This window comes from Myiozetetes cayanensis, unplaced genomic scaffold (genome assembly GCF_022539395.1).
Source record: "Myiozetetes cayanensis isolate MyiCay16 unplaced genomic scaffold, myiCay2020 scf3, whole genome shotgun sequence".
Taxonomy (NCBI): Eukaryota; Metazoa; Chordata; class Aves; order Passeriformes; family Tyrannidae; genus Myiozetetes; species Myiozetetes cayanensis.
This window is the reverse complement of record NW_026087521.1, coordinates 35058198-35202376: the sequence shown is the minus strand read 5'-3', so window position 1 is coordinate 35202376 and position 144179 is coordinate 35058198. Positions and strand designations below refer to the sequence as shown.

Here is a 144179-nt window from a genome sequence, read left to right as displayed (position 1 = left end):
AGGTGAGCTGGACTACGATGGCATTAGAGTTTGTAATTAACAAGGCAGGATTTGGGCTCAATAAATATTACATTTGTTTTCTGAGAGTAGAATATAAGAGATGAAATCCAGAAGATCAGAACAGAAATTATCACTAAATGCATTACAATTCATGAACCAATGGATCTTTATTTAATTTCTTTAATTCCCTTAATATTTTTGTTTACATGTGGAGACAAATTAGATAAAAAGGACACAAAAAACATTATGCTGTACTGAATAAGTATGTTATGAAACTACCTACAGTTCAAGAATTAGAAGGGAAAACGACAGGAACAGCTTTCAGATACTACTCTTTATTCCCAAAGGGCTGCTGCTTTGACTTAAACACCACTAACTGTTCCTATTTTAGTGCTGAACAGAATTATACCACAGAGTGGCCTTCATTTATTTGGTTTTGACTCATTTCAAAGATGTTAAACTAGGTGTAGATCACGCACTCTTCATATTGAGTAATTTCTAATTTTTTTTCAGCACACATACAGATCAGAAAATCTTGAAAGTTTTCAAATAAGTATTAATATCTTTGCAAAAGTTGAAGTTAAATTTAATGTAAAAATAGCACTTTTTAATCAGCATCCAAATCCATTGTATTGTTACAGCCCAGGAAAAGAACAGCAATAAAAGCAAAACCAACTACTGTTTATTTCTAAAATTAAAATATTTTAATTTTCAACTTACACTCTGTTTCATGCTTATAAGCACCTAGTGTTAGTTGACGAGATGTTGTTAACAGCTGCTGCATCATTGCAGTAGGATCTTGAAATATCTAATGAAGGAGAAAAATACATAGTATCACTAATACTCTTCAAAATAAAGTGAGGATTACATTAAAAACATTCATACCATTTCATCATAGAATTCAGAAACTACAGTTTTCTTCCCCAGGATGGCATTTGTATCCGACTGAAAAAGCTTCAGCAAGTGATATAAGGTTACCTATGCAAAGACAGAATTTTATTAGCTTGACAATTGTAGGGAAATAGAAATCTTGTTCTAGATACCAACAAGTAGCACTTGTTCCTACAAAACAATTGTATAGGATTTAAAAATCTTTTAGGAATGCAAAAATAAATGTCATATAGCTTCAGTGGAATTACTTCTATTCAATATTAATTGTTAAAACATGCCAACTAGCCAAAGGTTTATTGATACTTTAAAAGTGTCTGGGCAAGTGGCTTAGCACTGTTGTATAAAAACTACTACTACCACCACCTTCTCTCAAACATTTCCAAATTGATGATTTAATTCAAGCAAACTTTCCCAATTCATCTGTTAGAAAGTGTTTTCTGTGACCTTATCATCCCTTCTTGTGAAAGAAGAACACCAGGGGGGCTTGTGAATAGCTTTTCCCTGAAATCTCTCCTTATGGAGTTACTCTTCCATTACCGCACTGCACATGGCAGGGTGGGGAGAGGAATGGAAGCCCTCTGTCCAGCCCTGAGGAACCACTAACCACTTGGACCATGGCCTGAGTAAAGGACACACAGCCCACAGTTCTCCCCTTCCACAAACAGGCCCCATGAGTGGTCATAGAACAGAGCAATACCTTACTCCACTCGGTACTTCCTGGAAAGGGAGAACATGACAGGCTCTGAAACACCCTTCCAAGAACAGCAGCAAGGAAAAAAACACCCAACCAACTTTAAGACAGCTTGGTCAAGCTGTGAACAGAACTAGGATGACAAGTCACGATGCTGCTGAGTACAACAGCACAAGAAGCCCTTTCTATCGATCGTCACATATTCAAGAAAAATCTAGAATTCAGTTTCCCTCCCATTTAGCAAAAAGCGGATAAAGCAAAAGACTACTGAAATTCATGTGACAGAAGTAACTCAGTCCTTCAGAAATAAACATCCTCTTCCCCTAAAATAGAGTAATTGAGTTTCCTACCTAAACTTGTACAAACAAACCTACAAGATATGTCTAAAACGCAGGAAGGAAAGAAAAATTAATTCCAATGCTTTATGCAACTACAGGAATGTCTTAACCTGGTTTTCTTAGGGCAGAGACTAATGCTAGCATAGTACCTTTACCACTTTTTAAATGATTTTGATCTGACAGACAAAAAAAAAAAAAAGTTTAAATATTCAAATATCCTAGAACTAGGAAGCTACATGGAAGAAAAATCCTCAGCGTGTGCTCAAACCAAGTAAGGTGCAACATGCAGTCACATATTAGTAAATGTCAGAGAAGCCAAGTGCAGGAAAAGCAGTCATGAATGCCAGTAGCAAAGCACAGAAACAGGAAAATGTGGCCAATCATTAAATTCACTTTCTACAAGAACAGGCGTTATTAATTCCCCAGCCAATGGGACTTATTTTGACCACCAATGTCCTAGAGCACAGCTTTAGGCCACCATAATTAATTGTTGTTAAAAGTTCAATGTACTTACAGGTCTTTCATTTGGATCAATGAAAAATATCTTAATGATTATTTCAAATTCACCCCAGCCCGTTTCGGTGATTTCATATGGTGGTTTGGTAACAACTGCAGTAGGAAACACAGAAGAGTTAACCCAATGACAAAAAGCCTCAGTGGAACAAAGAAAGGAATAAAAAACTGCAACAAAAGCCCAATTCTAGGAACAAATGCTCAAATGCAAAACCTACCTCTTAAAGGATTACCGTAGCTTTCATGCAACTTGAACTGAATTTTTTTTACGTAGGCAGACATGTCCTAAAACAGAAATATTGGTATTTCCGATAATTCATACAGCACACCAACCTACTCTTTAGTCATCTATCCTACATGCCTACCGCTCTTCTGACACAAGCACAGTATTTCTTCTGACTTTAAACACAGATGGAAAGCAAAATGGTGAATCCAAAAATTAGTACTGGCACACAGGTCTGTCGGTATTTTGTCCCCATGAACGCTCGCCACTCTTCCCCCTAACCTAGAAAGATTACTCCGGAAACGTAAAAAGAAATATGTTTTCCCCATCGTTTTCCCTTTCCAGACCCCGGCCCGTTCCAGCGCTGCTCGCCTGGCGTTCCCCACAGCGGAGGGCATGGTTTGGGCTGGGAAACACCTCCACCACCACGGGAGTCCAACCCTTAACCCAGCGCTGCCAGGGCCACCGCTACACCACGTCCCTGGGTGCCACATCCACACGCGTTTTGAAGAGTGGCGGGGATGGCGATTCCCCCCCTTCCGCGGGCAGCTGTTCCAGCGCCCGGCCCCCCTCCCCGAGCAGCGCGGCCGTACCTCGTTCCGGTACGGCTTCACGTACACCGTCCACTGGTGAGTGTGGCCATCCTCCTCCCTCTTCTTCCCAAAATACCGCGCGACGTTCCCGTACACGATCGGCTTCACAATGGTAACGCCCTGAAGCGCCAGGGAGACAACCAGACAGGCACGGTCAGAAAGGCGCTGCCCCTCGCGGCCCGACCCCCGCCGAGGCCCCGCCGGCCGCACCTTCACCCTGCCGCCGGAGTCAGGCCCGAACTCTGCCATTCTCTTGAACATATTGCCGGGGGGCGCCGCCCGCCGCCGCCCGCCCGCGCCGCGCCCGCCCCGCCCGGCCCCGGCCCCGGCCCCGCCGCCGCGACCGCCGCCGCCCCGCGACCGCCATGCCCCGCGGCTTCCGGGGCGGGGCTGCGGGCCTGCGCCCACGGGCCCGGCCGAGCGGGGCGGGACGGGCAGGGCTGGAGCGCGGCGGCCGCGGCCCGGCTGGCACAGCGGGGACGTCACGGAAGGGACCGCAAAGCCCATCCACCTCCAACCCCCCACCCGCCGTGGGCACGGACACCCACCAGGCCAGGAGGCTCAAAGCCCCAGCCAACCTGGCCCTGAACACTTCCAGTGATGGAGCATCCGGAGCTCCTCTGGGCAACCTGTTCCAGTGCCTCACTGGCCCTATAGAGAAGAATTTCCTTCTTGTATCTAATTTAAATATACTCTCAGTTTAAAGCCATTACCCCTTGTCCTGTCACTACGTGCCCTTGCAAAAATGTCCCTCTCCAGCTCTCTTAGAGGCCCCTTTAGGTACTGGACAGCTGCTCTAAGGGATACCTGGAGCCTTCTCTAGGCTGAACAACCCCAACCCTCAGCCTGTCTTTCTAGGAGAGGTGCTCCATCCCTCTGACCTTCATGGCCTTCCTTGCTCCAACAGGTCCACGTCCTCCTTACACTGGGAACCCCAGAGATGGATGCAGCACTCCTCAGGGAATCTCATGGGAGGGGAGTAGAGGGGCAGAATCACCTCCCTGGACCTGCTGGCCACCCTGCTTTTGATGCAGCCCAGGACACGGCTTTCTGGGCTGCCAAGTGCACACTGTTGTGCCATGCCAAAATTCTCATCCACCAACAACCCCAAGTGTTCCATCTCTTGGCTGCCCATGTCCTGCAAATGCAGGAGATAGCACACACTCGTGCCACTTCCATCACTCACAGTCCTCTGTGCGGAGGTCACATGCTGTTCTGTCTGAGCTCAGTAGTACTTAAAGAATGAAGAAGGTAATTAGACAAACTTTTTTCCTTCTTTTCACATTTTTACTTTAACTATACTCAAACACACCCTTTGCTGCTATGTCTTGGTGCTCACTATTTTATTGCACGTCATTTCCAGGGACCTACACACTGCCTGGTTAAATGAGACATCCAGAAAAAAAAGCAGTCCCGGTGAAGGTATAGTATGTGCTGGCAAGACAGGTACAGTGGGAGGGAAATGCCTATGGAAGCCGCAGCTGCACCCTCCAGTCAGCCCAGCTCTGTCTATCCCTATGGTGGACCAGAGAACTCAGGGGACTCCTCTGGGAAGCTGCAGCCAGACTGTGCCTGCAAAACAGCCTCCAGAGCATTCCCCCTCCTGTGGCCGTCCAGAGCCTGTGCTGGGGCTCCTGGCAGACAAGAAGACAAGAACGCACTCCCAGTAATAAAAAATTCCCTACCCTGTTCCTTGCATGAACTAGATCTCATGTGGTCAGCGCTGATCAGCCCTGAAGTGTTACAGCTCTTCTTGTTAAAACGAAGCAATTTGGCAAGACTGGCAGCTTCTGCAAGTGGTTGAGCTCTCACTGTTTTAAAAGAAAAATTTTCTGAGGTTAATCTAACTTCTAATAAATGGCTTCTATGGAAAACTCTTTATTCATCAGTAACAAGATGAACAAGAAGGGGAAAATGATGCAGTTCTGGCTCTAAAGAAACCTTTTCCTCCCATGTGAGCATGACTGCCCTACAGATTTTCCTTTGGAAAGGGTGGGCTTAAATATTGTTCTGCTTTGATTTTTAAAGACAGAGATGTAACCAACCTTTGCTAATCTACTCTCAACTGGAATATGAGAGGGCAGCCCATCACAGCACCACCAGTAGAAACTGAGCTCACCTGAGCAGGGGGAACTGCACGTGCTTGGCCCTCAGGGTCCTGCCACCACTGTGCCACCAGCGGCTATTGGTCTGTAAGAGCCACGACTGATTCAGAAAATGAGACGATTGTATAGAGAATGCACGTGATAGGGAATGGTCCCTTTATTCTTTAATTGAACCAAATATAAAAAACACACAGAGTATGTCTTATTTAAAAAGTCCAACCCAGTATTTCTATTCAGAAATAAATTCCAATGTGCTTCTGTGTATTGTTCTCTATATATAGAAGCACAAATCAAGCCCAATGTATATTTCCACAAAAATGACAGAGGAAAATACTACACGGCCCAATTTGTGCCACAGTTCTGACCATATTTAATCAATGGTGACCTTCTCCTAAACAGAAATGAAGTGCAAGTGAGCTTTCATAGAGAAAACTAGGGAAATGAGCACAGTGTTAGGGCCCTCTCACCACTGTTACTGCAATAAGGGTGAAAATGCAGACACTGGGAATGGCCAAAAAAAAAAATTCTGCTAAAGATGACCTTGTCTCTTTTCTGGCTCATATCCATATGAATGCAGGTGGCCCAGCTGCCCACACATCTCTTGGGATAGGGACCAGCAGGTGGGCAGGGGCAGGCAGGGTGTGCTCTGCAGCAGCAGCTCCTCTCCTGTTCTGACACTCTCACAGGTGGCATAAGGGTCCTTCTGGACACTGTAGATGTCTCCAAACAGTCCAGCTCACTTTACCTCTGCTGCCAGGCATGCTCACATGGAGCTTTTCGCTGCTCACCAAGGCAGGAGCAGAGGTTCTGGCATGTGGCCATGCTCATCCTAACTGCTAAACTCTGGCATCCACAGGGACCTGCTCACTTCAACAAAGCTTGTTAAATGGAAATGCCCACCCCATGTCCCCTCTGGATTTACAGAGCCCCAGGCTGTGTCCCCAAAAGTCCAGCATGCTTCTTTCTGTTAAAAGAATATATAATAAAATGGTTTGGGTTGAGAGGAACCTTACAGACCATCTAGTTCCATCCCCCCGGCCAGGGACAGGGACACCTTCCACTAGACCAGATTGCTTGGAGCTCCATCCAACCTGACCCCAAACATTTCCAGGGATGAAACATCCAGAACTTCTCTAGGCAACCTGTTCCAGTGTCTCACCACCCTCACAGTGTAAAATTTCTTAATATTTAGTGTATTATCTTCCTTTATAGGAAAAATTAACAGAAAAGCAAATATGCAAGAAACAGGGCAACTGGGTGAAAACACCGTGTGTCCTAAAGAAGGCCAGAGACTCCTTAAACAAATTTGCTTAAATAAAGGGAGAATAATTATTAACTTGCTGTTGTGAATGCCTTAAGGGGTTAAGTACAATGGGAAGGGAAATAACTAGATAGAGAGCAGTATCAGCACAAAAAAATCAAATTAATATAATCTAGACAATAAGAAATTCAGGCAGTGACTTTGATTTGTAACCCCACAATCCCTGGAGCATGGGAGGAGTGGGATAGACTTCCTGTAGGAAGTGTAGGAGCAAACAGTCCAGACAGACCTTATGAGGTTGTAAGATAATCATGAAAGAGGTTAAAAGATGCAGTTGGCTGCCCCAGGACAGGACAGAGTTTCATATCCCAGGCAGCATTTTCCAATCTTTCTTGCTGCTTTGCTTTCTTGTGGAGCCTTGCAATGAAGTATGGAAGGCTAAAAGACACCCACACCATTCCCAACCTGTTTTACCTACAAGCATGGCTAATCACAGAGATGACAGATATAGGTGAATGAAAAAGAAATAAATTCCATTTTTTTAAACCTCATACAAAGATTTGTTCACCAAAAGAATACTTAATGGATTCATTATCCAAATGTTCACATTGGATATGCTGAATATTGTTAACAGAATGGAAGCACATTTAAGAAAAGAAGTGGAGGAAGTGGCACTGGACACATGCTCTGCGCCTACTGAAATAAAACAGTCTCAAATGGAACAATCTGCAAAGCAGCCACTGAATTTCAGACTCACAAGCAGGTCGCAGCTATGGCAGGAAAACCCTTGTAGGAATATGTTCAATGAAAACAATTTGCCATGGGAGAGACTGGAAACTGATGGGATTTTTTTGGACTGGACCTTGCAGAAATGTCATGTAAGACTTTTCTCAAATTTCTTCCAGTCCTGGAAAGGACAAACTGAGTGAAGGGAAGCGGCCACCTGCTCCAAGGATCAGGTGCAGCTGGAGGTGGCACAAACCTGGCTCCAGCAATAAATGGTATAACACCAGCTCTCTCACTAGCCCTGACTGTTTTAACTGACTACCAATTTAATTTAGTGATAACATGGTTTTGGCATACTTTTTCCCTAAATAAAGACTTGAATTTTTAGAATCCTTCCCTACTTCAGTAATGCACTCAAGCCCCTCACAATTAAAAATCTGAGCAGTTATATTTCTAAATTAATTTTGAGTAAAAGGCATAAAATTAATTTTAAAATGATAAATTACTTAACTAAATGGAACAGGCAGGGGATAACTTGAAATTAGGAGGGCGCAGTAGGGATTCCACTTAAAAAACCCAAAAGTTCTTTTTCTGAAGTATCATACTGTTACCACTGCGAAAGAAACAGCAAGAAAATTTTCTCCTGCTGAGATGGAAGCCAGCCAGTAGATAGCTTTAATCATTATGGAGAACTTATACTTACACAGAGAAGCTCAAAATACAGCCTTTTATAGTTGCTAATAAAACATTGGCCTTCTCTGACTCTTTTGATTCAAGGACTTCACGTATTTAAAAAAGAACCCACCACACAATTTAGACATTATTTTCAACAGTTTCTTTTGCAGGGTTCTGTTGGCCATTCTACACCATTCACCATTTTCATTCCCCTTACACTGCAGGTCTTTGAGGAAAGGGGAGGCTGTGAACCTACATCTTGCAAAGATTCCGGGCTACATGACTTTCAGAAAAGTGAGAACTGCAGTTTTAATTATGTATAGGCTCCAATTAACATTTTGAGGTGGGAGCCCAAGTCCCTTACAACTTGACCCATGAATAAGGATCCTGTTTGGCATGAATGATCTGTTTTCATCCCCTCCCACCAGTGTGGAGCTGCAACACATCCATGCAGAGCTGTTTCTTTTCTAAGTGAAGCACAGTCTCATACTGTAAAAGGTGGTATGGGTAGCTGCCTGTCAAAAAGAATTAGAGAGTTTAACAGGGAAAGTGGATACCAGCAAGCCTCGGAAATTAGTTTTAAGCATCAGTTAAACCATTCTGAAATGCAGTAACTCTGTAGAGCTCGCAGCTCCTTCAGAGGTGAATGCTGCCTGTTCCACGTGGGAACCCACCCTTCTTCTGATGATTTTAGAGATGTGTTCCACCACAGGCAACATTTTATCTGCCTGTGTGGACAGTATCTTTTTCCAGTGTTTTTAGTGTCAAAGAAAGGTTTCTGAGCATTGAAGTATTTCTTTCACTCCAAGTGTATTACACAGGAAAACACACACAAGATTTTTAGAGCAGTACACTCAAAAGGCATTCAAAATAATATGCAGAAAATAAGGCAATAAACAAGAGCTTTTTAATGAGGTATCAAGGCAAGGAAAAGGGGACACAGCTTGTTTATTTTGTGGAAAAGTGGGGGGAAAAAAGTGACTGCTTAAAATTAGGACAGTTGAGGATTATTACAGTTCTGCTGACAGTGCAGATACAATAATTAATGAATTATAAATTAAGCAGAGGAGTGTTTTTTTGATGCCGCTAGATGGCAGAAAGAGCCGTTTTACGCTCCATTTGCACATCTACCCCATTTTGAACATATCCTTCCTTATGTGACAGAACACCTACAGGCCTAACTTCACCATTAAAATACAGGATAAAAAGAAAAAAAAAATCTACTCAATGTGCGCCAATGATAAGTAGACTCAAATTGTTTTGAAAAATGTTCAGCAATATCTAATCTTCTGTTTACCCTTAATCCTTTCTGTAAAACTGGGAAGCCTTGTATGAAAAGAAATTTATTTTACTTCCCATTTATACAAAGGGCACAAGGTTTACAAGACTTCCAGCAGTCTGATGGGAAGCAAATTGCTAAGGATTTTCTGCAAATTGTTCAGAAGAGACACATTAAGAGATTCAAATAATTAAAAGGAATATCAATTCTCTATCTGCAGCAAAGAGAACTCTATTTCTACTGGGCTGCAACTGCTTTTCACGCTGTCTCTCTGGGAGCAGAAAAAAAGCGGAGTAAAAAAGGTAGAGAACTTTGATTAATTCCTTAAACACCATATAATTCGTGTCTCAGCATTAAAGTCTGAGCTGACCAGCATCTCACTGTTTTCCATATTACATGTTATGTTGCACTATGTTACTTCTCTGACTCGCTTCCAGCTCAAACGTCATCATCAAAAATATAGTAATCCAAAAATCTTAACAGCACTGCTCATCTCCCTCCCTCAGCCCAAGGGCAGCATAGCACCTCTCAGCTTGCAGCATCCTTGAAAATAAACATGCTGCACTCTGCAGCTGCCATTCCATCACACTGCTTCTGCATCTTTCACCTCCTTTCATCTCCAGGCAAAGAAAGGAAATATATTCCCACCTCACTCTCACTTTGGTCTCTTTCTGTTGCCTCTCTTAAGGCTCTCCCAACAAGTTACTTTTCTTGGACAGAGAGCAGGCTTATTGTCCCCCATTTCCTGCCATTTACTCACATTTTTTAGAAGCCATCACTTGCTTTTGTATCTTCCAAGAGGTAAAACAGATAAAAATTCCATGTGACAGATATATTTTCTTCCTCTTGCAGTTCCAGTTAATCTGTCCATCTATTACACAACAAAGTCTCCTGAGCAGCATCGGCCTTACCTGCACTCATAGAACATGAATGAACATAAACTCATAACTACTCCAGACATAGTGAAGAATTTAATCCCTGTTGTTAGTCAAGATGCATTCAGAAAATCAAGTAGTGTCATGCTTCGAGTACTTTAGGATATGCCAAACTCACTGTCAGAGGTGTTGACTGTGCAGACTACATTTCTGTAACACATATGCAATGCTAACCAGGTGGTTGTCTTTGGAAAAAAATGCAGATATTAACTTGGCAAAACTCCATTCTCAGTTGATTATTTCTGAAAGTGTGATGTCACAGGCCTCCAAGGGGACTCGGCCAATTCCCAATGCAAAACAGACGTCCTGGCCCCAAACTGATTAAACCAGCGTTTCCTTGCCTGGTGTGTCATGATTTGTTATAGTCTAGCATTTCAGGGTATAGACACTCAGGAGCATGCACCCCAATGTCACATAATAATGTCTGTAAGAAAGGTATCTTTGTGATCATAAGCTACACACATACCTCTGTCTTCCTTAACTCAGCCTGCACTGGACAAACTCGCCTTTCACAGCTTCTTACAGACTGCTCCTCTCTTTTCCAGCCTACCATCTCCCTTGGACAAGCTGCAGTATTATGAAACTGTTTGAAGGATGAACTAGGAGACAATTACAAGACAGAGAACAGCACTAATACTCTGAATCCGAGCATCTCTTCCATTCCAAACTAACAAAGGTCAAAGGACACTTCCAACTCCTTACTCAATGCCTGCTTCCCAGCAAGTGCTTAAGATGTCTCTCACTTCCATAGAGATAAATTTCCAAAATTAAAGCTTCTCCCTGATCAGTAATTCCTATACTGACAGAAAATGAAGCAAAATGCCAGCTTTGCAAGAGGAGAAACTTCAGTAGTGCCTTCAGTGAGGCTGGTTCAGAAAAGGTGCAGCAGCAGAAGGGAAGACTGCCTCTTCCCTTAAGGACATCCCGGGGACTTGGCTCTCCTGCTGCCTGGGCTGCAAAACCCACAGCAGATGTGCACCAAATCTCCAGAGCTACCCTCACAGAAACTGTTCCCACAGCCCAGTAATCTCCCTTCAACTGCAGGTGGCACAAGAACACAAGGCTCACAGAAGTGACTATTTTAGGCTCCACTGCTAAACCTCAAAAATGCCTTCTACCGCCCTTTCCTCCCAAAAAACTGAATGTCGATAGTAAGGGCCAAACAGTGATGTTACTCAGCCAAGTACAGCCGTGTTCAGGAACAGGTTTATCCTGGAGTGGGTAATCTTGCGTTTTCAGCATTTGGCATTTTTCATCTTGTTTGCAGCCCTCAGAGGATAGGGTAGATGGGAAGAGTTAGCTCTCTTTGCTAAGGCCAGTCAGCCTGCAGCTGAGGTGGCAGAGAGCAAGCTTCTGTACCAGCTTCCACATTGCTAAGCACTGGAGAGAGGAACAAGCAAGGACAATAATCTTCTGCTGAAGCCTGGATTCCAGCACGAGCTCTCCCTCCAGCTCACCATGGGCTCTAGGCCCTTCAATCCGCAGCAGCTATGAAGAAGACACTTAAAAAGGTTGGAGGCAAGGTTCTTGCAAGCAGAATTGAGCGAGAAAGCTTTCCTAACAGGTATTATCAAATTATTTCCTTGCATCGAACTCAAGGGATGGTATTTTCCCCAGGAAACTCATATGGAAGAAAACAAAACCCATAACTCAGAGTGCTTACCTTCCTCATTCTCCAATACCATTTCAAATCATACCTTGATGTCTTGCATCATGTTAGCTGACCTATGCTTGAACACCTCCATAATGAATTCATCCATGTACTGAACCCTCACTGGGTTTATCTTAGAGTATACATCCCATGTTTTTGGGGAAAGGATGCTTTACACTTCTTTCCCATTCAGCAACTGGAACTGCTGAACACCCTAACCTGGAGGAAAATTTCAATAAGATACTTTCAAAATCAAGAGTTTGCAATGATTTTTCCCTGTATGCTTAACCTAGGATGAAGCCTGCAGTCCCCTGGGCCCCACCAGCCATGGCACAACACTGTTTCCATCTCAGTCTGAATCTTCACTTGGTCATTGAAGCTAGGTTACAACACACACTCATGTTGCTAAAAATTCAGGTTATAATGGTGAAATTCAGACACAGAGCAGCAAACTCAGTGGTCAAGCTGACTTAGCTATCCTCTTGCTTGCTATTTTAAATGATTTATGTCTGAGCCCTTTAGAGTCAGTGAATATTATTTCCATCACTGCAAGTTTGGAGCACAACCCAAAGAAATTCAGGTTCTTTTTCTAATGAGCATTGGGTCTTTTCAACAGAGACCTGCATAATTGCTCATCAGCGTTAAACACAATCATGAATGTTATGTTCTTCCATGGCAATCAGATTACACTTCAGACTTTTTTTTGAAGCTATAAAGGTAATTTTTTTCACCAAATGAAAACCAGTGTTCTCACATCATCTTACCACTGTCAAATGCTAGATCAAAGTTGGAGTTGACAGCACTGCAAAATGGTACCATTAATCTCAGGTGGTATAATGGATATGGCTCATTTTATGCCAATTATACTTTGACAAGTATAATGAATCATGAAAAGTTCGCTACTAGGATGGCACAGTATGGCAGTGCTAGTGGCTTTTTGTCTATAACATACAGATGTGTGTTTTACATAACACAAAGCTCTGGTTTAGCAGCAAACACATTTGCCCATGAAATCCCAGCACCAAAAGTAGTTTTAAATCATCAGAGGATGGATACCGTCATTGGTATCAAACCAACTGCTTGCATGAAATGAGCTGACAAGCTCAACCTGCCATACAGCTGTTTTACAACTGCTGTGTTCAACAAGCACATGCCTTGCAATGATTAACATTTGCCAGATTTTGTCAACTCAAGAAACCAGGTTCAAATAAAAAGTTCTTATTTTAAAAAGTTTTACCACAGCTCCAAACATTATTACACTGATATTTGATTCTGAAAATGTAATTTTAAGTGACTGAAATTGCTTTACATACCATGCTTATTTTTTTTCCCCTTTAGTTAATACGTTACATCTGGGTGACTGTATTTTACAGAAAAATAAGGCTGGCTTAAAAAAAAAAAGTCTGCACTTCCCATGGATTGTAAACTCTGCAAAGAGTCTTTGAAGACCAGATAAGGACAAGAATAATGAATAAAACTATTTCTAGATTCAGAAATAATTGCAGCACATAATCTAGCTATAACTTCGTTTAGAATGCCCATGCTCCAAGTTTTAATGTCTGAAAATTTGAAAAGACTGACAATAATGAGAAGTGCAAAGACATCAGACAAGCTGAAATGAAGACAGACAAAAGTATTTTTTAATATAAAAATGGTCTTTATTTCTTCAATACAAGGTAAGCTACTATTGCAGTTTAAGACCAACACAAAAGTTGGACAGCAAATTGCTTAACAGTCTCCTAAAGGCTGAAAAAAAAGAAACCCATGAAAGCTGAAAGTTGTGCAATATTTCAAGTATAACATCTAAAAAAGATGAAATGATCCCTAAACTTACAGATTAATTAAGTACCTCTGTTGAAAATGTATTAAAATCCACATTTGCTATGCTACCATCTTACCTTGTGGAGAAATATAGGTCTCCAAAAACTCCAGTGTTCAACAGACTCTTTGGCCTGCCGGCATCAGGAAACTGTTTATTATATATATAAAATCCTTTGGAGTCAGGCATTCTGACAGGCATCCATTTCCTTACACTTTGCATTGCAATTCCACATTCCAACTTAAGACAACCCCACTCCTGTATTTCAAACCATTTCTTGAATAGTTTACTCATAGATCCTTGAGCAAAGCAGAAACCAGGAAATGGAAAGGTACAGGAAGACAATACAGCCTTTTGTTTAGAAAGTCAGCAGTGTTGATAATAGTCAAAAAACTGTTAAGGTTTACCAAATCAGAATGTATTTCACCTTTAAAACATTTGGCTTTTTTTTTCCCCTTTCTTCATTATTTTATAAAAGGACAACTGCAGTTCTAAGGAAACTGAATTTGCAATCACTTGTATTTATAAAAGCACACACATTCCTCATTTTCTTACATTTGAAGATCAAGGGAATGTCTGTTTCATAATGTAATAATAATATGCACAGTTTAAAATATTTTCTATTACAAAATACTGTGTACAAGAGGGTGAGGCCGAAGTCTATTAGTTGAATATACTCGAAAGTGTATACTGAAATCACGTAAAAATCACATTTCACAGTATAAATAGATGGGAATTTTTACAACTTAAATGCTCCATTCCATTGGGATCAAAGGTATACTATTCACTATTTTCAACAGATTTCAGTAAAACTAGTGTATTTCCAAAGAAGTTTTAAACGATTTAAGCACAGGGATAGGTCATACCGGAACCTAGAACCCACAGCAATCACTGGGGCTATAGGAAGGGTCCAGGAACTAAAAAGCATATCATATACAAATAGAATGAGGAGCTTCATTGTTCTTTGTCCAACATGGGGGAAGACAAATCCCCCAAGAACATCAAACTGATGAACTATGCTCCAAACTGCTCCTCAGTAAATTTATCCTCTAAAACTAAAATGAACCTAAAAATACATGGGATATCAGACCTTAATGGGGGGCAGGGGCAGGGGGTAGAGAGAAGGAAGAGGAAACAACTACAAAACCAAAAAACCACATCAACACCCCCACCCACCTCAAGTCAGTCTGAAATATTAATTGCAAGGCATCATAATTACAAGAGACAGTATTTCTGCATAAATATCATGATTCATTAGCATGCCGCAACCATTACATTCCAGACCTGTGCAGTCAATTACCAAAATAACTTAAATACTCAGTGAGTCTGTGTTGTTTCTTTCCTAGGTCAAAATTATTATTTTGGAAAGAATTGAAATTTCTTCAAGTATATGGTCACTGACTCATACTTTCCTTCCCTAAAATCTTGAAGGGCTTATATTTCAATGCAGAAGCAATTTAGTGTCTTGGATCTTTGAAGAGTACCAGTCTTAAAACATGCATGTTTTATATTTGAATCTACATGACTGACAGTATCTTAACAAGTGTTGTATTAGGAAATTTAAGGCTGTATCTCAGTTTACACAAGAACCAAAGACAACTTTAACAGGCTATGTATAAAATTCTGTAAGTAAAAATAGGAGCAAAGTCTATTTAACCTGTACACAAGAGAGCAAGTGGATAAGAAACAAAAATCAGGAATTAAGTATTTCTATAAAGAATGCCATGTATTTTACTAGAAACACAGATGACAAGTATATACAACATTTAAATCTCCAGTTATCCACATACAACTAGGAAAACATTTACAAGGGTTTGGGTACGCAACTAAACAATCAGGTAAAAAAATACAGTTAGAAAAACTAAGCCTCACCAATTTCAAAGAAACAAAACCAGAACATACTCGGTCCATAAAAAAAACCCAAAACCCTAATGTCTAAATTTAATAAAAATATCTTGTTTAACACAAAAACAACAGCTCTCCAAGCTTATATGCCACACTGTAAATAAAAATTTGAAGTTCTGACAAACATTTTTCAAAATGTAATCAGAACAAAAGTTATTGGCACAGAAAGCAAAAAGGGAACGAGGAAAAAAGACTGTACAGTTTCCAAAAAGCTGTTCTTCTGAAGAAGAACTTTTGACCTGTCAAAACCTACAGTCCAATAAAAATTTTACTTAAAAAAAAAATCGCCCTCTACATCTAAAAACCAAGCCACCAATAAAACAATAACTGTTGCCAAAGCACCACCACTCCTAAGTCACTACTTGTTGGTTTGGTCTTTCAAGATAAGGGACACAGCCTTAACATAATATTTTCAATGTTACTTATAAAATCAACATTTGAAAGAAATAAAGTATTTCCTCACAGACTATTCCATCCTTTCATCAACAAAAGGAGATGAAATAGAACTGAATGAATATCAAAGAGAAGAGTAGTAGCCATCACGGCATCATCACCAGTCAATAATTTTCCAAACTGCCATTTCCTGAGCAGGTACAGGAAATTAGACCAGGAACATTTAATAAATCAAAACGTGGTAAAAATTCTACTACAGATCCAGTTATACATGATGTACATTAAGTATATTCCTTTTTGGTGTCTATCAGGGTCTTTGGATTTTTTTCTGTACATTTCTTTTTTGTTTTATAAAAAAAAAAATCTAACAAAGGACACTCACAGTAACAAGAGAATATTATCTAAATTGCAACACAGTACATTTATCAGTTAAAACTAAGGATTTGGAGAACAAGCAGAAATAATGGGCTTCATACAGGGATCTCATCTCTCAAGTCACAATGATTATTCAGTTTAACTTATGTTATTTACCCCCTGCTATTCCCTCCCTGCTATTTCCATTGCCAGCAATGGAAATCTGTATGTGAGTGAGAAATTACACTCTATGTAAAAAGAGCAACAGTCTCCTTAAAACTATTTCAATGTGGAGTAAAATATCAGTTCCTGCATAAAATGTTTGTAAAGTTACTTTTTATTTTAAAATTTCATATATCTACTCAATGGAACATTACTTACCTGCTGCCTTTCCAGTATTAGCTATTCCCCATGTAACAGCTACAGGCAGGTTATTTCTTCCTTAAACTTATTACGCACAGTAGTAAACAATGTTTTTAAGTAAAGAAAAAAAGTTACAACAGTACTGTTTGTAACCAACACCTATTCACAAAAAAAGCAGGAAGTGATTCATGACTTGTTGACACACCTTTCAGTTTTACAAAATTTTTAAAGGCATTTTTCATTTTCAAACAGGATTAAACAAACACGTCAATTATCTTCTCAGTAGCAAATAGTTCAATAAACACCAGTGATCCCATGCACAAGGAACTGAGGTACACAATTTAAGGAGGGGAGAAAAAAAAAAAAGGAGAGTCTGAAGCTGTAGCCAAGTCCAACAGCATCAACCTGGCTGCAGGAAACCTGGTTGAATAGTAGGTGCCAAAAATGTCAGAGCATTTCAGACTTCTGCAAAACTTGGGCAGTTGTACAAGCTACTGGTCCCAACTCAAAGCATAAAAATCGCTCATGTACGCAAATAAGATACCTTAATGCATATATTTACATTCCTTGAAATCTATGGAATGTAAGCACGAGCTTTATATGCTCTGGAAAATCAAATGGATTTAAGTGCTTTCCTGAACAGGGTAACATTTTAGGTCAGCTGTAAAATCTTTAGAATTGGTAAAACAAGAAATCAAGAGTTTTCTAAGAGTTGCCTCTTGAAGCCATCTGAGGTCTTGAAACTTAACTTAAAATATTAAGTGCAGCTATTTGAATTATGTGAAAACTCCAGAGTATGTTATTACATAACAATTTACAATAGACTAAAAGTGAGCCTTTGCACAAGGCTGCCAGAAACTGAGCTTTTGCAGTTTATATGAACTTTCTATTCACTTGCATTTCACAACTGATGAAATTTAAAACAAATCCTTGAATTTGAAGCCAACTTTTACTGAGTGCTCCATTAAATTTGTTTTTAAGTAAATTTACAAAACCTCATCTGACAAATTTAATCTGCGTCATGTTTTGCTAAGACATTTAAATATTGCCCATTGGTGAACAAGGACATACAAGTGTACCTTCTCTTTTGTATGCATGTGTGAATAAACCCCAAAGTATTAAGAAAATACCAAACCCATAGAGTCATAAAAATGGTAACATCTTGTTTCTTCTGGCACATTTCTAATATACAACTATGTACAGACTGCTACGGCCTTGGGGGTAGAGAGGAAACACGCACAAGCACTATTACTATAAAACTGTAAACAACTGCAGGGTTTTGTTTTGTTTTAACCTAACCTTTCTACCCCTTATTATGGGCAGTTTAAGTTCATATGAACAGTTTAAGTTTATATCAACTGTAGTGTCGATCAGGATGAAACATAAAATGTATGAAACATAAAATTTTGAGTGTGCTAAAAATCACAGACTCAAAACAACCAACCACAGAGTGCTGCAGTTTTTACAGTTTTATGTGTCAATTAGCAAATTCACAAGCCACCTAGGTAAACACTGCTAGAAAGCAAAATAGTATTAAAGGTTTTATGTAACCACCTATTTTCATATCAAAATTGAGTGTGAGAGCGCAACATTAGTACGTTTAACTTGCTGAATGCAAGATTAGATTGAGGCATATGCAAGAACTATTGCAATGTTTTTGAAGACAGCATCAATGTTTTCATTGTAACATTATCTTTAAATATTGCTGAACACAAGACTTTCCCTGAGGTGTAAACATCAAATAACTTGAACAGCTTTACACATCAGCCCCATTAAACAGTTTATTACAACACTACATCTACTGTAATCAGTGGTGCTGTGTACAGACATTATCATATGAACAGTTTAACATGAACAAACTACTATAAAAACAAGCATTTACTTGACTTTTTCCAATTGCTTGCACATTATAATTGCCGAATGTATATAACCAGTAATAAAGTTGCAAAAGCTAAAGGTTTAAATCACACAGGTTTCCCTCAAATAAAACAGTTAAGCAACATAAAAAAGTAAAAGAGCTACTGGTTACCATGTATGCAGATTTGCTTTATTCAGATCTATTCCTGTTCATTTTATCCATGAATCCTTACAGGCTCAGTTCAATCACATGAAGCAAACTGCTGGACAAGCATCTTTCCTTGAAGAATGTATCTTGTCTTGCACGCTGTTCCTCTTCCTTCAGCTGTAATGTGTCAAAATTTGTGATGTAGATTTTGCTAGTCCCCATAATACACAGAAAATTGTTGGCTTATCTATACATACACAAGTCGTGCATCTACTTCACCGTGATGTAAACTAACACAAAATACCCAGGAGCAGTAGGTACTTGCGTGTTGTTTTCTAACACAACAGTTAAAAATAAAATTAATGTTGTTGTACAACAAAGTTGAAAGAATATAAATTTCACAGTTAAAGTACTGATGAAAAAGAAAAGAAATAGCTACTGCTCCTGTGACTGACGGCAACATTGATATAGAACATTTCCTAAAGTAGGCATTCTGCAAGAATAACTGAACAATAATTTAAGGTAATTTTGCCACAATTAGATTTTTACATTTTTACCTGCCCACTTACAGAAGTTTTAAGCTGGCTGACATTTAAGGAATGTGCTGATTGTATAATGAAATGGATGGCTCACAGCTCAATAACATTTAAAAATGCACAGAATCTCTGACACCATTATTATCAATATTTTCAGACTAGTGGCAAGCTGGATGGGGTTCACATCTAAAAATACAGGCTAGCAGTTTAAGCACAAGAACCCACTTTTCATATAATACACTGTAGATCTGCAGGTTTTGTCACCTACTCACCCTACGAAAAAACCCAAACCCTACTTCCTACTCTCATCTATTTTGGCAAATGAAGAAACCACACAATTCAGAATTAATTACCGTATAAGTTCACAAAATACTTGGGGTGGTATAATTCCATACACTGGATTTCAGTTGAATTCCATTACAAAACAATCAGCTATCTTAATTTCATTAATAATTCACAATTTCAACATTCAATAATTTCAAAATACTTAAAATCAAATTGTTAAAAAACTCAACACATTAAATTGTTTATTTGAAAACCAAGACATTTAGAGAAGCAATTTCATGAACATGCAACAGTACACAGCTGTCAAATATTTTTCTACTAGTACAATAATTTCAAAACTAGGTACTCGTTTTTTCTTCTTCCTTTCCTATAAGTAAATGTTAATAATAACTTTAAAAAAATCCCAAAGTATAACCAAGTAGGCTCTACATACTACAGTATGCGCATAAACTAATCCAAATCCAAAGCAGTGATTGAAATTTCTTATTCACAGACTTCATTCCCAAATCATCAACGTATCAACTTTTGGGGAAGTTCCTTCCCTGGAGGCCAATATTTCCATAGGTGTTATGTGTTTTTGAAATTAATTAGTAGCAAAGTGACAAAGTGCTGCCTCCACAAGAAAAATGTGTTCAGGGTTGTAAACTAAGTTAGCATAGGCAGGAGAGAATCTCAGTTTTCTAGTGGAGACATTAAGTACTGACAGCTGTGAGCCTGCACATCAGAATTTGCTGCTCTCATAATACAATTGATGCAGCCAAAATTATGGATCTTTATCACTTCTGTGGCGACACTTAACAGATCCAAAGCACCATATATATGATTTATAAAACTAGCATAAGAAAGCTTCAGTTCCTGGGAATAATTCGCTGGATACGTAAGGGTACTTATGGAACTACAGGGACTTTAAAGAAAGCACAATAAAGTGAATTTAGGATTAATGCTTTTCATTATAGGGCTTTTAAGACGGTCAGCACCACACTGAATCTTCATTTTTAAAAAGATGACCAACTAAAATCCAAAGTGGTGTACATTTTGGTTTCAAGTATTCTGCCACTATATCTCGGCAAAACTGGAAACCCTTGTGGTTCCAAAAAAAATAAATCTGTATGGATTATACCTTCATGCTTAGCCCTTTTCAGTATTCTACAAGCAAGTAGAATATTGAAGCAACAAACAATTTTTAAAAATAATAAATCTCTAGTCAGTATTTCTTAGCAATACTGTTTTCCATCTGCCTCAAGCTCATATATAAGCTATCCATCCCAAGCACGTGTTAGGTTTGTACAATTTAACACCACACAGCAATCAGTTTCTCAGCATTTCTACTAATAAAACCCAAATTTCAGACTTAGTTGTTAAATAGGTTTTGTAATTTAAAAGTTAGGGGTTTATGCCAGAACATTTCACAAATGAAATCCCAGGACTTGAGTGATCAAACATTTTGGTATTTATGCAAGATGCAACTTAAGCAATTTTTACTCACAAAGACACACTTACAACAAAACCCAATAGATTGCTTGTATATATCAAAAGCATCTTGCAGTAGCAACTTTGATTTTTTTCCCCTTTAATTTCAATTATTTAAATAAGCATATAAAAGCTTCAAATATCTTTAAAAATTGTGAAAATTCTATGATAGTTTTAAAGCTTTATGTGCATACACCCATCAAGTTTTGTTATAGTAGTTTAATTTCTGATATTTTCAGAGACTGAATTTCAATCTCACATGTTCACATTTCATTAAAATGCATGACATACATTTGTCAGTATATCCTAAAAGCTCCTATGAATTACTTCATGTAATTCTCCTTTATTTTATTCTATACATAAAGAAAAATACACAAACCAAAACTCCCACAGAAAGTATCAGCTTGAAAGCCAAAATTTGTTTAATTAACCTACATTCCAGAACATCACAAACCTCCAAATACTCTGATGCTTTAGCTATTAACATAGTAAGAAAGAAGGAATTTCAAGCTTGACTTTCTATTTGTCTTTCTGCATGTAAGCTGAGATACACGTGATTCTGTTCATCATACACATACAGACTATTTTACCAGCACTAGCACCTTCTCACATTTGCCTATTCCCCTCTTCCATTATTCATATACTTACCTGCTACCTTTGTTCAATCTTAGTGTATAAGTGAAGATCAACGCAACAATTTCATGATTTTATAAATAACTTTACATGGGAAGAAAAACTCCCAAACTAGTTTCATTCATCATGTATCTTTCTCCTACTATCCCAGCCTGTCTATTCACCAAAAATAACTGATGAACAGTGAGGTGTGTTCAATAAATTCAATCTTTAGTTAACAAATTAAAAAGATATGACTCACTGTCAAGTATTTTTCACATTAATATATGAGGAAGAGACAAAAAGGTAGATCAGGCTGCCACAGAAAAACATAAAAATGAAGATATCTCTGTCATGTGTCCTTTTTTTTTTGTTTGTTTTGGTAAAAAGAAATCATAGTTCTCAAACCACAATGAGCAAAAGGAAAAAACTGAATTCGTTTGTTCTCTGGAGAACACTGCATCAAATCAACATTTTAATTTCTTTGTTTCTTATGTTATGAAGCTTAAAAGTTTCTTGGGGAACTTTCATACAGATTAAATCTGTCAAAACTAATGATTTCACACCAAAAAGAAAAAAGTATAGGATACAGGGAGCACAAAAATGTAAGTGTATCTAAAGTGTATTTAAATAAAGTGTATCTATTGACTCAGAAGTCAATAAAATTACAGTAATATATTAACAGAAAAAAAGTAATAAAAGTTAGGCTTTTGAAAATAAGTGGCATAAGATACTCATTTCAAGTTTTAAATCATCATTTCACCCTCAAGAAAAATGAGATACATCACTGAACATTAAGGAACAAACTATGTTCCTGTAAAGCATCAGAGCAGTGATAAAATAGACTGTAAGAAGCACATAAAGCAGTGGCACTCCTTGCCTCTGTGATACTATGCTGGATTTCAATTGCTGAATCAGGTACACAAAGCTTTATTTCTCTGATGAACGCTAAATGCAGAAGAATAGTGCCAGCTTCACATACGTGCTTCCTTAATAACACACATTTTAGAAAAAGTGATTAGGTAACATTTAAGTAACATTTGCAATACCTTAATACTAAGATCTGGTAATAATTCTAGACAGGTACTGATACCCAAGTCTCGAACAATGCTACCACACAATTCACTTAATATTAACTAGAAGCTTATTATGAAAATAACTTATAAAAAATAGGCATTTTCCTATTTATTTACAAGGTTTCCTAAAAGGCTAATTTCATACTTCACTTGATGTTTAAGTGGTTGTTAGCACTGTTACAGGCCTGTTCCTATTTACAGAAGTAAAAATATAATAAATACTACATAGACTATGAGTACCATTTCCCCTCCTCCTGACACCAAAAAATTTCCAACCATGTTACTTCTTGGATCACTCCAAAGATGAAACTACTTCAGAGAGAACTGAGAGCAGTTTTTGAAGGAGCATATGAGCCTCAGACACCAAATTATTTTGCTTACAGTGGTTTGAGAGCAGAAGAATCAGAGAATAAACATGAAATATGAAGCACAAAGTCTACATACATATCAACTGTTACAATATTGTGGTTTTGTCTTTGCAATTCAATCCAAATCCAGTTTAAATAGGAAATAATCAATCAACCCAATAACAAAAACATAAAATGAAAAATTTAACATTCAGCAGTTATAGAAATTCAGACAGATTAAGATCGGGACAATGTATCAGCTAGGAATACATCACTGAGTATCAGTTAAATTAAAAAAAATCTGCCTAAAAAAAAGTCAGGACTCATGATGATGAAGTTACATTACTATTCTGTTTGTACACATTAATATCACTGTCAATCCTTCTAAATGTCATTCTATTGGGTTCTTAGTTTTTTTGACAAATACAGGTTAGGCATTTGTCTTAAATCCATTGTTCTCTTTTGTATCTACAGGCTTTCTATAAGCAAAGGCAAGATGTTCCAAGGAAACATTCAGTTTATAGTAATTCAGGAGAATGCATTATCAATGTACATGAAGCCTTACTCAAGTGAAGGCGCAAAAATCTTGCAAGAATTAAATTTTAAATCATGAAGTGTACAAACAGAAGTGTAAACACTTGCTATGGTACAACTAAACTTTTTATAGAATTTTATTGTTATAAACACATTTTGTAAGTTATTCCAATTTTACCCATCTTTGTAAATGTAATACAGTACAAACCGAATTTCACTGTTTACAAAAATGTTCACAATGGACCTTTAAAATCCTTCTAAACTAGACGTGTAACGCTTTGGAAAAAATGCCAGTACAGTATCACAGTTATGACTATAGGTACACAATTAGGAGAGGTATAAGGTGCCATTTATAGGGTGCAGGCACAGAGGCAACTCCATGTTGTCTGGCAAAACATGATATTATGGGAAATAACTCCTTTCAGCACTTTTGATATTTATTAAATAACTGAGTGTTAAATCTGTTCATGAATATTATTCAATGTAAAAAATGAAACAAAAAATGTATGGCAACATACATCTTAGTGAAAATGAAACATACAAACCAGGAGATAACTATTTCTTTTATATGTGTGCGTGTGTGTAAATATATAAAAACAAAACTACAATAAAGTTCTTCTTCATTAAGACAGCAACAAGACAAAATGTTTACAACTTAACTTAAAAGAAAAAAATACCAAATGTTTTCATTTATATGTAGTATACTAAATTGCCCCTTTAAATCAGGTTCTTAGGACCTGTTTTCCTCACACAAGGGAATCTTACCAACACACCTCGTTGAAAGAAAAGTCTCAGCACACAACAAAGCTGAAGGATGTTGCAAATATAAATCCCATCTGAACTGAGACTGAAACCACAGCCTCATTTTAAAATTGTTCTTTGGAAATTATAAAATGCAACCTAATGCTGTTTGGTACATTTCCTTGGGGTAACAGGGTAGGGAATCTATGCTTGGCACAGTAAGTCCGTATGTATACGCACAACACTAAATACACAAAGATTAAAGCTAGATTAATAAAGTATGCCAAGAGTTAAAAAAATTATATTCAATTCCAGGCTGTTAACAATTTTTAGTATGGTTTGTTCATCTCCACCAGAAGGAAAACACTCTGGAAATACATCCATTACTCAGCTCAATGGTTACCTCTATTAGTAAGAACTATTTGCAAATATCAAAAATATGTAGTTATTATAAAAAGTAAAAGTCCAGTTCAATAAAAGAAACTACATTTACTTTTGTTATATCTGTATTTTTGTGTTGTTATTTTACAATTAAGAACTACAGATACTATTTTTTTATTAAATTACAAAAATATTTTGTATTTTTAATAGCGAAAAGTGGCACTAACAGAAATATACCACCAACTTTATTTCATTTGCCATGTTTCACCTTCCTATTTAAGCCTTTGACTCCCCTTCTCTAGGCTGCTTACTTCTTTGTGTTGTCCCCTGCTAGTTTACGAACCCAATACAACATCTCACTTAATTCTCAACACACTACAGCATTTAGCATTAGAATTCATTCTCTCCCAAAGGAGTCAGACAGTGACACAAAAGTCTGACTGAAAAGTTGATGTTTAAATCATATGAAATTCTATTTTTACTTGGGAGTATACTACATTTTATATGATTTCTAAAAAGTTTTGCTCTATAACTTCTGTAAATGAATTTCCATGAATAAATAACACATGCAAATCCGGAAACTAAATCTGAGGTTAAATGTAAGAAATGGAAGCTGGGCTGACAGACAAGTCTGCAAGCTTCAGTTTCAGTGTAAAGCTAGTGGCAAATTCTTATAAAAAGGGAAAAGACTGCTACAGAGTAACTATTAGGTAGGGCTTTTTACCAATTGTCAAATATAAGGAATCATGGGTAGCCACAATTCCCAATCCTCAAAATGGTATATGATATAAAATATAAATATTTGTATGTATTTTAAAGCAGTACATTGAAAAAAAGCATTGTTCAGCATGCTACTCCAGCTGTCTAGACATCTGATGCATGCAAACTTCAGATATATGAAATAAAAGAACACATTAGTTTGTGAACAACCAGAAAAGAATCAATCTTTGTGTCATACATTTTTACTAGTCTTCAGAAAATGACTTTACTATCCTATGGAGGAGGGACTGAAAAAATCAAGGGGAAGGGGAACAACTAGTCATAACTTTTACTGAAGGTTAAAACATGAATTTAGGTAGAAGGCAGAAGATACTGACAGGTCACATTTCATAAAATAAAGATAAAATCTGGTAATATTTCCTGAATTTGACTAAAACTCACCAGGAAAAACAAAAAATAACCATCACAAAACAAAACAATAAACCCCACAAATACTGAAACCCAAAAAATCACCGTCGTACTTGTGCAAGGACAACAAGTGTATGTACACAGAAATAATCCACACACAAGCTATGAAGGGCTAAAATGCTGCAGTCCTTACACAAGTAGATTTTAAAACACAAAATTAGTATTTTTAAATACAACTAAGAAATAAAACAGTAAATTTCATATAATCTTTTAAGATTATAAAGAGAACAGTCTGGTTCACTGCCTTTTTAAGAACTGGTTCAACTGCTTTTCATAAAAACTGGGAACATTATTACCAGCTAAAATAAAAAAAGTGGCATGCAGAATGCAGAAGATAATTGCATAGACTTCCTCCCTCCCAGCACCAGTTACCTGTCGTTACTTACCTATGTTCATGTCAGGTGCTGCAAGAAGAAAGCGATTCAGTACATACTGCAGGATCATTTAAATGCAGACATGAATGGCGTAAATAATCTCAAACCTAGAGTGGTTACTTCTAGCAAGTCAGTAAAGTTAAAAAACACGAAACAAATGCTCACCTTCTTTAACGGTGACGATATTCTCTCTCTCTGTCTCGTTCTCTGTCACGATCTCTGTCACGATCACGATGCCTCTCTCTTTCACGGCTTCTTTCTCGGTAATAGTCATCATGACGATCTCTACTACGCGATTTGTGGCGCCTGCTTTTTTCTCGTGACCTACTGTGGTCCCTCTCTCTGGATCGTTCACGTCTTCTAAAAGAAATTACTTCATTAAATTTTTCTTCAAAACCCTAGTCATCCACATACCACTCTTGCACTTTGCTTATGAGTACAAATTCGACCAAAAACAAATATAAGAGAAATATCTGTTCACCACGAGGCAGGTATGTTTTTGTATGTGACATTAAAGATAGCTGATATAAACAGTGGTGGTTAAGAACTCAGCTACAGGTAGTAAGGGGCACCTACTTTTTAATCTAGCAAAGAAAAGCCAGAATGGAGGATGAAATGACTGAAATCAGCTGAGGGAAATGCACCATAACTCAAACGATCACTGCAACAGGGCTGCTAATCTCTGTACAGAAAGTATGGCCAAAACCACTACATAAAGTAGAGTTAAATTTAAGCTAGTCAGATCAATTTTAAAATGAGGGCTAGTTAAAAGGCACCTTTACTAAGTTCAGGAAACGCTTATTTGGTTCTTTCATGCATTTTATGTGCAAGAACCACTAAGCTTCTTGCATGACTTAGTTTCAGTGTGTTCTTTGTGAACTAGTCCCGCACTACACTTTCTCTTTTATAAGTAAGAGCAGATGGAAGAGGAAAGTTTTACCTGGATCCAGAACCATAAGACTTGGACTCAATTCCATGAAGGCAGTCCTGAAGAGAGCTAATAAGTACTTTACAGCGATCATCTGCAGATACTTTGGACTGTTTGATTAAGGAAATTGCAGTTACCAAGGTCTCTATAGCACTTCCATAGTCCCCTGAAAATGATGAAAACTCGGGATCAGAAAATTATGCAAATTAAAAGATAGATTTCTATCTGTAACAGTATTACCATTTTGAGTATCTTCTCAACAGCCATCTAGATAGTTTACTATAGAACCAAATATTAAAATACTGTCTGATCAGTACTCAGAAGGCATTTTCAGAAACTGAAGCACAGTACAAAATCAGTCATAAGCTGTACCTAAATTCAGCATCCTATCAGGCAAATGTGGCTTCAGGCCTTCCAGATTCCTAATAAAAGAACCCTATAAATTCTTTTCAGCTGTGAAGAATAGTAAACGTACTGAGTTTTACTAACCAGCACTGGCATCTGATACAGCTCTCGAAATGGCACTGCTTGAGATCGCCCTATTTCTATTCATGATTTCTTCAAATTCTGCTTCACTTAGAGGTGTCCTTGCAGCATCCATTTCTCTGCAAGCAATAAAACTAGTATTTAAAAGGTTAAGCAGAACTTCAGAAGCCATCATTGCAATTTCAACAATCCAAGTTTGCAACTTTAAGCAGTGACAAACAGAAAAGAAAGCAGGATCTGGGTTTGGTTTTGGTTTTTGTTAAGGACCACTGTTACAGTATAAAATCCTGTAAGCTAAAAAAAAACAAAACCACCAAACAAAAAACCCCAAAAAACAATTAATACATTGCTGTATAAATAGACTTATTTTTTGTTCATCCCATCTATTTCAAACATTCATCAGCACTTAATATTGTGCTTTACAAATATTTACAATTTGCATAAAATTCTTGAAGGTATGTAAATTGATATTCCCAATTGAATGGATGTGGAAATACATGTACATAGGCAATGCAACTTTGAGCAAAATTAGAGATAATTTTTATAACAATACTGGAATCAGAACTATATGATCCTGTTTCCCAGATCTTAACTAAGACCAGAATGCTGTAACTTTTGAAAGACAAATATAGTTATCATCTTTAAAACACTCAATTTTCTGAATGCTATGTCAACATTTTACAGCAATTTTTTTTTTTTTTTTTCATTTCTGGTCAAGTTCAAGGTGCTCCAATTTAATCTCCAAACTAGTCACAGTAAGGAGGAAGCAATAAAGCAGAATCCTCATACTCATTACACTTTGCTTTAATTATTAGCTACCTATACAGGGTTTACAAAGTCACAGAATTAAACCTAAATTTTCCCAAAAGTTTTGCAGTGTCCTATTAGCCAGTCTCTGTGTCATAGAAAATTTGGAGAAATGTGTTAGAGACAAATGCTGAGACTGTCAAACTGGCTCACTGCTTGTTATTTCTAAAACAGTGTTAGTTCTTCTGGTAGAAAGAAAATGCAGAATAATAAGCAATGCTATCCTCTTAATTGCAAGAAGTGGAACAAGATCCTATAGCCAGTTTAGCATAAGAGGAAATGTCTAAAAATTCATACCTCCCTGAGTTTTGAGTATTATTTTTCGTGTGCCTCCCATAGAATGGAATATGTAATTTTTCTCTTATGGACATGTTATTTCCAGTGAAACGCCTATGATATATAATTAATGACAATTTAAATAGTTATGGATGATAGCTTTAACATTATTAATGAAAATACTGGACAGTAAGTTATACTGTCCTATTCCCACTCCTTCCCTCCCCAAACATTCTATAAACTGCAGACAACCTTGATTTTGTCCATCAAAAAACACCCAACACCTTATAGTCTTCTTATATTTCAGGCAATTAAGCCAAAAGCTTGAATTTCAATATTTTTTTTATATGAACATAGTATGTACAAATGCTTGGGGTTTTTTAAACTTCATGATAAAAGAATCAAAGCAAAGCATCTTTGCAGAAAACATGTTAAGCCAGAGAAGTGTGTCTCATGCTAGCAGTAAAATTACTACTAAAAAATTCAAATCTAACTGCAAAATTGTCTTTCTTACAATTTATATCAAAATTTTCTGTGACAAATACAAATACAAAAATTAAGAAAAGCAGCAAGACAGAGATGCTTGAAGTCACAGATGAAAAAGATGTCTCAAACAAGATGTGAAACACTTGACAAATTGAGTCAGAGACTTAAGAACTCTGTCCCAGACAGGATTACCCACAGGAAAAGCCACCGCTACAAACACAGCAAGATCGCACCAAATGAGCAGAAACGTCTTGACAGGAGAGGAAGATAAAAGTCTTGCAGTAAATGCACACCTGGTTTTGAGACAAACACTAACTTTTAATTGAATCCTGAAGAAAAAAGGGACAAGCAATGCTGCTGGAAGATGAAAAATGGTATGAGTTTGGTATGATCTCAACATATGCACATATTCGAAAAGGAAAACTCCAGAGCATTCTCAAAAGGCAGCCTGCAAAGCATGATGATACAGGTAAAAGTCAGAATTTCAGGTTAAGACAGAAGCACAACTAGAAGCTGCTGCATAAGAAGTGAAATATAAGTTTACACGTAGAACACATGGAATGATGACACTGCCAAATACAGTGAAGACAAACAGTTCAGAGCTGAAAAGGGAAAGTGAGATTACTGGTGTTGCATTTCAGGATTTTCTTACTGCTGCAAACATGTTTCTCAGATACACTCCCCTGGAGAAGTAAAAAGGGGCAAACTACAAGGCTGTTGGGATCCCTTCTGGCCCTATGTCTAATTGCCTCTAACATTTTCATTAAAAGGGAAAAACCAAATGCTTCCTATAATAGGAGTAAAATCTGCTACCCAAGCACATTAGACCATAAGAACTCACCTTCCAGGTGGCCCATAGTCACCTCTGTCATATGGTGGAGGTCGGCCATATGGATCTGTCGGAGGTGGGCCACGACTGTCTGAAGTAGGTATGCCACTATTGGCAGGTGGGGGGAAGAAAGCTGGATTCACATGCGGTGCTGGTGGTGGAGCACCTGGAGGTGGCCCAGGGAGATGTGGAGGAGGAGCAAGAGTCAGGGGTGGCCCAAGAGGGCCAGGTGGACGAGGGGGAAATGGACCCGGAGGTGGAGGTGGACCCTGCTGAGGTGGTGGTGGACCTGGTGGTGGCCCATAGCCTGGAACTGGTGGTGGAGGGCCTGGAGGAAGTGGCCCAAGTGGAGGCTGACCAAAAGGCTGTCCTGGAAACAGAACTGGTGGTGGTGGACGGTCACCACGATTAGGAGGTCCAGCTAATGGAGGTGGTAGGACCTGACCAGGAGGTGGAGGGCCTGGTGGGCCTGGTGGACCAGGAGGACCTAAAGGTGGACGTGGGGGAGTTTGTCCAGCTAAAATAAAGAAATAAAAAATAAAAATAAAAACAAACAAAATTGAGTGAATAAGTACAAAGAAATAAAATACTTTAACATTTTTGCCTTTTTTATTCTTAAAAACAACAATAAACCAAAAGTAACCCTCACCAAACGTACAACATATACAAGACATGCATGGTCCCACTTTGGGTTCAGTAGCTTAGAAAATTTTTAACTTATCTGTATCTATTAATACTAGATATCTGCAGATATCTAAAGAGAATAACATTAGCTTGAAAACTGACAACTTCCCACTCTCCCCGAATCACAACGTGCTGTTGTTACCGAAACCCCCAAAAGCTTACAAAGGCTAGAAAACATTGCATCCTACTCACACCTGATGCTAGTCTTTAATATGGGCCTTAAGGTATATATATATTTTTAATATATATTAAAAATAGAGGAAAAGCAATATTTAATATATTAGAGAAAGTACCATAAATGCAGTATCCAAACCTACTTTCAGTTTAACTACGTCCCTTTGACTGCTGGTAGACAATAAACTACTGAATGATATTTACTAACAAATACTTCAGATGAAAAAAGAACTTCACTGCAGTGCAAACCTAATTGTTTAACAGATTTCTTCCATATCAAATGCCTGACTTAACATGAACACCTATTCTTCAAGTTTCTGGTATTTTAAGTGCCAACTAACTGACCTGCCAATGGACGTGAATCAAAGCTGAATTTCTAATCATGTCAAACTTGCAATATAATAAGGAAATCAGTTACTTTACACTCTGTAACACAGGCATTCTCACCCCATACAGCAAATCAGTCTGAACTACACTGCATTAAAGCCAAATCTACTTGCTACCATGATCTATTTTACCTTTATAACACTTAAAAAATATGTATATTGGAATGTATCTAAAACTGTTATCTTTCTATTAAATTTAGTAAGTAGAACTCCCTGTTGAATATCAACAAAGAAACAGTCAAATCCTACATTTTAGCTGTGAACACTGAAAATGGTTCATTACTGAGCTGCCTTAATCTTTATCATTTCCCAAGTAAATCTGCCATATTAAAACAAGAAAACACAAATAAACTTGAAACTCCATAAATGAATAATTTTACCTGGGAAAGGTGGTGGTGGCCCTCCTGGCCCTGCTGGTCCAGGGAATCTGTCTCCACCTGGAATGGCACCTGGAAAACGGCCTCGACCTCTGTTACTAGGTGGAAATGCAGCTCGTGAGCTTCCTCCTGGGGGACCAGCTTTACCTTCCCCAGACATCTGGCCAGACTGTGTGGCTGCGATAGAAAAGCAGAAGTGACATTACATATATCAAAATAGGTTAAAGAATTCTAACACTCAGTTTAAAGACTTATGTAGCCCAAAAGCATGACCCTATGAGCATCAACTTGTTCCTTGTACCCAAACCCAAAGCATGTGGGGAGGAAAATGTGCTTTGCTAAAATATGGCAGTGTCACACTATGCTCTGCACTGACAGGAGAGCATCAGGAGAGGCTGCCAGTCCTTCCTCCAATGCAGCCCAAGGCCACAAATAATTAGGACTGGGAACCACAAGACATGGTGCTGAAGTACAACACAGAACCTTTCTTCCCTGTTCTGTCATAAACACAGATGGTCCAGACATCAGAATTTAGTCCAGTTTGTCTACAAATGTTAAGTTTCTAAATGCTCTTATGTTTTTTTAAAAATTACATCCCCAAGAAATTTAAAAAGCATCTCCAGTTGTTAGACAAGAGTTGCACAAATCTTCAACCTTCTTTCAGAGAGTGCAGCAGCTCTTTGGTGTATTAACTGATTTCTTTAAACAAATATGCAGCTGGACTCTAAGTATTTTACAGCTATTTTAAACTGTGTAGAAGATATCAGATGCTGAGAAAAAAAGCATGCCATACTACTTTTTCTGTTTTTCCAAGACAGCACATAAGAAAAGCTTACTTTTCCTTGACTGCATTTCAAATTGACTCAGAAATTGTTTATTACATGGAGTTACAACAGGATTCTGCCCATGCAATTCTCTTTTAGGCAACAAATCCATCAACTTTTTGGAGGATGCTTCTGATCCCACACCCACAAGGGCAAACCTGAAAGGAAACAAAAAAGTTACACCACAATTTTTCCATGTTCTGGATATCCCAATGCCTTGTGGAAAAGATTATGCACAGTAAGCAAAATACTTAAAAACTAGATACAGAAACTGTCTCTCAGGCCTTACTCTAGTTTTCAGAACAGATAAGACAACTTATTCTAGGACATAAAAGAAAAAACAAAACCACCACACTAACAGAAATCTAGAAATAGTCTTAACGAAGATGGCCAACAAGTTTTAACTTACAAAGTAGTGAGACACACAATACCATCATAAAAATTTATGCCTGAAATTTAAGTCATTAGTATGAAATTACATGTCCAAAAATTGTTGGATAAATAAGCAAAGATTAGCAGTTTACAGACTGATAGTTATAAAAATTGAAAACTCCTTCCCCATTTTCTTGCTCCCAAACTTCAGTCCATGTACACATACAGAAAAAAGAAATAACAAGTTCTTACCCTTTAGACTGGCCATTAGCACGATTTTCAAAAAATTTTATCTCCAAAATATCATTTACCCCCAGTGAATGAACTGCTTCAGTTAAGTCTTCATCTGTTGTCCACTGAAAAATATTTTTAATATTCAACTATGAAAGCTTACCTAAAACACCAGGCAACGGGTAACTAAGTTTTCCATGCATTTTATGTGTGTGTGTGTGCAACTGATCAAGAGGAATACTTTATTCAGGTTGTCAATATATTCTGACTTTTGAAGAGTAGTCATTTTTATTTTACAATTCTCAAAAATCTGATTTTTTAATATACATGCTTCCCCATATGCTACATTGCATCAACCCCATTCACACAGTATATCAGTTATAGTATGCCAAAAAATAATATGTAATTGTGCCACTTCTGTCTTCTGAAAGTGCAAATTTTAAACTGGGCTAATGAAATAGTACTGAAATACTGCTACTTTTTCCACACCCAATCCATATTTTCTCCCTCTGATTCTATTATTTACATACAATTGTCAATTTTAAATACCTTATTAACCAGGTGGTTATTATGAGAGCTTTGACTAGCGAGTTGAATGAACTACACACTATTTGCACGAAAACAGCAGGATCTATCGACAAAAGTAGGGAAACTTGTACATAAAACTATGGTTAGAAACATCTGCTTCCACTTCACCAAATCTACTTGCTGTAGCTTCCTATTAATTACTATGTAACATTTAACAATTTCACTCATATCCAACGATACATAAATACACTAATGTTCATGGTTTTCTTCCTACTTCTATAATTCCATCACTCCTTTAAATTTCATATGAGGAGTACAAGGCAGGCTTTCAAGATTCTGAACTACTTATCGCATCTCCCTCAAATCATAGCTTCTTTTAAAAATTCAACAAATTATTTTGCTGAAAACTGAATGCAAAGAAAACACAATAGCAACACTACAGTAAATAAATGCACTTCCTGCAAATAACTTAATTTGTGAAGCCAAAGAGTAACAGGTACAAATTGCTGAACACTGCCCTACCTGCTTTAGAAATTCAGACACTTGACTTGGATAAGTTCAGTTAATTCATGCACATTTTACTGATTCTATTCAGATATTTCAAAATGGGACAACTGTTAAGTCAACAGCTCCTTTACTTACCTATAAGCTCCTGAAATACTGTAATAACTAATGAAAAAAACACCCATAAAAGCATTCTTTCTCAAGTTTAGCACTAGTAAGAAATTAATCAGAAAACGGAAAAAAAAAAAACCTAATAAGAATTTTGCATGTGTGGACTTGGAAGAATGTGATTTCATTAAACAGATAAAAGCTTTACTTAATTCAGCTACTGACCAGCTCTTGCACTTTGTTTGCTTAACTGCAACTGATTTTAAAATGCTTTAATGCTAACAGAGGTAATTTTCTTAAGGGCAACTGCAGTTCAGTGAGTTACTGTAGACCTGTACTTCTTGGTAGAAGAAATAAGCCTCAAGACAAATACCTGAAAACAGTTGTGTTACAAGAGTCACTGCCAGCGGAAAAAGCCCCTGGAAAAATGTGAAAAGTGATTTCAAGAAAATCCCAGAGAACCTTCCACCTTCCTTTTAAACTAAAACCTTCGGCAAGAGTTTACTAAAAATTGTGTTTGTTCAGTAACCTTAAAGTATCTACAGGCATAAAGTACTTCATAGTTTAAACTTGTTCTCCTCTTTCATTCAGTTCTCTGGAAAACTTAAGAAGACAGTAGCACAAATATCCCTCCATAACACTTAAAACGTGACAGGAACTTGAAATTTTGTATTTACTGAAGACTTTCTCAATTTTTAAGACATCAGAACAGCTTCAGATAGGCTCACTAAATTTCAGGCAAAATGGAAAAAAACACAACCACAAATAAAAATAACCTCATACCACCAACAAAACCAAAATCACCAGCTTTTTTTGTACTTGTAATATTTCATATACAACACTGTAAAGCAAAAAATATTACAAATAGCCATTGTCCATAATTAAAATTCCTGTCTACGACTTAATAGCAGTAAGATACTTACCCAAGTAAGATTTCCAATGTACAAGGCAATTCTCTTTCCAGTATATGTATAGACAACATTTGGTGCAGCTCCTTTACCTACGTCATCCCCAACCGATGGTGGGAGAGAATCCATGTAATCACGATCCTCTGGGGCATCTCCATTATTTGCAGATGGAGAAATTACATCATCATATAAATCAATCTGATCATGTCCACCATATTCAGCCTCCTAAAATAAAAGACACCTTGGTTATATTTAATATTGCGCACTCTCTTAAAACTTGAAACAAAAAGCTGTGATAACTGTCACACTCCACAGACACTTAAAAGTCTGATCCAACACCTACAAAACATCCCTGCTGAAAAGTTAAGCCTCGGTTTCACCCACAATAAAACGTATAAAATACTTAAGACTTCTATTATGTTCTAAACTGCCAGGGTAAAGAAAATACTTCTGACCACTGTTTTCCATTGCAATACAAGCAGAAATCCAAAAATCCACAAGCCCTACTCCCAGAACGGTATACATTAGAAAGCACGAGTGTCATGGTTTTACCCCAGCTGGTAACTAAATATCACACAACTGCTCACTCACTCGTCCCTCCCCAACTGCCCTGTGGAATGGGGAAGAGAATGAGAGAAAGGTAAAACCTGTGGGATAAGAACAGGTTTAATAACTGAAACAAAATATTATAATTGTTATTATTGTTGTAATGAGAAGAGAGATACAGAGACAGGAACGAAATCCAGGAAAGACAATACAGCTGCTTCACCACCCACTGATCAATGCCCAGCCTGTCTCCAAGGAGTGATCAGCCCCCTTCCAGTCCTACCAGTTTATATACTGGGCACAATGTTTTGCCATCTCTGATGCTTTTCTATACATATATATATATATATACACAGCAGGTATATTGCATCTCATTTTTTCTGGTAGTTTATTATACAGTGGAGCCTCTTCAGCACATGTTACCTCCACCTCTATTGACATCTGGTCAGTCTATGATCACTTCCAAGATTCCTGGACAACTGGGATTTCCTATTTGAATTCATCGTGTAATGACTGCAATCCACTCACTCCATGTAGCATCAGCTGCATGATGTGTAGAGAAGACCTTCCCTTTGAACATCCAGCCCAGTCAGGGTGCCTGGAGGAGCTGTGCTTCAGCTCCAATCACCTCCAAAGTGGCTCGAGCCCCTTGATTAGCTGCCAGTATCTCTTTTTCAGCTGAAGTATAGCAGGATACAGATCCTCTGTATCCCCAATTCCAAAAGCCTAGGGGCTGACAGTATAGAGTACATTTTTACATCTTGACCTGCCCAGACTGGCCAAGGGCTACTACATGAACTATGTCCCGTTTAATTTCTTCAAAAGCTTGTTGTTGCTCAACGCCCCCTTTGAAATCATTCTTTCTCACTTGATAAAGAGGGCTTATAATCAGACTGCAATTTGAAATGTTCATTCTCCAAAAACCCATAACACCTAAGAAAGCTTGTGTTTGTTTCTTACTAGTTGGTGGAGACACTTCTGCTGTTTTGTTATCACATCCATTGAGATCTGCCAAGATCCATCTGGCCATTTTATTCCCAAAAACTGAATCTCCCATGCAGGTCCCTTGAGTTTACTTTATTTTATGACAAAATCAGCTTTCAGAAGGAATGGGACTATCTTCTTTCCGTTCTCGAAAAACTGCTGCTGCTGTATTGCCCACGTACTGCAGGTGCTCCAGAGCCTCCCCTGTTCCAGTGCAGTCTGGATCAGCTCATGGCAGATGAGAGGACTGTGTTTCCACCCCTGGGGCAGTTGATTCCAGGCATACTAAACATCCTTCTAAGTGTAAAGTAAATTGTGGCCTGCCAAAGGGATTGAGAGAAATGCATTGGCAATATCTCTTGTGGCAAACCACTTGTAGCTTTCGACTGCAGTTCATATTGGAGTTCCAGCATGTCCAGTAGGACAGCAGTCAGCCAAGGTGTGACTTCATTCAGGCCACAACAGTCCACCAATAGTCTCCGCTCTCCATTATACTTTCACACTGGCCATATGGGGTTACTGAAGTGTAAGTGGGTCCTGCCGATCCTCCTTGACTCTCCAGTTGAATCACAGGAGTCTCAGTCGGTGCAATGCTGCTGCCAGTGCAGTATTGTGGTAGCAATCAGCACCTGTTCTTTGACCTTCAGCAACCGACAACAGAAGGGTCCTCCGAGAGACCAGGCAAGGCAGGCAGCTGCTTAAATTCCTCTGCCTCCAAGGCGGTACTGAACACCCACTGGTACAATTCAGGTCCTTGAAGCACCCTCTCCTGAGATAGTCTATGCCAAGGATAAACAGGGTCTCCAGGCCAGTCACAGCGGGGTGCTTCTGCCACCCACTCCTAGTCAGGCTCACTTCAGCTTCACCAATACAGGCAGCTCCTGGGATCCCCTTCTCACTTCAGAAATAGAAATGGGTTCTGCCCCTGCATAGCTGAATGGCACTAGGGTACCCTGTGCACTGGTGGCTACTAGAGCATTATACTCCTGTGAGCCTGACATGCCAGGCCACAGGGTGCATGTAGTCCAGCAAACCAGCATACGATGATAAGGCAATCTGTACAAATTTCTGCTGCGCAAGTCATGTGCATTGGAATTCTTCTGGATCTGTGGGTGACTGTGCATTGTCTGGGTCATAATAAATCACCTCTAACAAGCTAATTCCCCTCAGGGGCTGGACAACTCTCTCTGTGGTGGGCCACTTGCCTGAGTGACAAGTAACATCTGCCTTGAAGGGATGCCTTTGCTTCACACTCCACAGTAGTTGCCTCCAGAGGCTGAGGACTTGTGGCCCTTTTCCACTCACCTTGTCAACACCCCCTTCTCTAGAAGGTGATCCCAGCTGCTTGGTTTCCACACCCTTTAATTCCAGGCTACCAGCCCTGTTACCTCAGAGTCAGAGAAGCCAGGTGGTAAGGTGCTCACCTGGACAACAGCTGAAACCTTTTTGCATATCACACAGCTCACTCCGGGACAGGGATTAAGTGGTTCCCTCTTGTTCTGCCTCTTCCTCCTGTTCTTGTGATGGCCCTGCTTTGCCCTCCTTTACTAAATGAGCTCTTTTGTGTCCACTTCTTCTGGTGAAAAGGAGTGACTGATACTGGCACAGGCTGGTCCTCTGGTTCAGCTGCATCACCCTTCACCAGGGTCTGAGCAGCCACAGTTCCTGTCACTGTATTTGAGTAGCTGCAAATAGTTGCTTAACCCTAAACAAGACCCAGCACACATTCACAGTTCCTGGCAATAGGGCCATGCTGATTTCCACATCCCAAGGATATTCAAAATTTTCAAGAGCTATTTTTATTAGCCTGGCAGAGAAGGGGAAGATGTGGGATCATGTCTCCTCCATAGGAACAGTTAACTCTTAGAGGATGAAATGGAAAAGGTCTAATTATTAATAGTTTCCAATAGATGGCTCACAGAGATGACAGTAACACCGAGTACAAATATCAGATTAGTTGACCAGCAATTCTGTTATATCATAAGCCAGTGTTCATAGAGTCATTGAAAGGTTTGGGTTGGAAAGGACCTTAAAGATCATCTAGTTCTAACTCCCCTGCTGTGGGCAGGACAGCTTCCACTAGACCAGGCTGCCCATGTTAAAGTACAGCACAATAACCTTAGACCAACTCCCACAGGTCATAAACAGCACAACAGGGAGCACACACTGCAAATAACTCTGAGAACAAGCAGAACAGCTCTGAGAGCACAAAATCAACATTGGGACCAGTGACTACTAAACTGATATAATGAATGCTTGTAATAATTTTGTTCTAGCAAATCTAGTCAGTTTTGCTATCTCAACCCATCAAGCCCCAGGATGTGTGATGTCATGGGTTTGCAAACCCACAACAGGTGACAAAAAAGAACTGTTACAGTTTAACCTCAGCTGGCAACTAAGTACGACATGGGCATTCGCTCACTCCTCCCCCCAAGCCCATCAGCAAAAAGGTAAACCCTGTGGGTTGAGACAAGAACAGTTTAACAACTGAAATAGAGTAAAATGTAAATATAGTAATGGTGATAATGAAAAGGGAGACAAAAAAAAGAGAAGAATAAAGCACAAGAGAGACAAGTGAAGCACAATACAATTGCCCACCACCCACTGACCAATGCCCAGCCTGTCCCCAAGAATCAACTGGCCCCTTCTGGCTAACTCCCCCCAGTTTATACGCTGGGCATGACACTGTGGTATGGAATACCCCTGTGACCAGTTTGGGCCAGCTCTCCTGGCCATGATCCCTCAGAGCTTCTTGTGTACATCCTCACTGACAGAGCATGGGACACTGAAGAGTCCCTGATGTAGAGTGAACACTACTTCACATTAACAACAGTACATTAATGATATTCTCATACTAAATCCAAAATGCAGCACCATACCAGCTAAGAAGAAAATTAGCTCTATCCCAAGACAACAAACAACATGCTTGTAAGGCTTTCAAAACCCACTCTCAAAAGAAAAAAATTTTTTCCATTGAAACATTTGGTCGAGTGAAAAGACCAAGCTTCTACTGAAAAACAAAACATTTGAAATTTCAGACTTTTACTGGATTCCTAACTTCATTTTTATCTCCTTATTCAAAGAGGGGCAGACAGGGAAAGAATTCCATTTTGTTTCATTAAATTTAATAAATCCAGGGGTTTGTGTGTTTATTCAACATTTACTTATTCATGGGCTACAGAGGGACTATTCTATAGCATCATTGCTGCCCCTGGAAAATTTTGGTTCAGAAAAGCATCCTGGGGTTTTGGAGTGAATCACCCCCTTCTCCCTTGGATTGGTACATGTTCCAGCACAGTTCTGGCCAAGTGAAATAAATTCCTTTCAGAGGCAATGGAAATGAGAGTTTCTTTCCAGAAGCTCTGCTTCATGCATTCAACTGCATCCTATCTGCTAAATGGGAATAGACATGTCAAGATTAATCTGTGATCCTCCAGACAGCTTTGAATTTTAAGTGTGGTAGGAATATTTGGTCGAAAAGGCCAGGTTAAATTAAGTCTGAAGCAGACCATTCAAACAGCACGTTAGGTAGCTGGAGGGGCCTGAGCTTCAACTGCCTCAAACTGCTGATGGGCTACTAACAAGCTATATTGCTTTTTTATTATAGAGATATGTTCTACCATCATCAGAGACAGACAATTAAGAAAAAAGTTAAACACTGACTGTAAATGATAAATTCCTTCACAAAAACATGCAAAAATTTTGTTTTAAAACATAACATAACCTTAATCAGTGAGATGATTTAATTTGAAATATGAATGAAGTTGGGCATTGTACATTTAAATTAAGGAGCTATTTTTAAAACAAAGACTTCTTTTGATACTTACCATTTTTCATCTTACAGTCACTGATCACAGTCATTTTTCATTTTACAGTCACTGATCACAGTCAATGGTGATCAATCCCACAATGGAATACTGCTACCGTTTTTCACTATCCTAGCAATCACTCATGATAGAGCAATCCAATCTCTGAGACAGGAGCCACATCTAAATGTCTACTGGCAGGAAGGCAATAACTTCTCAGTGAAAAACAGTGGTCTGAGAGGGCTTAAGAAAGCCTAGTAGTGTTTAATGTTAATCTTCAGCTTTTATATTTACTTTCACAGTTTGTTTTGCCAACAGGCAAAAGCTGAACTTCAAAAGCCTGCAGAGTTCCTGGACTCTTAGACACTGCTCCAGAACAGAAACTGCCTCACCTGGTTTTGGTATCAGAGGTATTTCAGCATCCACTATTAATTTTTGTATCTAGAAACCCACACACACACTCTAGATAGAACAGTTCAAGTTACCAGATATGACAGAAGAACAAGCTGGATTCCACAAGAAACAGGCTGCAAAGCTAGTAATCTTTGTTGTAAGCCAAATATATCCACAACCATCATCAGACGATCCACTGTCTTGAACATATGAAAATACCAACTCCTGCTTATATGGAATGTAAATAAAATAAATAATATTAATAAATAAAAAACCCCAACAAACACGTAATCTAAGTTTCAGCATTGTCAATCAAGTAGATGTAATCCTCAGTAAACTGCACTTTCCCAATACTTCAATAAAGAAATGCCTCCTTCTTATGGTAAGCTTATCAGCATTAAATTAAGTAAGGGTTTCATATTTCACCTAGTCTGTCCAGTTCTCAGTTTGATTCCTCCTATCACTGTAGCTAATGAAAGTAGTTTCACGGAACTGCCTGGGACAGGCCTAAACATGACATCTTACAGCAAGATTAAGGTTGATGTCACAAAGACATGCAATTCTAGTCATCTGTGTATATGAATGACTTCGGGGAAGTAGAATTTAGTTTTAGTAGACAAATCTAAACAGGTAACCATCAGTCTTACAGCAGATATATGTATATTAACCTATTTTTCTGAGGTCAACATTGCCAAAATACCAAAGTAGGCAGCAGTCTACAGTTCTGCTACACTTCCCTAGCAGCAAGAAACTCCTCTGAAACAGATCAAGTCTGTATGACATAGGCTTTCAAGTCACCATCAATGCAGGGAGAGAATTATTAGGGCAGCATACAACAGTCTGCATATAACTGGGGGCAGGGGTAAGGTGGGGAGAAGGGCAGACGGAGTAAGCAAAGTGCCCAGTAGCATCACTGTCTTCATTTAAATCAATACACAGCAGAAAACCTGATGTTGTTTCCTATAATCTCTTCTTCCATCACGCTGGTTTTGCAGCCAGCATGGAATTCATTCAGTTACCAGTCTGTCAGCAGGGTGTGTGCTTAGATGATTAAGAATGATCTGAACCAGCAACTCCACGCATAGATACAAGAGAGTTGTCTTGATGGATGTTGCACAAGACCCAACAACCCTTTCTCCTTCCTACATGTTCCATGGAAATTTACCTAAATACACCCTTCCTTCCTAGATGCAAAAAAGTTAGGAAAAAAATACAAGAAGTATTACTTCCCTAGTCTCAGCTACTTAAACAAATGCTCTGACGGTACCAGGAACCAGTTTTGACCTCTTCCAAATTCCTTAGTTACAAGAAGAGTATCAAGCATGAAGAGGAATTATTTCTGTTCAATTCTAGTAAGTCACAATCTTGCAGATAAACATGCTAAGAAACAAAGTGAGCACCACTGTTCTCGCTCCCTTTGTAACCAAATCGAATTAGTAATGCATTTCCAAAGCCTATGTTTTAACTAGACCACAGTCTGAAATACTTCATCATTTTTTCTTGAAAGTCAGGACTGAAATTTCACATTCTGTGCTAATAAGTGGGACTGGGTGAATGAAAAGATATATTCTCAAAAACACAAGCCAGACTAGCTGTTACACTTCCAGTTACTCAGCCCTTCCTCAAAATTTTGTGTTTTGATTGCCATTTGCGGTGTTTTGCAACATTCCAATATGAAAGCCATAAACACATGGAACTTCTCATCATGTTCAGAAGGGGCAAGCTGAACATGTCATTTCTTTTTGGAACTTAGCAGCCATAGTCCTCTGAGTTGCAGAGAACTGCTCACTTCCTTTACAAATGCTGTTTTAGCAATGGCTTTTGTTGTTGTTAAGCAAAATTTCTTTAAGATGTACCTATGTCTCTTAGACTTGCTTTCTCTGCACAACTTGGTTCAATTGAAGACTTAAACACTCACACCTCCAAAAAGACATTTAAAAAAATCAAATGAAGTAATTTAAATTTCATGAAACTTACTTCTGTTCCTGGAAAAAAAACCCAATAAAAAAATTAATTATTCATGTTCTCCCTTACCACTTTTTTCACTCAAGTTACAATATTTGCGGTCAAAAACTCTAAACATGTTCGCATCCTCACTTTAAAATTAAAAAAAAAGTTTGTCACTGCTGAAGAATAATATAACAAGAGATAAAAATCTTTCTGGTCTTGATTAGCTGTCTGAACACACAAAGTGAAACCTTAATAAAAGAAGGCCTTTTATATTTTTGAAATAGCACAATGCCTATGGCAGAAACATCCACCACAGTGCACAAGTTTGTTAGACCATAAGATTCACATTAACTCTTCAGGCCCAAATGCTCTTGGTTCTACAACTAGCACAGCACGAAAATTTAAGCAATCTGATCTCTTGTAACTAAAAGTTGCAGAGTAATTACAGAGTTACAAAGAATAACTAAAACTTCACAGGTAGTCAAAAGTATAAATTAAACAGAGGTAGTATCACTGTTCAAGTTAGAACAAAGTGAAGAGGTGCCAGATAAGAAGATCTCAAGTTTTCTTTGCAGTTTGATTTTCACAAATATACAGATGTTATCTCTTTCCTGGGCCCCTTTCAGCCCTGACAAACTACGGATGCTGTAATGTATTGTCCACACATTTTTTAATGCATGCAGGTCTGCCAGCTTAAGGTTTTCATGACCTGGACAGCCCTCCTGACTAGAAATTTATTATACCACAATGTGTCCGCCCCCTCCCATGATAAGACAATTGTCTTCCCAATATAAAGGCCGTTTTCAATAACCAGCTTTAATTGGTCATTAAATGCTACCTTTTATTATTTATTACACCAAAAAAAATTCCTCTATGTTACAGACCAGAAGTCAATGAAGTAACTAACACATTCCTAAGATACTGTAGCCACAGAGTTTTCAGATATTTAGACTCTTAAGTGCTTATTCCATCTAAATCACTTATTATCCAGTTACAAAATAAAAAGTCAAAACTCTTTCACTGCTAATTTGTTAGCATTTAAATATCACACTAGAACACTACAGGCATATTTAGACATATCCACAATGCAACTATTCAAGTTTACTCCTTAAGAGTATAAACACAGCAAGCACTTTTTCCACAGCACTAAAATAAGATATCCTTAAATTCTTTTGCATCCTCTTCTTGGTTAAAAAGATTTTTATAAGTACAAATGTGTATGATAAAAAGTTTTTTACTGTTTAATTACGTGCATGAGCACATGCACAAAAACAACACCAAAGCTTAGGAAATGCAAAGCCGATCAGAACATTGGAGAACTTGACAACGCATGGTCAAATCTTCAGGACCATTAGAAAGCCACCCTGTTTGCTGGTCAGACTTGCAGGCAGCCTCGAGTCAGACCCAAACTGGCCTCATGCACAGGCTCCTTATTATCTCACTATCATGCACTAATACTCTAGGTTTTTGTGCACAAAACCACATCCTAATATTTGCTAAAGCACCCCTAATCTTACAGTGGGTCTTCTGCCATGGAGAGAAAGCCAGGCTCAGCCATTTGTATGCAGATAACAGTTGTCATGGGCAGCACAGGTCTCCTTTTCTTGAAGAACAAGATATGTAGTCTAGGGAGATGCTCAAAGTAAAGTATGCCATGCAATACCTATTTTTTCCAGGTCACAAGCAATGTGCACAGGAAGTACTACATTTATGAGACTATCACTATCATCTCAAAATGAGACTTTAATAGAAAAGACTGCTGGACAGGGAAGACAGCGTAAAAGAACAAAGTGAAAAATTACTCAACAAAGTTCTCAAAGAGAAAAAAGAAAGCATAATTTAAAAAAGATAAATACAACTGGTCAGAGCCAAATTGACTAAAGCTATAAGCCCAAGGATAAAGAATACGATTATGATGAGCAATAACTTTTAAAAGAGTAAGAGGCAACAGTGACAGACACAGCTTTGATGAGCTCCAGATGGAATAGGAGAGATGCATTTTTACTAAAAAGATCTGAGTTCAAGTCAGTCAGCTCACTGCAACCCAATGCAGTTCACTGTTGTCATCCATCTTAACCAGCTTGTAAACCCATGGTTCTGTGGTCTTTATTTCAACTCATAACCTGTGGTTCAATTAGCACTAATCAAGCAGAACATCCCTCCTCTCCCTCTCCTGGAAAAAAAGCATTACAAAAATCCCAGAATAGCCTTAAGGATGAGTATCTTGAGGCCCAGAACAAGATAAAACAAGCAAGGGAAGTTTATCCAGTCACAAGTCCTAAATGAAGCATTGCAAACAAAAGTTTTTCCCAGCTTGTGTATAAGCAAAGCTACCCAGCATATTTTTCAGTCCTTGCTACTGTAAAAACAGTAGAAAGAGTTCCCGTAGTCCAACTCAAGCAAACACTGGTAAGTCACACTAACGTAGTGCAACACGATCAAAAACCACTAGTTCGTTGCTTTTCAAATAAAGCTAATTTTTCTTAACAAATATGGTGTTGCATAAAATGTTCTCTACATAAACAATAATGCCAATCACTTTCCCCCTATTTCTTAACTGCACCCATCCACAGGTATACAGAACTATGTTCCACCTTATCAATTTAAGCTGTCAGCTCCAAATTACAAACAGTAATTCATGAAGTTTCTAGAGGACCTATTGCAATGACATCAGAATTAAGTGGTAGGAGGTAAGACAGAAACAACTTGCCTTCTTTCATATTTGACAGAAGGAAATGGAAAAGTGCAGAGGTGTCAATCCCTCAGAGCAAAACTTTTGTCTGAGGACACACTCAGTTCAACAATAGTATTTTCAATAGAAAGTCACAAAAATGAAATTTCGAAAAGAACAAACAGTAGTTTTTTGCAGGGGTGTGAAACAAACAAAAACACACACGCAAACCCCCCAAAGCAAACAAACAAAACCCCCAAAGTGAAGTTGACCGAAAAAGGGCACTAGCCTCTTCTCACATTTCTGCCCTGTATTTTGCAAGGATACAAACTGAAGCAACAGATTACAGAAATGCAAACCCAGCAGGAGAGCAACTGGGGCAAATACAGTGAAAAAAGCAAAAGGGCTTCCTGCCTGCTAGAAGAATCTGAACTATCACAAGACTCTCTTCACCTGTGCCACCACAGCTATAGAGAATATCAATATTAACAACGACCTGAGTGGACCAAGAGCGCCTGAGTGAAACTAACCATTCCCAACACTTCTGTTCCGGCAGGGTCTGTCTGCACTATACTTGCAACACAGAACTATTTTACTCTGAGGGCTTCTGCACATATGAGTTTACATAAACACCACTGGATTCAAATGAGGCTTTTTTCCCCTGAAAAACTTGATTTATTATTAGTTTTACCTACAATTGATTAAAACAAACCAAAGTTATTATGGGTTTGTTCCCATTTAAATATATATAATGGGTCTTCAAGTGTAAGGGAAAAACCTTCCCACGCAGACAAACTTCTTCATCTCCTCTTAGTATGGCACTCTTTTATAATATTCCTTTATGAGATTACTAATATTTTGAATTATTGTTTCAATAAATATCTAAAGAATTAAAGTCTTCTGAGAGAGTTTCCAGTTGCTATTCAAATTACCTGTGAATTCCACAACCTACTACCTATTTTCCAGTTTTCCGCAGGGCAAGCAGGCATATAGCTGAGCCCTGTTCAGTGCATGAAAGTGCAATTGTTCCCAGTTATTTATGCTCTAGGGCAGGAACAAAGCAATCTAGGGCAACACAATCAGGAGAAGTGCAGGACTCGGTAACAGGACAGACGGCATGCGAAACTGATATAAACATCGGCTTTCGGTAGGAAAGTTGGCACACGGTTTTCTGGGAAAGATGAGGGGTTAAAAAAAAAGGGCCAGAAAAGTGGACGACTTAAAATTCAGGGAAGTTTTGTTTATTTCATCTACACTTCCTCAACAAAACACGAGCTCGTTCCCTAAAAAAGCTTGCGCAACTTTTTAAACTGGAAGATAATAACGAATTAGGGGAAAAAAAAAATAAAACCACCAAAATATAAAAAGCAGGATAGTTTCTCCAGGGCTGCAAAATAAAGCCGCTCTAGTTCCGCCTCCCCCGCAAAGCGCGGCCGACAAACAGCCACCGCTCGGCGGCCTTTTGATTCCTCTACGAACAATGGCAGAGCTTCCCTTCCGCCGCCGCCGGGAAGGGGCCGCTCTCCCACCGCATCCGGGAGGGTCCTGTCGCCGAGCCGGCGCGGGAGAGCCCTCTGGAGCGGCCCCTGAGAACGGAGGGCGGGCGGGAGGCAGGAAGGGAGAAAGGCGGGGAGGGAGGGAAGGCGCTCGGCCCCGGCGCGCCCAGCCCGCCAAAGCCGGCCCTGACCGCGGCCGGGCGCGCTCCCCGCCCCGCGGACCCGGCCCCGGCCCCGCGGCCCGGCCGTGAGGCCGCGCCCGCCCCAGCCCGCGCTCGGCGGGAGCGCCCGAACAATGGCGGCGGCGCGGCCGCCGCGCTGAGGGCCCTGCAGGCGGCGCGGCGGCGAAGGCGGGCGAGGGAAGCGGGCGGAGCGGACGGGCCGCGGCCGCCGGCCGCGCGTACCTGGTTGAACTCCTCGCCCACATCGGCGTAGATGTCGATGTGGTCCACGCCGTCCGCCATGGTCCCGCCCGGGGCCGCCGCCTGCCGCGCCCGGCTCCCGAGCCGCCGCCGGGAGGGGAGGGAGCGGGAGGCAGAGCGGGGCGTCACTTCCGCGGCGGCGCGGCCGGGCTTCCGCCGGCGCCGGGGCTGAGGGGGCCGCGCCGCCCGTCCCGCCCCGCCCCGGGCCGCCCGCAGCTCCCCGCACGCCGGGCCGGCCCTGCTGTGCCCCGGGGGGCTCCTCTGGCCCCGGGGACCCGGCTGATGGCAGCGCTGCCGGGCGCAGGGCCATGTTGCGCAGTGGCTGGGCTCCCAGGAGCGCTGCTCCAGCAGAGGGAACGCGCGTGTGCTGCTGCACGGCCAAGGGCTGTGATGAACGTCTGGAAAATGAAGCGTAGTGGCTGCGTCTTCACGCCAGGAATGCGCAGGCTGGGCTCCGGGGTGCAGCAAAACGTGCGGAGAGGACACGAGCTCGCCGTGCTGGGTTTAGCCGGACTCTGATACTGTGCTGCTGCAGAGCTCACTTGTTAAACATCACGAAGTGAAGATAATTCGTGTCAAATCTAGAGTTGTTCTTTTCTTTCTGTGTTAGGTTTTTTGTTTGTTTGGGTTTTTTTGGTTATGCATTCGGAACAGCTAAGGTTGCAAAGAGAGCTTCAAATTAATTTTGAATGAATGTGCCTATTACCTAGACCCATGTTTAAGCTCCAGCTGATTTTGAAAAGCAGCATCTCCTGGTACATGAAGTTCAGTGCACATAATGCTCCACATAATAGATTATGTTCCACTTTTTACATGATGTTGCATGGTTTTTCTTTTATCACAAACTGACAATAAGAAGATTGTTTCTCAAACTGAATAAAAATAATGTAAAAATATCACTGCAATAAATAAAAATGCTAACTGTTATCTTTAACTTGATTAAAATTTTTCTCATGACTAGGAGTACTTCACAGTTCCTGAGTTAGCATCCAAACTCTCCTGACTTCATGTTGGGTCCAGGACTTGTGTGCAGACCATCCCTGTCTATCTTACATTGAAGTCTCCATTAACAAGAAATACGAACATACCAGAAAATAGCTAAAAAATCAGAGATCCCAAACAAGGGTTGTGTTGTGGAGAACACCTCCTGGCAGTCTAGATACATTTCAGGTACAGAGACACTTGGGTTATTCCTGGGGTTCTTATCACAACTTATGACACATTAAATTTACTAACTGCAGATCTCTTGTGTCATTCCTGTTGTTAATTCTGGAAGACAGAAACACTGTAGTTGAGGGGTTTTCTCAACTCTATTGGAGTCTCCTAGTCAGAGGAACTAGCACATCGTGATCCCTTTGGAAAAGTTCAGAGCATCACCTAAAAAAAAAAAAAAACTAACAAAACATTTTAGAGATGATAGGAACAAACAAATAAAAAGTCTTAATTTAACTTTTAGTGTTGGTTGCAATTATGATTTACAGTACTATGTTTGATCACAGGTTAAAAGTACGTGTTCAAATCTATGATGTGCAAGTCATTGGTGAATTAAATGATTATTTGTTTTTGCAGGGAAGATTCATCTTTCTTCTGGATTTCCCGCAGTCCATTGAGGTACTGTTCAACTATTGAGATCTAATTGGGTTCACATATTTGCTTAATGGTGAACTGATTTAGCAAGTAGTTTTCTACAGAATAAAATAAAGCATTGTGAAGTTAGCACTTCTGTCCGTGCTAAATAAAGTTACTGAAATCAAGAAAACTTAACCTTTGCTATCCTAATGATCGGATAAACATTCATAGGTGATAGTAGATTGTGTGCAGTTGAATGTTTTATATGTGTCTGAATATTATGCATAGATAGTTATGATGTTTGAAAGGGCAAGGAAAGGGCAAGGAAATTAAATATGAATGAAAAAGTCAGTATCATCACCTTACAAACCACTTCAGGGATCACCGCTAGCATCTGAAGGACCCCATCCGCGGCCTTTGAAGAGGCAGGAAAAGACATCAGCCTCTGCTTTGCCCTTCAAGATAATGAAGGGTGATTAATGAAGCCTTGGACCCCCCCCCCCCCGCCCAATGCTGTATTTCATGTTCAGGGGGCTTTTCCACTTTGGAGCCTTTCTAAATAGTTTGACTTGCTGGATTTACTGTCCACAGACATTTACAGAATAGGCCATGATCATTTTTATTCTTGTATGCATATTATTAAGCAAATTCTGTAAACAGTGGAGGAGACAATATTCTGCAAGCTGTTCTATTTCTTTTCTGTTGTGTTTTCATTCTTTTCATGAGCAGACTTACTAAATATGTCTTTGTCTTTCTTGTGATCAATAGCTTCTTTGTGAATTATTGTCTCTCCATGGAGCAACTTCAGAGTTGTTCTACTACAGTGAAAATGTTAATGATTTATGTTTGTACACACCAAAACTATTTAGACCATATGCTGCCTACCTTCACCCAGTAAAATTCAGAAGGTTGAAGTGAAGCAGAGGCTGAAAAAGAAACGTGATCGTGAGATAAAGAGTTCTCAGCAGTGCAACTTGGTCTGGCAGAAGAGTCCTCTTGTGTTTTGTTGGGCAAAAGTCACTGGTCCTGAAGTAATTACACACCTTCCAATCCCATAGCCCATCATGGGAACAAATGGCAGCAGATGAACTGGTGCCTTCCATCAGTTTTTCCTTCACACTGTGGGGTATTCTTTCATTTAACAACAGCTGGAGCTCCCTTGATACCAAAAGCAGGGGGCAAAAGGGACAGTGGCAGCTCTACATAAGAAAATAGCCTGTAAGTTAAGTCCCTGTTTCTCATGGATCCACATGTATATTGTTACTTTGGTCTCTTGTGCTGTTAATGACACAAATTCAAGTATAATCCTCATTTGAACATAAAAGCAGCAACTGGTGCTCTGAGGATCTTGTGCTGCATGTCTTGTTAGACCTCTCCATACCTTCCACTCCAAAGCCTTTCAGAGCCTTTTCTACTAGGATATTCCTGCTGCAAGACAAAGGGGAGGAGAATGCTTTTCCAACCCCTTTGTGTTGTACATGATTACCTCAAAATACATTTAAATATATTACTTTAGGTAAGAGTGGCAGAACCAGTTTCAACATAGTAGGGTTTTTAAACATCAATCTATTTTTTGTAATATCAACACAGCAAAAATACATATGTTTAAAAAAAATTATCCAGAATTTCCCTAAAGAATCAAGACTGACAGTGGTAAAGGAATTTTCAAATTAACTTTTTATTTCAGTATCAGAGTAAACTGTTCATGCAGTAATGTTATAGTCAACAAAGTGAAAAGATAAGATATAAAAAAGAGCTGTGTTAATCGGTATAGTTCTCAAAATCAGAAGAGGTCTTAGCTTAGCTGAGAACTGCAATGTATGTTTTGTTATATAAACTTATGTCCTAGCTATGTTAGTCCAAATGCATTGAATATCTTTATTTGTTTAGCTGTAGTCTTGAAGGTTTTTGTGTTTCCAAAGCTGCCTGGAGCCATTCTGCATGCTCTTTTATTGTTTTTCTCCCAGTAAAATAATCCAAATAGTAAAAGTCTACACTCTACACTGTAAGAAATCATCTTTTCCACTGAAATGCCTCAGTTTATGAAATTGCACAGACAACAACGGAGAAGAAATATTGTATTCCAAATGAGGTGTCAAATGGGCACAAATCTGCGTAATTGCTTTCAGAGGCCAAAATTTCCGGTTTTATTAACTTTAATGTAACTGTAGGCTGACAAGAAAAGAGGCAATCATGTTCCCATTCCCTAACAAAGGTAGGGAAACAGCCTATGCTGGGAAAGAGGGAAGATTACCTCATCTTTTGGTTTCGGCTCACTGTTAGACTGGATTAAGTGTAACATGAAACTGCATCCAGAGGGCATCTACAAGAACTCCTACTGACACAGCAATTGTAGGAAAATAGCTAGCATTATTCATCACTCGTCCAGAGTTGTCTTTTTATAGGTATTCAATTATTCTGGGCTCATACATGTGAGCATTGTGTTCCATCTTTCTGCCCCCTTCCCCCCTCTCCCATAACTGCCTGTCGTTCTGTTCATTCTCTTGGTTCAGCTGTTCACACTCTGGTTCAGAGCCAGGTTGAAAATTATGGTTAATCAGAATATGATTTGCAACTGGCATGGATATTCTAACCCTCAAGCAGGAAGGTGTATTGGAGAAGGAAAGTATAGTGCAAGAGGTGATAATAAATTCAATTGCCCTATTTAAATCCATTTTCATATGAGCTGCTAATCAGAAGGCTCAGTTACCTTCAGAAAAAGTATGAAATTGAATTTTCAGCCTTATATCACACTCTATTTTTAATAGCTTCTCTTTCCCTGGTTTAAAAACCTTTCTCCAAAATTTCATTTTTACCCTTATAATTGTAACTAATCTATTTTTTTTCAATACTTTTCTACAGTTAAGCTCCTCTTCTAAATTGACAGAAACCTCCTAAACATGTTAAGTGCATTAAACAGATCTTTCTTTTTCTAAATGGTCTATATGCAAAAGAAGGAACAGCACTATCAAAATCACTTTCAGATTTTTTTTTATTATTATTATTTTTTGAAGAATTTAAGCTTTGGAATAGCTTTGTTACATAGTTTCTGTTTAATCGTGTAATCAGGAGTCACTCTGAATTTGAAAAAAATCTTTGCTGCTCACTCATGTATTGCCTTAGCACTTTGAGCACAGGTTGGCACAATAAATTTCTCCAGGTTTCCTCTCTTTCAAGCTCAGCTATTTAGAAATTCAGTTTAAGACAAGATTATACTTGTCTTAAATACTTGTCATGATATTCAGGTTTGATTTTTTTAAACTTGTACACTTCCAGATTTCAATATCTATTGTTACATTGTTATTTAAAAAGCAGAATTAGTCTGGAACTGGAAAGCAATGTATCTTATTCAAATAGCATTCCAACCTTCTCACTCTGGCCCTCATCCATATCTCTGCAGCTCTGCTGAGGGATGTCCCTGTGAACACTTAGCGATGGTCAGAAGGGACATGCCCATGTCTGTGCCCTCTGGGAGCTCATCACCCCTGCTGTAGGGATGGTGTAGCAAGTCCCAATCCCTATCCCACTGCTAGCCCCAGAAGGGCTGGGTTTCTCACTTGTATCACTGAGATTTTGAGGAGGGGCTGTCCCATTTGTACCCCTGAGATTTTCCACAGTGGCTGTGCTGGGGGATGGCAGGCATGTGCAGTGGGACAGGCTGCACCAGGCACCTTTGCAGAGTTGCAATAGGGAATATGGATCACTCTTATCTGCAGCACTCCCAGGGACCATCCTGCCTGCAAAAACAGTGGAGAGGAATGGAGGTTCAGGCTTTCCTTCCAACAATCCCAAAGAATGCCCAGGGCATGAGGCTGTATGGATAACCAGGGGGTTTGGTCTTGAGGATACTGCAGAGTAAATAACTGCTGTAAGTCCAATGGCAGCTTCTTGCTGCCCTACAATTTAGGGACTTACCCAGAGGAGAAGCCATCAACTGCTGCCCACATCATAAATCACAGTAATGTGTGCACTGATTACAGCTGTTACAGGACAGAAGTTTAGATTTCAACACTGCAAAGGGAAACAAATTAGCAGAATGTGAATTGATGAAAACCATATGCATTGGTGAGCTGACACCACCAGGCTTACTGTCCCAGTACTTACTTGTCTGTCATAGCACAAAGTTGTGGTTTTCAAGGCCATTCTCAAAGAGTCCTTCAGCATTGTTTTCATGTGTCTAAATAGAACATGGTTTTGATATTGACAGCTTAGTGGCAGGAAAGAATTCCTTATTCTCAACAAGGTTATTTCTTTAGGAATTTTAAGGGTATCTTAGGAATAAATAATTTTCATATGTAATAATTAACTTCTGATTTGTAGGGTCTCAGTCTGACTAAGTTTGAGCCCAATTCATAATGGGTTACAGAAAATACACAAAACACTCATAAATATTTGTATTTTTTCCAACACTTTAAATCTGACTTTATTATATAATTTACAAATGTTATAATATATTCTTTAACTCTTCCTCTGTAAATTGGGTAAGAATACTTTGGTATTTATTTTAATCAAAAGGAGACATTTGAACTCAAATTTGCAAAAGCACCTACTGAATTTGTGATAATCTGACATCTAGAGTGCCACTCAGTGCAGTATTAGCAGTAGTCAGTAAACACTGGTGAAATTTAGCATCTTTGTGTATTTGAGTTGCTCAGAATGAATGGACATTACAAAAAACACATTGATTTTCTATTCCTTCAGGTGAGAGGTCATAAGATATCATCACTAAAGAAAAAAGAGCTAGAAAATTTTAGAAATATTGGAAGAACACCTCAATCAGTGAAAACAATCACAAAAACCCCCATGTAATTTGACTAATTTAGAGTGGAATTAACTAAGTATGAACTCCTATTTTGTGTTTGGAATTCATTTAGAATAACTGAAGATGAGCAAACCAGGAAAACAAATGTGAGTCTGTTAGAATCATTACAATAAATATCTCATCCCAATATTAATCTGATACTTTATTACAGGAGAAAAGGAAAACAGTATCTATCACTGTAACTTCATTTTTATGTGTGTCTTCATTCCTTTTACTTGTTTTCAAATAGAAATATGTATTTTTATTATAAACTGAGCACATACATATGAGGAGCAATGGAGAATTTCACAAACAAAAAATTTAAAAAATGTAGATTTCAGGTGGAAGTTATATCTCTGTCAGACATTTTGCATTGAATTAAAAATCATTAAAAATCATTAAAAATACATGAAAGAATAAAAAAAAATGAAGAAAAGCAAAAGAGATCAGAAAATTAGGGGATTGTCAGCCAGATATAAAATGGCTCTAATGGTTGTTTCTATGGCAACTAAAAATGAATGGCTTTGAAACTAAACTTGGTTGCTTTTTTTTTTTTTTTTAGCAGAGACAGTAATGTTGCTGTCTACTGGCACACACTCCAAATAGCATTCTCTGCCCCAAACTTGCACATGTAAAGGTTCAGTATCACCATTACATAATTTCACACAGATTAACTGCAACAGCTTTTAACTACAGGGACTGGGTCCCTGATAGAGTCTCAGCTGCTCTGCCCTGAACAGTAAACCAGAGCCCTGATCCATGCATTTTCTGGACTAAAGCCCACCAGTGCTCACCCATCTTTTACATATGCCAAAACCAACTCAGCAGCTTTTAACTCCTTGAAATTACATACCCGTTCATTAAGAGAAGTTTATTACATATCACTGCTCTAAGATTTACAGTGTCCTTCCAAGACCAGTTGAAGTCCTCCAAGCATTTCAGGTGAAGACTGCCACTGGAGGAAGGGGAGCTTTGCTTCTGAAACCCCTCCTTCTCCTGCCTCAACCTCCCTTCTGTGCACTGGCAGGTTAATGACACTGTTCAATCCAGAATGTCCTGGACTGGGCAGGATGGATAAGACTTTGTTAATTCTGTGTCCCTCTGTCCTACACAGTCCCCACTCATCAATGCCCTTCCTGTCCATGTTATCACAGTGCGTGCAACACATGCTCTCTGCTTCATGCAATAAAAACCTCTCCTGGTAAGATGCAACATGACCATGCCATTCTCTCAGACTCTGAACTGAGAAAAAGCAGACAAAAGAGTAATTATGACTTGGGGCCTCAACGGTACTATGTGTGAACTGTAGAAGACCAAGGGCTGACCGTTTTGCAGAGAGGAAGAAGCCATTCTCCAGAGGTGACTGGCTGTAAAGAAAGTAGCTGCAAGTCCCTCTGCAGTGTTTGGCACTCTCTTAATTAGCAATAAAGTCCTAACTTGTGTAAACTGTGATGAACTGGTTCAGAGCACTAATCTGGCTCAAAATTACCATGGTAAAAAGAATAAAGCTGACATGAGGCTGTAGGAGCCTTTGTGTGAGCAGATGGGGGTGGTGGGACTGTATGTACAAGGGCTGGGGAAGGACAGGGTGACCTCTTTCAGTGGCAGTTCTGGTTTATGCCAGTTCCAAACAACTGTGTAAATAAGGCTTTGGTTAGCACCTTGGCTTGTCTTTTATTTTGTTAAAGTTTTGTTGGGTTTTTTTCCCATGGAAGTTCTGGGGCAATATCTAGTGAAAAATAGCTTTCTTTTTTTTTTTTCTTTCCAGCTATATGTACTATAAATGTGTTGAACAAAGGACTTTCAAAGGGGAGTGCCTTCAAGCAGTAACATATTTTCACACCAGCTTACTAAAATGCCCGGTGTCAAACTCTACTGGCTGATAGGGAGTTAAAACCGTAGGAAGCTCCATTTGGGACACAACTGACTTGCACCAGTCTTTATATGAGATGACCTCTCGGTGAACTACAATATCATGTGTTTTGTTAAGGTTTGTTTTGCATTCCTCAATAAAACTTCCAACAGGGGAATTATTTACAATACAAGCAAAAAGGAGCGGGGCATACAACGCAGTTCACCGGAAAGAGGGAATTAACCAGCTGTAAATGTTCGCTGCCTTTGCAGTGCAACTGTGAGCTGCAAAAAAGATCTGAGGAATCAGCAGGAAAGATAGGCTGGTTTGAAAAGTAGGTAGCAAAAAGAAGAGAGCCCTGTCAGTCTAAGACACGAAGCAGTATAGTGTTGCATTTAATAAGATGCTCAATGACACAACCAGGTGCATTTTAGATGTGAATTCCCCTGACTTTAGAAGGTTTTGAGGAAAATCTGCAGGTTCAGTAAATTAGTGGATGTGGTCTGGAGTATGAACAGAAATGACAGACTACAAAAGCTCACTCACTTTTCAGGGTGATAGTTTCTTTCTTTGCACTTAGAAAATTAAAGCCTAATACAGAAATAGTGCCAGCACCTTTTACTTCATAGTGGCGTGTGATGTAGTTATACATTTGCATCAGAGAGTCTCTGGAGCAGAATTACTTCTGGTTTAACAAACGCAGAAAAATGAGATGATTGCATATTGACTATTCTGCAGGGCTGTCCAGACTGGAGCTGCACAATGAACATAGGGGCTGCAAAACTGTGAGCTCTGTGTCACCTGTCTCTGTCCTAAGAGCTGGTTTTGCCCCAGTTGGGATATCAACATTCCAGAGAGATCTTCAAAGCCTACTCTGTATCTGTCTGTACCTTGCTTGCACTGGGGGAACTATCTCTTACTAGCATCTGTCCCTTCAGCACGTTTCAGTTATCTATAAAAAGACAAGTTTTTTTCATGTGCAGTTCTGTATATGAGACTGCAATGTTAATGTCCTGTGATGTTTTACGTATGCTCATTGTACTGGGGCATTGGGTTCTCCATGTTTGGAAACCTATGGCTTTGCATCCCTGCTCTAGCAGATGGGCACAAAATTCAACTCTGTGGCATCTTTTTGGAGAGGGAGATAGTTAATTTTAGCAGAAAGCACATTTAATAAAGCAGACTACAGAAAAAATCCTTCCTGCATGAGAATGGTTCATCTCTTAGGGTATCTGCTTCAGCATCTACACTCTCAGAAGTTCTAAAGGAAGCCGTGAAAACTCCAAACCTGGCATGTAACAGGAAACCGAACACCAGGAAAATTTCCTTCCAATTTCAGTATCTAAAGACTTTTTTAGCTATCCTGAGCTCTGAAGCAGGAGTTATACACCCTCAAAAAATCTTCATTTTAGTTTATAACTCTGTCTGGTTTCTTAAAAGTATATTCTAACTTTACTGTTTTAACTCCGAGATGTCCCTTCATATATGTTAGCATCTGATACAATTTTGAGTGCTTTTTAACTCATAGCTTGATTTTATTACAGTTATGGTGGAATATAATCATACATCTCAGAAGAGGGAAATTTTATAATAGATCTGGACTCTGTGGCTGTTACTACAGTAGATGGCACTGTAACTTAAGTAAAATGAGCAAGTCAGCTGAACTGGGGATTTAATAAGCCTCTAAATTAAGATCCTTTGTGCATTTTTAAAGAACATTCCAACAAAGTAAGTAAGGATCAGGCCTTTGGCATGCATCTGTGTTGTGGCCAAACTCCAGTTTTAGATTTTTCAGGTCAAATTGTTTCCTTAGGAAAACTCTGTATCATGCATTTACATAATAGTTTTTCCATCTGTTTGCATCTCTCCACTCAGGGAGGGTTTTTTTGTAACTTCTAATATTTCACCAGAAAACACATACATCTTCTTTTCTTTATTAATTTTTGCTATCAGCAACATACAACATAATAATCTAAACTTGCTCTCTTGCTATTACTAACTGAAACAATCACGCCTGCCTATAACCTGAGAGGATCCCATCCTGGAATGATACTGCCTGTACTTGGTATTTGCACATTAATATGACCTCTCTGAGATAAAACTGTATATCTGACTCTGTATCCCTAATATTAGAGCACTCCAAAATTATTTACTGATTGTGCTCTCATAATATTCCTGGAGGCAGGATAGCATTGTTATTCATATTTCCAAATAGAAAATCAAAGAACAGAGAGACCAAGTAACTTCACCTCAGTCACACAGGAACTATGTTAGAATGGAGACTTGCATTATATATGGAACATATTTATATCTCAGGTATACAGAGAGCACATTTTTGTTCTCTGTATCCCATTTGAAGTAAATAGTTCACATTCCTCTACACTGGTATTTAGGTTATTCTGATGTTTTGCAGAATTAAGGCTTGGTCTGAAGCGAGTCTTGCTATGAAGCCATATATACTTTGGAAAAGGCCCTAAATAACGGATATCCGAAAAAAAGATGGTTACTTTAGACAAACCTAAGGCATTTGTAGATGTTACTAAGCCTCTTCCCTGTTACTAAAATTCTTTATGGTATATTGAGAAAAATCACAGAGCTGTAAATAAATCAATTCTCTGGCCTGATAATACATTTAAAAGACAAGTTGAGTCTCTCCAAGAAGCAGAGAAAGAAGTAATTCCACAAGAAAGCATGAGAGATGTAAACCCTCCTATGATGTATCATTTTATTGTCCAGTTATACTGAGATGCAGCTGTGGCAGCTACTGCATTCCGTCAGGGCCATCACTTTCTTCAAGATAATTTTAGATATGTATGGACTTCTGTTTCTTCAGTAATACACAGACAAGATAAAACCAGATCTTGAGGTGTAAGGTTTGGGGGCTTTCAGTGTTCAAAAAGAAGTGCAGAAAGGACTCTGATATTTTTCATTATATTTCATTGGCATCTATATGTCTTTATGCATCAGTCCAACTATGCTGCTGATAGTACTTCCTCTAATGCAAGGACATATTTTTCTAGTATAAAAAAAAGAATTTCAAGACAACAGCAGCTGAATCTGAAAGTCAGGGAGTAGAAGATATTGCTGCCTTAGGAGTACTATTAATTTGGTAAAGAGCTCACAAAGCCCTTCCAAACGCTAACTCTTCTGTGATTCAAGTTTGCACTAGGGTACACTAGATTGCCAGAATAAAAGGAGATGCAAACAAGGAAATCCTCAGAACTGTTCCATAATGTTTTTTTTTTTCATAGGATCGATTTTCTTTTCTTACCTTGACACACAAACAATCATGCAGGAGACCTCAAGTGAGCAACTATTCAAGGCATAATTTGACACAATAAACAACTGGACCTGGGTAAGACAAACATTTGAAACAGTAAAAGAGTGAACCTAAGTAAGTAAGTGCAAACTGCAGGCATGGGGGTTTTTCCCAAAAAGAGAAGCTACCAAGACTATTTTAAAATAAAAAATTACAATACAAATATGTTCTTATAATACTGGTTATATTAATTTTATAGGCAGAATTATTCTTTTCATATGCTCATAACAGATTTGCAAATTAAAATAAGCTTGCCATGTATGAACTCAATCTACTGTTAGATTCTACTTTGCCAGAAATTTAATTCTTTATTTTTCTTTATTTCTTCCACACGTACTGTGAGACTATGAAAAAACTTGAAAAAAATCATTCACCACCAACTCCATATTACTGCAACAAGAGCAGTGCAACTCCCTGCTTTTGATCCCTTGAAGATTCTGTGATGACTCAGATGAATAACTTTACTTATGGGAATATTAATTTTAAAATGCTTATATCATTTTTTAAACACATTATTTGCACGTATCCTTTCTAACCCCTCAAAACTTGTGTTGCTGTTTATTTCCTAAAAGAGAAACTCATGAAGACACTGCCTATCCCTGATCTTTACTTACTTCTTCAGCTTTCTCATCAGCTGGGGCTGGAAAAAATTTGTCCCTTATGCCTCTTTTGCAGGAATATAACTCTTATGCAATACTGGTATTAAATTGAAGCCTTATGACTTAAAATGTTGTCTAAAAGCTGACTTTGTGTACTGAGCTGCTGTACACTTTCACTCAGTTTTGTACTGATAATAGGTGAACCTTTCTACCTATATGATCAGGAAAATGTGTCCCATAGATCATAATGAAAATTGTTATACTTCATATTATGGAGAGCAAACACATTTTTGCATACAGTCAAATATGTGTCTTAATCTAGAATTACTTTTTTTGTAAGGTAAAAGAAATTCTAAGTGTTTTATATTGCACTTAGTGCACTTACCATAAACAGCAAGTTTATCATAATTCTTTGATTTCACATATTACCTGACATGTGACCATACTGACCATCACTGACTTGGGAGTTACTGGCATTTTTTGTTAATTTTTCTTACATTTTTAAGGGAAATTCAATATTTAAGTGTGCAGTAGCTGACTGTTTTCTTGTAGGCATGTTGATATTGCACCTGTTATGACGAATTTAACAGCCATAAGCCAAATGAAGTACATTCACTTAACAGAAAAGCTTCAGAAAAGAAAAGTAACAGAGGGGAGGCTTTAATGTGACACTCTTATTTGAAGACAGCAGTAATGGGCAATCATGTGGTTTCTTGCATTTGTAATTCTTGGTGGTGTGCCAAAGTTATCAGAGTTGTCAACTGTTTTTTCCTTCCCTGACTTCAAAAGCATCTCCCAATTCCTCAGCAAACTCTTTAGCCTTAATTGAAACCACGTTACTGCTTGTATTTTCTGAGAGAAGGAAAAATGTCAAAATATTTATCTTAGAAACAAAATATTGGACCAACCGTGCCCTGTACATAAGTCGTTGGGACAACAGGAAACTTGGCTGGAAAAGGGAGGTGATTATGTAAAAAAGATATATGACTTACACAGTTCTCTGCATTGGAGACAAAAACCCAAGTAAATGGACAATTCTTCTGGTTCTGTCTTACACTGTGTCATTTTAGTGCTTATGGTGATGAAGATAGGAAGAACATCAGGGAGAAATATTCTGAAGAAATAGCAGACCTTTCTGTTTATTTTCAGATATTTTAGGTAATATTTTTCTGACTTAAGAGAAAAGGTGTGAGTTTTTAATTATTAGTTGGATCTCAGAATAGGCTAAGCCTCAGGTAAACAGATGGGGAATCTTAAAAAATCCCTAGAAACTATTATAATTGTTGTGATGATTTAGCAGAAGCTTTTGAAACACATGCAAACCTCAGGAAGCAAAAGAGCTTCTTGGTGAGATGACAGGCACAAATGGTTGATTAAATCTCACAGATGAATAGAAGGGCCACTTTTGCAGGAGGAAGGTGGTTGCTCTTATAGTTACAGCAGAGTCTTTTGAGTATCTTAAATGAGCTTTTGTTGTATTCATGCTCACAAGGGGAATGCTTAATGTGGATAATCTCTCTAACCAGTGTGCAACATGAAAGTTTATTTTTTCTGGGAAGGTCACTGCAAAAGCTTTTGAGAGAGAGGATGAAGAGAGTGTGAACTCTGAGTAGCTGTAAACCGAAGTGGTAGAAAAATCCTGTCCTTTTACGGTGGTGGGAAGGAACAAAAGAAGCAATATTAACCTGAGAACAGTGGGGAATAGAGCAAACATGTTACAATATGGAATGATTTTGTGAGGGAATCAGTGGGAGCTGTATGCTATCTGTGCCTATAGCCGGCAACAGAGCCTGTCAGGACAGAAACAAACACTTTTGAGAAAAGATATCACCAGATGTTTCGTCTCTCTTGCATTCATAATTCTTTTGTCTGTTCTTATTTACCTCTGGTCTATACCCTCTACTTTTACTCTTCTGTGTGTAAACAGGTACATCTCTACTCTAAAAGCATTCTTAATCCTATATAGTGGGGGCTTGTAATTATGATAACTGGAAAGGCTGAAATGTTTTCCCTATGAATTTCAGGCTGGGACAGGGGAAGATAAATTTCATGTGTATTTTTAAATATATCTTGTAGAAATGTTTACACTCTCTGAATTGTTAGTTGAAATAGTTAAAATCACAAACACTGTAACTTCAAGGAAAACAAGGATAATGTATTGATTTCATTGGTTTACACAATCAGAACTTAAAATATAGCAGTGTGTAGATTATCTAATATTTTTCCCCAAAGTCACTGAAAAAACAATATTTTATATCTCTTTATGTATCCACTACATGGTCCTAGAAACACAGGATTACACAATAAATGAAACACACCACATGGTGTATGCCAGTGGGCCAATATTTCTGTTCAGGAAAATGTACAGGTCTGAAACATACAAGGCTTCATGTCAATATTTCAAAATTTTCATACCAGAATTCCTGGATTATGTTTTTAAACCATGTTGTATGTGTATAAGTATGCATACTTGTGGAAGGATGAAGAGAAGGCAGAGGACAGCTGATTAAACAGTGCCTCAAAAATGCCCAGCTGGCTTACATCCAAACCAGATTAACATCTAAAAAAGGCTATAGTTTGTATTCAGGTGAGTATTTTATGATATGTATGTATGATACGTATTTCATGATATATAATACAAGAAACATCTGTGGCTTCAGCCGGCTTCTCATGAAAGGAAGTTCTGATTACAAAGCTGCCACAGCAGTCTAATGCTAATCTTTATACTTAATGGAAATTTCAAGGAGAGGAGAACACTAAACAGTTCTCACCCTCTGGAGCTGGGAAGTGATGTGAATCGCAACCCTTCAAAACCCCAGAGACAGAACACAATGATTCATGAGATTAGTTTAAAAATAGGAGGGTTAAAAATAGCAAAAGTTCTTTTTGTTGGTATGCTAGTTTAAATCCATGTAGTTAACATTTTCTGACTACACAGACCTGAAATCTATTGAAAAATGCAACCAATTTAAAAGTACATAAATAGCAACTGAGGCCACTGTATAATCCAATAAAACTACGAACTTGGCTTTATAATGATGAACAGGGCTCTGACACTGCAAAAGGGCCCTGGTAAGAGTCAGGTTCAGGAGTTTTAGTCCACCCAGATCAATCTGTGCTACAGAAGGATGATAATTAAACCCACAAAACCTGAGGCATAAGTTTTTGCTTTTTATTAACAGAAATTTCAACTCAAGAGAGAATAAAGCTGATGCTTTCTTCTGAAACACTGAATTCCTGATCCTACTCTACAGATCATCACTCTTTCCTAAGTCATGTAAGGCAGCAAGCATGAGAAGACAGATGGGTCTGACATTGACTGTTCTCTGCATGTTGCACTGCTCACCCTGAGAGCTTGCCTGACATCAGTGCTGTGTGCTGCATCTCGACTGTCCTTGAAATGCCCTTTGCACTGTGCCTTGGTGGGATTACTGGAAAACAGTCCTACAGCTGTTTTCCTGAGTGCCTGTCTGCGTTCCAGAAACCATCTCAGTTACAGAGTGTTTAGAACTCTCCCAAAATACTTTTTTTTTTTTTTCAGGGTGTGAAGGTTTTAGGGTGCCAGAGAAGATCTGTGACAAAGCAAGTCCTTACATCCTCCTTCAGATATCATTTAAATTTGACTGAGTCAAAACTCCCACTGACTTCACTAAGTCATTTGAGATTTGGCCCTAGCACATTAGCACACTGCAATCAGCTTTGAAAGCAGAAACAGAACTGAATCCCATAGAGTAATATCAGAGTAACATATATTATTTCTATCCAAGTAAAAAGATCCACTGTGATTTCCTTTTCTGGCCAAACCTAAAACTAAACACATTACTCATCTGTGCACAAGTAGTATGTTTGTTTTTTAAGTGAAACTCACTAGAAAAACAGGAAATAAGAAAATATAAAACTAGATTGCTGTGCTCTGTTAATTTGTCAAAGCCACAAAATGTGTTTTTCATTAGGTTTCAAGTATGAGATGAAATGGTTAGTTAATCTGTCTACCCACCCATCCATTCATCCATGCACCCGTCCATGCATCTTCTTTTTTTGAGCAGAGCAAAAGTCAGCACAGTTTTCAGCCATATTTCGTAGAGTCTTTTCTTTAAAGAAAGCAGCTCACACCACCATTTTGATTGTGTTTTCCTCTTACTGATAAGATTGTCCTTGTGAATGGGGAGTAAAACAGAGTCAAGAACCTCATACCTAAAAGTACAGGTCTGCTGGTGTCAGTCTCAGTGGTTCAATCAGAGGCACAGTCCTTCCTAAATGCCTCCCTGAGGGCAACTGAGAGCAAAGGAAAGTCATGGAAAAATTCCATCAATTTCCAAGTGCACAGCATTGCTCCCTAAAAAACAGCATTCAACATTTCCACACCCCTTAACTTGCCCAAACCTCCATGCAATAACAAACGTCTATAGCTCTTTATCTGCTGACTGTGTTTTCAGAACTGAATGAACTGATTTGGTGAGTGATGAATTTTGATAGAGTCTTAGAGTGGTTTTAAGGGTACGTATACCACATTTAAGCCTTGGAAACTGTGGAAACCTGGCAGCCTGTGCTGAAAATGTTACTTCAAGAATTTAACATAGCTGTTTAATTGTATAAACTCCACAATTGTATAGATGTGGGAAATGTTCATCACTGAGTCTCATTACACCCAAACACTCCAATTTTTAACCATTAATTTTACCAGAAATATGTGGGGGTATTTCACTTTAGCATCTATATTCACTGTGCTTGTAATGACTGTATGTTAGAAATAAGAAAGTCCCATTTGCTTGTATATATATTAATCCTACATATAGACCTAGGCAACTGTAGCCAAGTTTTCCTCTTAATTTACTTGGCTTTTGAAAAATACTAAATCTTGATAAAGTATAAAAATGTTACTGATCATGCCCTTATAAGAGCACCTGAATAGACAAGCGGATGTATTTAGGTTAACTTTGGTATGACTCAAACACACTCAAACACAAATTTTAAAGAAACTACAATTATTTAAAAAAAGTAATTATATCCATGTGCTGCATTTATCAAAGTGCATACCTTGTCCTGTACTGAACTTGCTCAGATAGCTTTTGCTGGTGATAGAGGTCTCTGTATCTGTTATCTGATCCAGTAATCTTTGGATGTTACAATTTTCAGGGATTAAATAATAAAAATCTTCCGTGAAATTAAGACTTTGTCAGGCAATTAAATGGCCAATGCTAAATTAGTAGTCAAATGGTTTATCAGTTTCATGAAATTATTTCCATCAGTCGATGTTTTCTTCCTGCATTCCCTCCAAAGTCCATATTTTATGACAGAAAGGTGGAATTGCAACAGCAACATGTACAGATGACAGGGTAAAACACAAGTCATTGCATACTTCATTGGATTCCCCAATCCACAAAACCACAAAGTCAGTCTTGTGGATTAGTGTTTATAACAGACAAAGAAGAAAAAGGAATTACAACTAATGTGCACATCAGGTATTGGCTGCTGGCAGTCCTTATAAAAGGAAGTAAATTCTGGGAACACTGTGTGTTTAAATAAATTTCTTGAACACTCAATAGACAATATGGGTATGAAGTTGTTGCAATAATGTATTAGCAATTTTTCCCCTACAAAAGTTGATTTTAAATAAAGGCAGAACCTATAATGAATTTCAGGACTGTGATGGGGATCACAGAGTGAGAGCACGGCTATGATTTTGCAATTAGGTGAAGCCAGAAACTGTCATGACAGCAGAGAGTACCTGTACATTTTGTCAAACTAACCTCATTTTTGTCCAGGTAAGCTACAAATGTAGCTGGGTATAGGCTTGACAATCCTCCTTGGTGAGGAGCAAACTACATTTTAATGTATTATGTAAGTAGGTATTTAAATCATTGTGCCGCATTTCTTACTGGCATGTCCAACCCCACAGGCCAATAAGCATATGCTCTAGCCATGTAGTTGCTATTATTAGTATTGCTTATTATTAGTATTCTGAATAACAGTTTGAAAAGCAAACCAAAGTCTGCAGCTGATGTATGTTGCTAAATGCCATGCACTCTAAACAGTGTCCAAAAGTTCTAAGCAATTCCACTATTATTCACTAAAGCAAAGTTGCAAGACAGAACCGAGAAGCAAAGCCAAAATATGTCCAGAATTGTACCTATTTTCTGTAACAGGAACATATTCTTTCAGTGTAATTGAGATGGGTTCTAATGTGCTGTTGTACTTTGGCCTGGATTTTTCAAATCTGAAACATCATATATTGATGATCACATCTGTTCCTAAGACTGGAAGACCAGATCATGTGAAGGACTTTGATATTCTTAGTGGACTATGAATGCCTGCACCCAAAATTGTTACCTTTCAGACCAGGGTTTGGATATGACCTCAGCTGGGAATCCTTTGCTTTTCAAACGTTCTGAAGACTCAGCCTCTGGACATTTGCAGAAGCACTCCAGTTTCCACAGGGCTCAGCAAATTATTTTCAGTCTCATGCATGAACTGTTTGAACCTCATCAGAATTCAGAAAAAAGTACTTCTCTGCTTTGATGTCTTTGGTAGTCTTCTCCAGGAGGTCTCAAATCCTCATCTCTTATGCTCCAGTAGGCACAGTCTTGGCTACTGGTTCCACTTAAAGCATGCTAAGGCTGGTGAGACACCATCACAATTTTTTCACAGAACTGCCCCGGAGTTGCAGTCCTCTCCTGTGCCTGGGACCATTAACAAACTCCTATTTCACATCTCCCGCCTCTTTCAGAGACTGGACTAACCACTAATCTGTGATTTACTCCACCTCCCAGTTGAATCTGTGCCCCTGTGAATAAAAGAATTAACAATTTCTGATGCCTGAGAGAATACCCAGACAGCCTTGCTTAGTGGACAGGATGCAACTGGTCTGTTGGCTGTACATGAGCAAATACAGGAGCCATAATGCCAGTATGGGATGGGAACCTGCCCTAGAGGTAACTCTTACGATACTGGAGAGAGATGAGTTCTCTTGCTGCTGTTTCTCCAGATGGTCACAGACTTGCCACTGGCAGCAGCAGGACAGCTGGAGGAAGCTAGGAAGAAGGACACTGAGTGGGGTAGGGGGAGGCAGGCACCAGCAGCAACTGGAAGTAACTGGAAGGGGCTATAAGGAGACAGAAGGCATATCTCAGGTGTGAGTGTGCCCACCTTCCCTCCCATCCTCTGCTCTTGGCAATCTCTGTGACACACACAACAGTGTGGCTGGAAGTGTTGGCTGGTGAAGAAGGACATCAGAGATTTGCACGTCAAAGAAGGCAGCATGAAAGAAAGCCAATTGGTATGGCGGTGATTAAATCAGAAACATATTTCTGGGAGCAGTTACTGGAGCTGAGGTGAGCGCCCACCTCGGCAACACTCCCTCTTTCACTGTCATTTTTGCTGCTCTCGAACGATTCCTGCATCGCTGGGTGCTGAGCACTCGAGTGGTGAGTATGCTGTGCAAGCAGATTCACACTGGCCAAGTGTGCTCATTAACTGAGGATGTGTCTGCCTATTATGCCATCTCTGTGATTTATCCTTTGCCCCACTGAATACCCTCATTGACATCCTTGTGTTCTCAGTGAGATGTTATGTGCTGGGGGAGTGGGAGAGTTCAGCGGAGTGCTTCTTCCCCATTCTTCATAAGCAAGCAGCCTCTCTCCTTCCCCCATGCAAAGCAAAGATTCTACTATCAGGGGAAAAACCTAACTACTGGGACAAATTGTAAACTTCTGCAGCAAAAAGCACAGACAATTAAGAGCAGTGATTGGTTTTTTATTACAGGCTTTTCACTCCAGGTTCATGCATGGGAGGTCTGGATTCAAGCAGTGCATGAAACTGAGCAAAGAGGCATAGAGAATAAGGGATTAAATTAAAGGGAGGGTGGGGTGATGGAAACCATGGGAGGGAAGAGAGGGTGGGAAGGAAGAAGGGAGGGAGGAAAAAAGGAGAAATAGGAAGGCCACAGGCAGCTGAAGAATGGAAATGGGTTAGTGGACGATCATACATACAGTGTGAATTATTGTGTGCTGATCTCTTCTTCCACTCCGTTTACTGCTGGAACTATAACTTAACTATTTTTTATGATGTCTTACTGAAAATAGAAGTAACTCTTATTTTTCCAGAAGGTGAGCTGTTGAATGTTAAAGACTAGAAACCAGTAGCTTTTGGGAGAGATGCAGCTCCTCACTGATCTGAAAATAGATCTGAACTGGAAACTTCATTAAGAAGTTTGAGTCCTTGCCACCTACCAGATTTCCTGCTTCTTAAAGGGATGATTACAGTCAAATAATATGTTTTGCTAAACTGTGGGAAACGATTAATTTTTAATGTGGCATCCCCAAAAGAATTATTTCTTGAATTGTATTTTTCCCCTCTCATAGTTGATTCAGGTGTGTAAATATCAGCACACAATATTTTCAACTGGAGCCAGTTGCAGAGCTTTTCCTAATGCAGGTTCACCAACTACCAGACATCTGAGCACTTCTGCAAGGAACAGGAAGATGAACTTTAAGGGTTTGTTGTTCCTTGTGGGCTGCAGGATTTGGCTAGTCCAGTTGCACAGAGGATATATAGGCCTTTTCTGGATCTGGGCAGGGATCTCTTGTACTTCATCTTCCACCACAAATATCCCCCTTGAGGTTAATTCATCTGTCCCGGTAGTGTTGCCAATAAGAACTAATTGAAATAGCATCTAACAGCATTGTTGGACACTGTGATTTTAATTTCCAAAGTGACTACAGTAATTTTTTTCATCTGGGTCTTGTTGCTCTTTTTGGCAGCCGTCTTGCTTGAGATGATGACTCTCCATTCTTCTCATCTTTCAGGAGAGTCTTCTGTTACCAGATAACTTCCTTGATGGTATTTTTAAGTCTTGAAGCACCAACTGTTCTATTGTTTAGATGGAAGCTCTGGAGGTAAATGGGTATCCAGAGACAACTGATCCTGGTAAGCTGTGGCTCTCCAGGCCGCATAGCTCACCTGGAGTCCCTCCAGCTGTGCTCCTCAGGGTGGACAACAAGTCAAGCCCACTCATGTACTGCTGCTATCACATGGCAGAAACAGCCTTCACAGTCACTGTGTGTCAGATTTACCTCCATGACTTTGGAATGAAGCCTTCTGAAAACCAAAGGGATGTGTGACCGTAGGAGCATAGTTCATGGCACGTTTCCAAATAAAACCAGAATTATTATCACATTAGAGCATTTAAATTATTTATGTCTTCTTCATCAAGTTGCCTGAGACGCATTTTATCTGTTTCTCATTAAAAGGATAAATAAACTACAGTCATGGCTCAATAAGTTTGCATGGGTGGGTCTTCTTGTAACTTTAACATCAATATGTATAACTGCTATAATCCAGACCTGCAACTGTTCACTAAATAAAAATAGGCCCTGACTTTTTTTTTGTTTTTAAACCTTACTGTAAATCTCTTTTTTTTTTTTTTCTCCTAAAGCGCTGCTCAGGATTCCAGTAAGACTGGAAATCTCAATTAGTTTATCAATTATAAATAATTTCAAGGGAACAGTTTCATGCTGTGAAATTTATTTTCAGGGAACAGTTTCACAGCTATACCTCCTGTCAGAACTTTTGAAACTGGACATGTATCAACAAAAATTATATCATATGTTCCTCATTTGTTGTAAACAGTGTGCTTTATGACAAGATAGAAGAGAATGACTTATTGGAAGAAGATTGCCAGATGCTGTCCAGAGATTAGAGGAGGCCTTTAGCTCTGAACTGGGGTGAGTCCCTATTCCTTGCCAAAACAATAAAGTTCTGGCACTGTAACAAATGCTGCATGTGTATTTGAAGGTTTGAGAGGGAGACAATGAATAACAAAGAATTCTAATTGAATGGGGATAGAATTAGCTTTTAGAATTAGTTATTATTAGAATAACCTAATACATGGGGTTTTTTTGCAAATAAAAGCACATCTCTTTATATATATATATAATCTTGAGCATTCCAATTATGTATTAAAAAGGTGTCTTTTATGATTTATGGAAACTGAGTTTTAGAAAGCTGTGTCCCATTCGTCCTCCTTGCTGCTGCTGCTTCAATAAACTAGAAACTCTGGCTTCCCAGGTAACAGCTAAGGAGCAATCAGCTACAAGAAGTTCATATGAAAGATGAGGCTTGTTCCTGTGCTGACCAGGCTGCTGTCTTCCACTAAACGCAGAGACCTCTCAAGAGAAAAAAATAAATTTTCTACTCCCCATTCTTAGAGTAAAAAGCACAAGAGAGAATGGGAGAAACTGTCGACAGGAATGCGAAAAGCTGGAGCCCGGAGAAAGATGATCAAGTAAAATAAAACCTCAAGAGAAGTGAATTATTTAGAATTTATACAAAGGGTCTTCCTGGGAGTTTCATAGTAAGATTACGATTTGGCCACTGTGAAAGTCTCACCATTCTAGTGGAATTACTGTGTGAAAAATGAAGCAAGTCCCTGGTAGCTGCTGGATATTAGGATATTGCTGATATTAGCTGCCAGATATTAGCTTATCCAGCAGCATGATGAAGAAGTCTGGATACAAGATATCTATCCTAAATTTAAAAAAGGAAAGAAGTATAAGAAAGAACCATTTACTTTTATTAGGGTCTTCTTTTTTTATATTTTAATTTGCTGATTTATTTTTACAATAATGGGATATCTAACATGGCTTCCAAAAAGTTTTGGAAGAAAGAAAAAGCAAAAATATTCCCAGCTGTTAGCAAATTTAAGGCAATTAAAATGAGGAATTCAAACTAAGCAAATCTAAGAGGTATGACAATAAAAAAGTAGTTCAGTCTTAATGACAGTGGCATTATGAGAACCAGGAATGTGTTTTCAAATAAATATGTGAGCACATGCCTAAATGAGATGAGAGAGGAGTGTGTACATTGACTACACAGCAAACAGTAGAAAGAAAAGAACAAGAGACTTTTAAAATGAGAACCTGAATAAGTGCTGTTCTTAACCTGAAGTGGTTAAGAGCTGAGAGAACTGTGGGGTTAGCACTACAAGAAAGAAAAGGTGAACCAGTTAATTATAGAAACGCTTATTATAGTAAAAAGTACTTGGTGTAGCATCATGTGTAGTTTTGCAGCATTGAGATCAGAAAAAAAGTCACTGTGTAGGGCTATAATGAAGATATCTTTAAATGCTTATAGGAGGAAACTGATGGAATGGAAATATATGGTCAAAACCAGACGTTCATCATTCGTGGAGACTGATAATCAAAACTTTCTCTATGTGTACAATATACAAAAATTCCAATTTAATGAAAAGGGGTGGTTTGAGTTTTTTGGTTTGGTTTGGTTTTAGCGTTTTGTTTCTTTGTTTGTTTTTTTCTAAAAGAACCTAACAGGTGTTAGAAATGTACAATAATGTTAAAAGAAAAACATGTTGCCACTGGGGTCATACAACTGCAAATCCACTTGCTCACTCAGGGTGTGGTAATTACTATATGTAATGTTTTAATCTTATTGTTTATTTGTCAAGGCAGATAAAGAGAAAACTTTCTGGATGGTTTTGCTGTCCAGACATTGCTATCTTATATTACAAATCGGATGCGCAGAACATCTGTCAAGTCCCGTACCTATAGCTGTCAGATAATTGCCTTTATTTTAACTTAATCATATGTGGCCTTATAGACTGTTTAGAAATGGATGAGTAGTGGATGTAAATCTTTGTAGTGCATGAAGTGACAAAAATGTGTGTATCTGTACTATAATCTCCATGAAGGGTCATGATTAGAATTACATGATACACAAGAAATTAGCATCAAACTTCATTACATAAAGGCAGTTGTTTGTTAACTTTAAACTAATGCCTTTAGGTACCTGCTAAACTACTGAGCTACATGCTAAAACATCCTACCTTTACTGGATTAATAAGCTACGTAGCCTCCCAGAAATTACAGGAGACTAGTCAAATTGTAGCCATGATGGGATCCCTGGAATCGCTCCTAATCATTTTAATTGTTATAATGACTTTGTTAACTGCACAAATTGTTTTGGTGATAAAAATGAAGTACATAGCAGAATGACCAACAGTGATTGAGGAGTAATGGATAGGGTTAAAAGTTAAAGGAGAATAAGAAAGAGACCCAGCTGCTGCCTCCTGGATGAAACATGGTCACAATGCCCCATAAAGGTTCCCTAAACACTGATAACACCTGTTATTGGAGGATGCACTGGAGAGGGGAATGATGTGAAGGCAATGTATCCTCCCTCTGCAAACATCCTGCAGGAAGGGGAACACAGTGACACTTTGACAGTGCCATATCTGTCCACATAGAAAGATAGATACCATGGACAACTACCCAATTAAGCACTCATGACTAGAGTCAAACAAACTCCACCTTAAGAAACCTAAAGAAGTAGCATAAAAGGAAGTTGGAAATGGAGAAAAAAATTGGAGGAATCATAGAATCAACCAGGTTGGAAATGACCTCTGAGATCATCAAGTCCAACCCTTGATCCAACACCACTGTGGTTACTAGGTCATGGCACTCTCATCTTAAAAACCTCCAGGGACAGTGAATTCACCACTTCTCTGGGCAGGCCATTCCAATGTCTGATCACTCTCTCTGTAAAAAATTTCTTCCTAATACTCAACCTAAACTTCCTGTGGCAGAGCTTAAACCTGTGCCCTCTTGTCCTACTGCTGCTTGCCTGGAAGAAGAGACCAACCCCCACATGGCTACAACCTCCTCTCAGGTAGTTGTAGAAAGTGATGAATCTCCCCTGAGCCTCCTCTTCTCCAGGCTAAACAACCCCATCTCCCTCAGCCTCAAGATTTCCACTGAAACTGTTGGATCAGCTGACAGGCTGAACCTGTCTTCCCTCTCTTTAGGGATGCCTATTGGGTGAGAAACTTATGCTATGCATGCTGATTACTTCTTTAAGGGCAGCCCCTGGTGGTCTAGTGGTAAAGGCGCGGCGCTATCACCGCCGAGACCCGGGTTCGATTCCCGGTCAGGGCCACTCCCGGGCAGGTGGGGCTCGTTAGCCCTTAAAGGCAACCCACCTACGTCCTGAGGACCTCGCTGCCACCGTCCAAGCTCGCTTGGCCCCGGCAGATGAACCTTAGGATTAAAGGGTGGGCTCAGTTCCGCGCACACTGTGTCTCACCTAAAAAATCCAATGCGCAGGCTGGAAGGTGGAAAGACCTTCCCCAGATCTTCGCTCGCGAAGACTGGCCATTATTATACTTCTTTAAGGACTAGAGCTTGTGTTTTCTCCACAATATATTAGTAGATTGTTTTGTATTAGAGTTTGTGCTTGTGTTTGCTTTACAGTATTATTAGATTGCTTTAAGTGTGTTTTTGCAGACTGACAACCACAAACCTTATTAACCTGTTCCAATTTGTATTGATAAAAAGTGTTATTTCATGCTCTTTTATGCTGGCAATGGAATAACACACGGGAAGACCTGCTGAGGGGTCTCCCTTACGCTGTTACGTGGCAGTCCCCATAAAGGGCAACTGAATTACCCTGGTCTTGTGAATCTGTCTGGTGAAGAGTTCCCTATAAGATAGTTGACAGTATCTAGATCAGACTTGACAGACTTGACAGACTGACAGACAGATACTTGGCAGAATAGATTCAATTTACATGGTTTAATTTTCCCTGGGGCACTAACATATAAATAAATCTCTGTGGGTTGAGAAAATCTCCCCTCTCTAAGGGCTGGGTGAATCGCCCATCTTTTCATATCACAGTGATAGACCCAAGCTCTGAATTACAGGCCATTCACAGGTCTGTAACCACCATTATGGGGCAGGACCGGGTAGGAAATAGCAGATGACTCCTAGGAGATCCTGTGCTCAGTCCTGTTCAGGAGCTTTTAGCTAGAAGGATGTTTGCAATATACTTTCTATTCTTGGGAGTGACATATCTTACAGTTTGTAGACTACCAGAAGGGGAAGTTTTGGTTTTCCTTAATAACACTGTGTATGTAATGTTAGAAATAATACCTGCTATAGGATGGGGACAGTGAAGCAGGTTTCATGGGCTGTCCCTGCAGTGGTTTCTCTTGGAGTCACGGAGAACTAATCTGATCTGCTTTGCTTTTCAGAGCAGTAAGTTTGTGATGCATCAGGACAGATTTTGTAAAGATTTGCCTAAAACTGAAAAAAGATTCTGGGGCCAAATTCCTGTGTACCAAAATGGAAAGGCAGTGCTGATAGGAAACAACATCACAAAGCATATAGTCAGAGAAATGGAAACAAAACTCCAGTGTCCCAGACCTCAGAACAGTCCAGATATCATCAGTGAAAGGACAAGATTGGCTCAGAGTGATGTGCATCCCAGAAAGACAGGACAAAACCCCTACTGTAGCTTATTTCTGTGAATACAGAGGACTAACACAGTAACAGCCTGTACCAGAAGGCAATAGTCATGTGTTAGTGGCTTACAGACAGTATTAAATCTTTCAGAACATAAATAAACACCCCTGCAAAGCAGGGTGATTTTGAAAAGTCTGCTAGTGATGAATAAGGGAGCCTGACATGTCAGTCTTCTCAGGAAACTTGTTCAAAAAACTGTGTCCTTGTCATTATAAAGGTATGCAATACCTAAGATCAGTTTGTGGCAGCCACACAAGCCACCACAGACAGAGATGATAATTTTTTGATGCAGGTCAACTGTTGTTTAACTCTTCACTTAATGCATTTATTACCCAGAATTATTCACGCTATAGTTTGCAAGAGCCCAGTGTTCCCAAATTATCTTCAGCAGTCTTAGCATTTCTGTGAAAGGCCCTGACCTGTACTACAGGGTAAATAGTCTTCTTAATTGTAACAACATTTTTTGGGAATTGTAACAACATTTTTAAATTAATAAATCCTTCTGAATAATATGTTCATACATTTTAAATCTCCTGTCTGCATTTTTCTTTCTTTGCCTTAACTTACCATTTGTGGAGCTACAGTAATGTTGGCAGAGCTACACTATTTATTATAAGATAAAGTGCAGAGTGCCTACAAGAAGAGACCAAATTGAATATATGGCAGTTCAGGCAAAACAGCAGCATTTTAAGCACTCCATACAGGACTATAGTAAACTTACTCTCTTTTTCTGTGTTTGTTTGCAGGATGTAACCATACAGTCACAACATACTTCTTGTGCTTTATAATTTGATGCCTAATTTTGCCAAAGCATTGGGCAGATAATTTTGAAATACTCATCAAACATGCATTTTAAGCGAACAGAGCACCAAGTTAGATTTCAATCTTTGCTTAAATGTACGAGTTGAAAGAGCCAAAGGTGAAATAGGGCTGCTTCTGACTTCCTTCTGTGCCTGGAGTAATCTTACACTAGAAGGATAAGCAGTTTATTTGATGATTTAATTTAAAGTTTTTTCTGAGTGTAATGAAGTGACAGTATCCTTCTGTGATCGGAGAGTTTGTTATAGGAAATTTTTGTGAAAGGCTCTTTTGTTCTGCCTTCCCTATTTTTAAAATCTGTCCATTTACTTCATGCACAGCCTGAGTTTTTTAATTAGAGATGAATATAAGGTTCTAGTTTTTGAGTCTTCTTAAAGTATGATATGTTGGGCTTGTCCTTTTTACAGAGAAAACAATGAGTCAAGATAGCCAGTTCCAAAAGTGGATTTAGTCTTAAGGTCTGAATTCTATGACTTATCAAAAGACTTAGTGTTCTTGCCTTGGGTTTTAGTAGTCTGATGTTTTTACTTCATTAATATTTGAGTATTTTTATTTTATTGCCTTGATCATGTAATTTCTCTGTGTACATTCTCTCATTCTTTATATTCTAGTATTTAATAAGAAGACTTTCTTTCTACTCCCAATATCTTCTACTTTATAAAACTTATGCTTAATCTATTTAGACTTACTTCTGGTCTTACATAAGTGTATGTATCTCTCAGAAACTTGAAAGCTCTTGTTTCTGTTTACGGAAACCTGAATTTGACCCACTGCTTGCTTTGTGAATAAGAAATAAATAATAACAAGGAGCTTAGGTTATGAAACATGTCATTAGTTATACAAAATTAATTGGACCCATAAATACATCAAAGCCTTCACACCCATTAATTGCTTAGCAATCCATCCTTTTTGTGGGTTTTTTTTTTAAAAGACTCTCAAGTGCTTGGAGTTTTTGCTGGATGAATGGTATTGAACCTGAGATACTTAGATTCACAATCTGATGGTTGTCTCCAGTTTCATAGGTCTCCCACAAATCACAACTGTGTATTCAAACTCCAGGCATGGATTGGAGCATAAAAAAGGTGAAAATAGTTGAACTTTGAAGGGAAGGAGATGTATCTTCACAGTATGCTCAGAAAATGCTCTGGGTACTCTCAGTGGGCACTTCCAAGTCAAATTTTTTTATTCCTTCATTTTTTGCTAATAATTTATGCCTGTAAATGAATGTATCTTCTCTCCCCCGGTTCATTTAGATATTTTTGGTACTTTCAAAGCTTCTTAGCATGCTCCTTTTAAGTATAATCCACCGACTGTTTCCCTGCACTTTTATCTCTTTCACAGGAGTAATCAGAGTTGGCTGAAACTCCCAGCATGCAGTGGCCATTCCCACCAAGTTAAGGAAATTGATTAATTAAAATCAATGTCTTTTAATGTTATTCTTCTTTAAAACCTGAACTATCTAACTTAAGCATTTGACTGATATTTCTTATATTAGTCAAAGTAACACAAAAGAAGTTATAAAAATTACTGAAAGAAAGACTTCTACCCAATTTTTAAGATGCAGGGAGCAGGTTACCTAGTAAACACTGAAAAAAAAAAAAAAAGATCCTTGAGTATTTTTTTACTAGAAAAAAAGCTCACTAATTTTAAATCCTGAAAACTCCACAGCTAATAAACTTTGGAAAAGTATGTATTCTGTGTAATGTTCAGTCTCATATAAGGAAGGACATTTTTCTATTTATACATCCTACTTCAGTCTATGAGTGGATATTAAGATATGATGCTGAGATTATTATTAAACAAACAGTTTAAACAGGTTTTATAAGCATTTTTGTAACTCTTAAGAGTATTCTTATATGTAATATTCACTTATACACTTATTTAATTATCTGCATAGTTTTGTAATTGCTTTATATTTTATGAACAAATATTTTATGTATGTTAAAAAGAAAATGGTTTAACAGAAAGAATTGTGTGAGCAAAGAGAAGAAGACATACATCAGATTTACGAGAAATCATACATCACAGTATATAAAAATATGCAACTCCTTTCAAAACATAATCTGGGATGATACAGAAAATAGTGTCATCTATTAAGACCTCAAACCAGTGTTCTGAAAAGTCCCACTACTTTTTTTTTTGCTATTCTGAAAACCTGACATAGAGTAGAAATTTGGTTCTTATCCTTTCCTAATTTACTAAGTATTTTCTCAAGTACTAAAAAACCACAAGGCATTTATTATGCCATATTGCACTGTCAGAATCTCATTAGTGGGACAACAGCAGGTAAAATAGAAATGACAGAACTGAAGTCACCCAAGACTTGAGAGATTGCAGCCACTGATGACATGAAAGCACACTTGATATCCAAGAGAAGAGAGGCAGATGATCAATGAATGGTTAAAATGGCTTGGCTTACTATGACCTAGACTGTTTCTTAAATATTTCTGAAAAAAACAATCATTTTTTTCCCCAGTGTTAATAAAATGAAAGGAAAAAATGCCTGTGGCCTCAAAGAACAATCTGAAGAGTGCCCTTATCACCTGCTGGGTACCTTGGGATGCTTGGTCATCAGACTGAAAGGGAAAAAAAACCTTTGATGATTCTGCAGCAAAGTTAGTTCACTTTAATTGTTAGTTTTCATGGTGCTGTCTTTGCACATTATTAGGCTTTTAGCAAACACGGTAATAGTCCATGTTACAAAGAGAACAGCAGTTACCAAATACTTGTACAATAATTCACCTGATCTAATATAAATAAGGTACAGAGAAGTGGTAGGAAACAAGAATCCTAACTAATGTGATGGACCCTGACTTTGGTAAAGGACATACGTAAATATTTAATTGTTGTCCAGACTTACCTAAACATGACAGGCAGGAGTGACATTCATGTTAGGGGTACAGAAGTGGGGGTTTTTTGTATTCCTCAAGTATCAATGCTCTGAATAGGAATGTAAGCGCATAACTTTGTTAGGCCTGATGAACTTGAAAGCGGGAGGATATTTTTTGATGCTGTTGTCAGTACAAAAAAGAAGTCACAGGGATAACTTTGAAGCAAATGAGCACTTCTGGTGTTGAAGTTTCTCAGTGTCAGCTTCAGTTGGAGGTATGGGGCTTCTTCTCTATATCCATAAAACTGCTAAAAGTCAGTTAGTAAATAGAGTGGGTGAAACAACATAGAAGTATTATACTAGCCTATTTCAGGTAAACAGGCAGACAAACTGAGCCCAGGAATGTCTTTGGTACATCTCATGAGGGTTCTTAAGCGAAGAAAATGGAACTGGAAAAGGAACCCAAGAACCAGGATGAATCAGACTGGAAAAAAAAGAAAGAAGTCGGTGTGCCAAGGGTATGAGAAGTCAAACTGGGTAAGAGCAGCTTCTGTGCCCTCCCTGGTGCCAAGAACAGATCCCTTGCCTGGCATCAAGTAGCTTTAAAAGATACTGGCACAGTCCCAGATGTAGCTGTCAACACAAAAGATAATTCACCATTGCTGATCTCACTAACTCAACTGGCAGAAAGTTAAAATAACCTTGTTCATGAACCACTCTGAGGGTTGCATTTCACAGGGCAGAACACTTGTTCCTTCTACTCGTTTTGGATTTTTCACATGGAACCTTAGATAAAAGTACCTTCACTACAAGAGTATCATTGCAAACTAGAGGGTGCATGCAGCCTTTTCCTGGCTCCTCCGTGTATAGGTCCTGCAACAGACTTACTAAAGGCCACTTGAATTTGGCTGTAAAAAAGGGTCATAGCTGAGTCTAGTATCATTTGCTGTTGAAGCTAGAAAGGATTATCTGAGGCTACAGGGTTCAAGAAGAAAACATAGTTCTGGGTTTAATGTTGCAGATTATGTCTCTGCCTCTACTGTGTGATGCCACTTTGTTGAACTACTTACCAGGTGTGCTGTGTTTCTTTTTAGGGACCTAGACTGACATGGAGAGGTCAACTTCTTAAAAGTCTCTAATAGTTACAGAAGCAGCTGAAGTCAGTGATGGTTTTCTTTTAAGCATTAAGAAAGTAGTATAATGCTAACTATTCTCAAAATTCAGTTTGCTGGTATTTCAGATTGGCTCCTAAGGCTGATGAAAACTTTTGATCCTACTTTTTTCTGTACACCAATGCCTCATCTGTAAAATGAGGATAACATCAATCTTCAGAGAGGCTTATGAATATATGCTGATGTGAATAATAATTGTGAATTATTCATATTTCATTTTCATGAATATGACAAAAAAAACATCCTGAGGAAATTAACAATTTAATCCTCCAAGTGGGGTTTGGGATGTCTTTTTGTACTTAAAAAAGTGGTTTATTGAAATGTACCAGTATCATGTAAATTAAATTGGTTTTTAAGTTTACCTTGAATACAAAATAAGAGGATTACATTTCCTTTGAAAGTAAGTCAGCTGTAAATACAGATTATATACAAAGCTGGTCAGACACTGAGCTCCTTGTCCAGATGAACATTAGTTGGATGGACTGAATATTGTTTGATGGAGATGCCAGGAAAAGCAGGACAGAAGCTAACAGCAATGGAATTAATGCTAGTGTTGCTTGAAAAAATGTAAGAAAAGAAAATGCTTCTTGTCTGACTCCTGCTGAGTTCAGCAAAATAGCACTTCATGACTGTCCATTCTTTATAAATGAAAGGAATTGCATTAACAAAATGACTGGTTTCATCATAAGTCTCTACTTTTAAAAGGAACACACACAAAATCTTGAATATTGACCGATCTCACAAATCACCCTATTAACTCTGGTTCAACATAAAACAATGTAAACTTTACAGGAGACAGACATTTCCAGAACAGTAGAAGCCCCAACTATGAAAGCTCCCAAACCTATTCTATCTCCTGCAAGACAGCATGCATCATCTCAATAATATGTTTAACTGTGATTGAAATCAAGACAAGTTTGGCATAAGTTTAAAGTTGTTGAACATGTGGTTGTTTACTGGCTCAGATTGTCTATTTACAGCTAGATAAAGGCTGGACAACACATAGAGATAGAGATCTTTTTTGTAATTCTAGATCTAGACAAAAGTACCAAAAATTACCAAGAGTAATTAGGACAACACTGTCTGGAGAGGAAGAAATAAATTTTGGTCCTTTTATAAGGAATCATGTCCTAGATATAAACCTTTGCAAGGAATAATGTATTTTGTGGGGGGTTTTCCTCACATGCAGTGAAGAGAAATAATTCTTTGTTTAAAGACAAAGAAAGAAGTCAGATAAAGTGAGCTAATAAAGTGACCATACATGTTACATTAGAAGTTACATTTAGATTACAAGGCAAAATTTAAAGGTCCCATCTAATGAAATTTTAATCTAAGGGAACCAAGAAAAATAAAAAACCTGAGTTTACATTAATATAACTAATAAGATTAATATAATTAATAAGACACAAGATCTGTCAGCTCAGGTTCGCCTTTAAGTTTAGTCAACTTTTTAAATGATTGTAATTAAAATAAAAGCAAAAACTTCCTTCAGTTCACATAAGAACTGGCCAACATTCCAGTCCTGTAAAACGTCTGCCACAATGAATCTAAAATCTATACTATAAGTCTGTAAGCCAGCAATCACATTAGGTTCATATTGTAATACATTTGTAATCATGATAGCTACTTTGAAATAATACTAAATGCTGCAGAATAATAGGTCTATGAATATTGTGACAGGATTAAATAATTTATGTTCAGAGAAGCCAAATATGGGAAGTGTAAATTTTTGAATGGTTGAATATCCATATCCATATCCATGGCAATCTATGGAAATTTTTGTAGTATACAATGGAATTTGAAGTATCGGCCCACAACAAGATACTTTTAAGGATGAAATAATTCTCTGAACAGTTCAATCATTAATCAGACTCTTTCATGAAGCTAGGCTTGCATGGGAGCAGTCATACTAAAGGAAAGGCTCAAAAAAGCTACTTGGTGTATAACGAAAAAGACAGATTGAGGCTCCATAATCATCCATGAAAAACCCTGAAGGATGAACAATAACTAAAATTACATGAAAAACAATCAACTATTGAAAAGGTTTTGTTAATCTTTGCAGTGCATGCAACGCTCAGGTTTGCTCCCTGTTATGGAGATTTGAATAGATGTCTTGAAACGAGGATATCCTTCAAGTCATCTTAATTTAGCGATTTCCTTTACCACAGGCTCTCTGGAGAATTAATGATTTTCTTGTGTATTTTCAGGCTTCCTGTGTATGAGAATGCCAACAAGGATCATTAATGCAAATGAAATGAAGCTGCTCTTTCTTAAACACTTGAAACCCTCATTCCCAGAGGAGAATTTTGTATTATATTTACAGTTATATATTAACAAAATAAAAATGCAGACATTGGACCCTGAAAATTTTTCTCCTTCTGTAGCTGGTGCAGGAAATTGTTCCAATCTGGGGCTTGCTCAGAAGTCAGTTTGGTGCCTGATGACCATGCTTAAGCCTGCTGGAATAGAGGTTATTTTGAAACATCCATGCCAAGGATGTGTCAAGAATACTAAATCGTCCCTTATCCTATACATCTTCTCTAAGTGTGGATTTGACAGCAAGAATTGCTGAGTGGTTACTTTTATGGAAGTATTTTTGTAACAAAACATTTATTCTTACATGATTTAGTTTAAGAACAAAGCATCCTAAAGGTAAGAATTCGCTTAAAAGTCATCTAAATAAGTAACATTAGAAGTTTAATTACATACAAATTCAAGGGCCCAAGACGGAATTAAAGCTTACCTGGTCTTTCTTGCTTCATAGCAAATCTTGACTACTTTTATAGTTTTCTAATAATTCTGTGAAAGATGAACTAGCAGGGAAAAAATTCTCTGCAGTCAGCCAAACAACTTTTTTCATTCTAATTTTTGATTTGCTGATGAAGTTATACCTGACTTTCAGTAATCTACCTTCAAAGTCTGAGTATTGAAAGGTTCTCTCTTTCCAGGCTGTGTGTGAGTAAAGGCTGCTCTTTAGTAAGCCTCCATAGCCACCATGGGAGCAGCTTTTCTTTGTGGACTTACAAGCATTTGTGAATAAAAATTATTATTTCCAGTGTTCTTTTGTGCAGGCTGTCATGTTTGTAAATACTGACTGTATCAAGATTACCGTAATAAGCCAGCAGTTCACTCTCGCTTTACTCTCACTCTCCATGGGCTGTCCGGCTCTCCTGCTCCCCCAGCCGAGGCCAGTGCCTCTATGGGCTGGATCAGGGAGCCGAGCCAGGTGAAAATAAAGGGATTCTTCAGAGTGTGTATATGTGTGTGTGTGTTTGGGTTAGCTTCCAGATACACCAGTTCCTCTATCCAACTGAAAACAACTGACCTCTGGCAAAAGCGAGACAGGAGGGCTGGGTGAAGGGATGCCTCTCTCAAGGACAGCTCAGTTTTAGGTCGTTTTCAGCTGGCCACAAAACCATACCCATGTCTTTGGAGAAAGGGAGCCTACACAGAGCATATGGTTTAATAAATGACAGCCTAACCAGTACACAGCCAGTACAGATTAATCCAAGAAAAGACTTGCCAGCTGCTTTCAATGAGGTCAAGCAAGTGGTATATTTCTTTATTGCCCCACTAAACATTCATTTTTAAACTGCCAATCAGCAGATTCATAGCTGTTGCATATCTAGAAAACCCCCTTTTCTTTTCTTTCCCAAAAGAAAAAGATTGGTTCAAAACGTCACAATGTGTACTTTTCACTGACAGGAGATTTCAGCGCATACTGTTTACTTGGTTGTCTGTGTAGAGGTCCACTATGCATAAATCAGTCCAGAGAAATAGAGGATTGTTTTACTACACAATGAAGATTTCCAAAAAGATCTTAATTCCTTGTTCAGGAAATGGTACCATTGTTTACTTGAAACAGATATGTTACATGGCCTGGAGGAATTTTGTTTAAGGAGACAGACTTGCTGTCATTGTCAGCAAGAGTGTTGCATTGTTCTTGACTATGACAATTAGGAATGTATTTTGATTTGAGGGTAATTAGCAAAAATGGCAAAATGCTACTCCAAAGCTTGACAAATTTTCCAAATGAGGAAAACTAAAATGAGTCCAGATCTTGGGATAATTTTCAGATTACTGAAAAATATTGCTTAATATCAACAAGAAATCAGCTATGAAGAATCTCTGTAATTTCCACGGTATTAACTGCAAAAAATTTCATATACAAATTAGCAGACCTGACAAATGTTATGCCAACATCTTAAATCTCTCAAATTTTTTTACCCTGAGGTCAGATTAGCAACATGTTAGTGAGCAGAAAGACTGCTTTCTGTCCTTTTTTGTTTGAACCCCCCTGCTGAATCCTCTCAGTTGCTTTTTCTCAACCACAGTACCTATAGCCCTTCTACCTTCCAGCCTCCTCTCACCTCCTCAAGACCTCTATGGACACTTCTCACCTTCCTTCTTCCCTTTTGCTTTCCTGAAATGCATCAGTCCATGGGCTGCTGAACTTCCCATCAAACTTTCATGCCTTTCCCCATTCTTAGCCCTGTGCTCTTACCTACTCAGGGACACATAACACCATAGACGCAAAATTCGGTTCTACCACTCCAAGGATAATTTCTTTTCGAATTACCTCTAATTTTGTGTAAACTGCTAAAGGGGCAGGTTTAAATTGCAGCCAATTTAAGAAGAGAAAGTTAAAACTGAAAAACCTTACGATTGTATTACCATACCCAATATACAACACTCAAAACCTTTGTCTTGAAAGAGATCATGTTCTCATGCTTCAATCCCCTGTGGAGCAGAACTGACCTGTTCTACCATAGCACATGACAACATATTGTCATATGGTAGCTCAGAATCTCTGCTGTAGGCAGATTTTGCTGTTTGCAAGATGAATGAGTGAGAGGCTTGTCAGACACCCAGTTGTGGTTCCAGAGTCCCCAGATAAATCAGTGTTTGTCTGGACAGCTCTAAACAATAACAGCTGCTAATAGTCCCCCTTGGGATCATTTTCTAATTGCAGATTACCAGACACAGCAGGGCATCCCTTCCTTCTTCTGGGATAACTCTTGTGCTGGGATGGAGGGGAGAAGATTTATGAACCAAGTATGCAAGCCTCAGCTGAGAATTGCCAGCATGGTAGAGACAACTGATCTGTTAGTGAATGCTCGAGAGCTTTCTGGTGCTTTTATGCTCTTTCTTGCAGGGAATCTACCTTTAGCCCTATTAATATGGGCTTGTTAATTCATCAGTGCAGGTATTATACACCAGAAAGGCTTCATTGCCATTTATTCTGATGCTTCATTTAGTTGTTCATGTTTTTCAGGACTGTGCTGTCCTATTAGGTTTGTGTGCCTGTTGTCATTTGTACCGAATTCACTTATCTGTTCCATCTCACTTGAGAAAACCTTTATTTCATGTTTTTCCCATAGAGAAATCTGACTGTCAGATCTGTGGTGTTACATCAATGTAAAAAACAGGAAGCTGTTGTCTGTATGCCTGGGACATGATTTCAGAAGAGAAAGTTTTAAGAGCAGTAGTGATCCTTAAAAACTTAATCCTTGTTAGTGAACTCTTTGTATTTCTTGCCAAAAATATTCTGATGCTTCAGTTATAATGTGATGTATCCACTTTTTCTTACTAATCTTCAGAAAGTGTAGGAATCTTGTTTGAACGATGACAAAACACTTAAGTAAGATTTCAGATTCCAATACCGGCTCTGGAAATGGCTCTCCAAAGTCACAAAAGCTTCCACAAGATCCTTATAACTGCTGATACCTATCTCAAGCGTGTGGCTGTGAAGTGTCAGTCTTAACAGTGCGTGAAGTCTTACCTATTGTGTGAAGAATTGCTCGTACCTGTTGCTTGTGGTAGGAATTTCTGTACCTGTCACTAGAGGGCAACGCAGCTACTCACATCGGCACGCCACCCGGGTGAGTTCCCAAGCAGCTCTCTGCTGAGATCCGCCGGTGCGAAGTTCACGTAAAAATTTGCAATTTTTTCTCTACAAACCCCACGCTCGGGTGGTAACTTTGACAGTTACTTGTTGAATACTTTTGAATGGACGATCCAGAAGGACAATGAGAAGAGACTAATGCTGCTTACAGCAAGAGACTTTGACTTCTCTGTTTGTGTCACTTCCTCATAGGGGTCATTGCTCACTGCAGTGCTGAGAACAACTGCAATCAGTTTCAGACACATAGTCTCTGATTTTGAACTTCTGATGCTAATGAAAGATTTTTCATTGACTTAGTTTCATGCAGGATTTGGTCTTTGGTACTGACTTTTATGCACAAATGCATATACCAGAATATTATTAGCCTAGGTTTGCTTAAACCAGCCTTCTGAATAGTGATGCAGATGCAACAGGTATCTGAGTTTCATACAGGCTGGAGGGAAAAAAAAAAAAATTTGATTCAGTCACATGTAACTCAAATATTGCCAAACAGGTGAACTTGCCTTAACTTGCAAGCACCTGGAATGGAAACAATCTATAATTTTGAACACTCCTAAATGCAATAATACTCTCATTTAACTATGACTGTGCTGTCTACATTAAAGGGTGATGCAATTTCCAAATGAGATAACGCTGTGTGATTACTTAGTATCAAAGGTGATTTAGTAATTTCACTGAGATTAAGTTTTTACAACTGCCCCTGAAATTTAAAGTGTTGCCAACACCCTACTCTGCCTTGGAGTCAGAGTTCTCTGATTTCATATGATTATCTTGGGAAGGTTTCCAAGTATGTTTATGCTGGTGAGTGTCTCTAGGTCATCTTTCAAGGAGCATATAAATATGTATATTCAAGCTGAACAAATTCAAACATGAAGTTCACATATTGACTCCTTCCTCCTGCTTCTTTGCAGTGTAACCCCACAATTTCTCTCTCATTCCACATAGCAAGTAACTCTAATCAAAATCAACTATCAACCTTTTCTTTTAATAAAGAAGGTAAAAGACATCCATATGTAGGTATTTCAAGAATTTTCTTTAGTGATAAGAGAGAGATAGTCTTGTCAAGTTATAAGAGTTAAAACATGGTGAAGTCAGTGCATAGGAGAAAGGCTCCAGATTTGTTCCCCTCCCCTAGAATACCAAGCTAAGAAGGAACACTATCCAACAGAAATGTAACGTTATATATCTCTTTTAAGCAAGCAGCCTTGCACTTTGCATACATCCCATGTAATATATGATATGGAAGTCCCTCCCATGAACTAAGAAGGGCCTGGATGTGGATATCTTCCATTTTCAGATATGTATGTTTCTGGTGCTTTGGGATACTACAGATACTTGTATTAAAATATAGTTTCACGATTTTTTTCTTAAAGCTTTGAGGTAAACAAAATGGTACTTCTTAATTTAATGGTAACTTTTGTTTAATGGTAACTTTTTGTTTGACAAGAACTTTTATTAATACAGTGTCTTCTATTTGGAATGCAGGACGACTTATTTGGGGTTGGCTCATACCTTCACTTCCTTCAACATCCTTTTCTGACATTCACCAGTACAGTAAACTTCAGAAGAAGGCAGATGAAATCCCACTGCTGGTTATAATTTTTTTTTGTCGTAAAAATGATACAGCATTTACAACAGTTACATTCTAACCCTCAGCTATATCCACATTCATATTTTGAAATAAATGTAGATGCTATCCTAGTTTTTGTTGCTGGAGGCCAGTTTCACTTTCTTTCTCTTAGTCCTTTTCAAACTTAAAGACAATAAAAGGTGATGAAAAAGTCTTTGTGGTGAATCCCAAGACTAAGATTTCCCCAAGGCAATGTGGTTAGTGCAGAACGAAGAAAGGCATTTAATTCTGTAGATAGAATCCCGTCCTTTCAGTAACTGAATACAGCCCTATTAAAAACTCATCTTGAAACAAAACAACAACAAAAACCGCTAGGCAGAGATTTTCTTGGATTTGTAGATAAATTCTCTCACGAGTCCCTCTGCATGCAGAAAAGTTTTGTCTGCTGCCGTCTGATCACACTGCAGGACCACACAGGGGCTGAGGAGATTTATTTTAACAACTCTTCTTCTGAATCAAAACACGACCCAAAATCAAAACGTGAACTTTTGCGCCCCCGGACGGTTTTGGGTTTGGTTTGTTGTTCTTTTTTTTATCTCTCTGGTAAAAAAACAAAACAAAACAAAACATAGAAACAAAACCAAAAAAACCCCCACAAACAAACAAACAAAACCCACAAAAAACCACACATACCAAACCAAACCAAAACAAAATCAACTAACCAAACAAAAAAGAACAAGAAAAACCCATCAGGGACTGATCAAGAGAGGACAGCGGTGAGGGTGCGCCGCCCGCCGCGGCGCTGGAGTCGCGTCCCTCGCAGGTGAGCGCTTTTGGCGGGGTGGGGAGGAGGGAGGGGACAAGGAGAGGGATGTCTCCCCTCTCCCCGGCCCTGGGGCGGGCCGGGGGGACCTGAGTGGGTGGGGCCCGCGTCAGTCAGGGGCAGGGCGAGGCCGGCGGCGGGGGATGGCGGTGCCCGCCCGGTGCGGGGCCGCAGTTGTGCAGGAGCGCCGGCACCATGCGGGCGGCTGCGGGGGTAGGAGCGGGGAGGCACCTGCTCGTGTGAGAGCAGGAGGGAGGGAGGGCGGGCTCCCTCCGCGGGCTTGTCGCTGTCTCGGCTCTGCTGCCGCTCCGACAATCCCGCGGAGAGAGGCTCATCCAGTTCTGTTCCGTTCACCCCTTTCTTTCTAGGATGTGGTGGGCATCCTGTGCTTGGTTTCTGTGGCGGCCACGCTGGATTTCAAGTACCACCACACCGAGGAGCTGGAGAAGTACCTGAAGGGAGTTCACGCCGAGTACCCCTCCCTGACCCACTTGCACAGCATCGGGCGATCGGTGGAAGGTAAGGGGAGGGAGTGGAGACGGGAGAGAAGGCTTTTTGTTTTAAGCTGGGACAAGTGAGGGTGAAGGTGGCTGCGGTGGCGTTTCCTGGGCGCTTGCTGGCGGCGGGGCTGCTCTAACAAATCTCTGAAGTTTCCTCCTCCTCTTGCTTAAGCGTGAATAACACCCTCTGGCTGAAGAGTCATACGTGTCATCGGGGTAGACGTTCTCCCAACACCTCTATGTCTTTGAGAATTGGAAACCTTCTAAGTGGCAATTTCAGAAAGAGGGCTGTCTTTAAGGAGCCTAAAATGTGTAGGACCCATTTGCCAGGTGCCTGTTCTACATGGGACTGCATGACACTGTGTTTTCTAACTTGTGGTTTTGTTAAAAATACCTTATTTTGGTTGGTTGGTTGGTTTTTAACTTTATCCATTATTCCAGTAAATCTGGACTGGCTAGAAAAAGTATTTCAAATTTCACGCTGATACCACGTTCCGTGCTTTAGATGAAGAATGGGATTTCAGTCTCAAACCCTACAGGAAAATGTGCTGAAATCAATAATCACCTAATCACCTTTCTGGCCTTATATAGATATTTGATTTTATCCCTCTATGATTGGTACTTTTTTACCATACATTTATTGGGGGAGGTGAAGAATTTACTTTTTTTTTTTTTTTAAGATATTAGAAAGATTAGTGTTTTATTAGCAAATAAAAAATACTTTAGTAGATCCAGTTCAGGAAACCAAATTGCTTTGATAAGAGGTATAAAACTAGATAGGGAATCATCTGTTCCAATGAAAGGAGACAGTTGTAGCTTCTATTATCAAATCTGTGCTTGAGTTTTAAAAAACAAAATCTGTATTCTTCTTGCTGTAGATAATCATGATGAATGCTAGTACTTCCTTTTCATGCTTCCTTCTTTGTTTTAGCATGTATATCAAAGTAGACAAGGAATGTAAAGTTATTTAAACTGTGTTATTCTTGGGTTCATCAAAGGCAGAATTGGATTGGATTATGTTATTCATGCACACAAGAGAAGGCTAGTTCCTGTAAGTACAGTTCCCTCCAGTACGAACTACCAATTATCCCCATCCTCATTTTCCTACCTTAAGGGAACTTAGCTAATATTCTGATGATAGGACTAGATCCTGACTTTTCTGCCAGGAACTCTGCTGGCTTATCTTCATGGAGGTAGGAAAAAACCTTTCATCCAACCTGAGAGACTGAAACTCTGGCATATACATACATATCTAGGTACATGAACGTTGATAACATGAAGTGTTCAGCTTGTCTTTGTTCCATCAGGATGGAAACTGGAAATTCATCATCTCTTGCTTTTGATTGAGCAATGCACTGAAACATCATTCAGGTTTTGATATATTGCCTTCTGCTTTGCCAAACTCTGTGAGAGGAGAATTGTGTGGGCTTTCCTTGTTCTGCCAACTACATGTCATGATTCATTACAAAAGTGATCACTTACGCTTTTTGCATGTCCTTTCTGCCTGCAGTGTTTTCCTGAATGGAATAGGTGGGCAGTGGAAACTTTAAGGGCCGTGTAAAGGAGAATGGTAGTGAAAAATGTTCACTGCTTCTCTATTCTTTTATCTCCTTCTAAATGTTAAGAGATTTCTACCTGTGTTAAGAAATGTGCCTTCAGAGTCCCCTGGAATGTGGTAGAGGATGGTACTGAATTAGGGTGTAGTTTTCCTTCTTCTTCTTTTTTTTTTTTTTTTTTTTTGTACTAAGAGAAATAACAGTGGTAACAGTGGTTATTTAATTTTGGTCAATGGGCTGAAGTTTTATTCCTCTTTTCTCAGTTAAGCTGACACAAACAAGACTGTATGTGCATGCACTTACTTTACTAGTGTTGTCTCTCTACCAATTAGCATTAAACCATGATAGCAAAATGTACTTATTTAAATTAATTTCTGTTTCTCATTATCAATAGCATAAAACTGAGATCAATGCAATGTAGTAAGTTGACATTCCTGATGCGGAAATTCTTGGTATGAATACAAAATCCCATGGATCAAAGTGGTGTCTATAAAGCCAACAGATGTAATTTTACTGCTATCATGTGTGGCTACTGTTCCCATTAGATTTGTTAATCTAGGATTTACTACCATTTTATCTAATAATCTAGTATTTTATTCTGCCATCTAGACTTGGATTATGAAGAGTGTTTGACTATGATTGGTGTGTGTAGACACAGAGCTCTGCTAGGGTATAGAGTCTTCTTGCAGAAGCCCATAGTTTAGGTCTGGTGCCCATCTAGTCTGAGTTCCTATTCAAAGCAAGGCCAATTTGAAAGCTAGATTATGATGCTCAGGGCCCTCTCCACTCAATTTCTGAATATCTGCAAAGGTGGAGATTCTAAAGGGTCTCTGAGTACCTGATCCAGTGCTCAACTGCCTTTGTTGTGCAGATGTTTTCCTTCTTCTGATTAGAATTTCCCTTTCTGTGAGTAATGTTAGCTGTTCTTTTGCTGTGTGCCTCTAAAGGTTTGGCTCTGTCTCTCTGTAATGTCCCTTTATTTATTGGAAGACTGTAGTTGCATCCAGGCTAAAAAAACTGACCAGCCCCAGCCTCTCCTAAGACGCAGTGTGATCATCTCAGTGGCATTCTGCTGGACTTCCTCCAAGGTGGTGTTGTCTCTCTTGTGGCCAGGTACTCATAGCAGGGCATGGTACTCTAGATGTAGCTTTACTAATGCTGAGTGGAGGGGAATAGTAATTTCTCTCAAGATACTGGTTTAGGTTCTTGCTGATGCACCCACCCAAACACACAGGTGGTTTTTTTTTTGCTGTGAGAACACATTAATGACTCACATTTGTCTTGTCCACCTGGACATTGCTCCCACGTCCTGCAGCCTCTAGGCTGCACAGCTGCAACCTAGCCAGTCTGCAGCCTGTATAAGCATGGGGTTATTTTCCTGGGTTCACGATCCAAATATGAGGTTCTTTCATTCCAGGTGCAGGATTTTGCATTTATCTTCGTCAGACTTAATGAGCCTTCTTTTGAGGAATTCCTTCAACTTACCAAGGCCCCTCTGAATGGTAGCCCTGGCCCTCATGAAGATATTAAACAGTATCAGCTTCAGTATTGACCATTGAGGAATGTTGCTAATGATTTGCTGTCTCTTGAACCACCAGCTGCTCAGTTCAACCAGATTGTGACCTTACTGTAGTCTACTCCTTTATTCGATGTGTTCCCATCTTGTTTACAAAGGTACTGTGAGGGTGGCTAGGCACTGGAACAGGCTGCTCAGGAAAGTCGTGAGGTCTCCATCCTTGGAGATATTCAGAAGCTGTCGGACACAGTTCTGGGCAGTCCTGGGAGTAGCAGGCCCTGCTTAAGCAGGGGGGTTGGACCAGGTGACCTCTGGAGGTCTAATCCAAGTGATTCTGTGATTCTGTTGAAAGGCTTGCTAAGGTCAAGACTAAAGAGATAGGGTGCTTTCCTCTTTCCCACTAAGCCAGTTATTTCTGCATAAAACCTAAGCAGTCAAGTAAGATCTGTTGTTGATAAATTTAAGGTGAAATTTACAAAGTGGTTTTATTTGATGTATGTGGATTATAACAGCAACGTACACAACGAAATCAGTACCGAGATCCTCAATGGAAAACAAACTAAAAGAAGCCCAATCTGTTTTGTGGTGGTTTACATCACCATATAGAAATTCCCCTCTGCCAGATTACTGGGAGCACCTCTGCCAAATTACTGGGAAGAATGTGTTTGAGACTGGCAATGGCCTGTTCAGTCTCCAGGTTTGTACATTTGGAAGCTAAGATATTTAATTATGCATCTTATCTGCTAAACTATTATCCTTAAACAAGAGGGGAAAGGAGCTTAAAAAGATGTAGCTCTTTGGCTGACAAAACTGAGTGTTATGTTTTTGATCTAATTTAGTGAGCATCCTCAAATTCCTCAAGATTTGTAGGTGATCTACATGTTTGTGAGAGACTTGATATGGTCTTAGCGGCTGGTAGGCAGAGATGTATGATGACCCAGAAAATACCTTAATTCTTTTATATTGTTTCAGGTGTGTTGTTGAATAAACTCATAAAAGATTTTTGGCAGGAGTTCTGTTTTCTAATACATCCAATCTCAGAACGATGTGTGCTCTGTATAATAATAGAGGAAGCTGCAGAGCTGCATCAGTCTGGAGAATGTGACCTGGTGTAATCATATTAACTTGTCCTGCCTAATGCCACTCCAGCAAAAAACAGACTGACTCTTCAGCAAGCAAACCTTGTGTGCATTAAAAAAAAAAGTATTTGAAGTATGCATATGATCTGTGGCTTTTTTTTTTTTTTAATCTGTTCAAGGTACAGTGCTGTTGTTATCATTTGAAAAGAAAATGAAGGTGGTGGGAAGCAGACTTAAGGATTCTAACAGATCTGATGACCTTCTTAGGAGGACAAAGACAAGCAACTGTTGAAAGAGCCAAGTGACTTTCATAGTAGATCCACACTCTTTAAAAACTGTTTTCAGATACATTCTAGATTCAGATAAAGTGATGGCATGCCAATTACAGGTTGGTTTAGATCTAGATTTTCTGGAGGCCAGTCTGCATTTTTGGAATTCCAGTCAACTTGGAACAGTTGTAAAGATCCTTAGGTCAGATTCTCCTCACTGAGCAAAAAGTTGTGGATGGTTAAAGTACTTTTGTCTTTACCTAGTGAAGTTTCAAAGTTGACTTCATAGATTAATATCTCTGGCAGATTCCATCACTGTAGAGTCATGAACAGAAGGGAACTGACCAGATTTAACTCTGGTTCCATTAGAAATTCTGAGGAATACCTTGCAAAAGAGCTGTCCTGAAAACTTCTTTGGATGAGAACTATGTGGTTTAGTCATTTTATTCTGATGCTTAGTATTCAACTGCTCTCTCTGTTGCCCTTGCACTGGCACATTCTATCCATTAATCTTAAGCACTTTGCTAACTTTGATTTTTTTATTTTCTGGTTTTTTGTGAATTAGTGAATATCACTTATTAGTGTTCTGCTACCCCTGCTCCATAAGCAGAGAGGCTGAAGCAGGCAGGATGTGTGTGTATGGTTGGAGTGGGTTTTAAAGTTCCTGCAGGACTTGCCCATGGCTGAGTGCACAGATAATGTTATGCACTGCAGGGAAGGTGTACTCAGCAGGGCTCCCAGCAGGCCAGATTTCCCAGTGATTCCAAAGAGGTGCCTGTTAGAACTCATTATGTCTCCTTATGTCTCGTTCCTGCCTGCATTCATGGGTTTCCCTCTGTGGAAAACAGAAGGGAATGGCACATGCCCAGGTTTCGATCTGATAAGCAGCTGTGACTTTGGCAAAAGGGCATGCTAGGGATTAGGACTCAGGTAGTGCTGTAGGAATCATGTGCCTGGTAATGCAGTTAATAGAGAACCTAGGGAATTAACCTGTCCATGACATCGTTTTGCACAAACATCAGTGGAACCTGTCCCCAAGAAGTGCCAGGGACCAATTTAAATCTCCTGACTCTTCTGATACAGCATGATTGATACCTTTAGGGGTTTATGGGTGGCTGTTGAACAGGGGAGTGCTAACTTCAGGTTCATTGCCCTCCTGTGAAAATATTTAATAATAGAAGACCAGGTATTGTATTTGTCTCATCTACATATTAATAGTCTGTGTATGTAGTGGAAAAATTATGTCTACCTTATTATTTTACTTATTGTGATACAATATGGAAGAAACCTGGATTACTACCATCAATAGTAAAGTACATTGCAAATTTTATTGAATTTAAATTAAATACATTTATGTTCTGGATGGTTTTAGTTTGTTTAAAATACTAGAAAATGAGTTTTACTGCTGGAGAAAACAAAGCTGAAATATGCATCTATAAAATGTTTGTATTCTAGTGGAATTATTATCAGGTTAGTTTCAGAGGTTCTGATACTCTACAAAATAGCATGAGAAGGTTATATACATACCAGTGTAGGTTGAGGTAAGTTTCTCAGTGTTTCCTGTGATTAAGTGTTTGTACAAAGTAAATGCTGGGATATTTAAAAAGAACGAAATAAAATGTGATAGAGAAGATTCTTTTGGTCCTGAAAATAAACAAGTTATTTAGAGGAAAATTCACAGGGAATGTGATGTCTTTAAAGACAATATTGGAGTTATCTTTTTCCATGGTTATGTGATGTGAGGTATGTTTGTGTAGAAGTGTTGCCTTCTTTTTTTTCCACTTGACTGCTGCAGATGGCTTTCCTCCTGTCTCCAATCCTTGATAATGTCTACTCTTCCCTTCCCTCCTCATCTCACACCCCACAAATTTCCTTAGTACTGTGAATTAGGCTCATCATGCAAACATGGCATGTATAGATAATATAAGGTTTGAGGCTTTTCAGTGTTCATTTTTAGAAACAAGAATGAATGAGACATTTTCCATTCCAAGGGCCTCGTGCAAATCATACTAAAGCCACTTGGCTCTGGTCCAGAGTTTCATGTAAAAATTGTCTAAAACTTACTGTGATAGTTAAACTTCTACCCATGCTTGCCTGCTCCTCTTCTGAAATTTTTTTCCTGTTATGTGCCACTTGCTCTTTTTGGTGTCTTTCCTCATAACCATTTCTCTTAGTCTTTGGCAGTACTTGTGGCATATAAATGTATGTTGACAAGAGTCTAGGTGGGTTTACATGTTTTCATTTTTTTATTGAAAAGGTTTGTCTTCATGGATGGGCTTGATCTTAACAGCCTTGTAAACTCTACTTGCAGCATATTATGTGAGTCATTGTGATGGGAAGGAGAAAAAAAAAAAGAGAAGGAGTTCTGGCTCCTTCAGGGTTTATCTAGTCAAAGTTAAATCATGACTTTAAAACCAAAAAGTATTAGCCTGGATTTTTAAAAGTTTTCAGCTCCAAACTGAGTTTTGCTCTAAATCATGTGTTTAAATAGAACTTACCGTTACTGTATTAGCTTCAAATTCTGAGCCTATTTGTCCTAATTGAAGCTAAAAGTTCTTTAAAAGGTAAAATACTGTTTAATATATCATCTGACTGCATCCTCTAGCTGTTTGACTCCAGTAATGTGACACAAGTAGTTTGTGTGCAATCAGTCCTCCAATAGCCAAATACTAGGATTTTGTCTGATGATAACCAGATTAACATCACTTTCCTGTCAGTATGGCAATGCTTTTTATGCAAATCATTTGTAAAAAATATGTAGTTTGGTCAGCATCAGATGTTTAACAAGATTGATAAGTTAAGACATTATTCTTGCAGGTGCAGTCACTGACTCTGAGTACATTCATATTCTCTTGCAGTGAAAGTAGAGTAATTTGCTTAAGCCTTCTTTATGCTTGCTGTGAATTAGTCAATCATTTTTTTCTCACCTTCTATGTTCTCTGCTACTTAAATGTCACTTCTTGCAGAGAATTTTGTGGGAAAGTTTTGATTTTGGTTGTTTGGGATTTTTTTAGTTTTGGTTTGGGTTTTTTTTTCCTGTGAAAGAGGAAGGAAAAGCATATGAGAGATTTCTGTCCCAGCCTAAATAAATAAAGTCAAAAAACCGTGTGAAGGGAACCTATCCTAGCAACATAGATCAAACATTTCTCATATAAACTGTTATCTAGTACTGAAATCTTTATGTTGTAACTTCAAAATGGAGACATCTGATCTATTTAGAAATAGTCCACTGTTTGTGTGAGCAGCATTTATCTAAAACCGGCCTTGCGAGAAAAAATCTCTTCTCTTCCTTACTCTCTACATCTTGCTTTGTTGTTGTCTAGTTGCAGAATATATCTGTCAAGCTTTTCTTCAGAGATAAAAACATCTTAAGCCTGCAACCATCCTGTTTTCCCTCAGCAAGACTTTACAGCTTTCCGTGTTTGTTTAGAAGTAGGCAGAATTGACAGCTGGATATTGTAATTCACACCAGTAAAGTTAGCAATGCTCTGGAGTTTGTGTGACATAGAATCAGCAATTGCAACTGGGGGATGCAGTTACATTCTTGTCTGTTGCCATGTACTTTTCTGGTGTTGAGAAAGTAAGTATGTAAGAGATTTTATGTTTGGGGCGTTTGATTGCTTGTTTTTAAACCAGCTAAAACATGAATCCTAGGATACTGACAATGATACACATTGGATGTAAATTAATGTTTCCCCCCTCTCACTTCTTGTAGGATTCTGTGTTTTGGAGCACAGTGCATAAATTTTTAGCCATGTAAATGAAGTATGATCATTATAGAAATTAAACTCTTATCCTATGCCTCAGTTTGACCCAGCTGGTGAATGTCTACATTCTCCTTTTAGCTTGAGGAGAGCGTAGTAACACATCTCTCCTACCTCCCTTCAGAGGATGAGGCTTTTCAGTAGGATAGTGTTTCTGATAGCTCTCTATTCATTTCCCTCAAAAGGAGAAGAGCATCCCCTCTGGATGGCCTTTCTGCCTAGGACCTCTGGCTGTAGATCCTTGGAGCTACCAGTGTTGCTTATTCTCAGGGCTACCTAATTAATGATTTGCTATGGTATGGCTTAGTGGGCTCAGCTAGTCCACATAAGTACATGGAGACCTACTTATAATACATTAATTAGTTGATAGGCAAGATGCACCTTCTTACCCTGAAGCGTTTGTTCATTAGACAGTTGTTCTGTGCATGATTTTGTGTAAAGGAGAGGCCTAGATTGTTTTTAAGGCTGGGATTTTTCTTTGAATGAAATCTAGTTGTGCACATGATTTCTGAACTTTCTGAAAGTTCTGCTTCCTGAACTTTTTATTAATTAGAAGATTAATTTTATGAACTACAGATAGAAGCAAATAATGCATAGGACTGGCTCTAAGTCTCTTCCCCTCCCAGCTGAGAGAATACCCTTGCTGTAAACTGTTCCACTTCTGGCACAGTCACTCTCATAAGCTATGCAGATGTGAGAAAGAGGTTAGAGGATGCTTCTAAGCAGATGATTCTGCAGTTTGAGATCTAGGAGTTACTTGTTGTTATAGGAAAGGTCAGACCATGGCAGTTAGTTATTTAATTAAATGCCTGTATCTGCTATGTAGCATGCTGAGCTCACAGTGGATTTAGGACAGTCGAGTTACATTTCCTGTTTGTCCCTAGCCAGTGTTTTCTTCATCAATGGGTCTTGCAGTTACCTGGGGCATTTAAACACAGCTTGAGCAGATCTAAAAAAGTAACACTTATTCTAAAGCTAAAATAAAAGTAAACTGTGTTCTCAGTAAGATGTGTAGTCCTACTGTATCAGTTCGAAAGTCTAGTCTGGTCCAGTTTCCTTTTTTCCAAAGAATAGCTAGAGAAAATTCTAGGAATAAGGCAGGCACAGATGTCTTCCCTGGTATGCACTTCTAGCAATGTGCAACCTGGATGTTTCTGACAAAGTGTATTTCCTGATCGAGGTACCTAAAGTAGGTCAAAGTACAAAACATACTTTGATACACAACTGCATTAAGCTGATCTCAAAATCCCAAGAGGAAATAAACACCACCAGAACATGCTTGTTCAAGAGACTGAGTTCCTCTATTTTTAGGTAGTAACACTGCCTGAATTTTAGTTGTTGCCTTGTGTCTTTGTTAGTTTTTCTAAAAACCAGTAACTAATGTTTCTAGAGAGACATTTTGTTACCTATTTTGAGAGAGAAACTGGAAGCAACTTGTCAAGTTTGTTAGTTAACTAAGACAGAAATAGATGATTGTGACAGAGACTGGATAATTTTTAAAAAGTTAGTCTGTCCTCTGTTTTTTCCCCCCTCCAGCAGGTTAAAAAAGAAAAAAGTAGTGGGGAAGGGGGGAAGCTAATCACTGTGTGAATGTGTGGGATTCTGCTTGTCAACACTGAGATGTGCATTGTTTTGAGCTTCCTATTCGTGGGGCAAACATAAAAACCCTTGGCAGATCCCAGATATTATGGGGTAGGCTTAGCAAGTCTCTTAATGAGGCACTGCAATGCACTGAAACCCTTGATGTGCTCTAGTATCTTCTTAGCCACATATGAGCAGCAACCTGTAGTCTCCTGGTTTTCAATCCCCTCTCTTGCCTTTATGTGGCCAAAGTAGTTTTGACCTTCTCTGCCTCTGGTGGTAAAAGGGTAGGCCAAACAAAATTCTTGAATCTGGATAAATCACAATTTAAAACAAATGAGCACCCTTCTTGTGCCTGGCTTGTGTTATAAGCAATCACTTTATTCGTGATGGTCCAGTGGTACTACTGTGAATGGGTAAGATTTATTTATTTTATGTATACAATAGCTTTTCTGAAAATTACTAGTTGCCTACCAGTTTCACAGATGTCTCAGAAAATAGAGTACACGGTTTTAGAACTAGGTTTTAAAACCCTGTGGTAATAGAAACAAGAGTGAAAAGGAAAAATAGTCTGTTTGGTTTCTGGGAGTAACTATGAAACCGGTTAGTGTAAATAGTGGGGAAAGCCTGTTCAGACTAATTCTATGTGTCTATTCTGTGTGTCTGTGGTGTTCTCATCTTAGTGAGCAATACTGAATAAGGTTAGGATATACTAATTTGAAAACAATATTCCCTCTGTCTTGTTTTTGTTTGGCTTTTACAAATTTGTTTTTATTTCTTCATTTTTGTTCAAATAATCTATAAGGTGCTATTGTAGAGACAATAATTGCTCTCATTAGCAATTTTTCAGAGTTTTGTGTATACAAATTTCATAGTCTTGTGCTCAGCTTGATTATGAGAACTGGAAATGGATGAGTCATGTACCTAGGACAGAAAGAGTTGCTGTTCTCATAAGATACTAGTCCTGTGAAAATGTCCAAAGTACCTATGGATGTCCTAATCAACAGAAGATTTGTAAACCTTTGGCAAGATAAGCAAGCATCTGAACCATGAACTGTTTTGACTCCCTTCCCTTCTCAAGTGCTTTGGATACAAATAAACAGTATCTTGTGTTTCTTAAAGAGTCTTTGGTAATTCTGACAGTTCTGCTTATAAGGGACTGACTCTAAATTGGATTGGCTGGTATAATCTCTGGGAGTAGATAGGGGCTTATTGAACAGTGGGAAATTGTTAGTTCTATTTATTTTTTGCCTTGGGAGAAAGAGATTTATGTCTGTAATACTTCTGATCTCTTCCCACATATCCCTTAAGTTAAGCAGTGGCCGTGGTACACCCACAGCCTAAAGTTACCTTAAGTTCCTTTGGCTTTTTTCTGCTTAGATAAGCACCATGCCGAATATTGCCACATGTGCCTGGCCTTGATGTATGTGATGGATCTGTATCTTTTTAATCCTTTCAAATACCTTGAAGATTTTCTTATATTTAAAGTGTCCTAGCTCTTCTGGGGATACCACCTTTGTTCATTACTAATGTCAATGCTACTCTAGATATAATCTTTAGATAATCTGTTCTATCTCAGTAGACCATGATAACATGGTATAGTGAAATTGGGGATAAATGCTCGCAAAAGAATCTGATGTACTACAGTTGTTCATACAGTTGTTTGTCTGATCCCAGATTCAAGTGTGTAGCTTATTTTGAGAGTGCTCTACTCAAAAGTCTGGCTGGATTAAACTCACAGATAATGTACTGGTACCTCAAATTCTGTTAGAATCTGAATCAAGCCGTGTGTGCTGTTGGGCAGTCCCCTTGCAGAAAACAAGTTCCAAAATGGCTTTAGATTTTCTATCCTGAATCTGTGATGACAAATCAGCGTGCCTTGGGGCATGGATGCTGCTGGTGCTTGCTTAGGAAAAGGGAATTACTCCTGAAGTCCTCCATTAGCTGTGCTAGTGTTTTGCTGGAAGACAGTGTTGCCCTGCTGTTATCATGGAGAAGAAAACATTTTTTCTTTCTCTTGAAGCTTGGAAGAATTGTATGAAGTTATACATGAGAATTTAATGTCTCTATTCCATCTTCTTGCCTATGTGTGTGCACATACATAGCAATTGTATGCCTACGTTACATGTTACTGAGCTCTGCAGGGAACACCAGTACAGATTAGAAAAATTAAAAGGCAAACAATGGTTTGGGTTAGCAAGGGAAAAGATTTACCGTGAATGTGATTTAAAAGTTATAAGTGATCAAACCAGGATTGATTTTTAGGTTTTTTTTGCTCTCTCTCTTCCTGCAAGATAGGGAATTTTTGTTGTATTAATGAACATAGTTTGACTTAATCTCAGAAAATAGGTGTCAGATGCAGCTGGGAAGATACTCTGATATAGTTCTGCAGCAAAAAGAAAACTGTAAAATGCCTCAGTATCTTGCATGGTAACAATTAACATAGATTTACACTAGTGTTACAGGTAGCAAGTAAGGATGGACTATCACAACACACAGCAGAATATGTTGCCAAATGCAGTTAGGGAAATGTTTTCAATATTACTGTGCATAGTTAAAGTGGATTAAAGAGTGTATGAGAGATTATGTGGGAATTGTGGTATATCTACAGAAGAATTTATCAAGGAGTGACTCTCATGCCATCCCATCTCCTCACAGTATTTTTGCATAAGTAATGCAGATTCTCGTTATTTGCATTGTTTCTCCTGTCAAACCATAATTATGCAGAGGTTGCTTTGGCAGTGGAAGCTGTTGTAAGCTGGTGTGTTGAAAGCTGGTGTGTTATTTCACTGCTGTTACTTGGTGTTCTCATCATAGAATCTAGGCTGGAGCTCTTCTGTTTATACTGGAATTGAGCAGGATTGACACAAGCTATGCCTAAGGCATAGCCACCACCCTCTCATCTTCTCATCAAATAGAATCTTGTCTGTCTTGTCCCCCTTCTTATTTTTCAGTGCTTTGGTGGTGTACTTTGGGGGTCAGAAACATTTGAAAAGTTTGTGTGAAGCACAACAGAATGAAGGCCCAACTGTGAGTTCTCAGGATTGCTGAAATATCAGTAGCCAGTAACAATCTGCAGAATTATGACAAAGTTTTTAAGGTCTTTGAACTTTTTGTTTTGCATCTCTGTCTTCTTTTCTTACTTCTAAAGTGACCTTCCCTACAGCTTGGGCTCCTGTCTTTCTGGATAGTATGCAGACCACCCTGATAATATGCCACTTGGCCTCTAGAGTTTGTTACTAAATGTGGCATAAGTAAGGATAAAAATTAGTAAGTTTTAAGGAAGAGGATGTGAAATAGAAAGCAAAGTAAATTGTTGTGCCTTGTATGAAATCTCAAAAGTATGGTTTTTTGAGGTCATTAATTTGATCAGTTATAATGCCACATTGTCTTTTCTTCATAATCTAGCTTTATGCATTTTATAGGTAACACAGATGGATGCAAGTAGATTCGTGTCTGATACCTGGACCTAAACTCTAAGCCCTCAATTTTTTAGCTAATGTCAGAGCAAGTTTTGTGTGAGCTATGTTCAGAGCTATATGGTTCAAGTAAGTATTCAGTCAGATCTAGAGCCAAGGTAAACTCTGAGTCCCCATTTGTGACAGGCTACCTGCCTGAGTAAAAACCATCGGTCACTCTGGTCTGTTAACCAGTTTCCTAGCTATCTCACAGGCCACCTATCCAATCTGTATCTTGCCAGTTTATCCAGGAGAAGGCTGTGAGAAACAGTGTTTTTACTCAGGCAGGTAGCCTGTCACAAATGGGGACTCCCAAGGGTCAATACTGGACCCTGCACTGTTTAATATCTTTATAAGTGATATGGATGATGGAATTGACAGCACTGTCAACATGCTTGCTGATGGCACCAATCTGGGTGGTGAGGTGGACCATTCAGAAGGGTAAGCCATGTTGGAGAGACCTGGACAGGCTGGAAGGGTGGGCTATGAAGAACAGTGTGAATACTAATAGTGACAAATGAAAAATCCTGCCTCTGGGACAGAATACCAAAGCATGCAGTACAGGTGAGATCTGCATCGCCAGGGAGCAGCCTTGCTGGAAGGGACCTGGGGGCCTGGTGAACAGCAAGCTGAACACGAGTCAGCAGTGTGCTGCTGCAGGAATGAAGGTGGATCAGATCCTGGGCTGCATCCACAGGGACATTACTAGCTGAGATGGAAATGTGATCATCCTACTCTGCTCAGTGCTTGTGAGGCTGCACTTGGAGTGTTGTGTCCAGTTCTGGCCTCCACAATTCAGGAAAGATGAGGACAGACTGGAGAGGATCCAAAAGAGGGCTACAAAGATGATCAAAGGGCTGGAGAATCTGCCCTGTGAGAAAGGATCGAAGGAGGCTCATCTCCCTGGAGAAGAGAAGGCTTGGGGGGAACCTCATCACAGGATTCCAGTATTTCAAGGGTGGCTACAAAGAGGATGGAGCCTCTCTCTTCACAAGGAGCCGTGTGGAAAAAAACAAGAGGCAGCAGATACAAGTGGCACTGCAAGAGGTTTAATCTCAATATAAGAAAGAAATTTTTATATTGAGAACAATCATTCACTGGAACAACTTCCCCAGAGATGAGGCAGAGTCCTTATCACTGGAGGTTTTAAAGATGCAATTGAACAGAGTGCTTGATAATTTTATCTACGTTCCCTTTCCCATGTAAGGTTGGACCAGATGATCTTTTGAGGTCCCTTCCAACCTTGGCTGTTGAATGATTCAGAGATTGTTTCTACAAGTAAATTGTTTTGTGACCTTGCATTCTAATGAGTGGCAATCTCTCTTCCCCTCCTCTCTGTCCTGCTCCCTTCGAGGAAGGACTGCCTCAACATGGATCAGCATTACTGCAGTTCCTACCCATGAAGCCAGTGGCCAACACGTGGCCAACCCAGGAGGACTGTAATGAGATTATTGTTTTTCTTGGTCGAAGTGGTCCCCCCAGCAAACTTTTGAATCATTAGCCTGGCCTGGCGGGTACTGACAGTGGGTCAGGGGCACTGCCCAGTCATTCCACTTCATTTCCTACCCATGACTTTCTTTGAAATGACAAGTTTTTCATAAATGAAGCTGTAAAGAACGAGTGAAGAAAAGTAGAAATGAAATTCAGGACACAATCCGGACTCCAGCATCTACAAACTGATTTGGTTTCTTTTTCACTAGATCTAGAGATCAGTTTCAATTCTCCATTTTAATTACTAGTTTTTCTAGATCTCTTTAGAGTACTGATACTATGCTGTGAACTGTGGCAATGCTAGGAAACATTTTAAAAAGTTTAAAAGATTGCTCATTCTGCAAGAAGCTGTGTGATCTGGCTCTGTTCCAAAACAAGTCTTGTTACTTGTCCTGAGACACACAGTTAGAAACATACGTTTGTCTTGATTACTTGAAATATAGTTCACTAATTAGTTGATGTCAGTTCTGGTTTGGCAGTGAGGAATGGTTTTTTTGCATAAATTCAGTTGATTCAGATCATGAGAGGAAGCTTAGTTGTTCACCTCAGGTACAAAACTAGAGTTATCTAGGCTTTACTGATTAAAGGAAACCATCCATATGCTTAATCTTTTTATATGCAGTTAATTACTGCCATATGGAAAGAAATCTTACATCATTCCTCATAAGTATACTATCCAGTACTGCAGGCTGAGCAGACCTAGGAATTTATTTTAATTGTTAATGGTAGGTTTAATACCTCTTACAAACTGGAAATGCCAGGAAATAATTGGTATCTCAGTTCATGGGAGTGTTTATCATTTAGATGGCCCTCACACAAACTATAAACAGTCTAAATACTAATGCTGGAAAGACCAATTTACATCAGTACTTAATGTTAGTCTATACTTAGCTCTTCCTTGTGTTTCCCATGAGGGCAATTTCACAGTGAGAGCAGCAGGAATGAGCACTGCTCATGGCAAGCCATTAGAAGTACTTTTTCAAAATTTGAAAACAGAATAAAATATTATTTGTAGAAAGTCTTAAATTATGGAAACATCTAGAGCATTTTACCTGTACTTGGACTATTGTTGTTTGAGTATATGTACAGTACTGAATTGGTGCTGGTACTGCTATGGGGAAGTGGCTAAAAAATATCACACTGTTCTACATTAGTTCACCAGCTACTCCAAGAAGTCTGTAGCAATGGATGAGGGTGTTGTCATTGCTGGTAGTTGGATTTGAAATAGCCCTTGTGATCTGCTTCCTTTCAAATAAAACCAGGGGCTAATTTTAACATCTGGTTATTGGTGAGATAAGATGCTTCATGTTCTAGAGACTACAGCATTGCTTGGCTGCTGTGATCAATTGGTTATTTTATATATTATGATAATAATTATGTACAGGAAGGTAATATAAATGTAGTAAATATATTGGTTAGTTTAGTGCAGGCTCAGGACCTTAAATCATCTCACCTTCTAAGTCACTGCTTTCTGCTCGTGCAGGAAATCATCAAGGATTTGAGGAAAGTAATGCTTTTAATTGGCACTTATTTCACTTGCTCTGAAAGGTCTTTTTACATGTAATTCACTAAACCTGTTGGCTCTGAGGTATTCTGAAGCCCTGTGTGGTTGGTACTCATTCTGATAATGGGCAGTATCAGACCTGAATGAATTTATAATCTTATTGAAGACATAGGCTTCCTCTGTAGGAAACCTTGTGTGTTATAATTTATCTGTATCTGTCTTTATCTGGGAGAGAACTGGGACCATCAGGTTTCCAGTATAGGTCCTTTGTTGCATTAATCTTATAATTTCACTGCTGACTTTTAGATGTTGGATGTGCTCTTTGGCGCTGCTGCTAGGTCTGATGAACCCCTCACTGCTGCACATTTAGGTTTGCAGTAGTCAACTCTGGGTTTGGGATGTGGTGAGAAGGCTGCAATCTCAACTGTAAGCAGGTATCTTCTGCTTGGTGCAGCAGTCCATACGGCAACTGACACACTGGAACCAAGGAGGGATGTCTGAAATTTCCTTCCAGTAGAGAGAATGGGAGCTGGGAGGAATGGCTTAGAGGGCATATGGACAAAGACTCATAGGAGCACTCTGGAAGGACTTCCTTGGTAATTCTTTGCAGGTTGCCCCAGGATACAACCATGAAGAGAAGGACACATTGCAGAGATGGAAATTGAGATTGTTGTCCACACTTGATCATGAATAACAGTAGCATATGTTTTTCACAACTAGGATTGTTTTCAGTTCCACATATATACTACTGCAGCAAGACTTGTCATGTATTTTCACAGAATTGCAGAATGGTTGAGGTTGGAGGAGAGAAGGACTAGGATGATAGGGATTAGGTATTCTCTTGCTTTCCTTTTTGAAGAAGGATGTGCTTAAAAGCGTGTATCTCTGGGTACTCCACTCTATAACTTGTCTAAGCTTACAGAAGTGTCCTTTTTTTTTTTTTTAATGGAGCAGGGGCTCTGCATAAACAAAGCCAAATAACTAGATTCCTTGCCAAATCACTTACCACAGAATTATTTTTTAAAATATGGATTGCTTTCTCACATTGTCCTTTAATGAAAGAGTCAGTAGCAGCATATCACAGCTTTGTGCATAGCACATGGTTACAAGGGTTGAACAGCAATGTCTTCTAGAGTAACAACAGGAATCCTGAGATCACTTCTTGTTGAACCTGTCAGCTCTCAGTGCTGTCTCCTAAGCTGAGACTGACTCAACCTGTTAAATGAGAATTTAGTTTGGAAAAAGCTGTCTTCAGTTTTACCTCTTAGAATTGTTTCAGTGCATCTTGCAGTGTTTTTCAGTCCTATTTGATTTTTTTCTCCCATTCCTGAAGCCATGACCCTTGTAGCATAACTGTTGTGAGTCACACAGCTAGAAAAGCAAACAAGAGTGCTGTGGCCTGTGCATGACCATGGAGGTCATGGGTTGAGGAATGGGAAATTTATATGCTCCAGAGCTTGTTTACTGCAGATTTGATGATCCACAAAGATTTGCGAAATAATGCTTTTTATAGTACTGCCTATAGCAGCACCTACGTTCTTCTTTCTTGTAAGTAACAATGATGGCTGCGCTCTTCTCAGACAGCTCATGGGTCCCAACTAGTCCTGTGTGAGAGCTGGGGACAGGTAGCACGAGTGCAAGCTCTGGGCATTAGCAATCTCTAGGCTGTGACTGCTTTTATCAAAGAACTGGTCCAGTTTCATTGCTGCCATCTGCTGAAACTTGAGTTTTCCACGTCAATGAGCAGACTAGCGGGAAGCAGAGTTTTGCAGATGAGGTCTGAAATGCCACAGTATCAATAAAAATAATAATTTTTACAAATTTCCCCCCACCCACCAAAGAGGACTTCCAAAACGCATGTATGTTTGTTTATTTTGTTACTTGAAGTTCAGCTTCCTGTGCAGCGTTAGTGGTCCTAACTAATACTCTTTCTATAGCTATTAATTCCTTCCCTGCTGATATATTTGGAATATGTCTCTGATACAACTCTTCCTGGTACCTCCTGTTTTCTGAGCAGTAATGCATGAATGTGTTTAGCTTTTTTGTGTTGTCTTTAGTACAAAAACAAATGTTCTTTCTTTGTGATAATGAAAACTTCTATATATACTTCAGAAAAGCCTTATAATGTAATATTTTGGGGGGAAGAGTGATCTTGTTTGCTTCATTCAATTTGAAAAATGTTTATTACAAAAAAAAAAAGCCTTCTTTTCTAGTACTGGTTAAATGCTGTAGAAATTGCAGGGTTCACTACATACTTGGTCAGAAGGCAAAGCATATTTGTTCCTATAACTAATATAGCATATATTCATAGAATAAAAGCACTCCACAGTCTACTTTGATATGTTATATATAGGAGTGACTGGGCACCAATGAAATATGAAATGGAAATTGTATGGTGGCCTCAATGACCAATTCTTTTTATTCTTCTAAGGCTTGTATGATTTTATACTTGTTTAAAAAATGTCTTTTCCCCTTCCCCTCTTAAAGGTAGAGACCTGTGGGTTCTTGTTCTGGGAAAGTTTCCAACCCATCATAAGATTGGCATTCCAGAGTTCAAGTATGTTGCTAATATGCATGGGGATGAGGTACGTTTCAATTTTTGCAATGTCATTTATACCAAATACACTTACCAGGGGTTTAGAGTGAACTTTTCTCTGGCTTGTGCTACTTATTATTGAGGTATGTCATAACTGAAAGAGGACATAATATGTGTGTATTTCTTGAGGAATTTTAAGAATAAAGTTCCCTTGTTTTGGTGGAAAGGCTTTAGCAGACCTTACATCATAGTGAAGGGTCCTACAATCCTACATCCAAGACCCCTCTTAAGCAGAGAGCTTTGTCTTCTTCAAGTGATAAAAACCAGAGGCTTTAACTTTCCTGTTGGTGAGTCAGATTCAGTAGTTTGCTTGTACATTATTATTGCTTAGGCATGGAATATGATAGAACTCTTCAAATACATCCTAAGATTAAATTATAATTGCTGTGAAGCATCAAATTATTTATTTTAGGCAGAACATTTATCTTGGAAACCTTAAGCTAGGAACACCTAAATTCACCTGAGCTAACACAGTGAATACAAAACAAAAAGCAATTCCAAAGCAATTAACTTGCTCTGGGAAGAATGCCCACTTATTAATGATAAATAAGAAAATGGTGATTTTAAGCCTTCCTGGTGCAGTACATGAATCTGGATCAGAAAGAATCAAAGCTTCACTCTTCTCTATAGTACTTTCTTGCTTTCTATTTCCCTTATTCTTTAGCTTTACCTGCTTATATTAGTCATGTTCATTAAACGTTTTAACTGTGCAATATATTTTTATGCAGTCTTCATGTGAGGGTTAAATAATTTAGCAGGAGTGTATGTATATATATATAAATATATATGCTAGTCTGTGAATTCCCGAAACTAAGAAAAATACGTGTAGTAGGAAGTACATCCTGTGTAAAGGGCAATGTATCACAAGTTATTACTATTAACAATACTGTGTGGGAGCACTTGCATGCCTGCAGGCACTCGTGACATTTTGTGCCAAGAATTTTCCCCAAGTTAGACTAGTTTCACCTTGTTTGACAGTGACTGTGCTCAAAGTGCTGCTGGAAATTTGACTGATTTGGAATTTAACTCTGTGTGGGAAGAGGCTGATTCATGGCTTCAAATGTGTTACTGGATGCCCAAGACAGGGTTTGCAGCTCCTGAAACCTGTTTTGTGTCAGCAGGGGAGCGCATGGTGCCTAGGATCTGAGGGTCCGTATGACAGTCACTGCAGACTGCTGATGGGAATTACAAACCTATGGCTATAGATCACTTAGCTTTGATGGGAAGGAGGTGGAGAGCAAGATATGATCTCATCCAGCATGGCATGACTCTCATACCCAATGTTGCTGCACTGCAAAAGGCCACAGATATTGAAGCTTCCACAACGAAGCACCCGTGCCATTATCCCTGCCCAGGTGGATACATACAAGGAGCTCTGAACATAGAAACAAGCACCATTTGCATATCCATAGGGTTGGGATTTGCTGCAGATTGGCAACTCAGATCACTGCCTAGGATCTAAGGTTTTTACTGTCTTCATGAGGAAATGAGACAAGATTTTGTTTTAAAATCATACACAGTGCCAGACAGTCTGAACAGGGTTGATCCTTGAGATGCCTGGATACCATATAACACTGAGACACTGAGTGGCGTGCTACGTTCTCACTTGTTCACTAGACCAAGCATGCACCTAGGGAACATTCTGGAAATAGAGCTGTTCTTTCTTTCAGGCCCTCATGATGATCTTTGCCTAATGGGGTTTTTTAATGTAAACATATAATGCACAGTTGGTGTTTGCTTTTTATCTGATTGTAAATGTATTTCAGATGTCAGGAAATGAATTCCTCATATAGAGAGGCATTGGAGAATTTGAATTTTTTTTTTCCCATAATCTAAGATTCTGCTGGACAGTCACTGGGGATAGATTCAACTACTCCCTCAATATATTAAGCAGATAAGTTTTGCCCTAATTGTATGACAAGCTTCAATTTGTGTGCCAGAGTCTTTCATAAATTCAAATTGTGGGATTATGGCTTCATTGATCCAGTTAGATTTTTTGTGCTTCAGTGATGCTTTCCATAAATGATACAAAATGAGAAAAGTTCTGTTCTCAAGTGTTGTTTGGTCATGCTGCCCTTCTACCCTGTCATGATCACACAAATGATACTTAACTTTGAGTTAGCTGGCCAGCTGCTCCTAAAACATAAAAGTTGGGAAGGATCCTAAATTGCATGTGTGTGGGCTGTTCACACATGCTGCTGGAAGAAAATCTATTTGGAGAGTTGCCCAATAGGGAAGTTCTAATAAAATAATGTGAGTACAAAATTCTAGGAAAAAAGTTTTTTTTCAGAACTGGCTGATTTTTTTCTTAACACTGTAAGACGTAACCAGCCAAGATTTAAAAGACTTGCTTTTATGTTCATCATTGCCAAATAGAGTGAACTTTTGCCCCAGATTCACGGAGAGACAATAAAAGACTCCTCCTGTTCTTTGTGTGACTGTATGAAGTTGGACACCATCTTTAGGAGTACTTTTTGTTTAACCCAAACCAGCTTAAAACTAATTTAAACTGACTCATCAAAATGGCACTAACAGACTGTACAAAATGCATAAGCCTGTGAAATGTTATAGAGACTGCACTGGGGAAGGTGAGGGAGAGTTTGCCTGCTGCTCTGGGGCAGCTCCTATTCTAAATTAGGCAGCTGCTTCTCTTATCCCAACCTCATACTCTTGCTTGAAAGATCTTCTCTTTCTCAGTCTGTACACTCACACATTCCTCCCTGGGGAAGAACTGATTCCACTTAACATCAACCACAACCAATCCCCTAAACACCCCGAAGTCGTAAATGGAGTAGAACTATCACGTTTGTACCAGCTGTGCCAGTGACTTGAGTCTATTCTGTACAGCTAAACCATAGAATCTAATTGGAAGGCTGTTCCTGAACCAGGTGTATCACAGCAGGGAAATCCTTTAAGAAGAAGCATGTCTCAACAAACCCTAAATGACCTGTGTGTTTCTGCTTGTTCCCTTTAATTTATTAAGTACATGGGTTTCTTACCTTTCTGCAGCTACAGTGTAACTGGGCCATCACAAGATAGCATCTTTCTCAGGATGGCAATGCTGATACCACTCCTTTTCTCCTAAAGCATCCACTTCTGATCGCTGTATTTTCTTAGTGTAGTACTATTTTGCCTCTTTCATTATGTGAAACTGAGCCTGAGCTGATAGGTCAGTTAACCTACATGAAAGGATGAGATTGTCTTGCTGGCTTGTCTTGTGAAATAAATTAAAGTACCCATATCCTATTTTCCGTGTCATCACAGACATGGTCATATCCACAATAAGGTTTCCTGAGATATGGTGTGATTAGGGCTTAGATGAGTAAGGAGTGGAGTCGTTTTATCTGTAATCAGTTTAATTGAGACTTAAAAAAACTTAAACAACAAATTAATGACAACTCCAATTCTTGTACAGAATTTCTCACTCCCTATTTCCAAGAAAATAAATGGAAGCTACATTTACACTATCAAGATAGCACTATAGAAAAAAAAAGCTTTTTTTTTTTTTTTTTAATCACCTAGTTGCACAAAAACAATTATGCTATGAGGAATTTTCAGCACATGTTCCTATGTCCTTAGTACTATGCAATATATTATGAAAGTGGTGTGCAGGGAAATAATATGTGCTCTAGAAAATAAAAAAACCCCATTTATTAAAAAAAATTGCATTGTGAACTATTTTCCACCTGACTTCAGTATCAGCTGATGCAATGTTACGAAGGTCAGAAGCACCAGAGGTTTCAAAATTCATAGCAATCAAATCTCAGTGCTAACAACAGACTTTAAAAAAAGCTGGGTCGTGCTGAGATCTGTTTCAACACAGTTCAACACTGCCTTGCCCCAGTTACCTTTTTCCTTATCTTCCTCACACTTTTCTGAGAGGGAAAAGGAAAAGCTATCTGTTTGTCAGTCAGTTGAAGCCTTGTGGAATTTGTCCAGGCAGTAACAACTCACACCGGTAACTAGTTCAAAAGCAGGCTTTATGTTGCCATTTCCTTCAGTGATAAACCAATGAACTGCACTTCCCTGTCATACATGTGCTATTCTCAGATTTTCATAGTAATTGCTGCTGTAGAAATAAATTGATGTCTGCCAAACTATTTGCATAAACAGTCACTTTAACACTGGTGTATTTTAGTAAAGAAGGACAAACACAGTGGGGTGTGTTGTAGCGGTGCATAATAATTAATGCTGTACAAGTGTTAGAAATAACATCTTGTAAGTGTGGTGTTTAAGTGGGAAACGTAGATGGACTACTGGTTTCTCTGCTCTAACTCCACTTCCTTAGGTGAGGTCGTGCCTGGTATGCTGAACTAGGCCTGTGGAGCAACTGGGGCTCGAGCAAGGAGACTGGCAAGACTGTGTTGCCCTGAAACAGGTCCTACCTGATGGTTTGGATCTTTCTTTCGACATTGTTCCACTTAAAAACCAGGCTATGTTTAAGGAAAGAATTTTAATAATAAAAATGGGCAGAGTCCATCCACCTATGGTCTCTATCATGTGGTAACAACAATGTTCTAAAACCAGGGGTGCTGCAGTAAAGTGTCACAGTGTGGGTCCAATTGAAGCTAACCTTAATCTTCTAACTGGCTTCTTGAGTAAGCCCTCTGGTAGCTGAGCAAGGTGCTGACACAGCCATGCCAGGGGGGAGAGTCAGAAAGTTTAAGGGATACATGTACAGAAACAGCAGTCACACCCTTTTCTACAGTGTTGATCCGTGCCCTGACACATGCACACTTCTTCCTTCCAGAGTTCCCCTGAGGAACACTGAAAGCCTTTCCTGCTGACTTTCTCCCTTTGGGGCACAGGAGGGAACTGACAGCTGAAAGTGCACAGAGAAACTTAAAAACACCTGGGCATCACACTCGGGATACTGCAATTCATTATGTCTTCTCAAAGGCGCAGAGCATATGAATGCTGTCCCCTGCTCTTCTCTATCTCTGTATGAGACTTGAGGCAGGTTACGGTGTCTGTCCTTGACTTTACTGTCAGCAACCTACCTTCAGTGTATCCAAATCCTTTATTTGAAGCTCTGAAGTAAAAACTAAGTAACTCATAACTCTTATCAACAGATACAGCTTACCAGGGTAAAGCTTGATTGAACAGCAGATGCTTTCCAAAGGCTTGATCAAAACTTGAGCTATGCTTTCCCAGAAACAAAGACTTTTCCTCTCCTTCAGACACCCTCAGATGTACTTTTTCAAGAAATGCAGGGTACTCTGGATCCAAATAAAACCCAAAACAGTGGTAATAAGTATATTCTTCCCTCAAGTGCAATGATAAAAGGACCAGTTCTCTTATGCTAGAGATAATCTGAATAATTTAATGTGCTGAGTACTTGGGTACAAAAATAGCTATACAAGGATTCCTATAAAATAGAGTTAGTTTTTAAAATACTGTATACATAACTAAGTCTGGGGCTAACTTTTAAGTGCAAAGAATGTAATTTGTGAAAAACTGGTCATCTTTCATTCTTTGTCAATATTGTCCTTTTCTATTATCTTCTTTAGTTACTTTTCTTTATCTGTTTTTTCCCCCTTTCTTTTCCTGCTTCTCTACCCTTTCTTTTGGTCAGGCACAGAAGAGAAGTACAGCAGGAGAAGAACCCTTTCCTAGTTTCTCCAGACAGCAGTGCAGTCTTGTCTGTAGTTTAGCTGTCTCTGTGGTAGGGCCATTCTTGCTGATTCTGACTCTTTTAGCTTTATCTCTCATGCCCAGGGCCATAATTTGGCTGGTTTCTCTCCCTTCCTTCCTTCACCCACCCCTATATTCTTCCCAAGATGTCTATCACCCTGTTCAAGAGCTGCCTGTGCAAGACAGGTTCTGTTGCATCTCTTTGTAAATGTCACGGAGTACACTTATCAAACATGCAGAGCAGTCTGTTTCACCTACTCAGGTGCTGCTTTGAAAGCTACTGGAAATGGAGGAAAGTAGGTACCTTCCCTGCCCCCTTTTTCAAGGCCCATTTTCTGTAGTGTCTGCAAAAAGAACCACTTAGTTACTGGCATTGTATATGTGTTTGAGTAATGCAGCTTCCCCTAGCAGATTACTTGATGATTGCATGCAAGAGACCAGCAACAGGGGTAAAATCTAAGAACAAATCTACTGGGGGGCAGGGTGGGAAGAGAAGGGCTCCTCCTTTTTCCTAGTGCAAACAGCATGGCAGAATTGCCAGTTCAGAGACCATGGCTGCCTTCAGGTACGACACTTAAAACGGTGTGATCCGCAACTGAGCCGAGTCAGGTTTGACTCTAAGTTTGTTTCTTCTGCAATAAACAGCAATTGGCATCTAACTGGCAAGACATGGTTTGTTCCCAACCTGAACAGCAGCTATACCCACTTCTCCTGCCCCATCATGTATCCAGGCAGAGTCCTGCTGGATTGTGTCTATGTTCCAATTTCCTTAATACCAAAAGCAGAATTTGCCACTTAAAATACACCAATGTGAAAATTCAACAAGATAATGAGTGCAGCAAATAGCTGTGGAGAAGTATTGCTTTTTCCCTACTTGATTCTACCTGCCTTTTACCTGAAATTAGCTCAGTTGGTTAGAACATGGTGCTAATAACACCAAGGTGGTGGATTTGATCTCTGCAGGGGCCATTCCTTAAGAGTTGGACTCAATGATCCTTGTGCATCCCTTCCAACTCAGAATGTTCTGTGCAATATCTGTGAAAAAATTATTAATGTAATCTTAAAGCAAGGAGATGTGTATCTGCAACATCAGGTTCATCTGGTAATGCCACTCTGTGTTGCTTACTTTGGAAAAAAGAATTCTTTGCAATATTTCCAACTTAGTGGTGCAAGACTAGTTCTAAAAGATACTGAGATGCTGTAGCTCTGAAATAGAGCCTGCAGTGATTTACCAAGCTTTGTTTTTGGAGATAAAGTAGAACTAAGTTGTCTCTAGAGTACATCTAGTTGCACATCTTGGCTTGTTCCCATTCCAGGAGGGCTTAGGAACCCTATAGTGCCCTTGAAGCATGGGTCACAGTGCAATGGAAAGTGCCTCTGGAAAGTATAGTCCAGTAAACACTGCCGTAGTGGCTTCTGGGGTAGAATAGGATTGATTGTTCTTAACTCTGGGTCTGGAACTTGCCACTATTTTACCTGAAATCTGATAAAAAGAGATGTCCTGTCATCTTTCACAAGTTATACAAACTTATACGAACAAAAATATGTGTTCAGCTTTTTTTTTACCACTGCCTTTCCTTGATTCAAAGTCTGCATCCAGATGGTTTCCCATGTCTTTTTCCAAAGTTTTATGTACAAATTTGGTTTCCCCAGCATTAAAATAAAGCAGTGTAACAGGGAATGTAACGAAAGTGTCTATGGGGCCTCTTTGATCCTGTATTAAAGTTGACTTTCCATAAAAAGGATCAATAAGAAAAGGCCTGCTCTGGAATTATGGTAGGCTTCTCCTTTCTTTCTTTTGACCTATCACTGCCAAGTGGGGATGCACAGCACTGACACTGCTGTACAGGACCCAGGGTTCCTTGGGCATCAGTACAGAACTGTGACTGTAGTGGGGCTGAGAAAACAGAGTGGGGTGTTCCCAAGCCCACATGATCTTTATCAGGCAGTTTTAGTTTTTGATAAGACTATGCCTTATCCATACAAGATTTAAGCAGTCTAGCTGATACAGTCACTTTCCCATTGTACAAAAAGCTCTGGTTGATCTGGGTTTAAAACCCTTGTAAAAACCCTCCAGTGACTACTTTCATCTACAAAATTGCTTTAAATATATTTAGGGGAGAGCCTAAAACAAACCAGTGTTGATTAGAATGCTCTTGTATGCCTTGTATGTCTGTATAATCCAGTAAGAAAAACCTGGAAGTGTAAGGTGATGGGCCTTTTTTTATTATTTATTTTCTTCTTCTTTGTCTTCCATAGCAGACTTAAAATGAAATGTTATGTTCTTTTTTTATACAGACTGTTGGGAGAGAAATACTGCTCCATTTGATAGACTTCCTGGTGACCAGCTATAGACAGGACCCAGTTATCACCCGGTTACTCAATAATACCCGGATTCATATCATGCCGACAATGAATCCTGATGGATTTGAAGCTACAAAAGTGCCTGATTGTTATTACACACGAGGAAGGTAAAGGTGGCTTATGAGGGTGGGAGAGGCAAAGGAAATGGGTGGGGAGCAGTAATCGCAGATAGCCAAGAGGCTGAATCATACTTGGTGGAGAGGATAGTCTAGAAGATGTGTTAGGGCTAATTTTTTCCAGTGCCGTTCTGAAGACACACTGTTACAACATGGAGTTTGTGAAGACTGAGTCAGACTGGTGTTTATACGTGGTGCAGCCAGAGAAAATTGGTCAGAATGGTGTAATGACCTCACCTTTTAGGCAGGAGACCCAGATTGCGAATACAAGCACAATTCCTTATTTTGTAGGAAAAAAAAAAATAAAAAGAAGGAAAACTCCACCCACAGGGATCTATTTTAGTTGGAGAACTTTGTCACCTTTCTTAACGAGACAAAGGTGTGTCTAAGCTTGTTGAATTGACTTCTAGCAGTGTGTTTAAAGATCATGTTGAATGCAGGTTAAGCAAGAGGGAGGAGTTAGGCAGTGAGAGCTGGCTGTAATAGGTAATAGCTGTACCTATAGTAGCACTAATAGTAGTACTAGGAAAAAGAACTAATACAGAAGAAAATATAACCAACTTAGCATTGCGTCCTGTGCTACTTTTGCTTTCTTAAATTTAACCATTACAGAGACCAAAAAGGGGATGAAAAGCTTAACAAGCTAGAATAGGGAAAGAGTGAGAGAATGGGAAGAAAATGCCAAAGGGACAAAGTTGGAATGTGCAGAAAAAGCAAACTCATGAGCTAGAATTTCTCTTGGATCACTGGCCATGGCAACATCAGAAACAAGTAAAAGGTAGTTTAGGTAGTTTGGTTCTTTAGGTGACGAGTATAGGTCATCCTTTTTATTAGGAAAGAACTTTATTTCTCAGCAAACAGATGGGACATGTATGGAGGAGGGGTATATTTTATCCCCTCACTGTCAAATAGAGTTTAACTAACGAGTTTAAAAATTAACACAACTGATGGCAGATACCCTTTTTACTCCTGTACTGACCTGTCTGAGCAAAAAAGCAAGTAAGCGTTTGCACATGCTCCTCATGTTCAGGGAGAAGAGAATACATTCTGTGTTTGACTCAAATTTTTCTCTCTGCCCAGAGATATGGCAGTACAAGGGACACAGCCATTCAGTAGTTGCCTTGGTCCTCTGTGCAAGTGGGAAAAACACATACAGAAGGGCAATGTCCTCCTGATCTGGCTCTGGTTTTTCTAACTCACATATATGTCACTGTGTGCATGCTATACACATATATGCACTGTTTTCACTTGAAATACAAAAGCAAAATTGTTTTATTGTGTCCTATGAAAATTCCAGTGCTACTAGAAATCAAGCTGAAGTCTATCATCTTAATACTTCCGAAATAAGAAATGGTCATCTTGTTTGTTTCCTGAAGACACTACCATGACACAGATCTGGAGTACTTGGGAGTCTGGTGATGTGGAAGTGTCCACAGGCAAAACAGTAATGTGAATGTCTTCTCTCTAAGGTACAACAAGAATGGAGAAGATCTGAACAGAAATTTTCCTGATGCCTTTGAAAATAACAGCGCTAACATTCAGCCAGAGACTCAAGCAGTAATGAACTGGATAAAAAATGAAACGTTTGTTCTTTCAGCAAACTTGCATGGGGGTGCTCTGGTTGCCAGTTACACCTTTGATAATGGTAACTCAGGTAAGCTAATAACAAATTCTCTTCTCTACAGCTGATTTGGTTTAGGAACGTTAGCTGTACCAAAGCAAAATTTATAAGGATTCCTGCAAGGTTATTCTAGCTTTTGAGTTGGGATGGGCAGAATTTGATAAACCCCATAAAAATTCACTGCCTAATATAGCTGTTTGGGAGATGTTTATCCTGTGTATAAGCCAGCACTGTATGTTTTATCAGTAATGAGAGTTACACAATTGCTGTCTTCATTCTGTAGTTACTGGCTCTTCGAAAGGCTATAGCAGATCTCCAGATGATGATGTCTTTATTCACCTGGCAAAAACCTATTCTTCCCACCATGCCAGCATGTACAAAGGGACTGGGTGTGACAACAGACAAACTTTTCCAGAAGGCATTACCAACGGATACTCTTGGTACCAGCTGGAAGGTAAGAATCCCAGCGATGTCTTATTCAGCTGCTTCTGATATGATGTTCTTACTTTCTTCTGCCATCTTTGATGATGAAAGGGCAGTGATTTTACCCAGAGTAGAGGACTGATGAGGGGTGTAGGCCAACTCATGCAGATTTTCTGAACAGGACCCGGGTGTTTGCAGATTCTCCCAGCCAGCAATTACACAAGTGAATGAGGCACTCACTGCTGTTTGGCTGCTTCTGTGCCCGTGCTTAATGCCTGCAATAACTGTACAGATTATACACACATGCACACACTCCTTGGCACAAAGATCTTGTCCTTTAAGAAGGAAAACCAATCTTCTGTTCATACATCATCCTTTTTAATTGTCTAATCACTGAAATAAATGTTTTCATTACTGTTTATGTGTAGCCAAATAGAATATGGGCCCTGTGTGCTGTGGCATTGTGTGTTGCTTTCACCATCTGAATTCAAAGACATAAAAGGCTCTTGGAATGTCTTCGGCAAACCAATGAATTTATCTGTCACAAGTTAGTTGGAAATGCTTGAATGAATTTCAGTCAAAGATCCACCCTTTCTCAGCCAGAATCATCATCATTCTGAAAATGCCACTGTGCTTTAGAAAACCCCACTCTGTGTGTAACTAGAGTAATTAAGTCTGTTTTCCATAAGAGGAAGTAAATACAAGTGTGGCATTGAGGAATAATTTATCTGATTTACTTTTCTTACTGGTACGATGCAAGGACCAACATTTTAATTCTTTTATTTGTCTTTTACTTTGAACTTAGTGCTTCTTTGTAGCTGAACACTCTGTTATTTCACTTTTAAGGTGGAATGCAAGATTACAACTATGTCTGGGGACAATGTTTTGAAATTACATTGGAGCTGTCATGCTGTAAATATCCTCCAGCAGACCAGCTGGAAAAGTTCTGGAGAGACAACAAAGTTGCTCTGATTGAATATATAAAACAAGTACACCTAGGTGGGTATGTGAATGGGGATGGGAACTGAAGCTGAGGCCAGGTTAGAGGGAACTCTTCAGCAGCCTGGGTCAGTGTCACAGCGGGAGGAGCTCTGGTGTGAACTTGGGAGCTTCTGAACATGAAGTGCTGCAAGGCCAGGGATGGGTAAGGGAGGAGAACTCAGGCATGTCAGGTGAGGGGCAATGGGTGCTTCTACAGTAGTGCAAGGGGCTTAAAATGTACTGGGGCAGGAGCAAGGGACAGGCCCCAGGCGCTGTGTGACCATACACCCCTCTCATGGACTCTGCTTTCCTGAGCAGCCTTGGGGCAGTCATTTATTTTAGAGGTTTATGAGTGCCTGAGTACAAGTCCCGTGGGTCTTTTGCTACTTGGATTTTGTATTTTTGAAAGGTTTTTCTCGTGACCTGGCTTTGCAGTTGGAAGAGAGCTGCTGCGTAGTGAAGCAGTGCTGCTTTATAATGAGTTGAAGGGCTTGCACAAATCTGTTGCTTATCTTGCATTCTGTTGCCCAAAATGCCTGTTTCATCTCTGCCTAATGCCAGTGCTACCTTAAAGATGGTTTGTGAGAATTAAGGGAAAGTCCTTCATAATCAGACATTGTTGCTATTCTGCCTTTGGGAAGTACTAGAGAACAGGCTGACTTATTTTAAATTACAAAAAAAGAAGGGAGGGGTGTGTGCAAAAAAATGCCAAAGCAGTACTGAAGATTGAAGCCCTTCAGTAAAATATACATACAGTAAGTGTATATGATGCCTTCAGCAAATGATACTTAGGAGATTATATTGCTGCTTTCTAGCTTAACATGAGAGTAAACTATTAAAAACAACAACCAGGGATATTCTGGTTTAATTCCTTTCAGTGAGACAAGTGACTAGTGATACTATTAGATGTGCTCAAACTCAGTGAAATAACCTTTGAGAGCACCCAGCAAGAGAACAGTCTGACTTTCTTGGAGGAGGCAGCTCACTACAGTTACAGGTCGTGATCTCTCTCCTCTCTTTTTCACAGGTGTCAAGGGTCAAGTTACTGATAAGAATGGGAATCCTATTCCCAATGCCATCGTGGAAGCCAAAGGAAGGCCTCATATCTGCCCCTACAGAACAAATGAACAAGGGGAGTACTATCTTCTCCTTTTGCCTGGGACATATGTGATCAATGTAAGTGTGCGGCCTTACTAAATTATTGTTCCTAATTGCCTTGAATTCCTGAGCACAGTGAGAATGTGCTTAGAGATGAGTGAGCTGAACTGCTTGAGTCATGTATAGGAGCTGTAAAGACTCTTTAGCAGATTTAAAAGAAAATAGTCTCTTTAAATGTGAATTGGCAGAAAGGAAATTTTTGGATACAGTAACATCTCAAGTCCTCAAGGTCCAGAGATAAGCACCCATCTGACCTTGATGGTGGAGCCAGCAGGGATGAGGGTCTGGAGCACAACGACTTGAGCTTGAGGTGTTTGAAACAAACCACAGAGCTCTCAGGGTGAGGAGGTGGAGCCTGGGATCAGGGCTGACACCACCACTGGTGACAGTTATTTCCTCGTGTCTAAATGGTTTCTCCACAGGAAGTGTTGGAGAACATCCATGCAGTGCAGGCTCTGCCTGCTGCCAGTTGAGGGCTTACACCTGAGCATCACTGCAGGATTCCCTCTCTAGTACAAGTCTTACTGCTATAAAACGGAAACTTTATCCTTTTTTCACCCCATGTTCCCAAATGTGTATTTAGAACATTTTTTCTTGTACATTTAAAGTGTAAACAAGCACATTAGACACTGGTTGTTTCGCAGCTGAACTCAATGTTTCAAACCAAGTAAAACACTTTTGTGTTTGCTCCTAGGCTACTGTACCAGGATTTAAATCAATGCTGAAGACAGTGGAAATACCTGACAACACTGGTAACTTCAGTGCTTTAAAACAGGACTTCTCTTTCCCAGAGGTCTCTATCAGACCAAAAGTTGCTTCATGTCCCAAAATTCCCCTCTACCAAGAGCTTACAAGGGCTTCAGCTGCAGTAAAACCAACCCTACATGTCTTGGCTTTAATAACTGCTCTGTTTGTAATTTTTAAATAAAGTCAGGAATGAGATGTCATGGCCAGGCAAAATCCACCAGCACAAATGTGGCTTTGCAGACAAGGAATTGTATATGCAAAAGAATGTCTGTTTTTATAAACCAGATTCTCAGATTCACAATCATGTTCACTGTATTTTGTAAAATACTGGGTTGACAATCGAATGTTTTACTTTGACTATATTTTTAATTGTAATAGACTATCATATTTTTCTATGTATTTTACTCGGAAGAAATTTTGTACAGCCAATGGAGATAGCTGTAGAATTTCAATGTAGGAAGTACAAATACATTCTAAAGACTTTGCCTGAATTCAAAAAAAGTTGAGGATTGTACTGCAAATGTTTTATGCAAGCTCAGGTTCCTCTCTGAACCAACAGCTAAGGTGCCACACAACTGTAAGTGATCAGATCAATCCTATTTTCTCATAACAAAGTCGTTGCTATAAATGAGGAATGGCATTTAAAATATGCTTTTTCTTACTTGGACAGATGAGACTGCTTAGGGCTCAAATGAGGTAAAGAACAGTAACACAGGTTTTAAGACAAAAGGATGGAAATGAAGTATGTGCTGAAGTGCCACGCTCCTGGAAGCTGGATTATAATCTGCACCATCAGGGAGAAGGGAGGAATTTGTCTCTCTGAAAACAGTGTTCTACAGCAGAGCTGCTGAAAACAATGTGGGAACAGTCACTGACAGCTTTATACCTTGCCCATTTTTAACTGAATTTGGTGTGGAACAGAACCACAGACAATTCAGATTCCTTGAATAGCTTTAGCAATGGCTTTATATTGCTTCAGTAGCTACTGCACTGTTGGGACTGTCTAACACACATGCCAGGAGCTGGCAGGCACACTTAGAAAGGCAGAAACCAGTTCCTGTTACAGAGGCTGGTTTCAGCACTCCCCTGGCTGGGCTAGGCTGTATTGTAGCCGGATTAGCAGATTTCTTTTGCCTGGCCAGTTGCAAATCATTGTCAGGGCCCTTTGAAGCTGTCCAATAAACACAAAATTTATCAAGAAAAGCCAGTTAGTACCATCTCCTGTGTTTATTTTAAAACGTTATCTGCCAGTAATTTTCTTACGCAATTTTAAAAGTAAACCAGAAGAGATTATCTTTGGAAACATCAATCTTTTCCTGTATACAGTAAATAAAAAATGCAGGAATGCAGTTAATCCCTTAATGCCTTTTCAAATCTTTCCTGAGGCACTGCTCTGTCACACCAGGCCCCACCAGCTGGGCTGTGGAGCTTGGGCATCAGCCACTTACCTGTCTGCCAGCCAGCTGCATTCAGTGTGTGAATGCACTTCAGAACATGAAAACAGTATTGCTGATTGAGAATGAGGGCTGCATGCGCAAGGTACTGTTTTTTTAATGTATTCATCATATACATTTGAATTTTCTATCTTTTCTCACCCTCTGATCTGCTGTGGCTTGTTTACCGGTCAGAGAAGTAATTAATTATCCACGAAGTCCCACCACTGATAGTTGGTTCTGGTCTGTCACTTATAGCAGAAAGAACTAGAGATGCTTTGAGTGTAAAATCCCCAAAATGCAAGAAATCTGAGAGAAGTCAGCAGTTCAGCAGGTGAGTGAGGGCAGAAAGAGTGTGCATGCTGCTTAGAGGAACAAGAATCTGTATGAAAACCAAGTACCAGAACTTGTAACAATCAAGTCATTAACATTAACATTAAAAAGAAAGAGCACCAAAGAGTATATAAAGAAATCTTTATTTAAAGCTTTTAAATGGAACACAGTACTCAGTTTCCCTAGAAAAAGAACAACTGAAAACCAAAAGATAAATGCAACATGCATGAAAGTTCTCATAAAGGGATCTATGCACTGTGCAAGTGGAGTGGATACTTGTATTTCAGTGGTTACTGATTGTGATTGTACTGGGTAGCCAGAAGGTACACATCATTACAAGCTCTTGAAAGCATCTTCATCTAGGAATAGTGGCAATATTGCATAGTTATTTCAATTCACTATGAACTACTCTGTTTAACAGTAATTCCAGCTATGTGTAGTCAGACAACAAAGATTTTGATTTTAGAAAAGCTATTGGTATTTTAGGTGTTAAGTAATCATCATGTAGATAGCCAATAATTTGGCTCACAACCAAGAAGTGTCCTTTAAAATCAGGCTGTTAAGCTAAAGCAATATTTACTCAAAAGGTGAGACAACACCTTTTAAGTATGACCAATTTTACATGTAGAATATAGATACAGATACACTAGAGAGGCATTCACTTGAAGCTTTCAGTGCACCTGTGCTAAAAATAATATAAAAAAAAAAAGGGACACACTATAGTTAAAAGCAACAAGTTTTCACATTCACTAAGTGCAATTTTAACATTGCTAAAAGACACCTTAAGCCTAGGTTTTGTTTTGCTTGTGCAACCTTTAAACAACAACTCAAGATAAACCTTTAACTCAGGTATGGAGTGCCAGAAAAGCCCCCTTAGCCGGGCAGGTAATCCCCCAGAAGAGGCAGACCCTGCCAGCCAGAGGGCTGATACTCCAGCAAAGCAGTCCCTGTGTGAGGTGGCGCAGGGTGTGCAGGAGAGCACAAGTGTAACTACACTACGGAATGGGCTTCAGCAAGTACAGAAGTGACCCTGCAGCCCCTCCACGCTGCACCCACTTGCTGGCCCTGAGAACGGCCATGAGAGCAGCTGACAGAGCTCAGCACAGGGATGAGCTCTGCCTGTCCACGAGTCCATGCACATGTCCAATGCTCCATCACACAGGGAAACACCTCAACAGCAAATGCCCCTTTTCAGGCCAAGTGTTGCACAACAAAGCACTGTAGGGTAAGGGATAACTGCTGCCCCACGATATGTGTGGCAAGTTAACATTCTCGATAAATTACCTGCTTTAAAATTATAAACTCTAAAGTTACACCTTAACACAAGAGCAGCTGTACATTAAGATGGCAAAGAAAAGGTCTTCATCGCTGTATTCATCCTAATTATTGATTTGTTTTATTCAGTTTCATCATGCTTCTAATAATTTTCTAATCTCTCTTTTATAAGACAATTTTCTGAAACAATTATCCTTGACGCTTTCTGTAAGAACGAGGAATTATCTTCCCCTCAACTTAGTCAATAAAGGGAAAAAGTCTGCCTGAAATCTTGCATGTGGCTTCATACCCACACAGACAGTACGGAGACAGCGACATTGGAACAAATTTACAGCAAACAGAACTCAGTGATAAAAATCGTACCACACTTTCAGAACAGATGTAACGCTTTTCACCAATTAACATTTTGAAACGCTTTTACCCTTTCGGAATCAACCTGCTGATGGGCGCAGTGCAGCACAGCACTCGTGGCACACATTTCTGCCCACGTGCTCCTTAGGAACACAGACACAACTCAAGGGGTGCTGCTCAGTAAAAAGCATCACCTTGCAGTGTGAATGTTCAATACAACCACCCACCCAGCTACTTCGGTTTCAGCCTCAAGTACCTCACTTTGCACTTCACTTCCTTGGGTCAAGAGTTGAATTTCAATACTAACAAATAGGTACATAGTTAAAGAGCTGTATTTAAACAATAAGTAGGTTTATCATACTTTATAAAAAAGAAAAAATGAGAGTTCTCGCACCATTTATATATTACTATTGTCTATCTGATGGGTAAGAAGGAAGAGACTAAGACAATTACTGAAAATTACTGAAAACAAACTCCATCAAAATATTCTCACTGTGCTCATGTTGCACCAGCTCCATCTCTAATAAATGTTCGAGTGCAACACAGAAGTTGTTTTAAGGGAAGAAAAAAAAGAAAGCAAAGCCATAAATCTTTCTGTGGCCTTCTTAATCTAAATAAAATCCGAATATTTCTCTGTATTTTAATGCTACATTTCTTAAATATTTTTCTTGAGATTTACTTAAGTAAGCATATTTATATGACTACGCATATACCAGTAGACTAATTCAATAAATTAAAACTCAAAACATTAACTGTGAGCACAAGAATATTTACAAATGGCAATAAATTAAAGATTAAAACGTGTGCGATATTAAATAAGGATCTCAAACATCAAAGTAACAACAACTGTCAACTTTTGTACCAAAATTTTACTGACTTCTGTGCCTCTGCCCAAGGCCAGCAATGTGCTTACAGGCCAGAATGAACAGGGTGGTCACAGCTCATGCCCTCTGGAGGCAGAGCCAAGGGCTCCAGCGTGGGGTCAGGGCCACAGCACTGGGGTCTGTGTGTCACCTACACACCCCTGGGCCCCAGGCACGCGCTTGGCTGCCGTGTCCCCAACAGGAACCAGAACGGACACCAATACTCATCACTCCCCGATTCCTAAGGCATGCACCCAAACCAAGCAAACTCTAGTTGTACTAGAGCCCATTAGGCATAATATTAAGCCAGAAAATCTGACTCGAGGCAAAAAGATTTGACAGAGTGATTTGCGGATGCAGAAACCAAAAATCCCCATTTCCTCACCATTGTGTGGATTGGAGGGTATTTCCTGGGCTATTCTCCACAACAAGATACATGAGGAAAGTAAAATTTTAAAGCATAAAAGAAATTATGCTGTATGCTCTCAGACTATCTTTTGCCAAAACAGTGTTACAGGCAAATTGCTTCTGAAGAATAAACCTAAAGGTGAGCAACTGTGAACAGCAAAAATCACCACTCTGGCCATACATGCCTTTCTGAGAGATGAATTATTTTTTTTTTTTTTTTAAAGTATGGAGATCATTAAAGGGGATTGACTGGAACAGAATAACAAGAGTGGGATGGTACAATTTGCCCCAGTAGGAACTGGGTAAGGGCAGCTGCTCCCCCTGCATGGCAGTTACACAGCCATGGTAGTGACTGCAGAGAAGGGATCATGCTGAAAAACCAAAGACATGGGAGACAGTGTAATGGACAAAGGTTTTTACAGATTAAGCTTTTTAAGTACAGTCCCCATGTTACTGATGTTTATTTTTATAGCGTGCATTGCAAAAGACATACAATACCCTTCTCTTTTTCCAAAGCCTTAAATTATTTTCTATCACATTTTTCTCTACTTCCTGTTAAGATCTCCCCCATAATTTGGCTACTTGGAGGAATTTAAGACAAAACTATTTATTTTATTGACTTATTCAGCGTGGTCTGATTGAGCCTGGTGTCTTCACTAGGCAACAAATACTGCAACCTGAAGAATCTTCTACCTTCTCAAGATGAGGAACTTGCATGAGTGACTGCTTCGACATGTGTCTCCTCTCACAGTCACTGAACTGGGATTTTTTAATGTGTGTATTTAATCCAGTAAAAGAAATGTCACTAACTTGCATGGAACATTAAACACTTGGAGAGGCAGGTGATTTACAGGACTTGGTTATTTCTACAGACAAGGATTCAAAATCTCCAAGTTGATTTATGACTATTGTGCGAACCTCTGAACAACTCCAGTGCATTTATGCCAACAATTATTTTTCATACCGAACGTAAAGAGATCCAAAATACTACTTTTCCAATAAGCATACAAAAATAGTTTCTCTCGCAGCTTTCCAGTCAACATCCAACTAACTAAAATAAGTTAGTACAATCATTTGTATGGGCTGCCTGCACACCGGGCAGGGTTTGTTCCTCTTCTTAAGCTTTTTTGCACACGTAAAACATGACATGAGGTGTCCCGTCTTGCCGTGTACTATGCAGCCATTTTTAGGTCTGCTCTGACATATGACACAGGGCTCTATGCTGGTAACAGGCAGACTGGATTCCATGCTTTCCTCTTTGTCTTGCATTTCTCTCTTCTCAGGTTCCTTATAGTCCTCCTGACTGCTACAAAACATGCTGCTTGATGTTGACGGCTGGGAATAATCTTCACTTTCCTGGGACTCGGAAATTTGTACTGCTTTCTCCTCATTCTCATTCAGAGTTGGTTCTTTATCTTCAGTCATTTTTGTTTTCTTGCAGTCAGGAACATCAAAACCTTCTTCAGACTCTGCAGGGAAGGGACCTTCTGATTTGCTCTTTTCCAATTTCTCACTCTTTTCATCTGGAAGCCAATCCTCACGTAGGGCCCAGCATCTGTGGCAATGTCGTGGAAGCGGAGGATTCATTTCGCTACATTCAGGACACTTCCAGTAATCCTTTAATGAATTAAAGGTTGGAACAGCTTAAGCTACTTGGAACACTTTCAATTGAAGTATTCAGAGATTGTAAACAATTTACTACTGTCAAAATAATAATTATGTTGAGTTACCGACTTGCTTATAATTTTAAAACGCCATTCAGTGTTTGGCCCCATTTTACAGTTCTAGATTACGATAGTTCTTATTTTAAAACAACTCTGATTTCCTTTCTTTTTGCAGTAGGTTTTTGACTAGAACAATAATGATTTACTATTTCTTAAGCAAAACTGCAGAAGCCAGACCACAAAAGTCTTCAATGAACCTCACGAAAAACTTCTAATAAAATGGTCACCATTCCCCTTCTTTCTGAGAACGGACTTGTGAAATGGGAGCTACTTGAGACTGAAGGGACCTTTCACCCGTCGGATGCTGAGCTGTTGGTGTGCAAAATGGCCAGGTGAGGGCACTCTGACACAGCGGTACAAGAGAACACATCGGCCAATAAGAAACCAGAAGTGAAAAAGAGGGTGGGGGGAAGTCTTGCAACACCATCTCAGCAGCTACTCTATTGACTACACTGAAAATAAGCCACTACATCTTGTTAAAAATACGTTTAATTTTTAAGGAGAAAGACCCTTCTTAGAAATAATGCAAGCCTAGGGGAAATCAAAACAAAAAAAACACCCAAAACTTATTTAGACAAGTCCTGAATAACATCAGTAACATCAAAAGCTTAAAAGACCAATTCTAAATCCTAAAAATAATGTACAGGCCTCTTTTACCACACATAAGCACTGTTATGTTTTCAGAAGGTGGCCAGACCTGTCTTTCACAAACTAAGAATAAAGTCCCTCAGTCCTACAGACCATCAGGGGACTGGAACATTTCACACAGTTCTAGAAAAGAACTTTATTTAAGGTTTAACTGTGAAAAGCAAATATAAATGAGATACCCCACATTTTAATTCCAGTGTGTGCTTCAAGACCCTAAGTTTCTTCCCACACTTCAAAAATAGTCTCAAAGAATACAGAAAAAGCCTCTCTTAATTTTATATTACTTTTCAGAAAAAAGGTTTGCCTTCACATCTGTATGTTAAGAGATACCCTCATTCAGGATGGACAATAAAACTAGGTATTCTGATTTACAGGAAGAGTTTTTAAATGTACGTGACTAAGATTTTTTCATTTTGTGTAGAAAGTCAGATTTAGGCTTCAAATAATCTCCTTTGGAAATTATATCCTTAGGAAGCTTACTAGTTATAAAAATATCAAGGTTAATAATCACATGTTCAATAATTAAAATATTAATTAGAACCTTCAAGCATAGAAGAAAAAATCAATTTGATTCTTAAAAAAAAATAAAAAAATCACTGGTAGCAATAGAATTCATCTATACTTCTTGATCTATTCTGTCAGTTCACCCAATTTATGACACTTTACTTGACAAGTTTTTACTCACAGCTACAGAAATCTCTGGATCTTCATCAAATGAATCGCCATCACTATCTTCATCCTGGTAAATAGTAAGCTGATAAACCTGGTTAAATGGAAAAAAAAATATGTAACTCTTTTCTGGCACAGTTAAAAACCCCAAATATTTTTAACCTTACAGATTTTCAGATAGGGAGCAACTGAAGAGTCTCCAGTGATGTGCCACTAAGATTATTAAACAGATTAGAGGAGCTCCAGAGGAGCCCGGAGAAGACTCAGGGCAAGTGGTGTCTTATCAATGTGTATAAATACCTGCAAGGAGGGTATAAAGAAGAGGGAGACAGGCTCTTTTCAGTGGTGGCCAATGACAGGAACAGAGGCAACTGGCACAAATTAAAACACAGGAGGTTTCCTCTGAATGTCAGCAGACACTTTTTACTTGTGGGTGACCGAGCACTGGCACAGTTGCCTTGAGCATCTATGAAAGACTCCATCCTTGGAGATATTCAAAAGACATCTGGACACGGACCTGGGCAATCAGCTCTGCCTGAGCCAGGGCTGATGGATAAGATGACCTTCAGAGGCCCCTTCCGACCTCAGTCATTCTGCAATTCTCAAAACTACTGCTGGGAGCAGGGGCACACCCCAATCCTTTCCTTCTCCAAATTAGTGTCTTATCTCAGGGTGCAGCTCTGCAGCACTACAGTACAAGTCAATGTACATCAGTGCAGTCAGTCCCATTTAGCCTCTCAGGTACCATAATCATGTATGTGAATTCTGCCTCTGCTACTTACCAATCTTGAGCTGATTAACCCCTCTAAAGTAATAGAAAACTAACCCAGAAAAAAAACCAAAACACATACATTCTCATCTCATTCCTGACATCCCATACATCTAGATCTCTTGAAAATTATGGTAATCACAATTTTACTGACTTCTGGCCTACTAATGAGTATTTCTAAAACTGGGGCTCAGCATCAATATGAAACATTTGTATTCATAGGGGCAAATGACTTGGAAGTATCCCTTTGCAAAGAGTTACTAGTAAGTTTTCATTCAATATCAAGTAATGTTAAAGCTCAACTCTTACTTTTATAACTAAAAATACATAAATAGTCAAGTAAAGTATGCATGCTGCCTTTGACTCCAACAGCTGGTGAGTGAAGTTAAACACACAAACTTTCCTACACAGCCTCTTTCAGAGTCTGCAGAAAGCCTCAGCAACATCTCAGTTACTTCCTGCTGGGTATATAACGGTGACCCAACTGCACTGACATGTAGTTTGATTTAATGAACAAGTGGGTGCAAATTGTGACAGCACATGCAGAGTTCTTGTTGGAATATCAACATGAAGTATTCCTGTAACTTTCCTTTTCCCTTTCACCAACCCCCAAGGTCAAAAAAAAAACCCAAGTAAAATAAATACGTACCTCATCATCTTCATCTGTGAGCTCCTGCCCTTCTTCATTATGGCTGTAATCTTCTGAATAAATAGACTCAACTTCAAACTCTACACTGAACTGGTCTGAAACAGAACTGTGGTCAAACCAATCAGAATTTTCGCTTAATGAACTAGCGTCAAGATCCTGAAAGAAAAGAGAAAGTACACATTCAACCTCACTAGTCCACATACATAACTATTACTATTAAAACAGTTAAGATAAAACTGTGCTACTCAGTTTAATTAGCTATGGAAGAAATAAGACCAGCAGCTGTTAGACAGTACATCTTCTATGAGATCAAGAAATTATAGGTAGGTAAAAATAAAGCTAGATCTGAAAGCCTTTTGTTGGCTCTGTAATAAGAGGTTGCAGTCAGCCTATAGCCAGCTTGCAGACTGTAGTTACTATTTCACATAGGCTCTCCTAAAAAGTGAAAGAACAGATACAAGACGATGCTGTCTTTTGGTTGCATGTCATTAAATTCTCTATTCTCATCAACTCTGTTAATCTTTAATTTGAGACTGTGGTTGAACAACTATAAAATAGGAAGACTGAAGATACGGTATTAGTTCTGTCAATTCAGGATACAGTATGTGACCGGGAATACTGTTGGTTTAGCTCTTCACGACTTAATGTCACCACAGGTAACTTGCCTTGGTGTTTGTTGAAAACAACACGAAACAGTAGAGGCTTGAAAAATGAATACGATGTATCATCGGCACACATACTACTGAGTACAGTTACCCAGGCTGTACCAGAACTACCAGCTAATTCTGAATTATGGAACGTCTATGACTGCTTTTCTTCTCTTAGCACTGCGTTCTAAGAAACACTTTAAAACACAAAATATATCTGACAGCTTTTTCAACACTGTGCCAAGCAGTAAGGATCTTGGTTTTAAAGAATATTCAAAGTTAATATTTTAAAAAACTTCCCTTCATCTTTGTCACCAGACCTATGAAAAACCCCACCCACCAACTATCTTTTCTTTCATCCTCTTTTCCTTCCTCACACAACACTGAAGGCACTTCCGCTTTTAATTAAGATCATGATGTTTTCAGATGCATATTTGCACTTGTGGCATCTGCAGAATTTGTACCACAAAGATATTTTATATTTATATTTTGACTTACGGGAATGGAAAGAGAATCTGTTGAATCACTGCTATTGCTTCTTTCCCGGCACAGACCACTGACTACACACCATGAGAGACTTTCATCAAACGTCAACGAAATGCTGTCTGACTTGTGTCGCTTTCTTCTGTCACTATGCAGATCATCCGAAGAATTTTCTTCTGGGCATATTCAAGAATTTTTATTACTCCAAAAACATTCATGCAATGTGTAGTTTTGAATATTCTTAACAGAAGTTTAAAATATAATTTACTTATAAAGAAATCTAATAAAATAATTCAGTATTATTTTTTGAGGAAAAAAGTAAAGGCACCAAAATTTATTCAAAAAGACACAATAGCACTGATAAACATTCCTGAAGCCAGTATTTCAGGGGCTGGCTTTCCCCACTTGTCCCATCAGTACAGCTTGTGAATAGCAGTATCCACATGCAGGCAATAAAATGATCGCAGATTTGGAAGAATTTTTACTCCACACATGACACATTATACCCCTCCTAATTTTAAGAAACAGATCTCAATTGTCCTTGCTCCCTCTACAGTCAGTAGACAGAAAAGCACTTTCAGAGAGTTTCTGTGTCCATCCCAGAATTTGTAGGGAGACAGAGCAACTAGCTCCCAGGTCACATGCATACAGAATTCCTCATGCTAAGCAAGGTAAGTTCAGGTTCAAGTTTCAGACACCTGAACAAATTTCATGAATAGTTCCACTATATGTAATTGTATTTACTCAACAAGATTTTTGCAACAACTGTTATAACTTTCAGCTCACACTAGCAAATAAATCTTCAAGACACACTATATAAAAATTGAACTCTGAGAGCATTGCTGTGCCTATTGAGTATGCTTGGTTTGAAGGCAAAAAGACAATGCTTCTTAAATACATCACATTTTGAAACAATCACCAGAAGCAGCATAAGGAGTAGGGGTGAAGCATTTTAGGGATAGGTAAGTCAAAATTCAGCTCCACTGACTTTTAGAGTGTTTGGTAAGAAACAATTTTATTAAAAAAGGTGTTGTAAAGTCAGTATATAAGTGCAGTGGAGTGAAACCCCCACAAGATGCCTGAAAACTTGGTTTAACAGACCTCAGTATGAGCCCGCTGCCCCGCCACAGGTGCCTTTTGCACCCTCCCTCTATTGCCCAGCCTCTCCTCCCTTGCCTTGCAAAAACACACTGTGACAATCCACGAGTCTTCAAGTCTTGAATCTTTCATCATAAAAGAAAAGAGAACAAAACACTTGTACATACTTTGAGACTTCTCTTACTTTCCCTTGGTGCTTCTTGGCTCAGCCCCTCTCTTTTCTTTTTTCCGCCCTGAGAGCCCCACCAAATTTGGAGCCCCCAGGCCCAAGGGTTGCTCCTGTCCATCGTTGTCCTCATTTAGTTGTCATGGCTCCATGCCGTACTGATACTGTATCACCACAAGGTTTCTATACACTATAAAAGGGGCTCCAAAGGAGCCACTACTATCCCAATTTAACAAGAACAGTGGTAAAAAGGAAGATTTCCTATAAATTAGAAAAAAAGTGTATATAAAAACACTATATTAAAAGAAGTTTTAAAGTTGTAACAAACTAATAAAGGGATGCAAAGACAACAGTTAATAACCAAACCTACAATAAGTAAGCACAACACAGCACCTCATGTGCTCTGGGTCATGCCTAAATATTACAGGTTGTGCTCTTTAACCAAGACTTTCCATCCTTTTACTAGTTTTAGTTACAACATTAAAACGTTCTTTTAATTTAGTGCAAACCGCTCAGCAACGCAGCACAGTTTTTGGACTGACTGACATAACAGTGGCCTCCAAGGAACACAAAAAACATTACTCAAAAGTTGAGGAACTGAAAAATGTTCCTGAGTAACTGAAACTGTTCTATGCAGCGACAGAAGGTTATCACTGCCCAGATAATTACAACCACCAAGTCATGAGGTAAGACAAGTGATGGAACAAACTAATGTAAGAAATTCCACAGAATAGTATTTAAGTAGAACTGTAGAGAACACTTCCACTGAGAAACTTATTCAGGTTTATGCTGACCAGCTTGTTAGTGCTAATTATAAAAAGAAACACTTCATATTTTGCAAATGTATTTGCCAGTGATTATTGAATAACCACAAAAAGGACGCAAATATGATGTGTAAGTCATCAGATGTTTTAATAAGTGCTTAATGAACAATCAGGTTCATCACCTAAACATATCCAAAATCACTGTAACATGACACTGGAGCAATGCAAGGAATCGTGCTTTTCTTTTCAGGCTGAACATTTTGTTTCAGATAAGCAGAGAACTTTTACCCCTAAGTGGACATGCTACTGAAAGCTCTGCATCATAAATCTGCACATACCAGATTCACTGTGTGTCCTCCTCCTAGAAGATGTAGTTGGTCGAGAAGTCACGTTTGATGAAGTCTGCTTCTCTTCTAACTCTTGCATAGACTCCTGATTAACAGAAATACTGAGTAAGCCTGAGCATGAATGTGAAGTAAAAGGTTAAAATCAACTAATTACATCTAAATCATTGACACTATCATGCAAAACCAAACAGAATTTACAACTCAGAACATTTATTAAAATAAAATGAAAGTATCACCTTAAGAACATTTTCTTCTTCGAGCTGAGATCTGGCATCATCCTCAGGTGTGCCACCAAGTGTAGAGTCTGAAACCAAACCAAGCCAAAACCCATAATACAACATAGCAGAAAACTTTAATTTCAGGCTCAAAAAGTAAATCCTAAATAGAACTTAAAATCCAGACATTTTGGAACAACTGAAAAAACCACATTGCTCCTTTGCTTTTCAGGTGTGTGCAGTACCTTCCCTGTAACGTTACTGAAGTGGGAACGTGAGGAGAAGAAGGAGAAATGTCAACCACAAAGCAGCTCAGAATTTTATTATAAATGGTTTCAAATGAAGGCTGTGCAGGAGCTGTGATTCTGCAGATATGAAAGAATACAGGCAGGAAGTGCAATACACTTCTTCCTCTACAAAGTGCTTTCTTCTAGTTGTCATTTAATGGGAACACTGAATTAAGAAGACAATTAATAGAAGAAAAAATAGCTGTTTTTGATGGTATATTCTTACTATCAGACAGACCCTGAATTAATAAAGACTCTTTAAAAAAAAATTGAGAGATAAATTTTAGTTTGCAAGCATAACAATAGGGAAAATAAAGAGAGCATGTTTCCCATGTTCAGCAGCTGAACTTGCCTTTAGGAAGAACCAGAAACAAAGCGTGTCTTAATACAGATTTAGAAGCTAATTTACAAAATGGCTTCCATTGTTTAACTTCTGGTTCACATCCTGTATGAGGCAAAAATTACAGCTATATTGAGCATTTTTATACTGCAGGACAGAGGACTGTATATAACAATTCTCCATTCAAGGAGTGGCTATGCACAGTTACCACAAAGCTACTCTTTTAAAGGATGCAGACCTTTGAAAACAAGACTCAGCATAGCTGAGGATGACCAGTTCTAAATACATTCCATGCTCAGTTTTGAAAATTAAAACACAACTTCAACAGAAAAGAAAATGTACAGCATTTGCCCTGACTTTATTGCTGACACAAGTTCAAGAAGTTGGTTTTTCATATTAAAACTTTATGTTGTTGAGGGCTTTAGCTGTAACAAATACAAGCCAACGACCAAGTTTTTAATTTAGTACTCTTTTTGTTCAGGTCTGATTGTGTTTGTTCTGGTTCTAGTCAACAAAATTACCCAAATGCTGCTCAGAATCTTTTTTCTCCTCCAGAAGAAACAGTGTTTGCTTTGATTCACTATTTATGACTGCTGTGGACAGCAGTGGGTAAAGCCGAATAGCTAATAATGGAGAGATCGCTGTTATCTGATAAATACCTGCAAGATGCATTATATAAGTTATATTTTCCCTACTGCTGTTTCTCAAAACCAAACGGCCTCCTAAAGTAGCTTACCTTGTTGATTGATTGCTATCAGATTTCTGGAAATCATCGAATATAGTCTCCTTAAATGGGAATAAAATAAAAATCATTGCAAGTTAGCTACATGGAATCATAGAAGAGAGCTTACCATCTTAAAGATGCAAAGAGTTTAAAAAGGTCATACGCATTGTGTTCTTCATTATTTTCCAACCAGACTCTCAGAAAAGAATCCCATTACCTGTGTTCTTTTACTGAAAAGCTTGTTACTCCAAATAAATCCCCCAGGAGATCATTTGCACAGTGTACAATATGCTGCTGTTTTTCATCATATAATTGTTTAGACATAATATATTGTCCAAGATAGAATATTACCTGTAAAGTAAATGAAATACACAGACATTAAATACCCAGTTTGTTGTTTCAAGATTAAGAGAGCAAGCACATTAAATACACTGAAATTTGCTCTTCAAATTTTGAATGCCTAGGATTCCCTTTGAGCTGACAGATTTTCATCTATCATTCCCCAAGAATGCTGCTATTCTAATCACAAGAAATTTTTGTTCACATTTTTGAGAAACTAGCTAAATAATTAGTACAGCAGAATAAACACAAAGTCTTGTCTCAATAATTTCTTCAATAATTTCTAGGTAAGTTATGAACTATACTGCCCCCCATTCACCCAGAACAAAACAATATATCTGTACTCACTGTAGTCTACCTTTAGTGATTAAAAGTTCTCACCTCCTTCATAGTAAAAGTGTCCTTTTCTGCACCAGCTAACTTTAACAACTTCAACAATAGTGGCTTTGGTTTAACCTGTGTGGGGAAGCATAAAAACAGTCTGCACCAATTATTCACCAAAAAACCATAACTTATACAGGTAACGTTCCTCCTTCTGTATTAATTTGATATGCAAACACACAACTATATTAAAACAAATCCACATTCACATTTTTTCACTTTGCAAAGTTAAAACTTAAAAGCAAGTAACGTGAACAAAATCATACTAAACTTTTCACGCACCTTAGCTCAAACATACATCCTAGCTCAAAGTTGTCTTTGGTTATCTCCTAGTTTCAGCTGGGGTAGTTAATTTTCCTCCTAGTAGCTGGTACAGTGCTATGTTTTTTGATTTAGGAGAATAGTGTTGACTACACACTGATGTTTCTGTTGTTGCTAAGTAACTACATTAAACCAGGGATTTTTCAGTGTCCAGTGCTCTACCAGTGAGAAGGTGCACAAGAAACTGTGTGGGAGGAGCATGGCCAGGAGAGCTGACCTGAACCGGCCAAAGGGATATCCCATACCACAGAATGTCATGGGGGGAGTTGGCCAGGGGAGACCGACTGATGCATCAGTCCATGCGACCGGCTGGGCTTCAGTCAGCAGGTGATGAGCAATTGTACTGTGCTTCACTTGATTTTCTTGGATTTTATTACTCTCCCTTTTCTTTATTTATATACTTTATTTCACTTATTAGACTGTTCGTATCTCAACCCACAGGCTTTACCTTTTGTTCTGATTCTTTCCCCCATCCCACCGCAGGGTGGTGGGGTGGGGAGCAAGCAGCTCTCTGCTACTCAGTTCCTGGCTGCGGTTAAACCTCAACATGTTGGTTAAGTAGAGATTCCTTAATTTGAGCTACCGGATTTGTTTATTAGTTCCAAGTACAGGGTTGCGATCTGGGGAATTCAGCTTCACTTCTTTAACCACTTCAATGACTCCCAAAGGGGAGAGAGGAAAGCAAAGCACCTTCATGACTGTCAGGTCCAGAGCGCAAGTCATAAAGCAAAACACTAGTCCAGCTCTGTCTCTTTCTGTGACAGTTTCTGGGGCTTTGGTTTACATTTGCAAATTGGGCTGCTTTACCTTGGAAGACTTTTCTTAGCTGGGACAAGCACAACCCGTCCTTCCCATCATACCTGACTCACTCCTACCTCTGCAATGGCCTCCCACCCACCCACCGTGCCAGCAGTTTTATCTGCAGCCAGGCTGCAACAATTTCTGAGGTAGAGGACGGAAAAGTTAAACAACAAAAAAATCACTTCCCCATACATACAACTTTTTTTTTTTTTTTCTTTTGGCCAGAGCAGTGTCCTGATCCCGCTCACTGCACTGTTCCACACAGCTGTGCCAGCCCAGTTGCAGCAGATGAGAACCAGCTGCAGGGGCTGCCATAACTTCAAAGTGCCTGTGGAGCCACTGATGGTTCCCAGTGCAGTATATGGCAGGGTCGCCTCTTTAACAACGGCATAACTGTTCTAGGAACAGGCTAATATTTAGCTATCTTGATATAGTCCACAAAATAAAATATACAAAAATAAATATTGAATGTAAAAAAAAAAAAATACAGGGAAGTGTGAACAAAATATCACAAGACAAGGAATAAATGCTTAAGGGACGGGTGGGGGAAGGGAACTTCCCTGCATTTCATTTTAAAGATCTGCTAAAGCCAACGTTAAGTGTTAGTGCGTTAACAAGACATTAGATGCAAGAATTACACATAATAAGAACAATAACCAAGCTTATGGACAACATTAGATGTCTATTCACCTCTTCCTAAGGGCTGAATTATTTAGAACATGCAGAACATATTACGGTTTCGTAAAGGAAGCAAACAATAAGTTATTAAAGCACTACTGACAGCTAAGCATAGGAAGACAGTTTCAGATCTCCGAATCCACAATCAAGCCCGCTTTTACTCCCCAGCCCTCTTCCTGACTCCTCCAAGTATAAATTCTTTGGCCTCCCAGACCTGACAGCGGACAGTACCATCACAGTATGATGACTTAAAAAAAAAAAACAAACAAAAAAAGTCAAGAGTTTTTGGCTGTTCTGCTATTTCACTTTTTTGAAGTTCTACTCTAAGTCTACCCTTTAAAGCTTTACCCTTCTACATACAGTAGCCCCGTCCAAACATCATTGCACATGTGCTGTTTTTAACTTGTCTTTCAGGTATAACAGGCTTCCATTGTCAGGAAAGCTTATGCACAAACCAGGGCAGCAGAACTGCCACTGTACCATGGAAACCCTGCATATGCAAAGCCTTAAAAACAAACGAAGACTCTTCTTACCACTTGCTTATGAATAGAGGAGAAAGCAGAAAACCTTAAGATTATTTCACAAACAGTACGGTTTGCACAACGGAGATCTTCCATAACTCTTCAGTTATGACTACTAACAATTCCCACCATGAAATACTAACCACGATCAAATCGGATAAGATCCTTTTTATTAAAAGAAAGCAAAAACCATCGCAGATCTCTAGTAAATGGAGTCTAGACCTAAACCATCACCCTCAACTCTCAACCATGAATAACATTTGCTTCACAATTACAGGATCAAAGAGACATCACCTTCACCGGATTTCCTGGTTTTTCTACAACCATCGCTCGCTGCAAAAAAATGTGGTCTTTCTAAATTAGCTGCTAAAACTCTGCAAAAAGTATGAAAAAAACTCGCGCTTCCAACAGAGCTACTGACCAGCGCCTCTTGCTCCGAGCCGGTGACAGGGGAGGCATCCGTAAGGGAGGACATCTTGGTATTGCACATTTGCCTGCAATTGAAGGGAGAACCAGCTCAGAACGTGGCACGCAGCGACACAGCCCGGGCTGGCGGCAGCCGCCACGCCGGCGGGGCCCACTCACCTCGGTGTCCCGTACAGCCCACGCGCCGGGCTCCAGCGGCGCTGTCTGGGCCGAGTCGGGCTGGGCCGGGCCTTATATAGCGCTGCCAGCAGGAGGCAAGTCAGGGCTTAGCTCCCGCGCCGGCCCGGCCCGGCCCGACATGCCTGAGCATGACCCGGAGCGCCGCCGCCGAGTCACCGCGGGGGGCGAACGGGCGGGACGGGCCCGGCGCTGACTCACCGCGGCCTCCGAGCGCGGCGGGGGCCAGCGAGGCGGAGGGACGGCGGCGCGGGAGAACAGCGCCGGCCCCGGCCCGCCCGCCCGCCCGCCCGGCACGGCGCCCCCGCCGCAGCCCCTCCCCAGCAACGAGGCCGCACGGGCGACAAGCGAGAGCCCCCTGCCCCCACCCCGGCCCCCGAGCGAGCCGCGATCGGTCCCCACGCACCGCCAACCGCGCCCGCTCCGCAGCCCGGCCCGCGGCGGGCGGAGCGCCGGCAGCCCGCGGGGCCCGGCCCGCAGCCTCTACCGCAGCCCCGCCGCGCCCTGCACGCCCCCAGCCGCCATGTTGGCCTCGCGGCCCGCGGGTGCCCCGGCGCCCCCTGCCGGGCGGTGCCGCGCGGAGCGGCAGCCGCGCTCGGGCCTGGCGGCGACTGCGCCGCGGGAACAGCGGGAACAGCGGGAACAGCGGGAACAGCGGGAACAGCGGGAACAGCGGGAACAGCGCGAACAGCGCGAACAGCGCGAACAGCGCGAACAGCGCGAACAGCGCGAACAGCGGGGCAGGCAGGGAGGCAGGGGGGCCCGCGAACGCCCCTCACGAATTCAGGGACACGGCAGCGCAAGTGTTGGTTGCCTGGCTGATAGGGAACCACGCCTCTGGATACTGTTATGATTTGCAGTGGTCGTTTGTGCCTTCTTCTAAGTTGTTTTGTCACTGATACTTAAGAGATGGAATGAGGAGAAAACTTTTACATCCAAAGAGAATTGGATGCTGTTGTCTTATATTCGTGTCACCTCTCATTCTGTAATTTTCTGTATCTTTTCAATGTAGGGTATTTGGAAGTATTTCACTTTCATAGGGACTTAGTAGTTGCTACACAGAACTAGTTAGTTTTTAGTCTGACTGCCTTTTCTAATTCTCAGGTTTTTTTCTTTGCCCATGGTGAAATTTTGAAGCTATTTTTGAAGAGTGAAAAGATTTGTTAGAGAACGTAAGAGCTGTAGACAGGGTTTAAAGATACACTAGAGCAGAGGGAGCGTAATGCTAATTTTCCATGACAACTAACTTGTCCAAACAAGCAGTGGATAACTGCCTGGACTTGTCTGCTGGCCAAATACAGATTCTCAGCAACACGGCACCTTGTAAAAATTCCAGCAACGGTTTAAATCTAGGTATTTGTGTGATGATGGATTTTCAAGATGACTTTGTTACCCCTCTAGAGCATAAAGCTCAAGGTCTAGCGAGGGACGTCTGAGGAGCTGCCAGAACTTTGCAAAGCATGCTCACCTCCTGTTAGTACGGGGATTTCAAGGCAAACAGAAATCTATTTCAAGTGGAATGTCCTTCATCGGGCAAAGTCAGATACCTTCTCCTTTCCACCCAGCACCCCAATTTCTGAGATCCTTAGCTAGCTAACTTCATCAGTAGGAGAAAATTCTGCCGACACAAAAATACAAGAGGATGGAATCAAAGGGCTACATTCAGTTGATGTAATACTGAACAGCTGAATTACCAATGCTCAATCTTGTCCTCATGTGGCATGAGAACTATTTAATTCCTATGCAAAATGCATTTTACTGAACTGAAACAAAACAAATCCAGAGTGTTTACATAGCTATCACATTATTGTTACTTGTCTTCAGCACAGTGCAATTTTGCTAAGGCTGTGTGGAAAATTAAGGTGCTTTTTAAAATTAGGAATAAACTTTCTACAGTCCAAGATTTAACAAACTGAAATCTGACTTTCTTTTTCCACTTCTCTACCAGTAGGCATCTTGTGACCAATGACTTTGGTCAGATTAAATTGGAATTATTTAAATAATAACTTCCCTTACTGATTCATTAACTGCTAAGGATAAGAAAATCCAACAGTTTCTGTCTAGAATTTTTATCAGTCTTCAAGGACAATATTCTCTCTTTTTTTCCAACAGACTAATCTCAAGTAAGGGGAGGCTGCAGGTAGGTAAAATATGATGTCTGTGCTTGCTTAGGAAGAGAGGGGCATATTTTCTGACATGCAGTGCTGCAACACTTCTGTTTGTCACTCATAAAGCATATGCGATGTTATCAACATGCATAATTATTTCTTGTGCTTGATAATTCAGGACAAGTATCATTAAAAAGGTTTTACTTGAAGGGTGAATAATAAGCTTGTATAGTTATGAGAGCTGACTTCCTCAATATTTCAAGTTGTAAAAAGAAAAGGATAAATCACTACAGCAAGACCACACCTGTGTATTTTACTTAAAATGCCACAGAAAATATCTGGAGCAGATGTAGCCCAGCTGTCTTAACTGGAGATACTCACTTTACATTGTGGTTAACTAATGTGACACCCTTTTTAATATAAATTCAGATTCTAACTGTAGACATGTTGCTGTTAAATGCTTGCAGCCAAATTACTTTTGGAGATGGATCTGTCTACCTATAGGGTCATATGCCAGAGGAAAGACAGGCCTCTGTGCTGCAGGGGTGCCCAACTCAAGCGAGTGGATGGACTGTTAAATATTCAATTTCAGATTTTTTTTCCTCACTGTAATTCTTCTTTTTTGCCCCCCCCCCAACATGTCCTACTTACCCTTTCCTGGCAGCTGTCTCTTAAGCATCCAGCACATACACAAAATGGTCCTTGCCAGATGCTGATCAGAGGCATACATGGCCAGGGTTTGTCAGGTCTCATCTCCAAGCAGTTTGCTGCTCCTTGGCTATCAGATAGGTTCATTTCACATGCTGCTCACACACACACACACACACAAATAAAATTAAAAAAAAAATTAAAGCAAGCCTCTGGAGCCTTACACTGTGTTGATACATCCTTTCTGAAGCCTTAGACACAACCTCTATTAGTATGACATAAAGCTGTGATCAGGCATGTGCTGCAGATTGTCAGGCACCTCAGCATGAAAGGACAGAGGAACAAGGATGCTGAAACGCAGCTGGGGCACGTGTGGCTTAATGGGACTTTCTGTCAGGCCTGCCTGCTGCAGCTGTGACCCCACATGCCACACAGTGAGGCAGTACAAATTCTGTACAAACACAGGAGAAAGAATTTTGTTGTTTGCTTTCTGCTTTGTTTTGTTGTTTTGCTTTGTAAGAAAAAGCCCATATTGATAAGAAAGCCTCAAAACAGTAATCACAAATTCGATGTGGGGAACTTATAAGCTAATACCTATCCCAATGGAGAGGTCTGTCAGTACCAGAAACTTCTTACTATAAATGCCACCCAAATTCTACTAAATGAAAAGGGAATGCAGCCTTCCTGTGGGCAAATTTGAAGAAAGAGTAATGACAGGCAAGAATCAAGAGTAGGGCTCTTGATTCTAAGTAGCAGTGGGAATGCAAAGACCATATGCGATGCTATTGCAGCTGTTTAACAGGGAACGTTAAGCTCTACTTTGCTGTTCAACTTGTGTTTTTCTCGTGTGCAGGAGCCGTGTATTTGAGCTGCCCAGCCCAGCGCTGTACTGCCCTTCTCAACAACCCCAAGCTTCTCTGCAGACTGGGTGGCACAGCAGGCGTTTTGCAGCTTTACGTGTGTGCATATCCTGGGCTCAACTACCTGCAGTATTTCATCACAGAATCAGAGAATATTCTGAGTTGGGAGGGACTCAAAAGGATCCTCAATTTCCAACTCCTGTCGCTGCACAGAACAGCCCCAAGAATCACACCATGTACGATGTGGGAGCTTTGGACGTGAGATCGGCAGTTTCCTACATTTCCTTACCTTCAGAGCAATTTTTATTTTGAAAAATGTAAAATTACTTCAGGTGGACTGGAAAAGAGGGTTTGAAACAAAATGTTTTTCTAGCAGCTGCTCATGAGCTCTTTCTTATCCCCCTCCCACAGGCACTCCCTTCAGGTGTGCGTACTCTTGAGCGTATTAATTACAGGTGCTTCAAAACCACCTGGAGCTGGAACAATCCCGCATCAGAAGACAGCAGCTCTTCTGCCTTTGTTTAGTTGCCTTCATCCATCTGGGAGACATTGGTAGCCTGCCTGCCCAAATCTGATTCCTATTTAGTAGCAGCTCAGTTAGCCACAAGCACAATTAAACAAAACCATAGCCTTCTGAAGGGAGGCCAACTAGCAAGAACATAAACCAATTACTTTGAACTTCTGCTCATTGTCTAAAACAGAATGAAAAGTTTGGGTGTTTTTTTCCCCCTCTACTTTTCTGTTTAGTCCTCACTTTTAAAGAAGCTTATGGAATGATTCTGAAGAACTGAAAGGGAAAAATCTCAGGAGAAGACTTTTAACTCTCAAACACTTTTGTTAGGCATATCACTGAATGAAGAAGTATGCTTTTCTTGTTAAGCAGGGAGGGGCGAAATATGTGATTAGATTGTGACCATTTCCTGCTTTACTAAACTGTAGCTGTGAAAATTAAATAATCCAGCGATACCTCCTTCCCTAGAAGTACTTGATTGCATGTAATTAGATCAGAAAAAGACTCAGTATAACCATGCTCATCTGCCTTATTTACTCAGACTAGGATGACGCCAGTTCAGTTTAGAATTGTTCTTTTAATCCAGTGCTCATCTGTCATACAAATGTGCTGTTCAGTCCAGCACAAAACACATTTCTGTTTAAGGGAGCGGCCCAGAAGGGTGTGTGTGGTGTGCACAGGCTAATAGGACTCATGTGAAAGACTGAGGTATCTTTCAGTCTGAAACTGAAATGTATTCAGGGACAGCCTAAATCTAGGAGAAGCTGAGAGCAAACATAGCATGCAATTCAAATCCAGTCTGTTTGGGGTGCCATGTATGGACAGAACTGCAGCTGATGATGAGGTCAGGCCTGAGGTACTATTCAAGTCAGGCTGCAGTCTGGGTTAGACCAAGGGAAGACAAAAAATTATTTTAACTGTCTGGCTGTTACTTGAACCGTTTGTTTCTAACAACGAAACCCAGAAAGGCATTTTATTGCACAAGCAGCTTCTTAGTTCAGTCCCATTCTATGTACCTGATCATGTATCTCCCAGAATTGTCCCAGTCTGGCTAGCCCATATTTGCCCACATCTCCCCCACATGCTTCCATAGTTGCTTTCTAGCTGCCTGTTATACAAGGAATAAGGAATATATGCCTTAGTTTGGATCACAAAGTCTCTACAACATTCTCCCTTGCAGACTTTCTTCTTGTCTGCTCCACAGTGTAATGTTTGGTTGATGCAGCCTTGGTGACAGGTGTATGATTTTACTTGACATAGAATGAACCATCCATTCCTGAGAAAAGCCTCAGCACTCTCCTTTTCCTAATACAATTGATTTTACTCATGAATTACAAAGTCACCTTTCTGCAGGCTCTCTCTATTTGAGAGCATAGTTTTGTCAGTAAAACTTTTAGCATACAACTGGCAGAACATGCAGTTAGACAACAATGCTAGTAGCTAGACAAATAGTTTGGAACATTAGAGGCATTACTAGTGTCTGGGGTAGCCTGGACTTGAAACCATCAAGAATTATTTGAGTAGTTTCCCTCCAAGAGTTCATTGCCATCACAAACAGGGCTAAGTTATCAAACTTAGGTGTATAGTCTGAAGCCCGCTTGGGAAGTGGGTTTGCTGAGAAGAGTTTCCTTGAGATTAAATCTCTCCCCAAATCAGATGTGGATCCATATATTTCCTGAAATAAACTCATATACCTTGCTAAGTCATCCTGCTAAAGACCCCCATTGTCTTTTCTTTTATCCATATACCCTCCCTCGATTCAGGTGGATCTTGATCAAATGTCTTAGCACCCAACAGTTGACATGCAACTACTTGTTGCCAAGCAAGAGAAGTTTTTTACAGTTGCCTGCCTGTGAATTAATGCTTGTTTAAACACAAACATGAAACGTCATGTAAGTAAGGAACACAATCGAGACACTAAAACAGAAACAGTTCTCTCTGTGGAGTGAGTGAATATTAACATTGGAACAACATACAGGAGGGATGTTGCTGTAGAACTGGGTATTCTTGGGAGGAGTTTTGTGACCCACAGAGATACAGCAATGCAGTTCTGCTGCAACAGAAATGATGGTTAATCTGCTTGTGCCAAGCTGGGTGCTAAGGCCCTGGAACATGACAGTCACAGAAACCAAGGGAAAATATCATGTTTTCCCTCTAAAGCAAGGAAAAAGCTCTCACACATGTTTTCCATTCTCACATCTGCAGTATGAAACACTGAAAGTGGAATTTTAGCATCCTGCAGTTCAGGTGCCAGAGACACTGGTTAGGATGACTGTCACTGCCTTGAGCTTCTTTTTTATATTCACCTCTGAATTTCTCCCCTTTGCCCCCTACAGTGTTTTTTTTCCCAGTACTTGCATATTCCTTGTTTCCTTCTCTCTTCCACATCATTTCCACTTTTCAGATTTTGTTAATATTTCCACAGTATATTTTTTATATATATATACACACACACTCTAGACATATAAAAAGTAGTTTCATACAAAGAGCCTGCAAATTATTCTGCAGATACTCTTATGTGTCCTGATTCTTGGTAATTACACATGAAAATGTTTGTAGAATTAGATCAATAAAGAAGCATATAGCAAGAGGATTTACTCCTTTTTTAAAGTGTTCTAATATTCATAAATTTCTCACTCTGCTTTTCTTTTTTAATTGTAGAGTTTTGGTTCTTCATAGTTTCCACCTAAAAGCAAGTTGTTAGTGGTCTCCAGTATGTGGCCTGAGGAGGATTCTGATGGAGACAGCTGAACTAGAGAGACTTGAACAAGTAACAGATAGTTCTTGTCCAAGTCCATGGCTTGGTTTTGTTACCAGAATAATTTTTTTTTTTTTTTTTTTTACTA

The 144179-nt window shown here is 39.4% G+C and overlaps 4 protein-coding genes across 11 annotated transcripts in view; 1 reads left to right on the top strand and 3 right to left on the bottom strand.

Annotated features, from left to right (window-relative positions):
- Positions 1 to 3570, bottom strand: part of YEATS4 (YEATS domain containing 4) — a 9733-nt gene extending 6163 nt beyond the window's left edge. The window contains exons 1-6 of one of the 2 annotated variants that reach the window (XM_050324714.1): positions 3460 to 3570; positions 3250 to 3369; positions 2652 to 2718; positions 2435 to 2529; positions 886 to 978; positions 721 to 808 (exon numbers count right to left, since the gene is read on the bottom strand). In XM_050324714.1, the coding sequence (XP_050180671.1) occupies positions 721 to 808; positions 886 to 978; positions 2435 to 2529; positions 2652 to 2718; positions 3250 to 3369; positions 3460 to 3510 (514 nt within the window). In that variant the 5' untranslated portion in view covers positions 3511 to 3570. The remainder of the gene's footprint in view (positions 1 to 720; positions 809 to 885; positions 979 to 2434; positions 2530 to 2651; positions 2719 to 3249; positions 3370 to 3459) is intronic. The other variant, XM_050324715.1, reaches the window with a different exon arrangement.
- Positions 3571 to 13517: 9947 nt separating this feature from the next.
- On the bottom strand, positions 13518 to 47559 carry CPSF6 (cleavage and polyadenylation specific factor 6). 5 transcript variants are annotated; one of them, XM_050324702.1, is made up of 11 exons: positions 47423 to 47559; positions 35188 to 35397; positions 33146 to 33249; positions 32534 to 32679; positions 31701 to 31874; positions 30089 to 30593; positions 28783 to 28875; positions 27682 to 27797; positions 27205 to 27358; positions 26430 to 26624; positions 13518 to 26294 (listed from the first exon to the last, which is right to left on the bottom strand). In XM_050324702.1, exons 1-10 carry the CDS (start codon positions 47480 to 47482, stop codon positions 26435 to 26437), a joined length of 1752 nt encoding a protein of 583 aa, XP_050180659.1. In that variant the 5' UTR covers positions 47483 to 47559; the 3' UTR covers positions 13518 to 26294; positions 26430 to 26434. The 5 variants fall into 5 exon arrangements, with proteins under 5 accessions (XP_050180659.1, XP_050180658.1, XP_050180660.1 ...); XM_050324701.1 differs by having other exon boundaries at positions 13518 to 18897; XM_050324703.1 differs by having other exon boundaries at positions 13518 to 18897; positions 26430 to 26621.
- Positions 47560 to 87154: 39595 nt separating this feature from the next.
- CPM (carboxypeptidase M) lies at positions 87155 to 123561 on the top strand. Its single transcript, XM_050324004.1, has 9 exons — positions 87155 to 87224; positions 87380 to 87530; positions 106217 to 106314; positions 114258 to 114430; positions 115909 to 116093; positions 116344 to 116514; positions 117330 to 117482; positions 118492 to 118640; positions 119317 to 123561. The coding sequence occupies exons 1-9, from the start codon at positions 87207 to 87209 to the stop codon at positions 119548 to 119550; spliced, it is 1332 nt and encodes a 443-aa protein (XP_050179961.1). The 5' UTR covers positions 87155 to 87206; the 3' UTR covers positions 119551 to 123561.
- MDM2 (MDM2 proto-oncogene) lies at positions 121260 to 137693 on the bottom strand. Of its 3 annotated transcripts, none has more exons than XM_050324001.1 (11): positions 137613 to 137693; positions 137025 to 137097; positions 134283 to 134357; positions 133780 to 133913; positions 133575 to 133624; positions 132233 to 132300; positions 131988 to 132081; positions 129637 to 129797; positions 128492 to 128647; positions 127090 to 127167; positions 121260 to 125649 (listed from the first exon to the last, which is right to left on the bottom strand). In XM_050324001.1, exons 2-11 carry the CDS (start codon positions 137091 to 137093, stop codon positions 125080 to 125082), a joined length of 1455 nt encoding a protein of 484 aa, XP_050179958.1. In that variant the 5' UTR covers positions 137094 to 137097; positions 137613 to 137693; the 3' UTR covers positions 121260 to 125079. The 3 variants fall into 3 exon arrangements, with proteins under 3 accessions (XP_050179958.1, XP_050179957.1, XP_050179960.1); XM_050324000.1 differs by lacking the exon at positions 137613 to 137693 and adding an exon at positions 137189 to 137355; XM_050324003.1 differs by lacking the exon at positions 137613 to 137693 and adding an exon at positions 137189 to 137355 and having other exon boundaries at positions 129637 to 129794.
- Between the last annotated feature and the right edge of the window lie 6486 nt (positions 137694 to 144179).

Coding starts and splice junctions, on each gene's coding strand:
- MDM2 (XM_050324001.1), bottom strand. CDS start 137,093: ATGTGCAATACCAAGATGTCCTCCCTTACGGATGCCTCCCCTGTCACC. Junction 132,301..133,574: donor GATAGCAATCAATCAACAAG/GTAAGCTACTTT, acceptor GTTTGGTTTCAG/ACTCTACACTTGGTGGCACA. Junction 132,082..132,232: donor AAGAAGAAAATGTTCTTAAG/GTGATACTTTCA, acceptor TCTGTTAATCAG/GAGTCTATGCAAGAGTTAGA.
- CPM (XM_050324004.1), top strand. Junction 87,531..106,216: donor CATCGGGCGATCGGTGGAAG/GTAAGGGGAGGG, acceptor CCCCTCTTAAAG/GTAGAGACCTGTGGGTTCTT. Junction 114,431..115,908: donor TGTTATTACACACGAGGAAG/GTAAAGGTGGCT, acceptor CTTCTCTCTAAG/GTACAACAAGAATGGAGAAG.
- CPSF6 (XM_050324702.1), bottom strand. CDS start 47,482: ATGGCGGACGGCGTGGACCACATCGACATCTACGCCGATGTGGGCGAG. Junction 32,680..33,145: donor GCTAATGGCCAGTCTAAAGG/GTAAGAACTTGT, acceptor GTTTCCTTTCAG/GTTTGCCCTTGTGGGTGTGG. Junction 26,625..27,204: donor TCTTATGGTTCTGGATCCAG/GTAAAACTTTCC, acceptor AATTTCTTTTAG/AAGACGTGAACGATCCAGAG.